The sequence below is a fragment of the Canis aureus genome, chromosome 32 (assembly GCF_053574225.1).
Source record: "Canis aureus isolate CA01 chromosome 32, VMU_Caureus_v.1.0, whole genome shotgun sequence".
Taxonomy (NCBI): domain Eukaryota; kingdom Metazoa; phylum Chordata; class Mammalia; order Carnivora; family Canidae; genus Canis; species Canis aureus.
Window position 1 is genome coordinate 38,591,553 of NC_135642.1, and position 141,082 is coordinate 38,732,634.

Genomic DNA, 141,082 nt, shown 5'->3' on the forward strand with positions numbered 1-141,082 from the left:
TCCGGGATCCAGCTCCCTTCTCCTCCTTCCCTGGCACCCTCCCATGTCCCCCAGCCTCTCCCCTGCCCTCTGCTAGGAGCCCAGCTGGCCTGGCTGTGATGTCTGTTCCATTCTACCTGCCCAGAGATAGCAGGCCACACTGGGGCTCCATCTGGAGGCTCTGAGCCACCTGGTACTGGGCAGGGAGGAGAGGCTGGAGGGGGTAATGCTGCAGAGCAAAGGTGGGGGGTGGAAGGTGGGGGATGGAGGTCCTGACACCCACATCCTCAGCCGCATGTTGCATGTGCAAACACATACGCACGCACACACACACACACACACACAGTCAGCATCAGTCACTTCTCCCTCTCCAGGGTCCCTCACTCCTTTCGTAGAATGAGAAGCCGCTCAGGGTGCCAGCCAGCCAACCAGCCCTGAGCGAGGCGTGAGGAGCCAGGGCAGGACACTGCACTCTCTCAGCCCTCTCTGGAGGGTGACTCTCCCCCATTTTATAGGCAAGGAAACACCCAGAAGGACTCCTCTGCTTTTTGACCTTAAGCTCATCTGCCCGTATTTGAAAATGTTCACGTAAGCATGTATTTGCTTTTCTAATTAAAAAAGAAATCTAGTTAAATATTAGATAAAACAAACGATTGTGGGATAAAAGAAGAAGCTGATTTTTTTTTTTTTAAGTGGAGAAAGAGGAGAGAGAGACAGAGGAAGGACAGAAGGATGGGAGGGAGAGAGGGCCTGGCTCCCAGGCCCCTGTGAGACCAGGGTGCCCCTACCCCCCACGCTGGCCACAGGTAGATGCTGGACAGCGTTCCTTCAGCTGATGCTGCTCTGTTCACATGCACCAATGTGATGGGCCAAAAAAATGTATTAAGGCCGCTTGTTTGCCAAGCTCCCTCCACCCCACCAGGCCTCCTCAAAACCCCCACTCGACAACCCGTGCTCCCTCCTCCTGGACAGGTGGCTTCTTCTGGGGAGGAAGGGGGCTCCCTTGATGCATAAGCAGCACAGCTGAGGGAGAGGCAGACAGAAGGCCCTGGACTGAGGATAGAGGGGCTGGGGGGCTCAGGGGATGCTGGGGTTGGGGCCCAGTGCTGCGCCAGGGGAGCAGCCGGGGGCAGAAGCAAAGGGAGCTTAATAAGTGTTGCTGTGGACTGTGCATTTGAAGCTCTCTTAATGTCCTTTGAGAAACTTGAGCAAAGAATGATTTTTTTTTTTTTAATTACTGAGAATTGTTGAACTCTTCCTCCTAAAGGTCATATTCCCAGAGGCTCCTGAGGACTACACAGGTATTTAAATAGTGCCTGCTGGTTGACGGAGACTTTGCAGATATTAGCTCACAGCCACGACAAACCCAGGAAGCAAACAATGTCATTACCTCCGATGTTCAGGTCAGGGAGCTCAGCCTCAGAGCAGGACCACCGGAACTGGAAGATTGAGCGAGGGAGAGGCGAAGCCAGGCTGTGACCCCAAGTCCCGTGCACCTCCCACGGTACGCACTGCCTCCCTCTGACCTGTGTGCTCAGAGCAGTGGTCCTTGGTCCTGGGCACAGCAGAGTCAGCCGGAAAGTCTGCTGAAAATGCACCTTTTCTGGTCTCTCCCTCCTCCCCCTGGGAGATTTGGATTCGGTAGGTCTGGGCAGGGCCTGGGCAACAGGATCTTTATCAAGTGAAAATCTGTTGTTGAGTAAAAGCAATCTCAAGCAAAAAGAACAGAGAAGCATCATGTTTCCGGATTTAAAATTATACTACAAAGCCATGGTAAGCAAAGCAGTACGATACTGGCCTATAAACAGACACAGAATTCAATGGAACGGAAGAGAGAGCCCAGAAATAAAATTATGCACATATGATCAATAAATTTTCCACAAAGGACTGAGAATACTCAATGGGGAAAGAACAGTCTCTTCAGTAAATGGTGTTGGGAACACTGGCTATCCACGTGCAAAAGAATGAAGTCGGGTCCTTATTTTACATCTTACGTGAAAATCAATCCAATGTGGATTAAAGACTTAAACATGAGATCTGAAACCATGGAATTTCTAGAAGGAAACAAAGGGGAAATCTCCCTGCTGTTGGTCTCGGCGATGGTTTTTTGGATGTCACACGAAAAGCAGAGGCAAAACCAGTAATAAACAAGTGGGACTTCATCAGACTGAAAAGTTTGCAAAGGAAAAAGTGACCTACTTATTGGAAGAAAATACTTGTGAACCACATTTCTGATAAGGGGTTAATATCCAAAATATATAAGGAACTCATACAACTCAAAAGCGAAAAAGCCAACATTCCAATTTTAAAATGGGCAAAGGAGGGGAGCCTGGGGGGCTCAGTCGGTTAAGAATCTGACTCTTGAGTTCAGCTTAGGTCATGGTCTCAGGTTTGTGAGATTAAGCCCGCTGAGTGCGGAGCCTACTTGAGATTCTCTCTCTCTCCCTATCCCTCTGTCCCTTCCCCACACTGCTCTCTCTCTCTCTGTCTCTCTCACTAAAATAAATGAAATAATCTTTAAAATAAAATAGGGGCACCTGGGTGGCTCAGTGGTTGAGCATCTGCCTTTGGCTCTAGGCATGGTCCCGGGATCCTGCGACCGAGTCCCGCATCGGGCTCCCCATGGGGAGCCTGCTTCTCCCTCTACCTATGTCTCTGCCTCTCTATGTCTCTCATGAATAAATAAATAAAATCTTTAAAAAATCAATAAGATAAAATAATAAAATAAAATGGGCAAAGGATCTGAATAGACATGTTTCTAAAGAAGACATCCAGATGGCCAACAAACACATGAAAAGATGCTCCACATCACTCAGCACCAGGGAAATGCAAATCAGAACCACAGTGAGGTATCACTCACATCTGTCAGAATGGCCATTATGAAAATCAAAAGTTAAGTATTGACAAGGATGTAGAGGAAAGGGAATGCCTGTACCCTGTTGGTGGAAACGTAACCTGATGCAACCATGTGGAAAACAGAATGGAGGTCCCTTAAAATACCTGAGAGCTCAGTCAGACCTTTTAAGGAAGTCCCTTAAAATACCAAAAAAATAGAATTGTCGTATGATCGAGCAATCCCCCTTCAGAGTGTATAAGCAAAGGAAATAGAATCACTATCTACAAGAGGCATCCGCATCCCCTGTGTTCACTCAGCATTGCTCGGTAGCCAAGAAACAGTGTAAGCGTCCCATCGACAGGTGAATGGATACAGAAAATGCGGCACATACACACAATGGACCAGCCCTCAGCCTTCAGGGAGAAGGTCTTACCACCTGCAGCACCACGCTGGACCTAGAGGACATTACCCTAAGTGAAATAAACCAGACACAGAGACAAAGGGCAAGTGATCTCACTTACATCTGGAATTTTATTTTTTCAATATTTTATTTATTTATTCATGAGAGACAGAGAGAGAGAGAGAGGCAGAGACACAGGCAGAGGGAGAAGCAGGCTCCATGCTGGAAGCCCGACGTGGGACTCGATCCCAGGACTCCGAGATCACGCCCTGGGCCAAAGGCAGATGCTCAACCGCCGAGCCACCAAGGCGTCCCACATTTGGAATTTTAAAACAAAACAAAAACAAGTTGAGCTTAATCCTAACAGAGTAAGGTGGCAGTTACCAGAGGCTGGGAGGTGGGGGGCCGGCGAAGATGCTAATCAAAGTGTACAGACTTTCAAGTTACAAAATGAGTAAGTTCTGAAAACCTAATGTACAGAATGGTGACTACAGTTCATGACTTACACTTGAAATCTGCCAAGAGAGTAGATCTCCGGTGTTCTCAACACATACACACGCACGCGCGCGCGCACCAATGATAACTATGTGAAGTGATGGTTATGTTAATTAGCTGGATTGCGGTAATGGTTTCACAATGGACACACACACATCCGAACATCACACTGGGCACCTTAAGCACATATCATTTGTATTTGTCAATCAGACTGCAGTAAAGCTGGTTGGGGGGGAATTTACCGTCGATTGGCCCAGAGGCCAAACTTTAAGAAACGCTGAGCTAGGTGTGGGGATAACGTGACTCCAGAGCAGGCTGGGTCACGCCCCTGAGCCTCGGGGTGGCCTCACGCGAGGGAGGGTCAGTAGGGAGCCCTCCAGGGGCAGGCACGTTGCCCACCACACCGTGCGCCCAGGGAGCTCAGGGGAGCGGGTGGGCCCCAGGACACTTAGACTGTTTGAATGAGGGTCTTGGACCTGTGGTGTGAGGGGAGATAGAGACCACCGGGATCTCCCTCAGTCGTGTGGGGACCAAGCAGGGACCACCTTATTGGCTGGGAAGTGGGAAGGGGAAAGAAGCTCCAGGGGACGGGGCGCCTGTGATTCTAGAGGCCGCTATCCTCAGAGGGTCCACATATGCTCCCACTGCCCACTTTCACAGACGTGGCTTCCTCTCGGTTCTGGCCAAGAGGTTGGTGAAGTTCCTTTCGACAATTCCCTCTGCTTTTCCTGCAAAGTGCTTCCCACAAAGGTACTTCATCAACTTGTCCAGTCGGTGGGTGTTCCGAAAGTACACATTTGACCACCTACAACTCATTCCCATGTCTTTCTCAAAGGGGTGCTCCTGGAGGGCCAGAGCCCCCTCACCACTAGGGTCCCACGCTGATTAGGTTCTGCTGATCGACGGGCCTATCTAAAATTCGAATTCAGGACCGAGCTAATTGGGGAAGGAGAGGGCAAGCATGAAGCTTCTGTTTTGTTGTGGGGGCACCCGTGTTCGAGAGCGCCCGACTGTGCCGGCAGCTGCCACGTGGCCCAGTTGGGACCTTCTCGGTGGCCTGGTTCTTGAGAACCACGCCTGAGAGCTCAGTCAAGCCACCCACTTCTCCAGACCTCCTGGCAGTCCTGAGGCCGTTGAATAAGTCCCTTTCTGCCTAAGTAGAGTGGATTCACTTCTTGGCCGCTGAATCCGGATGGCTTCAGCCATGCAACGCCAGTATGGCCGCAAGGACAGAGACCACAGCTCTCTTGTCCACCGCTATATCCCCGTCCTCCAGCTGGAGCCTGGAACATAGTAGGTGCACAGGACGCAACTGCAATGTACCGACTGCACAAATGAATAAACGAGAGAAAGCCCGAGAAGACAGCGGTTTCTCCTCTGGGCCAAGCTATCCAGCAGGAGACAGTCCCCGGGGGCTGGAGGGGACGCCCGGCTGCCAGGCCTCTCCGCCTGCTGGGTGCCCCCCCTGCTTGCTTGTGTGAGCTGGGGGTGAAGGGAAGAGAGAGGAAGCAGCTCCCTGTCTGCTGCTTGTCTCCGCTCCTCCTGCCACCGCCCCCCCAACCAGTGAAGCTGGAAATGTGCTTGATTTCACCTCCTCTTGGGCCCCAATCACTTCACAACAAAACAAACCCAGCCAGGGTGCCAATTAGTTCTATTGATTTGCAATTACAGAAATCAATTACGAAAAATATCACAATGTTTTCTAATCCCTGTCATAAAAAAAGAAAAAAGAAATGGCTCGACATGCAGGGTTCTGAGTGGTCAGGCTCTGCCTTGGGCTTCAGAACTGGCCGGTCTGCCTCTGTCGCCCTTGTCCTCAGAGACCCCGGGGGCTGGAGGCAGGAGCCAGGGCCGGGAAGGGCAGGGTCCCCTCTGAAGTACGGCACGGGCTCCTCATTAGTGCTTCCCCTCACCTACCAGGACAAGAGCCCAGCCCTGGAATCCCCAAGTGTTTCTGGGCATCCTCAGGGGATGTGTCACCTGTGCCATGGACAGGCCATTGAGGCCCCGAGCGACCACCTGTGGTGCCCGCTGGGGCCACCTGACACGTGGTGCTCTCCCTGTGGGCAGGGCCTGTGGGCACAGAGCACACACAGCCCGCAAGTGTGGGGAGGGATGGCAGGGAGGGCCTCCAAGGACAAGCCCCTTCGGGGGGGGCGGGAGCCAGGGGATGAACCATCTGGTCCTTTGTGTCAGCACAGAAGGTTTTGAGAAGCTCCTCGACGCCCTTGGACATCTCAGCAGCACTGAGCTCCCCCTCACAGCAGGGTCCTCTGTGACACTGCCCTGCCCATGGCTTCCTCCTTCCTGGCTCCTCTCACTCTTGCTTCTGGGGTCACCTCCCAGATAAGCCACCTGCATTCAACTCCGGGTTCCAGGCTCTGCTCCCCGGGAAGCCAGATCTGAGGCCACCACTCTGGTGGATCTGGCCCATTCACTGTTGCCATGACGTCTCGCAGGTCCTGCGACGTCCCCCAGATTCTGAGAAGAACCTGCAGTCTCTGCACAGGACCCCCCCACTTCTCGCAGGCACCGACTCCGGCCCTGGGCCCCAGAGTACACCACACCCCCCCCCAACCACCGCCTGCCCACCTCGCACCCACACCGCCTCCTCCGCCGCCCGGCATCCCGGCCCCTCTCACCTTGGCTCCTCGCCCTGCCCGCCCTCCCTGGGAATCCTTCTCTGCTCTGGCTGCAGCAAGCAGGGCAGTGTAAACTGTCCCCCGGTACATTAACATCCGACCAAGCAGTCATTAACAGAGTCACAATCAATTTCTCCAGAATGATTGCTATTGCACAGGGAACTTAATGGAATCACACAGTCATTTCTCATTTGAAAAGGAAAAAAAAAAAAAGATGGGAGTGGGGGTGTGCAGGGCAAGGAAGGGAAGAGCACCCTCCGCCAGCACAGGGCCACTCCGGTCACCCCCTCCCGGGGCGGGGGGCCCAGGGGCCTGTGACGGCAGCGCCTGAGACGCCAGCTGGTACATCACTCCGCAGGATGGAGACGGAAGCTTTATTGGACAAATGAAGCGTGATGGACGTTCTATTTCGACGGTGGCGTCAGAGGCAGGGGGAGGCAGGGAGTGTCCTGCAGCAACCGCTGGAGGAGGCTTCTGGGATGGGGCCAGGGGAGGGCCCCGGGGGCCCGGCACCCAGCAGAGCAGAGGAAGGGAGGCCGACACCGCAGGAGCTTTCCTCCCCTGAGCCACGAACCTTGAATGATACTGTGCTGCCCCTGGATGTGTCCCAGGTGGGAGGACTTAAAGCAGACTGGGGACAGCACACTCTGAACGACACTCATCGTCCCCCAGGGAGGCCCCTTGGGCAGGGAGGACAGGCAGCCGGGGCCTCAGCCCCGCTCTGGGGCCATCCAGGGTCCCTGGCCTGCAGAGGGGAGCCCTCCAAGGAGGATGAGCAGGCCCAGTCCGGACCCTGGGACTTCCTCCTGGATGGCTGCAGGGGCGCCCCCTCCAAGGGCTCAGAGGGGCTGGCAGGAAGTCTGTCCGCTGTCCCTGAGCACCAAGCAGGCCCCGTGTCACCTCACTGAATGTACCCCAACCCCCTGTCCGGTACCGTGGCATCCAAGGTGGAATGTTTTCTCCTCACTGCACAGATGATGAACCCAAGGCTCAGACAGATCAAGGGATTTGCAGGGTCGGGTCCCTCTGGAAGTGAGTTTGGGCAGAGCCAGAACTGCACCCCAGAGGGGGCCTCCCCATGACTTGAGCACAGATGGCGAGGCACCTCACCGGCTCCTGGGGGGCCAATTGCCACTGAGGTCACTCTTTCCTCCAGTCTCCCGGGGGAGCCACTTGTCCAGCCCGGAGAAGAACACCGCGTCTTCTGCTCCCGCTTGCATTTACTCATTGGGGAGGCCCCCCCCAGCCTGGCGGGGTGCACTTGGAGTTGAACCAGACACGGGTCCTCAGGGACCTTCAGCATCTGGCGGCCTAAGAGGGCCGTGCCACTGAGGGGACCGGTTTCAGGTCAGAGGCCAGGACTCGAGTCTTCGCTGTGCCACGTGCCGACCATGGCCTCCAGGACTCCTCCAAGACTCAGTCTCTCCGGCTGTACAATGGGGATAAAACTCCTGTACTTTCCAGGATTACTGGAAGAATTAAGAGAGAGAGCTCAGGTCCACATCCCTTACTCAAGTTCCTCGAGTTTTAGGATTCGGGGATGTTCTAAACAGAATATGGTGGAAACCCCACTTACTTCGTATCTCTGCAGCATGATCTGGGACAGGGCCCTGTAATCAAATGCATTCGCATTTCTGCAGGAAAACTAATGCATATTCACAGTCCACAGGGTAAATAAATACCAAAAATAGTAGCCAAGTGAATTTTCAAAAAGCTTTTGGCGTTCAGAGTGTTTGGGATCACAGAACTGTGGATAAGAGAACTAGATAGGAGCAGAGCTACTGCTTCCTGAGCACTTACTGACGTCTGTGCATGGACTCGGCAAACAGCAGCTCGGTGAGAACAAGGATCACTGTTCTCTCTTTTTGTAGTCAAGGATGGGAGACCAGAGAGGTTGATGCATTTGCCCACAAGCACACGGCTGCTGAGTGGCAGAGCCAAGGTGGGACCCAGGCAGCCAGGCTTCAGTACCTATATCTTTGCTGAGGGTAGAAGCTCAGCAAGGTGGAGGCGCTGCTGGCAGAGAGTCCCAGAACCCAGCCAGCCAGTCGTCCTGGTGTGACGGGCAAGCACAGAGAGGAAAAATGACACCAGGGCCTCCTGTCCTCTATCCACCAGTTAACGTTTCCAGACTCCTGGAACTCTCTTTCATCCCACCCCCTCCTCCTCCCTAGCGCGTGCCTGAAACGTCTTCATCCAGACTGAGGGGTTAGGAAGGAGAGCAGGAGCAGGACATTCACAGCACCTGGCCTCCTTCCTGCCTCTTCTTATCCCCTGTAGGACCTCTGTCCCCCTCTCCCAAGACCCCCAAAGGAATCTTCCAGGCAAAAAAAAAAAAAAAAAAAGGAATCTTCCAGGCAGCGGCCTCAAGGGAATGTCCCCGGGCAGCAGAGCCCTCCTGGGTTTTAGACCCACAGACCCACGTGGCGTAATTTCCACTTGACCCTAAGTCAACAGACGGAGAGTCGGACCCGGAGTGGGATGGGTCAGGGTTTAAACTCCTGCTTCTTCTCTCCAAGCCCAGCAAGTGATTCCAGCACCAACCCCAGTCCCGAAAGAGTACCAGGGACTCAGTTGGGAGTTGGGGTGCGTTTGCAAGTTAATGAGGTTAGCTGGAGCCCAAGTGACCAGCTTTGTTCCTCCGAAGACTTCCTGCCAGCTTCTGAGCTCTTGGGGGGGGGGGTGGCGTCTGCAGCCATCGAGGGGGAACTCCCAGCGCCCAGAATGCCCACAGTGGGCCTTCTCAGCCTCTGCAGAGGTCTCCTCTGCAGAGCTTCAGATTGTCTCCTTCTGCCAGGGTGCAGACAGAGGACCCTGGCTGGCCCCAGGCCACAGCTGCAGCCCCAGCTGCTCAGCCCCAGAAGGGAGCCCTCCCTGGAGAGCTCAGATTGTCCACCAACAGCCTTCGCCTGGTCACTCTCTCCATCATTACAAAGCTAGCTCCACCCCAGAGAATTCCCTAAACCCCGGATCTACCATCTGGGTGCAGGTGTCAACTTTAGTGACCGATACACCTGGCTCTGAATCCCCACTCTGTTTCCCCGCTGTGTGACCTGACCTCAGGCAAGTCCTCTAACCTCTCTGGGCCTCGGCTTCCTTGTCTTTCAAGCGGGGAGACGTCCTGCCTGCAAGGCTGTTGTCAGGATTAAAACAATGAAGGTACTGAAGGGTGGTGGTGCCTGGCCCAGAGTGCACACAAGGTAGATGGTAGGAGCCAAAGCAAAGCGGCTGGGGTGGGGGTGGGGGTGAGGGTGGGGGTGTGGGTGCCACCGGGGAGAGTAGTGCCTGCCATCGCCCGTCTACTGTGCAGACTCGAAAAGGAGCTGGGATGACATTGAATCCAGCCAATTAGGAGGATTTCCTATAAAAATTTAATTCTTCAATAAAATAGTGCAAAATGAAACAGGTGAAGGATTTTTAAACTGTAAATTAATGATCTATAGTTACAGCCATAATAATAATAATAGCTACCAATTACAGAATATGGAAGGCCGAGTCTGGGCCAGGAGCGGCACCCACGCCCAGGCTGCGCCCACCTTGCACCTTCCGACGGACGTAGGGGCTCGGAATGCATTTGCAGGTGGGGAGGCCAAGGTTCAGGGAGGTCAGTGGCTTGCCCACCATCCCCCAGACACCGGGGACACTGTCACGGTGACGCCGCAAAGCTACAGCTTCTCACTCCTGTGTGCTCCTCCCCCCAATGTCTGGGCCTTCTCGGATACACTCGGAACAAAATGTAAAGGAAAAAGAAGCCAAGCACAGGAACCAGCTCTCATTCAGTTTACCTGTCTCCAGTCCCGGTTGAAATGGGATTTAGTCTGGCCTCCCCACACCTCTGTCCCCTCACGATAGTTCTGCTCCCACTCCAGGAAAGCCTCACGGGGGCCATGCACACCTCAGGCCCCTCCCTGCAGCCCCCCCCCATTTCTCCTGCATCTCCCTGTGGCCAGGAATCAATATCCCAGCCTGCGCATCTGTTCCCCTTAAGACCTTCCTTGTCCTCGGAGAAGACACCTGCTCTCAGGGGACCCTGTGGAGCCTTCTGCAGTCCCCTCTTGTCCTCATGACTCCTCTTCAGGGTCAGAAACAGACAAGATGCCACAATCTAAGGTGCAGCTGAATTCATGGGTGCGGGAGCCAGGCTACCAGGCTCGATCTGTGATTTGGTACAAATTACTGTCTGGCCTCGGCAGAGTTCCTCGACCTCTCTGTGCTTCTGCATTCTCATCTGTAGAATGAGACCGATAATCACAGCGCCGGCCTTCTAGGATTTTTGTGGAATCAAACAAATGCAAAGCACATAGAACAGGGCTTGGCACCTAGGAGGTGCTCAACGGCAATTATTTTCCGCGCCCTGAATGTTCCTTTTTCACCAGTAGCCAGAATGATTTCCTTCCAACCATAAAGATGAGCGGCAGCAGAGCTCCCTTTCACAAAGCCAGGCCCAGCACTCAGCTCTTTCCATGCATCAGCGCCTAAGTGTGCCAGGCCCGCCGCAGGTGCTCAGTCGCCGTCAAGTCCTCTGGGCGCCCAGGTCACTCGGTCACTCCGCTCACTTAGGACGCTTTCCCCCACACCTCCGCTTTAACCATCGTTCAATTAGAAGCAAATGACATTTTGATTGCCCTCAACCATGTTTTCTTGAAGGAAACAAAACTCATTTTATCCTTCATATGTTTTTAAATGGACAGAAACATCTTAAAAGTCGCCCAGTGAAATGATCGCCTCCCCCAGTGACTTCCTGGGCTTGCCTGTGTCTGGGGACCCCTATCCTACCCCCCGCGCTCACAGGTCCTGCGTCCAGCCAGCACCAAATCCCTATGGATTTCCCCTTCAATGTCGCTGGCTCCTAGGCCACCCCTCACTCTTGGACTGTGACCAGCACCCCCAGGCCTTCCCCGTCCCGACCAACCCACATCACCAGTCTCCCCTCTCTGCAATCAGGTTCCCATGTAGAAACGGTGCCCCCCTCCCCCTATTCCAGACCCTCCAAGGCCTTCCTTCTGACACAATCTCATCCTGGGCAGTTTTTCTTGCTTTCCCAGCCCAGCTGAAAACTCTTGGCCGTGGCCTCGCATTTCCGGTGCCGTGGGAACCTTCCAGCTCCCCTAACATCCACCACGGGGCAGGCACCAAAAGAGGCCTGTACCACACGCCCTCCTGGTTGATCAATGGAGTGATTGGACCCAGGCTTTCAAATCCAGTTCAACTGGCTCTGTTTTTAGTTCGAGAAATAGTTTTGGACCTGATTTGCCAGTCTGAGTAACTAGGTGTGGTATGAAATGTCAGCAGCTAATTACTTTTAACCATTATTAATAGGTTTGCACTAATTATCCCTTGCACTAGGCAGGATTTTACAGACGAGAAGAGCAGCAGAGAGGGAGGAGTGAAGGGCTGTGCCCAAGGGTGCGTGGGCTGTCAGGATGGTGCTGGAACGCCAAAGGGGAGGGGTGAGGGTCGGGGGGGGGAGGGGGCACAGCATCGGGGCTGCAGGCCCGGAAAGGGGGTCCATTCTCCCTGGGTAGATAGAGCTCCTCTCTTGCCTCTCTCCTCCCCCTCTCCCAGGATGCAATCTACCGAAACCTCTTATTAAAAGTATTCTGGAGGTGATAAAAGTGTCACCAAAGATTTGCTCATTTTCTAAACTGTCATTAAAAAAAATTTATGGTCAGGAGAAATATCGGCAGTGGAGGAGGGCGGGTGGGCAGGGAGAGAGGGAGGATGATTTAAAATCAGTCCCTTAATAAATTAAAGACGTTTGCTCACAAGAGGGGGCCTGGAGAGGGAAATTGCTAGAAGGTCATCACTTTCTCCATGCCAGCCGGCAGGTCCTCCCAGATGGTCACACACTCTGAAGTCTCTTCATCCCCACCTACAGCACCATGCGTTCTCCACCCCTCCTAGCTCAGCGGCCCAGCCAATCCTCCTCCCTCCAGGCCTGGCTGGACCTCATGTGCCTCCACCTTCCCCAACCCCCACAACCCGGGCTCCTGCAGCCCCGCATCCTGCAGCTGGAACCCAAGCCTGCACGGAAGGCCATGTGGCTGTGACTGGCCCCACTGGACTGTAAGGTTTTGGGAGCAGGAGGCCTGTCTCTAACTATTGCTCGATTCTACATCCTCATGATGTTCCCTTGGGGTGGGGAGGGAAAGGTGTGACCTCATTCCTTTAGAGTTACGACATGCCAGCCGGGAAGGGGACACAGCAGCCAATGCAGTCAAGCCCTCCTTTATCCACACTGGGAGCCCGAGGCTCAGAGGGAGACTGGCTCGCCCAAGGTCACACAGCGGAGCCACCGGAACCTCAAGCTCCTAGCTCAGGGGTCCAGCAGGTGAGCTCAGACTTTGGGTAGAGCCTCCCTGAGTTCAGTCATGGCTCCTCTCCCCTGGCTGGCCATGTCAACTTGCACAAATCGCCGAGCCCCCACCCTCTGTGCCAGGCACCTGTCTGGGTGCAGGAACCAGCCACCACAAGGCGCTTTGCTCAGTGATGTTGCTCTTCATCACTGTTGACCTCTTGATAGGAGGGAGGGCCGTGAACCCAAAGCTGCCTTTCGTGTGAGCCCACATCACCCGCTTAGCCATCACTCGGTGTCCCTGGGGCTCCCAGGGCTCTGTGAGGACTGCAAGGGTGGAGATACAGAGGAAAACAAGCATGGCTCTGGCCCCCGAGAGGTTCAGCCTGGGACACGAGGCCACTGCTCCAAACGTGGAGCCTGCTGGGGTCACTTGGGGCAACCCACCCCGTGTCCCCCGGACAGGTGGAAACCTTACATTACCCCACCCACTGGAAGGGAAGTGGCCACGTGTTCTGCTTTGGCCAGGCCGGACCAGCCCAGAAGGAGGCTTCCGGGGAAAGGCAGAGGGTGTGCCCGGCAGGGGTGAGAGCAAGGGTGTGGGGTGCTCAGCTGGTGCTGACCCACCGAGAAAAGGAAGTGAGAGAGCAGGTTGGGGGCCAGGTTGCAGGCTGGGCCTTGGGGGATGGGTTCTCAGGTTTGTGCAATAACTCGGTTCTCATTGCAGGCACCCCCTAATGCAGGCGCTCAGCTCTTGTCCCCCTCGGGATGAGGGGCTGGGGCAGGGGTGCCCTGTGGCAGGAGCCGGGGCCCAGGTCCCAGTGCGCTGCAGACCAGCTCAAGGAGCGTGGCAAGCTGCCTGCCTGGGCCTCTGCCCCGCTCTGTCCGCTTCCACAGTGGGTCACGCGTCCTCTGTTGCACACTCTCCAAACTGAGGACCAAGCGCCAGCATTCACAGGAGCGAATCTGGAAAAAGTAGCAAGCACTACACGAATCAAAGCAGCACATTTCAGAGCATCCTGGAGGGCTCTCCGCGCACAGTAACACCCGGCTGGGGAGCAAGGAGAAGAGGATCTAAATCCAGATGGAGAAAGGGGAACAGAGAGTTTACGTGCGTAGCATTTAGAAAACAAATGCCAAGTCGCTGAACATGGCCTAGCAGGGCAGGCAAAGAAGTCCGGAGATATTCGGCGGGCTTCCTGGAGGACGTGGAGCCCGGGGTGGGCTTTGAAGGCAAGGTATGCACAGGTAAAAGGGAGAAAGGAAGGCCCCCAGCCCCCCAGCCGCCTTGCCACCCCCGGGGTGGGGGGCTGGGGGGACATGACATCATCTCCCTCTGGAGGCCGCATCTGCGGTACAGGGAGCAGACGGCCTGGCAGGCTCTGCCTTCGTCTAGAGAACAGGCCAGCCTCCGTGTGCAGGCCAAGGAGGGAGGCCAAGGAGGGAGGCCAAGGGGCCCGGCCGCCAGGCCGACGAGCCAGCTCCACGGGGGAAGTTCTGGAGCCGAGCGCCACGCACGGACACCTCACGCCAGCGGAGGCCCCACTGCCCTCGGGTTCCCTGGGACTCTGGCCTCTGCTCAGACACCCTCTCCTTGGGCCTCGCTGCCTCTCTCGCCCTGGGGCTCTGTCTTTGGTTTGCTTTGTGTTGTTCCTTCCCTCTGTCTCTCCTGTCTCTGTCTCTCTGTTTCCCTCTCTCTCTCCCTCCTCTCCCCGCCTCTCTTGCAGGTCTCCTGGTCCTGCCCTATGTGTCTCTGTCTGTCTGTGTGTCTGTCTCAGGCCGGCCCTGACAGCTGCTGGAATTCCAGGCCAGGGAGGCATTTGAGGGGCAGGCGGGCCCCCTGCAGCCTTCAGCCTGCGGGGAGCTGGCTCCTCCTGCTTTAATCTGGGGGTGATCTGACTTCGGCTTCTTTGACCTCCCCTGCCTTTGATCCTTATCTTTCTTTGAAACCCTGGGCTGCTTAGAAACCTACTGACTTCAGATGTTCTCATCTCTGTCCCCGGACAGCCCCGCGGCCCCGAACCAGGGGTTCTGGTTGGGTTATGCCCCCGAAATCACAAGGGCAAGGATCCCCCCAAGAGCTTGGGTTGCCGCTGACGCCGTCACCAGGTGAGCCCTGCCATCGGGCACACAGCAGGGCGGTGCGGGACGGGCACAGGCTGGGTCGGGGAGACGGGCCTCCCCGGGCTCCAGCTCCAGCTTTGCCACGGCCGCCTGAGCGCCTTTGGACAGCTCATAACTCTGAGGTTCTGTTTGCTCTTCCAGAATTTTCACAGTGCCCTTCTCTTGGGGATAAGCCTGGGTATGAGGATTTTGTGCATGAGTATATTTAACATGCCCAGTGGATTACTTGGTGCATAGCAAATGCTCAAAAATGTTCAGCTTCCTTTACCTGCCTCTTCCCACACCCTGTTTTCGTTAACCGCCGGGCTCACAGGGGCCACAGGACCCCCCCAATCACCGTGACAGGGCCCCGCTCACTACCCTGCTGAGCCCAGGCATCCCTGACACACAGCTCCCGTCCCCACACCCTGCCCGCGGCGTGATGACCAGAGGACTGTACTCACGGCCTCTCGGCTCTGCAGGTTTACTCACAGAGGCATCAGGCAAGGGCAGGACAAACAAGCAGAACATAAATGACAAATACAAAACCACCGCCACCCCCAGTAACAGCACAATCAACTCCCATCATCCTGTCCGAGGCTCTGCAAAGTCTTTCCTCACTACAAAGGTTTGCTTCTCTAGGACCTCTTCCTCGAGGGGGGAAGGTCACAGATGAGAGGCCACACCTGCCCAGGTGACCTAGCAGGTCAGGGCCAGAGCTGGGACTAACCCTGCCCTTCCGACACCCAGACCGGCCACCGTGCCAAGCACTGTCCAGGCAGCCTGGGAATCTGCATGACAGTGAGCTCCGGGGAGTTCTGAGAAACGACCCTCCCCAATGTCTGCGTGGAAGGCAGTGGTCTTGCTCGGCTCTCTCCCCAGAATGGCCGGAGGAGCTTGGTTCATGGTGGCTCATCGTGCCTCTCACCTGAGGAAATTTAGGGCCAAGGGTTTTTGGTTTTTTGGTTTGGTTTTTTTTTTTTTTTTTGACAACCTGGAGGAAGACAGCTAGCCCTGGAAACTGGGGTGCCATATTCGATGCTGGGTGCACCCTGGAATTCACCCTGTGGGGTTCCTCCCTGGAGGAGGAGATGCATTGAAGGCCACTGGTTCTCAACCCTGACTTCACGTTGGAGTCACCTGGGAGGCTGTAGACAACATGGTACCCGTGGCTGGGCCGCAGAGACCGTGAAGCCATGCTTCTGGGGTGGGGCCTGGCCATCTGGTGTGTTTAAGAGGTCCCCAGAGGACTCTAATGTGCAGCCAAGTTTGAGAACCGCTGAACCAGGCCATCGGTTGCATTCTGTGATGTCAGATCCGCGACTAAGTGGTATAGAGCAGATGTGACACAAGAAATACTCCTGTATGGGTGTGTGCGTATGTCTGCGTGTGTGTCAAGCTGTGTGTCTGTCTGTGCATGTGTGTGTGTGTCTCTGTGTCTTGTGTGTGTGTGGAAGACGACCCAGAGGGCGTCTCACAGTGGGATGGGAGAGGCTGGAGAAGGGAGGACGGGCCCTGGGGATGTAATCCCCCCCCTTGCTTTGCAGACCGGACCGAGAGAGAGTAAATGGCTTGTCCGGGTCACAGGCATCAGGCCTCCACAGACCACACACGCCAGCCGAGGCCTAAGGGTCGAGGCCCGAGACCTGGATGGAGCCACTCTGTGGCTCCTGGTTTTTGGCCGAAGCAAACTTTTGCTTTGCTTCTTTGCCTGCTGCAAAACGCTGGACCCAACCCCAGCCGGGCTGCTCTGCCGGCGCGAGGAGGGGGCCCCCACCGGCTCTCCGAAGCTGCTCCCCAACCAGCTGATGAGCCCTGCTTCCCGCAGCCCGTGCCAGCCAGGACCCCGGGGCCAGCCAGAGGCTCCCCACTCTGCGTGTGCTCTCAGGGGAGGGCTCCAGGGTGACGAGGAGCCACACACAGCCCCCTCCCGACATCTGCAGGTGACCCTGTGACATCGTGGGGCTGAGGTTTGGATGGAGAGCTTCCCTCACTGTGACTTGGAGAGCCACTCTGAGGAGCTGACGGTGGTCTGGCCGGGGCCCCGGGGGTCTGCCTCTTACCAGCCAGGTACATCGGGGCACATATACCTGGGTGTGCAAGCCCCCCTCCCCCAGTTTCCTACATAGGGCAGCCGAGGGCACAGCGGATGGCATCTCCACACACCTCCACACACGGGCCCAAGGCTATGCCAGCAGGAGCTGAGGAATGCCCAAACCACACTCTGTCCCCAAATGTCTTCCCCACCAGTGCCTGCTGTCCCCACCATTAGATCTAGCCTTCTGGGGGCACCCAGGTGGCTCAGTGGTTGAGCCTCTGCCTTCAGCCCAGGGCCTGATCCTGGAGTCCTGGGATCGAGTCCCACATCAGGCTCCCTGCATGGAGCCTGCTTCTCCCTCTGCCTGTGTCTCTGCCTCTCTCTCTCTCTGTGTCTCTCATGAATAAGTAAATAAAATCTTTATAAAAAAAAAAGAAAAGGATCTAGCCTTCTGGCTAGCTCAGAAAACTCTAGCCAACCTACAACTCCAGTTACCACCAAGAAGGCAGACAGGGGCAGTGATGCACCCCCACAGGGCCCCTCCGGACTGCCGTGATCTGCAGTCAGCTCCGTGGCAGGAGGTGGCACAAGCCAGGAGGGAAGAGGCTCCTGCTGAGACAGGGACCCTCACACCTCCAGGACAAAGACCAAGGAGGAGCAGACGGTTGCCCTGAGGCTCTGCAGGCAGCAGGAATGGGGGTGCTGGCTTGAGTGCCCTGGGGATGTGGGAATGATCCATGGGGACAAAGGGGTTTGGGGGACCAGCAGAGACCCAGTGAGTTCCTGGCTGTCTTGACTACTCTACAGCCCTGCCCAGTGGGAAGGACCAGGATCTGGAGCCTGACAGATCAGGGCTCCCACGCACATTTAAGTGGCACGCTTCTTACCCTCTCTGAACATCATGCTGCCATTTATAAAATGGAGATAAAGAAAAATTCCTCATTGAAATCACTTAATGATTAAAATAATATATATAAATAATATATAATAATATATATAGATCAGTTATTATGTATAACTTGGCTGGGGCCTCAGCATGAGCAGACTATACATATTTTCCCCCATATCTGGGTATGCACGCCCTCCTTGCTGCATTACCTCCCTGCAGGCTGGAAAGGAGTGCAGTAGAAAGGACCTGGGATCAGGACTGGGACCTAGGTTCTAATCCTGCCTTTGCACTTGCCTGAAGGACCTTGGACAAGTCCCCTGGCCATTCAGAGCCTCACCTGCAATGGCAGGGTAGCGGATGGGGTAATCCTCACTAACCCAAGGGGGCTGCCAAGAGGATGTTGCAAACAATATGCCAACGATAGCCTCCGAGTGGCCAGCACTGACCGGGGTGCCAGGCATTGTCAAGGGCTTCCCGAGCATTCCTTCCACGGATCCCCCCTACAACCTTATAGTCATCCCTCCTCCTAGAGATATAAAAACTGAGGCTCAGAGAGGTCAAGAAGTGTTCCCAAAGGCCACACAGCTGGCAAATGTGGAAGCTCTCGTTGGAACCCAGGCAGCCACTAGTTCATTAATTTACTGGGCACAGGAGCCAAGCACATCCAAGCTGGAAGAAGCCGTGAAGCACACGCCGTCCAACCGCCTGTTGGCTGCTGAGGAATCTCCCGTTCACCTCTCCCTGTGTCAGAACTTCCCAGAGGAGCCCCTGCACCGGGCAGGTCTTCACCAGTCGCATGGTTTCCAAGGGAGCCAGGACCCCAGTCTCTTGGCTGCAAAGCCTTGTGCCATGTGTTCCTTGTAGAGTTAGGGCCTTTGATGCTGGAATGGGTGGTGTGGTTGGGTTCCCGAGATGTTCTCCTTTCCTAAAAGCATCCAGAGATGACCCTTGACACTTTGTGGCCTAGGTTCTGATGACACATGGCCAACACTTCCGCCTTCTCTCCCCTCCCAAGACCTGGCTCTGTACCCTGCTATGGCTGGATTCCCACTGCGTCCACACAGGTAGCAGGGACAGCCTGGGTGGCAGAGGGGTGGCACACCCTGCTGGTTGCCCACTCAATATTCATTCAGATTTGTGTTCGGATGCCCAGCCCAAGTGAGGAAATGTGAAATCAGTCACTGGAACCTTCTTCTTCTCTGCCAGTGATCAGCTGGACGGTAGTTAAGTGACCCAGTTCCAACCAACACAAGGGAAAGGGGAAACTTCCCTCCTTGAACAAAGTGACATGTGAGAGAAGAGCCCTTTGGCGCGCTCTCGCTCTCTCTGCTCCACCGTTCTTCCCGATGATGATGATGCTCTTGGGTGAAGATATGATGCCTGGAACCATGGCAACTGCCTCGTGTCCATGAGGCAACACCTGCTCAGGATGGCAGCGCAGGAGGGTAGAGAGAACCTGGACCTTCACTGATGCTGTCGTGTTGCTGTTTCATCCTTGGGACCGAGCATCTTACCAAGTAACACGTGCTGTGTGTTGGTAATGCCATTATCTGGGGTTGTGTTACATGCAGCGAGGATCATTCTAACTGAGAAAAAGGGACGATGGTGATAAAAATAAAAATATAAAAAAATAATTATAGGATGTACTTTATGAAGTAGATGTTCAGATAAAAACATCTGTTTTATATGTAAGGAAGCTGAGGCCTGGAAAGGATACTGCCCACTTCATGTAGAAGGAATGAAATTCCATTCCAGTCCAGTGCGGTCCAGCTGACTCCCACATCTGTGCACCAAACCATCACACAGCCCTGCCCTCCGGGAGGGCTGGGTCCTACTGGAAGGACATCAGAGACAACACGGCTTTCCCCTCCTGTCTTAGATCTGTCTCTAAATCACCCCATTTCTAAATAGTCCGTGAGCAACTGTGTTGACGTGTGTCCTGTCAGACAGACCATGTGTTTCGGAGCTGACAAGCAGAGACAACAGGATCAGGCCTGGGTGAGATGAAACCGGTCCTGCCCTTCACAGTTGTGCGCGGTCATCGAGGACTCGGGATGGTCACCCGGGAAGCAGCACGGAACGTCACCAGAGAGAACAACACATCCTCTGCTTCCTCTGCTCTGGATCCTTCGGGGCCAGCTCAAGTGTCCCTTCTCCCGGGAAGCCTGCTCTGATTGTCCCCAGCAGAGCGGGGCCCCCAAATGATATGCTTTCCCACCTCTTACCAGGGACAATATTCTTAGCTGCGTATGTGACTACGTACCCCTCCAGCCAACTGTGAGCGCCCGGATGGCCGGACTGTGCCCCCCTGGTGCCCAGCACAGTTCCGAGGGCCAAGTAGGAGTTGAGCAAAGGCCTAGTTTGGCGTGACATTCAGTGCTAAGCACGCACTACGTAAGGATGGCTCATCGCTGTCAGGATCTTCCCTCATTGCCACACACACACACACACACACACCCGGTGCTCAGCATAGCTCCTTGTCCACCAAAGGAAGCTTCCTCCACCAACACTCAGGGCATCCGAGATGAGGCAGGTGGAGAAACAGCAGTCATGTGAACCACAGGAGGAACCCAGCACGTCAGTCACGCTGGGAGGAGTTAGCCCTTGCCCTCGCCCGGAAGCATAGACAAGGGCGAGTGACGAACAAGGGCACGGAGGTGGCCCCGAGAGTGGCAGCATAAGGGACGGTCGAGGCTGGCTTCGCAGGGCCACTGGGCACCGTAGAAACGGCTGCTTTCTTCCCCGCTCCGGCCAGGAGAGTCCACCTCAACCCAGGCCTGAGGAATATTCTAGAAGCTAGTGCTGCCCTCTCCCTCTGGCCTTCCTCTCCCCTGGAACACAGCGGCTTGTGCTCGAGGAGCTTGGGGCTGAGAGCCCGTGTAGTAGAGCCAAGGAATCAGAGTTGGGGGGCTGCCCCTAAGCACGTCCCCGCCACGGGTGTCTTTAGTCACTCGTCGGCGGGAGAACTTGTGATCGCACGTGACTGGTTAGAGCCTGTGCGGCTGGGCCGCCTCTTCCCGCCCGCCTGCCTCCCCCAAGGGGCCAGGGTGCTGTTTGGACTTTTATGCGCTACAATAAAAACTTTCATTGTAGCAAAATGTTTGCTCGTCAAAATTAGCTCAGTTAATTCCAAAGAATTGTTTCATCTCGGCTCCGCGGGCACCGGGGATCTTTCTTACAAGGCGAATTGGCCACCAGCCAGCTCTCTCCGGGACAACTGCTCTGCCGTGTGCTTCCCCCCGGAACCCCGGAATCCACCTTCCAGGGGAGAGGCCTGCCCACCCCCGCTCCCTGCCCGGTGCGGAGTGTGACCTTGGTCACCTTGATTTTAGCATCGCGGCCGCGAAAGAGAGCCCATGGCTGGACACACGTCACCGCGTACTCACAGGGACACGGATGCTCCAGGTACACACCCCGCAGCCTAGCAGCCGCCCCGGGGGCCCCGCACGCCTGCAGGTGCCAGCACCCCGGCCGGTGGCGGTTCTTCTGGGGGGCTCAAATGCCCTCCTTGCGCTGGGCAAGACGGGCCCCCCGCCCCAAGGGAGCCCCGATGCTCTGGAGCCCGGGCCCCTGGGCCTGCAGCTCTCCCATCGCGCTGGGATCAAGGAGGCGCAGGAAGCCCCGAGAAGCCCGTGAGGCCAGCCAGTTCGGTGGGAGTCTGCCCGCGTGATGGTGGAGCCCCACAAAGCTGCGAGGGGGTCGTCACGCAGCCCGAGCCAGCATGGGGGCCAGGAGCAGGGTGGGGCAGGGGAGAAGGTTCTGGAGGGCGCTGGGCAGATGCACCGGTCTGCTTTGGCCCTGGGATGGATCCCCAGAGCTGCCTCCCGGCTATGAGGTGACTGACCCACTGCCCCTGCTACCCTCTCTCTGCAGCAGCCCCTTTCTCTTCAATCCTCTCTACACCGACTGCGTTTACAGCCCGACAACTCTGGGAAAGAGCCAACCTTGATACTCTCCAGACGCCCACCAGGGGCCAGGCCCCGTGCCTGGAATTTCAAATGCTTCAGTCCCACTAAGCCGATCATGCGAGATCAGTGTCTTTAAGCCCATTTTGCAGATGGTAACCATCACAGCCCTCGTGTGGGCCCGAGGATAGTTGTTTTCTCTCTCTCTCCTGCATCTGATCGTCGGACACGAGGGCCAGAAAGGTTCAGAAACTTGCCCGAGGCCACCCAGCTCCTACTGAGGGGCGCACGATTTGAGCTCAGGATTGGCTCCGAAGCCAGTTTGTAGGCAGGTGTCTAGGAACCACTGCTCTGGGGACAAGGTGACATGGTCAGGGGGTGAGACGGGGGGAGCAGGGTGGAGGGAAGACGCTCTGGGCCACGGGGCGGCCTGCGCTGAGAGCCTGACCTAGGGACGCTGCAACCACGGGGAGAGCGGGCCTGGCAGAGTGGCATTTGGTTGGCAAGTTGGCTGATCTGTCTACACAGCTGAGATACAAAGGGTACCAGACACGGCCCCTCCACCGCAGAGAGAACCCCTGGTAACGTGGCTCTTTTGCTGTCCCTGCCTGCCTGGGCACGGCTCCCTCCAACCCCAACCACCAAAAAAAAAAAAAAGACAAAAGAAAAGAAAACTCTCCCCACCCAATTCTCTCCTGGGAGAAAAGTCAGTAAATTTGTGTTAAGGGCCCACCCGTTGCAGGCCCTGAGGACACAGCGGAGAGCAAAACAGAGTCCAGAGCTTGCAGGGGAGTCAGACCACGATGAGGAACTGTGCTGTCGGGCAACGACAATGACCAAGGTGAGGAGGAGGAGGGAGACACTCGCAGCCCCCAGGGGTGATGGGAAGCGGGTGGAGGGCAGCCAGGTTGCAGGGAGGGCTGGAAGGGACCTGGGGGGTCGTCAGTGGTCTGCAGAGCGTGAGTCCAGGCCCAGCCGCTGGGGTGAACCAAAGCCTCACGCAGAAGCGGCCTTGGTGTCTTTTTATTTTTATTTTTTAAGATTTTATTTATGTATTCATGAGAGACACAGAGAGAGAGGCAGAGACCCAGGCAGAGGGAGAAGCAGGCTCCATGCAGGGAGCCCGATGCGGGACTCTATCCCGGGTCCCCAGGATCAGGTCCTGGGCTGCAGGCAGGTGCTCAACCGCTGGGCCACCCAGGCTGCCCTGGCCTTGGTGGTCTTTAGGAAGTGGGTGTGGCCCCGCTGAGCAGAGTAGGTGACCGGCCACCAGAGGCTCGGCTTCTCCCGGAGAGCCTGCATCTGCGAGCACCTGGGCGGGGGCAGGAAGTCAACAGCATCCTGCAGAGAATCAGGCCTCTCTTCAGCTGCCGGTGCCCTTCAGTCTAGAGTTTCTGCGGTCAGAACTCTCGGTTCCTTGCCTTAGAGACGAAGCCCTCCTCTTCCGTCCCCATGAGGGAAGGGGGTGGTTGAAGCTGCTGGGTGCCAGCCGCCCGAGCCCGGGACCCAGCTGGATGGAAGGCAGAAGCAAGACCTGGGATGGGGCCCTGTGGTCTCCCCGGCCCGACTGGTGGCCTCGCGTGAGTCACTGGCCTCCCGTAGGCTCAGCTTGCTCTAGCGTCAGAGAGAATGTTCCACCACAGAGCCGCCGGCCACAAATAGGCAGCTAAGGCAAAGAGCATGGTAGTATGTTCAGAGTTCTGCGCCTCTGTGAGTTTTTCCTTAAAATTGTTTCTCCTAGGACACGTGGGTGGCTCAGTCAGTTGGGTCTCTGCCTTTGGCTCAGGTCATTATCTCAGGGTCCTGGGATCGAGCCCCAAGTTGGGCTTCCTGCTTCTCCCTCTAGCTCTGCTGCTCCCTTGCTTGTGCTCTCTTGCTCTCTCTCTCTCTCCCAAATAAATAAATAAAATCTTTTTTAAAGATTACCAAAAAATTTAATTGTTTCTCCCTTGTCAGGGAAAGGAGAAGGCTTCTCTGGAAGGGGCTCAGGCCTCCATCCCTGTCCCTACCTCCCCATTCTCCCCAAGCTCGGGTCAGGCCTCCTCCAGACTCCTGCATCCTAAACTAAGAAGATTCCCCTAAACTCTGAGGCCCATCCCACTGGTGTCCAATCTCTTACTCCGGATTTCTGCATCTGGCTCTCTCCAGGTTGGAAGCCGCAGCTGAAGAACAAATCTGTGGTGCTCTCTGAGTGGCATGTGGAAGGGACCCCAGGAGCCCAGGCCGGGCCGACAGGACCGCTGCCCACCCCCCACCCCCCCAGGCCTCTTCCTGTCCTCCCAGCAGCCTCATCTCCACCCCACACCCTGATTTCAGCTTTGGTCAGTCTTCCCCTCTGCATTCATTGATTACTTTTCTAAAAGCCCAGTGATTTTGAGGATTGATGTTGCTAACTCGCCTCATTTTCAGGTCCGAAGGATGCCCACCTATAGGTAAAAGAATGAATTACGAGAAAACATGGAGGGAATGGCTAATGGAAGAACCGATCAGCAAGGAGTTCTAAGGTCCTAAAATGTATTACTCTCCAATAAGACAAAAGGACTGCTGGTGAGTCAGGGTGTGAGGACAGTCACACGTGGGGACCCGGGGCTGGGCCCACACAGCAGGCCTCTGCTTCAGAAGGGGGGGTCCTGCCCCCTGAGGTCCCCTGCCTGCTGCCTGGCCTCCTCCTGCCTCCCCTGCTCCCTGCCCCTTGAGGTCCCCACCCCCATGCACCCTGAGCTCAGCTGGTGCCTTCCCCCTTCATCCTGCTTCTACCAGCCATTCCTGGAAGCACAGCCAGGGTCAGGGAGGCAGGGCCGGCGCAAATCAGCCACTCCTCCACAAGGTGAGCAGAAAGCCTGCCCTTGCAGGGTGGCTCAAAGTCTGCTTGGAGATCAGGACTCAGATAAGCAGCCGCCTCCATGTTTCCTCCTCTTTGTCATCATTTATTGAGCATTTAATATGTACAGACAGTCTGCCAAGGGCTTTACATGTATCAGTTCATTTAATTCTCCCGATAAGCCTATGGGATGAGTGTTCTTGTTTATCTCTATTCTGTGGGTGAGGACACTGAAGCACAGAGGGGTTAAGGAACTTGTCCGAGGTCACACAGCTCATAGGTGATGGAACCAGACTGGACATAGGCAGGTCCAGAGGCTGAACTCGACCACCACAGTAATGGCTTCCCTAACAGGTGTGACGTGTGTAGCGCAGGTCCTCACAAAACAAGCGTTGGCATCAGGAATCCTCCTAACAAGCCTGCTGTCTGATATATGTTTGAGAAGTTAAGCCGCCAAGGTAATAAGAAATATTCCTTGATTATTGGTAGAAACCAGGAACCATGCTAAGCCCTTTCCACGTTTTAACTACTTGATCCTTACAACAGCTCCATGAGATGGATACTACTATGATAAAGAAGGAAACTGAGGCACAGAGAGGCCAGGCATGTTACCCAAGGTCTCTCAGGTGATCCCTGGAAAGCTACCATTTGAGTCTGGGCAGTCTGTCTATCGGGTCCGTGCTCAGACCTACTCTACTTTGCTACCCAGAGTGTGTCTGAGTGTCCGGGAGCCCCGTGGTCTTCCTAATGAGAGGGAGGAAAAGCACATCCCTTCAGCTCAGAGGCCTTGCCAGTGTGGTCTAGATGAACAAGTCCAGCCCTGGGCCGTGGGCATAAAGAGGGAAGCCGCTAACCTGCAGGGGGACAGTGTGGTCCTGGAGGCGCATACACTCGTCTGCACGTGTGTGTGTGTGGGTGTGCTTGCAGGTGTGATGCTCAGCTGTCAGTGGGGACCCTAAAATAGATGAAGGATCTGATCTGTGCTGTTTCTGGAGCACAGGAGCTGTGTGTGTCTCGCTCATCCCCTGGTGCCTCTCAGACTACACCTGGCTGTGTGGCCCTGGGCTTACCCTCTCTGTGCTTCCTAGTTGTGAAATGGAGCCAGTACTGGAGTTGTGGGAGGATTCCACGACACGGTGCAAGAACCCGGTGTGCGTCTCTTGTGCCCGCGGGGCATCCAGAAACACGCAGGCTGGCACCTGGGGTCCTCCTGGCTCACCAGCCACCAGGAGATGGGACCTTTGATCCTGGAAACCAGAACCATCATCAAAAGGGAAGGTTAAAGGCACTGGAAACCCTGAAACCTGGGGAATGTTGTTTACTGAGAACACTTCACGAAAGCAATCATTGTTTTCTGAGAGAAGCCGCTCTCTAAAGGGCACTTGAAATACCTCGCCAAGAAATCCTCCAAGAACAATCACCGTGACTCGCTCTGCGGGCTGCCTCCGACAAGGGGACTCACCAACCTTGCTCCATCTGGATCAGGAGAGGGGCAGGGGGTGGGGTCCGAGGCCGAGGACCAGGCCCACTCTTCCCATAGAGCTCAGCTCTAAGGCACTGAAGTTTCTATTTGTGAATGGATTGTAACATGTTGGTGTAAAAAAGTACCATAGTCCGTCACAGAACAGAGGGAAGCAGCATAGACGCTTACTGCTTAGCATATACTAAGCCCCAAGAGATGTCGGCTCTAATAATAATAACTATTTATGTATTATAAGTATTATTTATTTTTAATATATAAGCACAAGGATCATTTATTTATAATAATATTAGTGTGCAATAAAAGTGAATGAGATGCCCTGGAAGAGTGGAAGGAGCCATGAGGTGCCCCCCGAGGGGGCCATCAGGGACTCAGGACCAGGCCCTCTGAGGGGGAAATGTGGCAGGGTGACACTTGCCCAAGGTAAGCCGAAAGTCGGCGTCGCAGCTGGCCCTGCCTCTGCCCCCGCGCTGCCCCAGGAGCCATGGCTGAGCCCCACCCTGACCCTACTGTCTCTGGGGAGGGGGTGACTCTGGTTAGTCACAGCAGCTGCCTGCCCCCCTTGCCAGAAGGGACCCTGAGGCCACCAGAACCAGCAGAACATCCCCCATCCCCAGGCAGCCTCCTTTTGCCCCTCATGGGGCAGCCGCTACCCTCAGGCCTCTAACTCCGAAAGGGCAGCAGCCCACAGGGCCAGGGGAATCAGGGAAAGTCTCTGGTCCCAAGGCACCCCCAGGGGGCTTGGTGGCTGCTTTCCCGGGAGAGGCCTGGTCCCAGCTCTGGCTTTCCCTGGATGAAGACTATCACGTTGAAATGAGAATGAAAGCTCAGGAGCTTTGCTTCTCTGTTGGGCACAAGGGGGCTGGAGAAAGTGTAGACAGAGGGGTGTTTAGGGCACCTGGGTGGCTCAGTGGTTGAGCATCTGCCTTTGGCTCAGGTCATGATCCTGGGGTCCTGGGATCGCGTCCTGCATCGGGCTCCCCGCAGGGAGCCTGCTTCTCCCTCTGCCTGTGTCTCTGCCTCTCTCTGTGTCTCATGAATGAATAAATAAAATCTTTTAAAAAAATCTATTTTATTTGTAGCCTTAACAGGGGGCCAACGGACTCAGGCACCACTGGGTTCGAAACAGGGCGACCCACTTACTAGCTGGGGAGCATGGACAGTCCCGCAGGCTCTCTGGGCCTCAGATGCCTCCTGGGTGCAGAGGGGTGATGGGGCACCAGGCTTGGAGTCGCCTGCGGAGGGGGGTGAGCTGAAGCTTCTTACCAGGCACGGAGCACAGGCTTCAACGCGCCGTGACGGCCACGGGAGGTTGCCCAGGGCCGGGGTAGTAGCTGCTGCAACCACTGACCCGGTGGAGAGTCTGAAAGAATATTCTCCAAAGTGGGAGCGGGGTGGGGGGTGGGGTGCTTATCACCGAGGGGCAGATATTTCAGCCCCTCCAACCCCTGTTCTTTGCCTTTTCTTTCTAGCTTATCTGCATTTTCCAAATATTCCGCAACGTTCCTGAACGCGTTGTCCTTTGAAAATGGTAAAATGGTAATAAAGTGCAAAGCACAGGGGTGGTGTGGGGAGGCCGGGAGCCCGGGGCGCCGTGGGCTGGGGCGGGGGGGGGTGATGTCCCCCCAGCCCCGGCCGCGAGGACCCCCCACCCCGGCGGGGCGGGCCTGGTGTTGAGCTCGGCTCGCGCCCGGCGCAGACAATGCGAGCGCACAATCATTCATTATAACTCAATTACAGTGATTAAAGCTGGTGGCATGCAGAGGCAGGAGGGAGTGTTGCCAACAAAATTTACACTCCGTGTCATCAGCGAGAGATAACAGCAGCTGACGCGGCCGCCCGCCTCCCCTGCCATCTGCTCAGCGCGGGGCGCCCAGGGCCGGGGGACCCGCGCCCCCCGAGCCGCCGCCTCCCTGCACGACCCTCGCCACCCACCACCCACCCCGCTGCGCCTCCGCCCTCCCCGCCCCCGGAGACACCCCCTCCATCTGGGAGGGGTGGAGGGGCGACGGTGCTGGCTGTTCTGGGGCAGTCTGGGTTTGGCCCCCAGGTCCCAGGTGAGAGACTGAGGCATGGGCATGGAAGGGATGCCCCTGGGACAGAACCGAAAGGGGGGTGTGCTCTAGCTCTCTTGGGGAGGGTGCAGAGTGGGAGGCTGGGGCCAGGCTGAGGACTGAGACTAAGGGGGGGGCAAGGAGGGTGATAAGAGGGCCCAGGGGGCAATGTAGGGGACACTGGATAGGGCAGGGCTGCTGGGGGAACGAGGGGGGCAGGAGGCAGCAGATCCAGACGGGGGGGTTCTTACTCTGTCACCCAGCACGTTTTCTGGCGATGCCCACTGCTGAGGCCACACAGTCACCATGGTAGCGTCCACACTGCTGGCTGCCTGACGCTCCCTCCCCGAAGCCCTGCCCAACGCTGCAACTAGAGCTAATCTCCTCAGGCGCAGGCTCAAATCTCCCTGTAAGTGTCCTTTGCTAAACTGCCGGTGCCTCCTTGGCTCCCCCACGACACTTCTGGACTCCTCGGGAGCTCTCCCTTGAGCCTCATCTGTCACACACCCGCCAGGACCTTTGCTAGTCCATGGATGTGCTGCTCCCCCCCCCCCCCCCCCCCGCCAGCCCCTCATCCCACTTGTCCTTCAGAGCCCCACTGAAACATCCCCTCCTTCAAGAAGCCGCCCTGACCTCGAGGCCAGGCCTTCCTCTGGGCTCCCCTACCCCCATGCCAGTGCCTTTGGAGCACTGAACCTGGAATATTGGGGTCATTTGGGGACAGGTCTGTTCCCCACCTACAACCCTGGCAGCAACCCAGGGGCCAGGGGTGGGCAGTGTTCCTCTCTGAAATCTTGGGGCTGGCTGCACAGATGCTGGCGAATGCTGGAGGCGGGTGGTGGGTGCATGGCCCAGGCGTGAGCTGATGAACTGGTTGCCTCGTGGGGACTGGCTCAGGAGGGTACAGAGCCAAGCCCACAGTGGGGCCAGAGATCTGTGCCCTCGGAGTACAGAGCAAGGGAGGGAAGGCGATGGGACACAGCTGCACTCCCAGTAAGGCCTTTCCCATCTCCGTCCCCCACTGAGTCCAGGCCCGACAAGCCCACTGTCCAAGCCGCAGCCCTGGCTCCCAGGCAGCTCAGATGTGCCAGGGCTGGTGGCCCAGAGTAGGCCTTGGTGACACTGGCTGCTGAGGCCAGAGGGGGGAGATGGGGCGGCCGCCTCCTCGCTCCTGCACATCACCTGCCGGACCACCTAGAGAGTGGGCTGGACCCAGCGCAGAAGGCTTGGGGACACGTCCGGGGGCACGTGGGGCTTGGCTCCAGCACCCTGCCCTAGAGGCACGGTCCCTGGAATTCCCCTGTGAAGAACCGAAAGAGGAAGCTGAGGAGAGGTGTGGAAGCCAGGACGGGTGGGGGACCGTCTGCCATGCAAAAAAGTGCCCAGAGTCCACGACCTGCTTTTAGTTTCAATCCTGACTCAGGGCTGCGTGAGGTTAGTCATTCCTCCATTCAGCAGAGCTGAGGACACAGGGGGCCCCCTGAGCCCAACAGCGGGCCTGCCTCCGAGGGACTTCCATTGCAAGTCACCTGTGTGCTGGCTGGGCCTCAGTTTCCCCATCCACACTGGGGGTATTAGACTAGCTCACGTTTCCCCAAAGTGAGGTCTGGGGGACGATTTTTAAAAGTGAGACAAGGAGGCATTAACAATCATTGGCTCACAGCAGGAACGTTATTCCTTTTCCTCTTCTCCATCAAACATTCTGCTAAGATCCGGGAGCGAGTTTCACTTCAGTGCAGCCGGGTCCTCGCACCTCTCCAATCCCGCCTCAGCTCCCTTTTGTCAGCAAAGGGGGGCACAGCTAGCAAGCTTTGTTCTCATCGCATTTAGTAGCATGGAGATGTTTTTCAGAGGTGGGCGATACCCATTTAGGATGATATTAAGTTTCCTTTTAAAATACTTATATTTAGGCTTAAAAAGCATTTTTGCTTATTTTTTTAAAGATGTTATTGATTTACTTGACAAGAAAGAGCAGCAGAGGCAGAGGAAGAAGCAGACTCCCCGCTGAGCAGGGAGCCGGATGTGGGGCTCTATCCCAGGACCCCGGGATCACGCCCTGAGCCGAAAGCAGACACTTAACTGACTGAGCCACCCGGGTGCCCCCCAAAAAGTGAATTTATTTAAAGAGAAAGTATGAAGCAACTCAACAAGCTGGTGGGTTTAGTAAACCAGGGCAAATCTCTCTAGATGATAATTTACAACTAACTGAATTTCTTCGATCCTTGGGTCCAGGGGCTGCTGCATTGCAGGGGTAGCTATGTTCTTTTTGGGGGCCAGGACTCAGCCCTGACAGCTGTGCCACCTAGAACTGGGCCAAGAGGGCCGGGGAGGGAGCCCCACCCTGGTAAAAAGGCGATGGCGGGTCAACTGTTATAATCTTGGGGAACATGGGTGCTTGGGGTTTCCCAGGGACTGGGGAGTGTGTCCCCAAACAAGCTCGAATGCAAATTACTTTCGTTGACAAACAGGTTGATCATCTGTGCGGCGCATGCACAGCCGCCGACAGCAGTTTCCAAGCAGCGCTCTGCATGGAGGGGCAGCCTCTGTGTGTTCGGACTCCGGCCCACGGGCTCCCAGGCTCCCCCTTTCCTCTCTCACTCTCAGTACCTGAGCTCCTGCACACCCCTCAGGGGAGACCCTAGAGGTTCTCCAAGGAGTAGCCTCTGGCTCCAGCACAAAGACTTGCAAAATATTCAGTCATCCGGGAGCAAACTAGCTCAGCACTGCAGAGAGGCGGGCAACTCACAGACCAGTGTGTCCAAAATACCTTTCCTTTTCTCAACCTACAACTCCTATGCAACCTTAAACACCCAGGACAAACACGATTTCTGAAAGCCTTCACGGATACCCCTGTTTCTGGGCCCTTGTAAAAGTTGCCATATCCCCCCTTCTCATGACCCCACAGTGTGCTCTCTAGGCCACTATTTATTAATAACATTGTTTTATCATTGTTCCCATCATTTGTTTTCCCCACTTGAGTGCATTGCTTGAGGGCAGGGACCGTTTATCTCTATATCCTTTGTCTCTAGCCTTGGACACTGGGTATGCCCTGTTTCTATTGAATTTCTGGATGGGTGAATAGTCTTGGCTTAAATTTCAGAGCTAATTTTCAGATTCCGTTCACTCTACTTTTCTATTTAGGGAGAGGAAAGTTTTCCTTGAAAGCATCATTCTTTTAGGTATTCAGTAACTATTTATTAAGCACCTAGCAGTCACAGTTACTTTGTTAGGAGCCAGGAATACAAAATGAATCAAACTTGATCTCTGCCCTCAGAAAGTTCACAGTCAGTTTGGAGAATAAGGCAAAGCAGCAAATGGATAACAATAAGGTAAGGTGTTGAACCTGGTTGTCACAGAGATGTAGGCCACCCAGAATTTAACCCACTTTGTAAGAAAATTCAGATAGAAGATCAATGAGGTGAAGGAAAAACATGCAACCTTGAATTTGAAGTATCAATAGATTTCATGATGTATTTTGTCTTTTAACACACACACACACAACTTCTTAGCTCTGCTACTGAAGGGATCTAAACACAATGACTAAAGCATTAGGACTAAGCACCCCAAGCCTCCAGATTATGGTCTCTAAAGAACACTTCCCACTAAAAAGAACTAGGGCTCTTTGGAGTAATGGATGACTCCAGATTTAGGAAAGAAAATGTACAAGGTGAGTCAGGAACATTGTCTTATATCATGAGAAAGCAAAAGAGGGGCACCTGGGTGGCCCAGTGGTTGAGCGTCTGCCTTTGGCTCAGGTCATGATCCCAGGGTCCTGGGATCGAGTCCCGCATCAGACTACCCCCAGGGAGCCTGATTCTCCCTCTGCCTATGTCTCTGCCTCTCTCTGTGTGTCTCTCATGAATGAATAAATAAAATCTTTAAAAAAATATATGTTTAAACCCAAGTTTACAACAATATTTTTTAAAAAGGAAGACCTTGTTGGTCTCCTACCTTATTGGTAGATACTAACTTTACTTTAAAAACTGGTAAGTAAAGTGAATGAATCAAACATTTATCCTGCAATCAAATTATACTTCAGGATAATCATATGGTTGATGAGGGGCAGTTTCTTTTTATAGGAGCATTCAAGCAAATAGATGAAGGCATGACAAAATTAAAATATCACCATTTTCTAGCCCCTAATGAAATTCATGAGTCTAAACAATGATCATCAGTGACTGCTAACATACAAAAGGAGAAACATCTAGACAGTATGTGCTTCCTCCTGGATCAGTGAAGTATTCTTGACCCCCCCACCACCACCAAAAAAAAAAATCAAGCCTTGAGTTAATCAAGCTCCAAGATCTAACAATTTAGCAATCAGCAAAATCCAGACTGTGAGAAGCTCTAAGGACAAATAATTTTCTTAATAAATAAATGTGGGTGTGGGCGTGAAGAGAGAGAGAGAGAATAAGACATAAAAGAGCAACCTAATGGATCTTATTTGGATCCTAATTCAAATAAACAATTTTTTTTTAAAATTATGAGACAATTGAGGAAAGTTGAGTACAGATTGGGTATTTGATGACATTGGAAATTACTGTTCATTTTTAGGTGGGGATTTTAGTATTGGTTAATTAAATGATGAGGTATCTGGAATGTGCTGCATAATACCCCCACTGGTGGTGGTGGCCAAGTAGAAATGGGTGGGGTAAGATAAAACAAGATTAGCCCTAAGTTGGTAACTGCTGAAGCTTGATAATGGGCACATGGAGATTCTCTATACTGTTTGGTCCACTTTGTATCTGTTTGGCATGTCTCACAATGAAAAGTTAAACCAACTTAATTCATGTTGTCTCCGCATGAGATAGTTGCCCTTGCACCCCTACAAAATCATTAGAATCACAAACATCCAGGCTGGAAAGGAGCCAGGGATCATTTATCCAGCCTTCAAGCATCAGTCCATAGATGAGAAGACCGAGTTCTGGAGAGGCCCAGTGACATGGCTAAGATGATGTGGTGACATGAGGGCTTTGCTTCTCTGCCCCTGGGCATGTGAATCCCGAACCCAGTCTCATCCCCCCTGCTGCACCCAATGAAAGGTGGTTTCACATCAGGTCCTGAGTTGTCTGGCCTTCTTCATTTGATCTCTAATATAAAATATTCCAAACACATAGAAAAGATCAGAAAATATGACATGACTAAAGTCACTATCCAGATTTTTGAAATGTGAACATTTTCATATTTTCTTCAGATTTTTTTAAAGGTAGTAAAATGTGATAGGTATAGCTGGACTCCCACCTGACCCTCATCTCCCTCCCTCCCTCCCTCCCTTCCTCCCTCCCTCCCTCCCTCCCTTCCTTCCTTCCCTTCCTGCTCCACAGATAACCATTGTCCTCATGGCATGGTGTGTTCTTTCCACTCATGTTTTTATATTTTGGCATATCTTTACTTGAATTTAGAATTGTTTTATATTTATATTTGACATAAGTAGTATCATATCATGTATTTCCTTTTGCAACTTGCTCTTTTCACACAACATTGTGTTTTTGAGATTTATCCAAGCTGATACATAAAGATCCAGCTCATGTATTTTAATGCCCACATATAATTTCATTATAAGAAAATGCATAGATTTTTTTTCTTTATCCATTCCCCCAATAATGGACAGGTTATTTCCGGTTATTTCTGCCACTCCAAATAACGGGACAATGAAAATCTCCATATACATCTCTTGGTACTTGTCTAAGAATTTCTCTACAGTATATACCTGGAAGTCTAATGACCAGGTCATAGGGTTGTGTTACTCCTATTTTACTAACTATTGCCAAATGCTCTGCCAAGTAGGTGACACAAGTATGCTCCCACAAGCGGTATTTGACGGTGCTACTCGTTCCCCATCCTGGTGGAAGCTTTGTATTATTTAACTCATCAAAGACTTGGCAATCCAATTCCCAATTCCAATGGGAATGAAGTGTTCTGTTTCACTTAGTTGTCTTTTATGTTTGCATCTCCCTGATAACTAGGGCACTTTCACATGTTTACTGGCCATCCCTTTCCCTTCTCCTGTGAATTACCTGTTTCTGTCCTCTACCCATTTCTCTGGATTGTTTGCTCTCATGCACTAACTTGCAAGCATTGGTTACGTATTCAAGATACCACTCCTTTGTCATACATCCTGCATGTATGACATGTCTTTTATTTTTTCATGTCTTATAACTTTATGGCATCTCTTGATATACAGGTATGTATTGATTTATTTTTTTAAAGATTTTATTTACACATGAGAGATACCAGAGAGAGAGAGGTAGAGACATAGGCACTGGGGGAAGCAGGCTCCCTGCAGGGAGCCCGATGCGGGGACTTGATCCAGGACCCTGGGATCACACCCTGAGCTAAAGGCAGACACTCAACCGCTGAGCCACCCAGGTGTCCCTATATAGGTGCTTAAATTTTTAACATAATCAAGTTGATCTTTCTTTTTCTTCATTATAGCTTTAACTTCCTGTGCCCTGTTCTATAATCCTTTCCCTCCTCATGCCCCTAAGGCTGTTTTCCAATATTTTATCCTTACAAGTTTAAAGACTTTAATCCCACTAGAGTTTATTTTTGTGGAGGATATGAGGTAGGGATCCATCTTCTCTCCATAAAGATGGCCTGTTGTCCTAGAACTACCCACAAATGCTTTTCTCCACTGACACAAAATGCCACGTGGGTCATAGTTGGATTCTTATTTATACGGGGGTCTATTTATGGGATTCATTCTTTTCCATTGGTCTGTTTGTCTCTGAACCCACCAACTGCTGACTGTAGCTTTACAATGTCTTAATCTCTGGAGGACAAGTCCTCCTTTCTTATTCCTCTTCAAAATTATACTTGCTATTTTTCAGACCTTTACTCTTCAGACAAATTTTAGTGTCGGTGTATCTATTATGTAGAAAACATCCTGGTTGGATTTTGTTTAATGTTGCATTATAGGTTTCTGGGAAAGACAGCATTTGAAATAAAATTGGATTTTCTCATCAATGAATATGGTATAACAAATGATCCATGTAGGTCTTTTCGAAAATATTTCCTTCAATAAAAATTTACATTTTTCTTCATAAAGGTCTTGTGCAGCTTTGCTAAGATCTATTCATGAGTAGGTTTTGTTGCTATTGTAAAATACATTCTTTTATCTTACTTTTTCTAATTGGTTATTGCTTATGAATAGGAATGCAGTTGATTAATGAATATTTATCTTGGATCCAGCAACTTGGCTAAACTCTCTTATTTGTTTGTATATGTTTTATGTATACATCCATATTATCTGTAAATAATTACAGCTTTTTAAAAGTTATTTCACTCATTTTACCTTGTTTACTCTTTTATTTTTGTCTTAATACGCTGGCTAGAGCTTCCAGAACGATGTTGAATAGAAGCAGTAATGATTATTCTGGGGTTTTTTTTTTTTTTTTTTTTTTTCCTTTCTGACTTTAAACCAATGCTTTTAAAACATAACCACTATTATTGGGCCACTGGTCTGGTTTAGCTATCCATTGTCAGGTTAAAGACACTTTCTTTCATTCCTAGTTTGGTGCTTTAGGAAGAGTCATGGATGGGGATTGAATTTTGTAAAATGCCTCATCTGCTCCTTTGATTGATAAAACTAAGTATTCTGGGTGTGCTGGAAAATAATCCAAGTTCTTCAATAGTTGTAGGGTTTGATGGCTCAAGCTTGCAAATTATGCTGTTCGCGTCTTCTACATCCTTATACATTACTCTTGGCTTGATCTACCAGTTTCTGTTAGTGGGATGTCAAAGGCTCCTGTTCCTCCTTGTAATTTTGTCAATTTTTGCTCTGTGTAATTTTAGGGAATAGTTCTGAGCTTGGGAGCTCCCTACCCTGCCTTTAAAGCTTTTATATTTATGACATTAAAGGATTCCCCTTCCTTCCTTTCTTCCATCCTTTCTTCTTTTCTTTCTTCTTTTTAGGTTAAGCTAGTAAAATTGTTTTCAGTTTAATTTTATCCATCATGTCTCTGTGTCCACAAAGTTAAAGGGAATCCTTATTAGCCTGCTGTTTCATTTGCTGGAATTGAAAATTCCAGGCCTGCTTTTTTCAAACCATGTAACCTGTTGTCAGCAAATGCTTGCACCAGGCAGCTATCATATCAAGGAGAGACGAAGCCCCGGTCCCATCTGACTTTCATCTGGCCTCTACAGTCCAGAAGGTCCCCAGAGCCCACTTCTGAGCCATCAACCTTGCCCTCTTTGATCTGCCTGGGAGAGAACGGAGTTGGAGTCAGGGTGAGCACACCATGTTTTCTGGGCCCTGACTGAGGTCATCGATCTTTTCCTCTGCCCCTGGTATTGCTTCTTTTCTACCTCTGGCTGAGAAAGTTCTGTGAGGGTAAGCATTAGGTCTTACCGATCTTTGCATTCCATCACCTTGAACCATGCCTATTATATTAGATTTTCACTACAAATATGTTGGTTGGATGGATGAGTGGAGACAAGGATAGCTTGACAGATGGGTGGATAAATGGATGAGTTCTAGGTTCTCAAGGGAGGAGGCTGGTTTCCATTTTTCTTGGAAAAATGAGAAAATTTTTCACCCATACTGTTGAAGGAGCAGCAGCCCTCACCCTCTGGATTCTAATTCTCCAAACATCATTCAGTTCTGCCCTCCCCAAGAGTACGCTAGGGTTTTAAGGGGAGAGGGAGATGTGATTTGGGTCACTCATGGTCTCTTGCCCTTTCTGAACTTTAATTGTCCCATTCACAAAATCGAGGGCTCAGTATAGATACCTCTTCAAATACCAAAGGTCCAATTTTAGTGTAATGTTTAAAAATGCTGAATGAGGGTGGCACCTGGGTGTCTCAGTCAGTTGAGCATCTACCTTTGGTTCAGGTCATGATCCCAGGTGTCCTGGGATTGAGCCCCATTTTAGGCTCCCTGCTCATCAGGGAGACTGCTTCTCCCTCTATCTGCTCCTCACCCTACTAGTGCTGTCAAATAAAATATTTTTTAGGAAAAAATATTTCGTGGGTACTGGAATTTTTTTAGAGTGTATTTTACAGTTATCCTAAGAAAAATAAAATGGTGCATAACCATTTAATTGTTAAAAGGTTTAACCATGTTTGCAATACTTTACCTTATAAATAATGTTCATTTTCAAGCATGGTGTTCTTGAAAAAACAAAAAACAAAAACAAAAACAAAAAGTATACTCCATCATCATAAAATAATTTGGTGGCCAGGTTATAGTATTTAGCAGTCTTGCTAAGGATCTGTCCAGCTGCACTATCCAGAGAGCTGATCTCTATACCTTCTCAGACACCCTAAGATTAGGAGCGTCACTGCCTGTGCTGCAATTGAGCAGCTTATGGGGAAAAGGGGACAGGCAGGGACTCAGAGAGGCCAGGAGGGGTGGCCTGGTCAGCTGTGGCCTGGGATGACCTGGACGTCTGTACCTAATCTGACAGGGACTTAAAGCATGAGAGCTGCCTTCTCACAACCATGCCCCCCCGTTTTGAAAAAAAAATCTTCCTGCTTTGAGCAAGGGCAGAGTTGAAAGAACTCGGTAAGTCTGTTCACTTCGGGGCTTCAGTTACGAGCATCCAGATGCCCTGCTGCCAGAGAAATAGGATCAGCTGCAGCAGGGGAAAGCTCAGCATTTATTCACCAGGACCGCCCAGGGCCACCGACTTCCTGGGCGCTGCCCTCCGGGGAAGCTAGTCTAGCGAGGCAGATAGGCAGGTGCGGCGAAGTGTGGCCAATGCCAGGATCGATCGGGCCTGCGTTTCTGCAGGGAAAGGTTAGTGGGGACTTGGAAAATGCTGTCAAGGGGGTGAGGAGGAGACAGAGGTGACCCTGGGGGTCCTGCGGAAGCAGGCGGTCCCTTGGCTGTGAGCGGGCCCCTCACCTTGGACTAGAAGAGCGCCTCACAAGCGTGCAAGTGCCCAAGTGCCGAGGGATCAGCAGAGGGACCCATGAAATGCAGATTCACCTGCAGCGGGATGGAGATTTGGGGTTTCTCACCAACTGGGTGAGAAGCAGAGGAGGAAGCACGCAGGACAACCTGCCTGGAGAGGCTTGGCGAGTTGTTATAAGGGACAGTGGTGGTGACAACAGGCAGCAGGCAAGGCACTTGGGGCTGGTGCCCAGGGTTGTGTTGCCACCAGCGCTCACACAAACGAGGGGCTGTGTGGTCTCCCCACCCTCGACTGTGAGCATCTGTGATTGAGACCAATTCTTGGCCGGCTCTAACTCCTTGACCGTGCCCGGGAATTCTGGGTACCACTTTCCAGAGGTTACCCCCTCTTCTCAGAAATGGTCGTAGCCACCTCTGCCGGGACAACACTGGAGGTGAGCGTTCTGATAGACCGGTTCCTGTTCCTCTCATCGAGGCCTGCAAGCCCAACTCCTATCTCAGCACTGGTGGGCAATCCCCGGGCGGGTCCTGGGCACACCCAGAATTTTCTGGCCAGAGCCCCCCATCTGGCCCTCTAGCCCTCGGCTTCAATGCATAAATGTGGAGAGGAGTGTGATGTTTTACTGAAGTCCACGCAATCAATACAGAGCTGTTAGCCACACTGCGGCCTCAGATCAGCATTCCTCCTCCTACCTGCTGGAAGCTTCTCCTCCAGAAGCCTGAGTGGACATCTCCGCCAGCTGGACAACCCCTCTGTGCATGCGGTCCAGCTGTCTTCCTAGACTAACAAAGACTGTGCTTTTTATCCAATTGTAATTCCTTTTTTAAAATGTTAAATTATCCCTTTTGTGTGTGTGTGTGTGTGTGCAATCGTGATTTAGAAGGACTTTGACCAAATAAGGAGCTGGAAACCATGTCAGTCTCCAGCTTTAGGAGACAATTCTCTTAAGGGGTGCAGGAAATCCCAGAGCCTAGGGAGCACCCTAGCCCAGCCCTGCCTCCCCGGGGGCACTGGCCTGCATCTCCTACCGTACCCCTTCTGCAAACACCCCTTTGTGAACTAGAGATTGAAGTCCTCCTTACAACATCTAACTTTAAATTTAAGATGGTGTAGGTTTCCAGAGTCCAGATGTTCACAGACACTTGAAGTTCTTTCCATCTCATCTTTTTGCCAACAAATTTTGCACTGACGGCTGTCTTAAGACTTTGGTGGACACCTGCGGTCCTCGCCTCAGGGAACGTTGTCCTGTCCACATGTCCAGAGGAAATCCCAACTCCTAACCGCCACTCCTCGGAGTTTGGGGAGGCATGGAGCACAGTCCCCCCTCACCATCCTGCAAGATCACACCTTCAGGGGTCTTGATCAGACTTTGAGGGGTTGGGGGCAGCACGGGAAGTGCTTTGAAATGAGAAGAGCTCCTGTTTAGGGAGGACATAGGACATCACCCAGAATCCAGGCAGGGCATGAGGGTGATGGACAGTGGCCCCAGGCCTCTTCTTGGGGAGGACTGACTGACCAATGGGTGGCGGGGGGGGGTGGTGTGGAGGCAATTAAAACACAACAATCAAACCAACCTTTAAATAGCAACTTTTAAAAATATAAAAACAGCTCATTACAATGACTTTTCATTTTCTTTTTTTCTTCAGGAATCAACTTTCTTCTACCCTCACCCTCCCTTGTGGCTAGAGCCTTAACAAGACACGGCAGATGAACATCTGAGACCCAGAGAAAGACAGAGAAATACTCTAGAGGGCCCCTCCCCAACCTCGGAAAGGTACACGGTGCCCGGGCCAGTCTCGGTGGCCTCTGGGTCACGACGGGGGAGCTGCTCGCCTGGAGCAAGATCACTGAAGACCAGCAGTTTCCACTGGGGCCCCTTCCTTCCTTCTCTCCAGAAAGAATCACACATTATAAAATAATCCATAAAAATGCAGTATCAAAATTATCTTCCATATGCTACATCCACGGAGAGCCCACCACCAGGACTCACACCGGCCTTTAGCTTTTCCTTAAAAGAAGAAGAAGAAGGAAAAAAAAAGACCAAGAAAACGGGGGTGTGGGGGGGTGCGGGGGGGAAACAAACCAAACCCAAATCCTAATACCTCGGAACATTTTGGTACCAAAAGAGACAAAGCACAAGGAGTGGCCACAGTGTCAGGATCGGCGTCCCCACCCGACCCCCCGGGTCCCCTCGGCCCCACTGTGCTGCCCAGGGCCGGGCCAGGGGAGACCATCCCTCGGGACTCACAACCCAAGTGGGATGATGACACTCGTCCCCTCGGGGGAGAGAGGAGGACGGGGATCAGAGGCAGGAAGGGGGGAGAAGGCATTTTATAAAGGACAGCGATTCTAATTCTTTTTATTCAAATTAAAAAAAAAAAAAAAAAAAGCACCCACATCAGTTGCTAGTTTGCTCTGGTAGCTCCCTGAGCTGAGTCGCTAGGCTTTCCGCTAACTTTTTTTTCCTTTTAAGGTTGTGTCCGAAGATCAAGAAGGGCCAGGGGTGGAGCTCCTTTGCACCTCCACCTCTCATCACCGTGACCAAGTGCGCACCAAAGAGAGAGAGAGGCCAGAAGGAAAGAGAGAGAGAGAGCGGGACCCCTGAGAGAGAGCGAGGGGAGCGCAGGAGGCCGCAGAGGATCCAACCTTCGTCAGCCCGGGCTGGCCCCGCGCACGCACTGCCCGGCCGTGGGCGCAGCCCCCGCGGGTCCCGACAGGCCCTGGGCAGCCCCCCAAGTCCGCGGGGAGCACAGGTGTCGGGGGGGCCCCTCCCGCTCAGTCTGGTCACCTGCAGTAGCTCCCTTCCTCTGCTCCTCGCCCCCCTCCATTGGGCTCGCCCTCCCCGGCCTCCCCTTCTCAGATGGGGATGTCCCTTAAAAAAAAAAAAAAAAAAAAAAAAAGCCACCACCACGAGTGGGTTACAAATACAGCAGGCGAAGTACACGGCTAGCGCTTCCCGCTAGCGTTCTCGGTGGGAAGGGGCCTCCTCCCCCACTGACCAGTCCGAGATAGACGAGTCTGTTATTTACATTTTTTCACAAATGTTGTGCGCCGCACAATCGGGGAAAATGAGGTTCCCCCCCCTCTCCCCCAGCACAAACACGTGGTCCGCTCCGGTGTCCCCGACCCAGGGCGGGGTGGGGGGGGGACAGAGCCCAAGAAACGGGAAGGAAAGACGGGAGATTCACGAGGGGGGGGTCCGTGGGGGGCCGCGGCCCCAAGCCTCCAAAGAAATCTACTTGTAGCATCTGCCAGGGTTGTGGACGGGGGAGGAGAGCCATCCCTCGGAGTCCGTGCCCGGGGGCGGGGGTCCAGGGCGCGGAGGGCACGCCCTCTCGGCCTGCCGGAGCGCAGCCCTGGACCGCCCGGCCGCCCGCCGCCAGCCTCCGCCACCTCGGGGCCCCTCGCGGGGTGGCCCTGTCACCGCCGAGTCCGTTTCTCCCGGAGTCTGACAGCCCTGTGAGAGTCCTGCTTTAGTAGATGACCTCATAAACCGTGGCCTTCTTGTCACCAGAGCCTGTTACAATATATTTGTCATCCGCCGAAATGTCACAACTCAAGACAGACGAGGATTCCTTGGACTGGATGGCGGAGGCGGCGAGGACAGGCGGGAGGGTGGGGGAGGGGGGAGAAAAAGGCAGGAATTCACTTTCTTGGAACTCAGCACGATTCCCAAGCGGATGAGCTATCCGCCTTTCACCCCCTCCTCTGCAGGTGGCCCCGGAGCTCCAGCCCCCAGTGCGCCCAGCAGGGCCTCCCAATGCAGCCTGCAGAGGCACTTTCAGGGACAGATGCCCTGTCCTCCGGCCTTTCCACCAGGGAAAGCTCATTAACGGGACCCCGGGTATCTCAGAGTGGTATGGCTCCAAAGAGGACACCGGAACACGGCCTTCTCCTTGGCGTTTACCTACAGACAGGTAGGAGCACTCGCGAGCAGGGCGCGGGCGTCGGCGGGCCAGAGCCTCAGCCTGCCGAGCTACGGAGAGACCTACACCCGACCCGAAGCATCCAGTGTAACTATGGAGACTCTGATGGCTACACGTGACACACTGGACGCCACACACTCCCACCCAGTGTCGACCCCCCAGAAGCGGCTTGTCGGCTGGGAGCACACGAGCACAGTGTTATGTTGGGACCCAGATCCTGAAAAATCATGAAAAGCCTCTTCCCGCTCTCCCACCTCTTTCCAGACCCTTCCTCTCCTGCCCCTCCTCACTCCTTACACTGAGGTGTTGAGATGAAGCACAGACTTACTTGAACACCAGGTAACACTGCTCTGAAAAGAGCCCGACCAGTGCCCCTGTGAGTGCTCAGTGCACAGGCCAGAGCCAAGAGCATAACTTGACTCCCCCTTGCTCTAGAAATCCTACAAGCAGCACCCCTCTACCCACTTAAAAGCCCTCGCCCTACGTGTCAGACGCCACGGGCAGCAGCGTGTGTCCCGCTGTGTGTCCAAGGCCTTGGCTCTGGGGAACCCCTTCTGGACCCCCCATGAGGTAGGGGCTGGGAGGGCCCAGGGCAAGTCCTGCTTTGCCTCCCACCACCCCCATCCCCATGGGCAGAGCTCTGGGGCGCCCGGGTGGTGTGTGGTACCTGGAATATGCTGGCTCCGTACGGCGTCCTCCAGGCATTGAGGAGATTGTCTTTCCCAGTGCTCACGAACCACTTGCCTGCAGGCGGGAGGCAAAGGGAGGCAAAGGGAGCATCAGCTTTGTGGCTCGCTTTGTGGCTCACACCCTGGAGACGTGGTGTGAACTGCCAACCAGCGCTGAGCTGGACTCTCGGCTGGCAGGGGGCATTTCGCAAGCGACACCCCTGACTCACAGACACCCACAGGACGCCTTTCTCTGTAATCACGGGGGAGGGGAGGCAAGGGCGCGGCCGGGATGGGGAGAGGGAGGATGTGCAGCTGATCACAGACATCACGCTTCCCCACAAGGTACATTTTCGAGCCATCAGTCCACTGACCCTTCTCGGTTTTGCTATCAGAAGGCGGCAGAGGCACTAGAAACAGCAGCACCCTGAGGCCTGGAGAGTGAGCTGCAGCTGGGGGTCGGCAGGCACGCTGCCAGGGCTCGGCTTGTGCTAACGCGCGCTGCCCCCCCAAGCCATGGAGGGGCCTGTGCCTGGGGTTGCACAGCCGGTCAGCAGAGGAGACAGCCGAGCCTCCCAGCAGCCTCAGCGCCTGGAGGAAGGGCCGGGAGGCTGAGCGCTGTTCCTCTGCCCCAGGCCAGCAACCGCTGGCTCTGACCTGGCCTCCTGGGCATTTGGTATCCCCTGGATGCGGACAGGGGGGCAGGGCAGGGGGCATGACAGCGGTCGGTCGGGGTCAGGAGGCTGGATTCCATCCAAGCCACGGCTCCCCCGGGTCCCTCATCCACACAGCGGGCAGGCCAGGCTGCCCGGGCTCCCTGAGGCTCACCGCAGTAGGCGAACTTGAGGGACAGCACGCAGCTCTCATGCAGGTGCAGCTGGTACTTGTCAGGCTTGGTGTGGTGCAGCACCTCCACGTTGCTACTCTCCATGCCCACGGCCAGCCACTCCCCGGTGGGGCAGTAGCCCAGTGAGAAGATCTGCAAGGGGCGGTGCAGGCTCAGCTCCCCGGCCCCACACCCCGCCCCGCACTGGGGCCCCAGGGGCCTCTCCTCTCAAAGACCCCCGGAGCGCAGGGGCCTCCTGCCCCCCCATCACCTCCCCACGTGCCCTTTTCAAGGCCAAGCACCCCCTTCTCCCTCATCCCCGAAATGCCTCTTAGGGGCGAGGAATTAGAGGTTCAGAGATTGCTGACTAGAATGTAAGCGGCAGAGCCAGCCTTCCAACTCAGAGATGCCACAGGCATTTCTCTTTCAAAGTTACTGTGACTTTTGCCTTCCTTAAAAAAAAAAAAAAAAAAAAAAAACTGAAAAAAAACACTGAAATATTACACACATACAGCTAAAATATTTAAATGAGTAACACAAACGATGACGGAGAATCAGGCTCCCCAATGCTCATAAGACATTTTCTGAGCCAGGCTACGGCTAAGGCTTTGAGAGGGACCACCTTAGGTGCTCACGCCAGACCTACAAAGGAGCTACTACTATGCCCATCCCACGAGGGAGAAAACCAAGGCCACAGTGCTCAACAACAGAGCCGAGAATCGGATCTGAGCAGCTGGGTCGAGTATGCCCAACTCCAGGGCCTTGTCAGTTCTACTTTATTGCCGCTTCCTCCAGGAAGCCCTCCAAGCTGGCTGAGGTTGGTCTCAGGTCCATCTGCAATGGCCAGCTGTGAGGGCCCCCTGTCCCCTGACCCAGCCATCGGGACCCCAGAAGGGAAGGGAACACGCTGCCCTGGGGGAGGGGAGGGGAGCGCTCACCTGGGACGTGAAGTCATGCTGCTGCAGCTGCCGACCCTCCCGCAGGTCCCAGGAGCGCACGGTGTTGTCCAGGCCTCCAGTCCACAGCTTGGTGCCATCATGGGAGATATCTATGCAGCTGGCCCCATCCGTGTGGCCCTGGAACTGCCTACAAAGGCCAAGCAGGGAGACGGGGTGAATCCTACGGAACCGACTGCCAAGTTGGCAGCCATCCAAGGGAGCTGTGTCTGAGCAGAAGAGAAAACTGAGGCCCAGAAGGGGGTGGACCATGGTGAGCCTGCAGCGGAGCTGGGCCTGGGTCTCCTCCCACAGGCAGGTCCTCTCCCCATGCCCGGGCCGGGCCGAGGCCACACACAAGCGGGATGCTCCTACGAGCCACAAAGACAGCCAGTGTGTACCGACAGCCAACTCAGGGGCAGGCACACTGCCCCGCACGGTGCGCTAACTCCGAGGACGGCCCTCACCGTGCCCGCTTCACACACGGGAAACGGAGACCCGGGAGCTGAGTGACTTGCACGAGGCTGTAACGGGGGCAGTCACACTGGGCCGCTGCTCCCGAGGCCCCGCGATAACCACCACGTGACACTGCTCTGACCTGGTCCCCATGCCTTCCCTCCTTCCTCAGTCCTCCCCCTCTGCTGGTCTCCACTGCTCTGAATTCCACGCTCCCCTCTTCCCAGAACCTTCTGCAGCTCTCCTCCATCCTCTGCCCAGGCCGAGCACCCGACAGGTGGCCGCCCCCTCGCACAAGGCAGGCCAGGCGGTCTCCTCACCCAGGTGTCCTAGCCCACCCCGTTGTGGCCACCCCACGGCCATCAGCCCCTCGGACAGGCCGGTCCCCATTACGACCAGCGCAACCTTTCCGAGCATGAGCACCCCCTGCTCCCCATCGCAGCCTCACCTGACAAGGGTCTGGTTGTGCAGGTCCCAGACAGCAATGTTCCCGTCACTGCAGCAGGAGAAGCAGACTTTGGCGTCGGGGCTGATAGCCAGGGCGTAGCAGGCGGGAGCCGAGGACGTCAGCTCGGCCTTGATGCGAGGTGTGGGCGAGGCCAGGTCCCAGATGGTGAGCGTGCTGGCCTCGCCGCCCACGATGAGCGTGCGCCCGTCGGGGAGCAGCTTACAGGAGCGGATGTAGTTGTCCCTGTTCTGGAGGGAGAAGGGGGCAACGTTGAGCTCGGGCCACCCAGTGGCACCAAGCACTCTCCCCACCCTGGCTCACATCCGGCCCTCACTCACGGCAGGTGTCAGGCCGACCCCTCCCTCATCCACAACCCTTCAATCTTTCATGCATTTCGTCACAAACCCCAGAAAGTTCGGAATCATCTCCACTTAAAGATGGTAAACCCAGGCCCCAAGAGGTCAGCCGGCTTGCTCCGCGGCCCGGCCAGGGCTGCCCCTCCGCCAGCCAGGGAGGCCTGTAGTCCCGGGTCCTCACCAGGCAGTCCAGCTGGGAGATGGGGCTCTTGCTGCCCGGCTGGCTGATGTCCCAGATCTTCACGCAGCCCTTGCCACCAGTGTAGACGTGCCGCGTGGGGTTGCTGATGGTCACGGCGCACACCACCTCCCCGTGGCTCAGCGTGTTGATCTGCCGGGCATGCCGTGGGATGCCGGGGCCGGCCAGGGCGTCGTGGGGGAAGGGCACGGGCTGCATCTGCCCATCGGCACTCACGTGGAAAGAGTACGCTCTGAAAGGGCGAACGTCCCTTGTGTCACCTCCGATCCGCTCAGCCGCCAGAGTCCTGCCCAGGTCAGACAGCACCATCCCGACTGGCCCACCTCCAGGCCCCAGTCCCCAAATCTTAGGGAACCCAGTAACCCCAACCTTCTTGGCCTGACTCTCCCAAGGGAGGGGACTTGCTTACGATCCCAGGCTTGACTTCTGCTCCTGTTCACACACCCTCGGCTCCAGACCATGTGATTAGCCTCACATGTGCCCTGGAGTGTCCTTTCTTACCATCTACGAATCCCCCTGGGAAGGGTTCAGCTTGAAGGTGACCCTTTCCTTTACGAGCCCAGGGGTAAGAGGGAGGGAAATATGTCTGCTCCTCGAGGGTGAATCACGGAGCCTGGGGTGAGCCAGCACCGTCTTCCTGCTGTTTAGGGCACCGTGGGTGCCCGCTGGGGGGTGTTTCCAGCAGCTGAAACCCAGAGGAGCTCCTGAGGCCAGGGCAGCTCACATCACTTGGCTATGGAGGCCCCATTCGATGCAGCGTTCCCCAACACCCTCGCCTCCCATTCAGCAGGAGCCCCAGGGCTGATGGGGAGTGTGGCCAGGCAGCCGTTTCCTGGGGCTACCACCTGGTCTGGGAGCACCTCTAGAGGGCAGACAGCTTCTCAGGTAGTGGGGACGGGGGAGGGGGATTGTGTGCTTTCCCCAGGCAGCATGCAGTGAACACAGAACTTACGGTTTTCCACCAGGAATGGAGGCGAGGCTTGAGGGCAGGCCGGTGGCCCGCATGGGAGGATGAGGGTCAAAGCCAACCTGTAAGTCAAGACAAGGCCAGCCTTTAGTGAGGGAGGCCACCACGCGTCCCGCCCCCGGCCTCTTCCCTCACCACATCCTAGGTCCTGCCCACACAGAGCTGCCTCTTCAAGACCCGAAGACGGCCAAGCAGAGGAGGGCCTGTTTTCCCTCTTGCCCCGGGCAGCAAGTGTCTGGCCCAGGACAGGTGGCAGAGACAGGGGCAGTCCAGACCCCCCAACTCTGAGCCAGTATTCTTGATCCCCACACCCTCAGCTCTCTGGGGCAACCCCACTTCATTCCTGCCCCTGGCATTCAGTAGGCCCATCACATGGGGAGGAGGCCGCCCAGGAGAGAAACCGTCTCCTGGAAAAGAGCCCCTCTCTGCCGACCCAAATCTGAACTCATTCTTGGTATGCGAGCAGCCTCTTTTACCAAACCCAGGCTACGTGGAAGTCACTGGACTCATGTTGGGGTTCCCATCCCCACAGAGCCCAGAAAAAAGAGGGAGCAGCCCCATTTCTCAGATGGAAAAAGACACCCCCACCGGGTAGGCAGGGTGGGAGGGCTGAGTTGTGTGATGTCACAAGACGACTACCGGGGTGAGCAGGGGGTGGGGATCCAGGTCTACCGACCCCAAAGTCTACGTTCCTTTTCTTTTCCTAATAAACAGTCTATCCCAGAGGCAGCTGCCTAACAACCTCCACCACCTCCCCGCTTCTTGCCCAGTCCCCCCAAAAGGAGCCAAAAGGTCTACGTACAGCTCCAAAGCTCACCATTGGCGATCGGCCATAGGCGGCGGCGGCGGCGGCGGCGGCCGCGCTCATCTGCGGCGGGATGTTGTGCAGGCTGGCGTAGGCGCTCGGGCTGGTGAGCGAGCCGTTCATCTCGTGGTGGCTCATCATGGCAAAGGGGGCCGCGTAGGAGCTGGTGATGGAGATGGGCGTGCGCAAGGCCGAGGCTGCAAGGAGGCGGACGTCAACCGGGGGGGAAACCCTCAGGGGGAGCGTGCCCGCCCCTCCCGACCCGGACAAAGCTCGGGCCACCACGATGCCTCCCAGCCCAGCTGCAGGTCTTCTGCACTCAAAAGCTGCCTGTTCCAGGCAGTTGGACTGAACCCATCAACCTGGTCCAAGGTCCAGGTCCTCACAGTCCAAGAAGGTTCAAGCTGAGGGTGGTGCCCATCTCTTTTTACAGAGCAGGACACGGAGGTCCAGAGAAGGGGGTTGGCTCAGAGTCTCACGGAACTAATGATGCAGATGGGGTCAGACCTTGGGGGTCCTGGCCCGTCTGAAGCTCCTGCCACACGCCGAGTCCAACAGTGCCCCGGAAGGCCCTGCCACCAGTGTTAACACACCAGGTGTCCACGTCCTCCTCAAACCTGACCACGGAGTCTCCTTGGAGGCGGGCCCTGGGCCCCAACTCCCACACACTGCCTGGTGCTCCAGCCGGTCCATGCAGCTCTGACCCCGACCCGGGGGAACACCCCACCCCCCCAGCACGGAGACCCAGCCCCATCGTGCCTACCCATTATACCTATCGGGTCCATGCCTGGAGGTTTGCCCGGCATTGACCGGAGCCCTGGGGTCGTGCTGGTGCCTGGAGTCGGGGCATCGTTCCTCGGAGTAGGTGTATTGGACTTGAGCCCAGGGGTAGAGGATTTGTCATTCTGAAGAGAGAAGATCGGAAGATTCCTTTCTCTCAAGAGCTGGGCACTTGGGAGCTGGCCACAACACCCAGTGCCAGCTCCAGTTTGCAATCTCCTGCCCAAAAGCCCCTCAATTCTCACCCAACTTTACGTGGCAGGGACTACGGTGATGGTTCCCATTTTACAGATGCGGTAACCGAGGCTTGGAAACATGAACTGGTACCACAGGGCCCAGCCAGTGAGTGGGGAAAGCCAGTATCTGAACGGGGGGGGGCCACACCCCAATCCGTGTTCTCTGTACTCCACCCCTCTGCCCTCCAATTACGACCACTCCAGTTTGTCCCTTTTCTAGAACCTTCTTCCTCCACCCCACCTGCCCTAGCCCTCTGCTTCTGCGGTGCCAGAGGCAACCCCCACGTACATGACCAAGGTCTTTGGTCTTGGAGGAAGGTGTGCTGCTGGAGGAGGCTACTGAGGCAGGGCTGGTGGGGGCATCCTTTTTCAGGCCTCGGGCCTTGTCCAGCCCATTTTCAGGAGGGGAGTGTGCCGGGCTGACCCGGGGTGTCGCTGGGTCCTAAAAGCACAAAGGGTGCAGAGATGCAGTAAAGACAACAACCAGCCGGGAGCCTTCCCTGCGCTGGGGACGGGAAGGGAGTGCACACACTGATGGGGAGAAGAGTTTGGCTGAGAGGGATGAGGGCCCCAAAGCGGGGATGACTAGTTCTCACAAATCTGGTCTCACCCCTTCATCCCACAGATGGGAGACGGGCCTGGCGGGGGTCGGGGACGGTGACCAGCCCAGGATCAAACCCAAGTTCAGGACTCCAATCTGGGCAGTGGGGCCTCAGGACCCCTACAGCCTCAAGGTCCCAGGGGGTGGTGGGAGAATGGAGTGGACCTGGAGGACCACGGGGAGCAGGAGCTGGCCCTCGCCGGAGATCTTTGGGGCGTGCTTGTGCTCTCCCCCCGGGTTTTCCATCCCAGGAACCCCAGCCACCATGCAGCCAAGCCCTGCCCTCCTCCTCCTGACCAGCCTGATGCCCCGACACCAGAGGCCTCGCCACCCCGCTCAGGCTGCCAGCAGTGTTGGTACAGCAGGCGGGACCCAGCAGCTCTCAGTCAGGGGAGAAACCGCCTGAAACCACCCCAAACCGAGCATACTGTAGCCTGGGCCCGTCCGTGCTCACCTCGTTGGAAACGTCCACCACCAGATCGTCACTCTTGTCTCCGTCACTGTCCTGCACCCCGAGAGAGGAGCTGGTCAGGGGGCCACCCTCACCACACCCCAGACTGAGCCTGAAGCACCCCCTGCTCCCACCAGCTGGAATCGGAAGCCAGAGCCAAGCCCCGCAGTCCACGCCTTCTCCTCTCTGGTCTATCAATACGGGCCTTCTGCTCGCCCAGCCCCCGGCCCTGTTCCAGGTCACCTCTCACACCTCCTGGCTGCCTCACCCACACCTGCCCCGTTACGGTACTTCTGAGCCCCTTTAACTTGGCTCTTTCCAGAAGCTTCACAGCCACCATCACTGACAAGGAAGTGTGCTAGCCTCATGTCAGGGCTTCCGCCAGTCCATGCAGGAGGCGTGATCAGCCTCGTCTCCCAGAAATGCAGCCAAGGCACTTGGGGAACCCGTCCAGGGCCACAAGCAGCAACGTGGCTGGACGGGGCCTGGCATCACATAGCCCCCTTCCCTCGGTCTCAGCTCTCATGCTGCACAGGCTGGCCCACTGTGGGGTCAAAGTGTGGGGGCACCAGGGATGGCCCCCTGGAGCAGACCAGGGTCTGGGAGGGCCATGAGGGGAGCACGGGGCCGCCCTGCCTGCCTGTGCCCTGGCCCACAGCTCTCCCCTCAGCCGCTCCCCGTCCTGGCTGTGGCCCTGGTGCTCACAGCCCACCCTCCCCTGGGTCTCTGACTCGCACCCATGAGTCAGGCCTGTGGGTTGTCCCGCACCCCAGCTCCCTCAGACCCAGCGGTGGCCACGGTGCCCCTATACGTACGTATCGGCTCAGACTATCCTTCTCCTCTGCTTTCCGCTTCTTGGCTTCCATGCTGTAGTCTGCAGAGCCCCGGTGCTTCTCACTGGCCCTGAGGCTTTCTGAGGGCGACACGGAGTTATTCTGGAAACAAGAAGGAGATTCAGTGTGAGCACTTCGTGCACATCGTCCCATGAGGTCAGTGGAGGTGTGTGTGTCCTGCTACGCTCCCCTCCATCGGAGTCTCGCCAGAGCAGCCTTCCCAGCTCTCCAGAATGGGCCTCCCCGGAAGGGTGGGCGCCCTGGGAGCAGCACAATTCTCCTCTGTAGCCATGATGCTGCCATGAAGTGAATGGACCTGCACCGAGCTCTCTGCCTTCTGGCCTGTGAGACTGTCTGTTCTGTGGGGGCCGGATCACACCTCCCTCACCGCCCACCTTGGGCTGGCCACGTATATCTGCTCGAAGAAGGGACAAGCAGAATTTGCACCGAGTCTTGAAAGATGGGCCTCTGCTGACACACAGGGGCCACATGCCATCCTTCATCGGCTGGACCCGACCGGAATGGGGAGCCTGACGGGGAGCAGGGACGGCGGGCCTTCTACATGCAGGTGGACAATTTGGCATTTTGCGTGCACGTCCTACTGTTCCACTGCGCGACCTCCAGCCACTTCAGCGAAGCAGCAGGGTTATAAAGAAACAAAACCTGCAACTTCGTGAAGCCTCTCCCTCTGAAAGGTGGAAAAGGCATAAAGGCAGGCAGGAGAACACCCCACAGAGGAGGCGGTTGGCTGGCTCGGGGTGCCAGGAACGGCGCACGTTGCACGGGGCTGCGGGGCCAGGGAGGGAGGAGCCGCCACTAGGGGTACCTGCCAGCAAACCCGCGCCCCCCAGGGCCGCAGAGCATCAGAAGCAATGCCTCTCTAGGTGCCTGCTGGGGTTTGCTCCTTTCTAAGAGACCAAACTCTACTTCCACCCCTTTTTCCTGAGCACCTCCCCTAGATCGGGCCTGGGGCTGGGGGCCAGGGATGGAGGAACGAGCCAGACCCAGTCTCCGCTCCGGGGGCTTACGGTACCCAGACCGCAGGGCGATGCAGGCCGGTCCAGCCGCATCCCCACGCGCACGGACGTGCAGGACACGGCCACGGCGGGGACGCAGCGGGACGTGGGTAGAGAAGGGCACCCCGAGGCCCCTCCCGTCTCCCCCACTTTCCTGGAGGCCAGAGCCGGCGTTTGGGGGGGCCAGGGTGGGTGGAAGGGGAGGCGGTGTGGGAGCCAGCCGCACAACTTCATTTCCTTTCCTAAGCCGGTTTCTGGGCAGCCCTTCCCTGCCAAGTTTCTGCCCGAAGCAAATTAAAATGGCAGAGTTATCAAGCCTTGAAGAAAAAAATGGAGCTTCTAATGGAAGCGCGGCCCAGCCTTCCCGAGCCTTCCCCAGCCTTCCCGAGCCTTCCCCGCAGCCGCGCAGGAGCGCTCGGCCGCGATTCAATTAGCCGCTGCGAGCCCGAGCCCGGCGGAAAAATCAGCGCATTTCATTTCATTTCCTCCGACGGTGGCCACTGCGCTAAGCAGCAGGCTAGGCCCTCTCCCCTCTCCCCACCCTCCCCTGTCTTCTCGCCCCTGTCCCCCTTCCCCTCCTCTCCCCTCCCCTCCTCTCCTCTCCCCTCCTCCCTGGCAGGGGGAAGCGGCTGAGGGCGAGGGGGCAGGGGCTGCTCGGGTTTCTCCTCGCGACCCGGTACGTGGCTGGGAGAACAGCGAGCCCTTTCTTCTCCTGCAGTCAGGCTGAAAACCCTCGCTGCTACCGGAGAGAGTCATGTCAGGCATTTAGCGGCATCGATCCAGCCCTCCTCTGGCTGGCAGGCGGCCAAAAAACTAAGTATTTTTTATTGCTTCGGCGAGGCAAGGAAATATGAATGAAGCTACCTCTAATTGGACTCCAGACTAACCCCTCTGGGACCGCTTCCAGCCCGTCCAGCCGTCGTCCCCCCCCCTCAACCCTGCCCGCCACCCCCTGCTCTGCGCGGCCGCGGCCCTGTCCTTCCTGCGGGGCCTCATCTGTTGACAACCTGGTTTGCAGAGGGCTGCTTACTGCAGGCTGCACGGCCTCCGCCACCAGGGCCACAGGCACACAGGCCCGCCGCTGCCTCACCCGCCCCGGGGCCCCGGATGGATGGGGTCTGGACTCACTCTCACTGGGCTCTCCAGGGACCCCAGGGTGCCCCCCTCGGCTCCCAGCCCGCCCTGCATGGGTGTGGAGGCTCTTGGGGGCTCCCCGGGGGGCCTCTTTCAGCAGAAGGCTTTCACGGAGGACTGGGGTACAAAATGCAAACAGCAATGGGGAGGACGACAATGTGAAGACAGAGGGTGTCGGGCCTCAAACCCCCGGGTCACTCGCAGCGGCTACTTGTTAACCGGGTCACCTCCTGATGCTGGGTTCTGCTACAAGGCTGGCTGGGTAGGAATATGCACGTGTCCCAGATACAGACACTGAAGCTCCGAGACCGGGCGTCCCATGAAGTGGGTCCCCCTGGGTGACCAGACCCCAGGCCTGGAGGAGGTCCAGTCCAGCCCCCACTCCCACCGAGGCCAAACACCTCCCCAAAAATGCCACCTCCTGAGGATCAACATTTACTTAAAAGCAATCAAAATGGATTTTCAGCTTCAGTTTTTCCCTTCCCAACGTACCTAGCCATCGCCGGGCCCAAACGTGCACCCGGATTCCTGAGCACATGGGCAGGTGGAGAGGGGAAGAGAGAGCACTGTTGCTAATTGGCAGGTTAAAAAAGTCAGCCTGGTGGAGGGCCGGGAGGGAAGGGGGTCGGGAGGGAGCTGCCCGAGGAGGCTGCCGTCTAGATGGTTAGTTAACTGCCTGACCTTCCAAGTCCTACTTAACACGAGGTAATAACCAAAGCCATCCTAACAGATTAGATGGCCCCAGATACAAGGACAGCGATGAGGAATAAAATAGCTTTGCTAATCGCTGGAGGATTTTTTTTATCCAGACTCCACTGCGCTTATTCAGAAGGCTTATTCACTTGAAACAGAACCTCTGAGCCTCAGTGTGATCAGAAAGATTTACAACAAATCTCAAAGCTGGCAGACACGCAGACAGCCTGGCCTTAATGCTTGCTCGCTAGCACTTTCTTAAACCAAGTTAAAGCCCAGAGCAAGGAGAAACCTCAGGCGTTTGGAGGAAGTGGGGAGTTATAGGATCATAGGGGAGGCTGCCCGCTTGGGAGGAGGGAAGCAACCCTGCCCAGGACACAGGGCCCTGGGCCGCCCGGGGACTCCACGGACTGGCCAGCTGCCCTCTCTGGTTAATCACCTCTCCTAAAAAAGAGGGTTAGAGCTCACTTAAAGCTACCCGTTTGCCAAATGATGGAAGGGAAGCCTGGAGAGATGACAGGTTCCCCCCAACGGAAGGTCACTCTCAGCAGGTGGCAACTCCTGTTTCATGACAACCACCACCCCACCCCTCCAGGACCCCACGCGGTCCCCTCTTCCTCCCCCTTTCTCCTCCTCCTCCTCCCAGCACCCCAAACACACTCCAAGGCTCCCAAGTGCTGACACTTACCGCGCTGGATTCTCTTTCTTCGGGGACCGAAGGCCCGGACAGGAGGAAGGACAGGCCCCCCCAAGACAAAAAAAAAGACAAAAAAAGGGAAAAAAGATCAGTCTCATGCAGCTGGCTTCTATGCTTTGCTAGTTCATGCGTTTTAAAATGGGCAGCAGTCCTAGCCCTCTGAGTCATTGTGGGCCAGCCAAGGTAGGGCTATTAGGTGACGTTTCCCACTTTGAAAATTAACCCCCCCATTCCCAATGCCCCCCCCTTGGCCAGCAGTCCCGGGTGGGGTGGGGGCCTGTGGCCTGGCTCTCCCTGACATGCCAAGAAGGGCACGGAGATTATCGGTCAGCCCTTTCTGCAAGCCACAAGTTTGGAAAGGGTCATGCTACGCAGAACACCTAGCGGATCTGGGGATTGGGATCTGGGGATTGAGAAAAAAACAAAGAAAGGAACCGTGGGAGGCGTTTTTGTTTTTTAACTAACGCCATGCTGCAGGTCTTTGCAGAGAAGCCCCGGATTATTCTGCGCAGCCGAGCACGAGCTCCCCGATTCCCCTCTCTGCTGTGCGGAGCCCCTCTTCCTCCGCCAAGTGGACATACAGCATGGTCTGCTTCCCAGGTTCTGCTACCACCCTAGCGCGCCCTGGCCTGGGCCGGATGGGGTGGCACCCGGGGGTCCTGGAAGGCACTGGCCCTATGCCCTGGTAGCTACGGGCCAACCAAATCATGGTGTACACCTGCAACTTACACAATTTTGTAGGTCAACTATATCTCAATAAAACTGGGAAACGGATCCCTGGGTGGTTCAGCAGTTTAGCGCCTGCCTTTGGCCCAGGGGCTGATCCTGGAGTCCTGGGATCGAGTCCCGCGTCGGGCTCCCTGCACGGAGCCCGCTTCTCCCTCTGCCTGTGTCTCTGCCTCTCTCTCTCTCTCTCTATGTCTATCATGAATAAATAAATAAAATCTTAAAAAAAAAAACACAAAAAACTGGGAAACAATATCTAAGGGCAGGCCACATGAAGTGGCAAGTTTTGAAATCGGCCTGCGAGGGAGCCATGACGGTGTCCTTCCCCAACAAACCAAGCCCTCCTGGGCCCCCCGGGGTCCTCCTGGCGAGGGCCTGGTGAAGGAGGCTGGGGTTCCATTTCCAAGTCTTTCCAACCACCTCCCTGCAATAGCGAGATCGCTACTTCTGCTCAAAGGCCGTCGACTTGCAGCTCTCTCCCCGAACGCCAACTGTGTACCTTTCCCAAGGCACCCGCGTTGGTGGGACACATATGCTAAGTTAAAAGCCAGGATCTTGGCCCCTGTTCTTTGAGGACTAATGATGAAACCTCCTCCAGGGGTAGGATATAGGAGGATGGCAACCAAGGGCTCATTCTGGGGAACTCTCGCTCTTCAACGCTGATGGGAATTGGAAAAAGGCCCCCAGCACAGACTGGAAGGCGTCCTGAAGGAATAGGACTGGGCTGGCCCTTTAAGGATGGGCAGCGTGTAGCTAGGTGATGGGAGGGTGCTGGAGAGTTCTTCCGGAACAGAGACCGCCTGCCACGGAGCAGGGATTGGAGGGTGGGGCTCTGGTTTCCATGTTCTAGGCATTCAACAGATGGCACCTAATCTTTTGCTAACTCCTGGCCCCAGGCTGACAACACTTGCTGTGTCCCCTGGCAGGAGGACCGACTGGAGGCCCCCCCACCCCCAGCCCAGCCCCACCCTCTGCCCCAGCTCTGGGCCGCACCTCTGTGGTCTAGTTCATGGTGATTCTTCTCGTCCTTCACCGTCAGGTGGGCCTGGCTGCCCAGGGCACCGAGCGCCAGCAGCCCGGAGCTGCTCCCCGTCACCGGGGGGATCCCTGGAGGCTGGAGACCTGATGGGTGGGGTGGTAACTGGACCGGGGGGCCGTGCGTGGCGTGGGAGAGGTGCTGTGCCTGGAGCTGCTGTTGCTGCAATGAAGTGGGTGGTGAGCACAGCTGAGCAGGGACAGCGGGGGAGGCCGCTGGAGGTGGGGGCGGGGGGGCGGGGATGCCCTCCCAAACCTCTGCCCCCAGCTCAGTCCACATGCTTTCTGGCTGAAGGAAGTCCGTTAACTGAGGGCAATTAAGGCACAAGATGTAGGTCTTCAAACTCTCCACTTATCCCTCCCCCACCCCCCCAGTTTTGGGACGAATTCCTCAGGGTGCATTTCCAAGCCTGAGATAAATACAGCATGCATTTAAAAACCAAAGAGTCATCAGGGCTCCCTCTCTGGGGCGTGGGGGGGGGGTGTCCAATTTTAAGTCAGCCGTCACACTTGCTCATGCTTGCATGCCTTTGAACATTCACAGCCAGTGGCTCCCAACCCTGAGCCCGTATCCTGGGAAACCTCCCTAATTCTCAGGAACTCCAGACCGGCTAGCCGAAGCCAGGGCCAGGCCATAGAAGAAAATTTCCGAGGTCAAGGGGAGAGCTTGGGGCCAGCGGAATGACAGCTAATCTCGCTGGACATCAGAGCGGAGAACGGAGGAACAGGAGTGGAGGTTTGGATCTAGACAGCCCAGGATTCAAATCCCAGCTTTGGTAGTTCCTAGCTGTGTGACCTCAGGCAGGCTACTCCTGAGTGATCTCCTAACAGCAGCTACCATTCACCAGAGGCCTTACAACGGGCCCTGCACTGTTCTAAAATCCCTACACCTGCATCAAGCTCTGTACAGTCATCATCACGGACATTAACGGTAACAATCCCCAGGCCAGGCTTCTGCTCCGCGGCTCCCTGAGGCCCCAGGTACCCCTGGTCACACTAGCCCTAGGGTATTTCTCTTTCCCCTCCGCATTCCACACCCAACGGACTGGCATGGGCAGCCTGGTTCCCTCCCCAGCAGCCGCTACAAAACGACCTTTATCTTATCGTTCTTAATTTTGTGCCAAGAACCACAGGAATTATGGGGCGGGTTACACCGCAGCCAAATACTTCTGAGGAGTGGCTGGGGCCTTGGGTATGCTGATATTTACCTCAGTGAGCACAAGAGAAGGGAACCAACATTTACTGGATGCCCGAGTGAGTGTGTGGCACTTCCCAAATATTCTGACCCTTGCGCCCCAGGTGGCAAAGGAGGGCTTGTGCCCATTTTACAGATGGCAAACCGACACGGAGAGGGCTGGAACCAGCCAGGTTCAACCACTAGCGCAAGAGATCTGGACTCAAATCTGTCAACCACCCCTCTTATCCAAAGCGTGTTCTTAAGGAGACCCCCCAAAGCAAGAAGAGCTGGTAGGGATGACAGAGAGTGAAAATCTGATAAGCTTGCCTGTCAGTATAAACTTGGCTCGGAGGCCACGGCTGGCAGACAGGAGAACACGGGGGAAGGTCTACAGTTCTGGTTGGAGGGGAGGCCCTAACTTAACTTAATGCAGTTAAGTTTTACAGTCAGGGGGTCCTAAGAACCTTACTCTCCCCTCAACTATGCAGCAAACTGCAAACCTGGGCTCACCTGCAAGCTAAAGCCAACCATGGCCACCACCACCCCCTGGCCCCCCCCAGGGCTTTTCTTGCAACTCTGGGTTAAAGGCCGGGACCAGTGGCCATCGCTCAGAGCTGGGACAGCTACTATTGGATGATTTATGGAAGCGGCTGGTGGGCACTGACCCCAGATCTGCCCCAAAATGCCAGCACAGAAACAAAGCCCAGCCAGGGGACCCCAGGCAGAGACCCAGCCCAGCCCAGCCCAGCCCAGTGACTCAGGCTCTTCTTGGGACCCAGAGGCTTACATCTGACCTCCCCTACCTTTTCTCTTTAAACAAATTATAATTTGTTAGGTCTTACTACAGGAAGGAAAAAATGTGTGGTCAGAATATATTACATATAGTATGGATAAAAATATCGCTCTTAAAAAATTACCCTTCCATCCCACTCTCTAGAATTTTCCTTTACGAAAATCTACAAACGGTAAACGTATTCCCAAATAAATAGGCTCTTGCCAACCTTACTACTACTACTACTACTACACAACTGGATTTTCATTTGAGGCTGTTCTGTACAGATTAACACGTCCTTCCCAATGGCTACCCATCATTCCCCGGTGTGGGCCAACCATCCAACTCTATCTACACGCCCAGTCTTAAAAAATGGGTCTCCGCCAGCAGCACTGTGGTTTTAGACCAGTTGCTGACAGGCCCTTTAATTTTGCCAGTGTTAACTATTTCATAAAATCTCAGAAAGCAAGGAGTGAGGTATTTAATCCACTTTTTACAGTGCACAGCCGGTAAGACCGCTGGAGGGAGACGGGAGGAGGAGGGCTTCAGGGAAAGCAGCTGCAAGGGTATAAGGCTGGCTCCCTCCATGAATAAATCTGATGCTACCAATTTGTGCCCAGGGAGAGACGCAGTTGAACCATTCCAAATACCCCAATTCCTACCTTACCGGGGAAGCTCTGCTCTTACCCAACCTTCTGGACGCCCTGCCCAGTTCAAATGCCTCCTCCTCTGGAAGCCCTCCCCATCCTCCTGGTCAGCACCGATGTCTCCCTGCTGAGTCCTAACAGCCCAGACACCGGGGCCAGACAAGCTAAGGCAGGCGTCCAGCTCTACCCTTTATCAGCCGCGAGACCTTAGAGGAGTCCGTGGACCGAGTCTCCAGGCCTTGGTTTTCTCATCGTGCGAGGACCACATGCATTATGCTGCATGTCAAGGCCGAGTAGGTACTCAGTTAACGTTAGCAAAAACCGATGCATGAATCACAAATATAACCATTTCTTTCATCTTTATGGGATGCTTGCCAATTTGTGAGTTCCAGGAAGATGGGAACCTTGTATTTTCTGTCCTGGCACCTCCAGTGGCGGCTGGCTTGTTTGCTCACAGCACTTCCACTGGGTAAGTACGTGATAATGTTGGAAAAGGCAGACAAGGGAGAGAGGCTGGAAGTTAAGTCGGCAGAGCAGCTCTGTCCAAAAGTGACCATCCACCTCCCAGATCTGTGCCTCTTATCCAAGGCCTGCTGAGATACAGCTAGAACAGCTCATGGGGACAAGGAGCACAGCGGAGTGTCCTGCTTCCTGGAAATGTGATCCTGCAAACCGGCATGAGAAACTCAGAACAAAGGCTATAGTGGCCGTTTGGAGAACCGTGGCTTTCAAAGCTGCGGAGCTTCCAAGCCTGGGGGGGGGGGCGGGGGGGCAGTTTACTGCCGTAGTATGTCAGACATCAGTGTCTTCTTTGCAACAGAGGAAAAGGAAATTTCCATATACTTCTCATCTTCAAGTACAAAAGCACAACCAGAAAGAGACGTCCTTTGTATGGTTCGAAGGCACAGTCAGGAGGGGCCGGCAGGCTCCAGGGAGTAGGGACATAAGAGCCAACCTCCAAGGCTTATCTCTTCTTGGGGCTAGGGCAGATGCCAGCGCTTGCTGGGCGTGGCGTCTGCTCATCACAGTCTCGGATGCAAGAGAGTGAAACAAAATTTTCTCCCCGGCAGGGCAGGGGGAGTTGGCTGGCAACGATGCACCTGCCTTGCTGTCCCATGTCATGGCCCCTGCCTCTCTGCAGGCAGGCAGGCGGTGCGCGACCGGCTGTCTCCAGGCTGCACTTCAATCCCCTGTGGCGCGTCCCTGACTTCAGAGGACGATGGGCTGAAATACAGCACCATGTGAGTGGGGGCGGTGACAAGTGGGGAGAAATGGAATCAAATCCACCCTCCAAGAAGGGACTGAGCTAACCACTCTGCTGCAGCCCATCTCCGGTTTCCATGACTCCTTCCAATACACTCCTCCATCCGATGCTCCACCTCCAACCCCCAAAGAGGGGGCTAAGTGCCTGGAACCGAGCCCACCCAGGAGTACTGGTCCCTCCTGTAATATTTCAGGCCAGACCACAAGCATGGTCAAAGAATGTGTCCCACGGGCTCTAAGTGTATCCCCGTCTTCCACGCGTGTGTCAAGTGCCCGCGCCCTGTGCTCAGAAGGTAGGGCCTCTTACAGGAGAGGCTGATGGGGAGGATCTTCCTCCCAGAGTATGTGTAATTGGATTATGCACATCACGCTTTAATGCCTTTGCTGGCTGATTTAATGCTTCACTTCTCAGGTTCATGATTTGGGTTAAACTTAGCGAAGTTGCCTAAGCATTTCCAGAGCCAAGCCCCACTGAGGACACCCACCAGAGGAAGCACAGAGTTCTGACTGCATAAAATGAACACTTCCTGCCTTCCCAGGAGCCCTGGGCCTTCCCCGTTCCTTCTGCCTATGTGGCTGGTGGGCCCCACAGCCCCGCGAACTGAGCTCCTGTGCTCTCTAATAGCTTTCAGAGCTCCCAACAACCCTTGCTACTCTATTTCGGACACGGGGATGCGCTCGAGGAGCCAAGCAGAGCCAGGACCCGGAGCCAGCATGCCCTCTCCCCAGCACGCTGCCGGGCTGAAAGAACCTGATGTATTCTGGAACATGCTCTCTCTCTGCCTTCTTCCTCGTGGAAAACTCAGTCAAGTGAATCCCGTGCATCTACATCCCAGAGTGAATGCAAAGCCCTCAGGCATGGCTTCGAAATACCATGTTGTCTGTGACAAGCTACAATCTCCCTCTTCCTCCTCCTCCTCCTCCTCACTCCACCCCCTAGCTCAAAAAAATAAAAAAAATAAAATAAATCAAGTCAACACTGTTATGTCTCCCACTAATAAATCTCCAAGAGAATGCAAACCAAACTGTCTGGGGGCAAAAAGGGTAAGAGTCCCTCCATCCATCAGGTGCAACGACCCTGGACCAACACAGAGGGATGTAAAAGAAGGTTCTGGTAGTGGTTGCTAGGTCGGCTCACAGGATCTACAATCTGCCTAGGAATGCCTTCTGCAAGATGCTGCTCCAGGGACGAAACCCCCCTCATGCACAGGGATCCTCACCCTCTGCAGATTCCTCTCCCAACAACAAACGGCCTAGAAGAGGACGGGGCCTGCAATAACTGGGGTCTGTCTGCCAGGCCCTGGCCAGCACAGAGGCATCTTCGGACCTGCCTTCCTCTGGGGGATACCGGAGTTCCCCAGTGGCAGGTCGGGGGTGGCGCTGGCCAGCAAGCCTGGGCTCCCCCCAACTGCCACTCTCCCTTCACACCGACCTGATGCTGGATCGCGTCCTCCTCCCCAGGAGGCCCTAGAAGCACTCTACTCCACGGGATGAATAAGCCACGACAGGTGCCCGCACCAGATACACCGAACTGTCGAGCCAAGCGGCAACCTCAGAGTCCTTCCACCCCGGGCCCAAGAGAGCCATCAACACCAGATGAAGCAGGCACGCCGCAGGGACTTACCGAGCCCTCCTCTGTCTTTTCACAACTGGAGAGACTGAGGCCTGGAGGAACAGAGTGCCTCGCCCAGAGCCCAAAGCCTCAATCCCGGAGCAGGGGGCCGGGCTGCTTCTCCCCCCAGACCGGCAAACCCAACAGCACCACGGGGCCGGGGGGACAGACCACCAGCCGCTACCGAGAGCCCCGCCCCGGGCCCTTCCCTCCGTCGCCCTTTCCTGCTGGGCCCAGGCCCTGCCCTGCCGCCCCAGCCTCCACCCACCTTCCCCAGCCTGCTCTGCTCGCTCCTCCCCTGCGAGCCAGGCCGCCCCTTCGTGGGGTGCAGTGAGGCCTGGCTCCCCAGCCGAGCCTGCCTCAGCTGTCCGTAATTCCTGCCTTGTGAGGCTCCGTCAGGCGCGGCGATTAGACGGCCGCCTGCTTAATGACAGGGCGACGGCTGCATTCACTCCGAGCCCGAGAAGCAATTACCTTGGAAATGGGGGTCACAGGCCCCACTCGTTGGCTTTAATTGAATTCCAATATCTGCCTCGAGCTGCCTTGACCTAACTTGTAGCTTCCTAAATACTACTTAAAGGAAGTGGAGCTAATCCAAGCAGCACTTCTTCCCCAATCTCACTCTTTTCTTTGAATTCAGAGGAAAAAAAAAAGTTATTTTCCTAAGAGGATTTTAATTCCAAAGAGGGAGGCAGAGCGGGAGAGGGGACCCGCTGTGGCCACTGCGTGGATGGGAGGGCTCAGCCTGGACGGGGGGTAGGACGAGGAGCTGGGAGGGGTGACGTTTCGGAGGACAGAACTCTTGGTGCACTTCCCACCCCCGTGTCTCCCGTCCACCGCTCTCAGAGAGCCACCAAGCCAGCGGCGGACAGGTCCCTGAGGCTGAGGTCCCGGACACTACGTGACCGTCCTCGAATCACTTCCCCTCTCTGTAAATCGAGGGCATTGGCAAGATCAGGGTTTCTCCAGCAGAGGCCATCCTGCCACCTCTGGGGACATCTGGCATGTCTGGAGACACTTTGGGGAGTCACAGCGGTGTGTGGGGGCTGCCACTGGCATCCAGTGGGTAGAGGCCAAGGTTGCTGGGGACATCCTACCATGCACAGGTCAGGCCCCACGACAAAGTGTCTCGCCCCAAACTTCGTAGCGTCCAGGCTGAAGAACCCCGGGCTGGCTGACCTCAGGAAGACAGTAGATGTCACGAGACTATGGTTTCCCTTTTGGGGTGCTGCCTCCCCGCTCAACAGCTAAAGACACTGACCACTAACTCATGTTCCCCTTTCTGGACTCTGCTCCTCCCCAGCACTGCCCGGCTTCAGACCCGGCGAAGCTCCCACACCCTCCCGAGGCAGTGTTCAGCAGCTGTCACTGGACGGAGACGGGGACAGAGCCACGTACCCGCCACAGGTCCCAACAGCGGGATGGAGCAGTGGGAGCCACCACCAGCCCTGTGCCACCTTGACCCCAGCCTCCTAGCACTGCTGGGCCAGCAACATGAACTGGTGCATTCCCTCTTTTATTAGATACAGAAACTGAGGCCCGCGAAGAGGCAGGTCCTGCCAAGGTCACACAGGAAAAGAACCGTAACTAGAATACGTGTCTCATGGTTTCTGCCCCAGACCAAAAACCCAACTGTCATCATTCATCCCACCCACGCGCAACACTCTGGGACCTCTGGTTCCACCTTGGAGAAAAAAAAAAACATCTCACATGAGAACAAAAGAGAAATGAGGACCAAGCAGGGTCCCAGAATGTTAGGGCTGATGGGACCTTAGCCATTTGGGCCACTGCTTCCTTCCCAAGCCTGACTACCCTTCGGAATGACCTGAACAACTTCAGAAACACAGACTCCCAGTCCCACCCTCAGACCTAATGGAAAAGAATTTCAGAGCAAGAGCCCCGGAATCTACATTGTTCAGAAGCCCCTGCTGGGGGGCCCTGACCTATAGCTGTCTGCGGATGGGAAGTGGGAAGCAGTGATCTTACCTACTCCCTTCATTTTAGGGACAAAAGGTGGACGGATATACCTGAGGCTAGGAGCCTTGCCCAAAGTCACATGAAAAAACGGTTTCTCCTCAGCTGCTGATCTTAAATGTCCTTAGCCTCACACCAAAGCAGGAGAAAGACGCTATGTGAATCCAAGAAGTGCATTAAAGATGTGAGCCAGATTGGGACGCAGAAGAGGAGAGATCGGGCTTCCTCCTTTCACCGGGAGGGGGTGGGGGGGGTCCTACCACATGTGGACCTCACAAATCCCCCCTTGGGCATTTTTCCTGCTCCCAGTGAGTGAGACAGGACTCCTACAATATCCCCAGCTGGAATTCACAAGGGTGCATGATCAACGCTCAGCCAGATAGCTCCGTGCATGGCACGAGACCCAAACCCAAATTCCACAGCACATTTCAGATCAACAGTACAGCAGAGACAGTTCTGATCCCAGGTGGCCAAAGAAGGGCAGACCTTTGCCAGGGAGGGGACTCAGGGCGGACAGGCCCCCCGGGAGGCTTGAGGAGGAGGCTGGGTGTGAGGGTTACCTCAGGGCCCGCCTCCCTCAATGGTGGGGACATCAAAAGCAGGGGGAGGTTGGGGCTGATGAGTTTAGAGGTGGATTTGGGGCATGTCGGACAACCCTTCAATTTGGGGGAGCAGGAGGCAGTTGGGGAGCTAATGGGGAGAGAGAGCCCCAAATGGGTCCAAGCCCATGGGAAGCCGGAGCCCTGGGGCCGCCCTTCTTTGAGGCCAGCTAAGGTCAGGGTCGATCTCTGGTTATGGTAAATGAGAGGAATAAAAGGGCTATACACACGGTGAGAGGCAGATTGGGGAGTCCACGTACCCCGATGATGGCATTTAGCTCCGTCATGGTGACCTGCTTGGCACGTTCTACTGCCTGCGCCACCTGCTGCTGGTGCTGGAGGGAATAGGGAGTTTGGGTTAGATGCACTGCCTTCCCACCTAAAGGGGGCACAGGGAGGGCAGCTCGCGACGGGCAGCGACGCAGCCCCCGCCCGAGGCAGAGGACGTCCTCCAAAGAGGTGGGACACTTTTCAGTGAACATGTATTACTTCCCAGACACCTGTTTTAAGGTAAAATAGAAATGAGCCCCTGGATGGCCAACAGTCACCCACCTCCCTCTACACATACAAAAAACCTTCCTCCTGCGCCTCTGAATACGAGCTGGCTATGAGAGGATGTTCCTCATTATTAATTTTCTAAATGCGGCGATGGTATTCATCCCTTAGAAGGGGCGTTCCCGTATTTAGGAGACGCAGCTAGACGAGTGAGTGGTGAGTCAGGATTTATGTTCAAGGAGTTCAGAAGAAAAGTGTGTAAATCTATAGAAACCCAATCCCTAGCTAAGTAAAGAGAAAGATGAAAATGTCTAGAAAGATAAAAAAAAAAAAAGTGGCACGAGGAACCCTAATATAAACCAAGGACTGAGCGTGATGACGAGGTGTCAATGCAGGTTCATCACTGCAACACATACACCACGCAGGTGCGAGAGGCTGGTAACAGGGGAGATCTCTGTACCTTCCACTCATGGGTTGCTGTAAACCTAAACCCGCTCTAAAAAATAAAGTTGATTTTAAAAGAAGGTATTTTTTTGGTGCGTTCATTCCCTTTGGCCTTGGGATAGCACCTGCTTCGTAGGCAGCTATCCCCCCTACTAGGCCATAAGCTCGAGGACGTCACTATATCGTGTTTTGACACGGACTCAATCATTTATCGGTTGCCCCTCTGACTCAGAGACCTAGGAGTCCGGGAGGGAGTGGAGGTGGTCACAGCGCCTGAGGGGGCAGAGGAAGCAGGGCCTGCCCCAGCTGGAGTGAGCTCTGCTAGCCAGGATCAGGCCCTTCTCAGGCAGCTCACCTGTCTGACCTACACTAAGGGACGTCCTTGGAGATGCTGCCCTTGTCTCACCATCCACTGGCCTGGTCCAGGCCTCAGGTCAGGGGGTGTCCCTCGGAAGGTATTAGTATTGACTGCTCGTGCCTCTAGGGAGGATGCTCTGTCCTAGAGGCTAGGCTCCCCCTTGGGTACTCGTTCCGTTTATAGGCTCTGCCCCTTAGCACCATCTGGCCAAGCTTCTTGCTCCTAGACGTTTCCAGGTGTGGGAGATGGTCACAGGGAAGCAGAGGCTGGGAATGCTGGTTTGAATGGGAATGAGGGTGGGAGGCAAAGAGGGCACCCGCTGCCCATTGCTACCCTCCTCCGTGGTCTCAGACAGCGGCAGAGAACTAGTTCTACCGCAGTAGAACACCCAAATGCTCCCTCTGACGTGCTGGAGAAGTTTCTACAAATCCCCAAGTTGTCAGCTTCAGTCCATATGAACGGAGAGGGGCTGGGGCTCCAGGGAGACCCCGCCAGCCCCGGGTTGCACGCATTGGAAAGACAAGGAGGACACGGTTAAAGAAGGTCTTACCTCTTGTGACAGAAAAGGCATGATCTGTGCTAGAATCGTGTTCAATCTCTTCGCAATCTCTGTCTGCAAAAGAAGAGGAGACCGCGTGAAGCTCAGGCAAATAAATCAAATCGCCGAAACGTCACACAGGTAGAAGCGCAAACTCCCCCAAAACCGCAGACCCCGGGAGGGGCTCCATGCTCTCCCCCCTCGGTTGGCCGCCTGCCAGGAGCCTTGCTAAATAATCCCCAGCCCTCCCCCTGCCAGGCTGCCTACACTTTGTGGTGCTCCAATTTCCTATCAGAGGTGGTCTACGTGTTTGGTTCAGAATATACAGTCGGCTCTTGATGGAAGCCCTAATTAAAAACAAAGCAAAACAAAACAAGAACAACCCTCGCCCCCTGCTCCCGCCCCCCAATGCACACCCCAGGAAAATCTATTATGGGAGTGAAGCACACGGCGGTGCTGCCCAATGGCAACAGCAAGACAGACAAAGCAGGAGGTGACGGGAAGCCCCCAAAGCCACATGTGCCACAGGGCTCCCTGGGGGGTCACCATCAGACCTGGCCACAGGTGCCTTAGAGGGCCTCCTGCCCCGCTCCACGTTTCACGTTGCCTCTCCCCAACCAGGCTGATGTCTCCCCCACCCGGCCCGACATCCCATCATCAACGTTTCATTTTTTAGGGTAAAGCACTGCCTTCTTGAAAAAGCTGTTCAGGAGGTAATTCGTTGGAACCCTAATCCTTCGGAGAGGTTGATCATGAGCTGACCAATTCTCTGCTCCACCCCCAATATTCCAGCCAATGTCACATTTAGATAAAGATCAACCTGTCTGATCTGCTGCCCTGTCCTATGTGAACCCTCAGTCTCAGATCAAGAGCGGTTTTAAAAGAAAAAGAGGGGACGCCTGGGTGGCTCAGTTGTTGAGCATCTGCCTTTGGCTCAGGGCATGATCCCGGGGGTCCTGGGATCGAGTCCCACATTGGGCTCCCTGTATGGAGCCTGCTTCTCCCTCTGCCTGTGCCTCTGCCTCTCTCTCTGTGTTTCTCATGAATAAATAAATAAAATCTTTAAAAATAAAGAAAAGAAAGGAAAGGATAAGAAAAAGAGGGGTGCCGAATGGTTAACTGTGTCCAGACAGGAAGGCCCAGGCCCCCTGACAGACACGGCTCAGGATTGCTTTCCTTATCTCCTGCTGAATCCTCAGGCCGCCAGGACTGAGGTCCCAACTCAACTCCGGCTTCAAGGCTCTCATCAGCACACAGCAATCTTCCAGAGACAAAACCATGACAACAGCCTTTAAAAATCTGTGATCATCTGCATGTCAAATGATGCTCGATGAGAAATCCTTGTGCACTTAAAATACAAACAATGCCGTCTGAAGGCTTACAAACAGAACCCGGACCTTGGGAGAATTTCTGGGGCTGGCACCCCCATCTCCCTCGGACTCGCAGGCACTAATGGGGATGCCTCAGGGTGGTGAAGAGATAGGCCATCAACCAAACTGATGGGCTTTGTGTGGCCCTACATCCCGGGGCTGCTGGTCAGTGGCAGGCTCTCATACAGACAGGCCCCACTACGTGAGGGCCTCCTGGGTGGGGACCAGGGATTGCTACTCCCTCCTAAACACTCCGATCCTCAGGAGAGGGCCAGGGTTGCCCTCTGTCATCTAGGGTGGAATAATTCTTCATTTGAAAGGACCAGAAAACCCACTGACTGCCAATAATGGATCCCACTTCCAAATTCCAGGGTGGAGAGGGAGTATTCCCCTAGGTGAGCCCTCTGGGCCTTAGTGCCAGATTTGCACATGCTGGGTATGCTCCAGTAAGGACACTGGACACCAGGGCTTCTCAGCCTCAGTGCTGTTGATATCGACGCCCAATACTTCCTTGTTGTATTGTAGGGTTTTTAGCACCATCCCCGGGCTTCACCCACTACATGCCCAGCATGTACACTGTAAGGGATCCAGAAGATTACTAAGTTAATTACTGCATAAATTATTAGTCTAAGAAAGTGGAAAGAGTTCTTCTCCAATACAGGATCCTTTCTCATTTCTGCTCATCTTTCCCTCAACTGATAATGGGGAAGGGGTCATATATGGCAGGAGCTCTAGGACAATCAGCTAGTCTGCATCTCAGTCCAAACCTACATAGGGCAACACGGTCATTCGACTGTCACATGTTGATGTGCCCCATCAGAACAGGATATATGAAAAACAAAACACAAAACTGGGAGGCCTGGGTGGCTCAGCAGTAGAGCACCTGCCTTCAGCTCAGGGCATGGTCCCGGGGTCCTGGGATCGAGTCCTGCAGGGAGCCTGCTTCTCCCTCTGCCTATGTCTCTGTGTCTCTTATAAAATAAATAAATAAATCTTTAAAAACAAAACAAAACAAAATAGAACTAGGAGGTGGGTGGGCAGTGGCCCTTCACCAACTGGGTGAGGTAGTGCCACGGAGCCAAACCAACTGCAAGGCCATTTGGTGGGTCTCTGGTTGCTGCTCCCACCCCTGAGCCAGGAAGGCAGGCCGGCCCTGGACCTTCCCATTACTTTGGCCAACGCAGCAACTATACTTGCACAACCTCTGGGGTGGGTGGTTATAAAAGGGTTCCCATCTGTCGCTTACTTCCTCCAGCAAACAGGTCATGTGTCAGGGTCTTGGCGATTCCAGGCAAAAAATGAAAAGTAGCTGGCCTTGCCCCTCCTCGTACCCTTTAGCAAACATGTGGCCACAGGCTTCCCACAGGTGGGATCTTCCTGCAGGGCTTGGTCGGGCGCCCAGCATCCTCTGGCCATGAGGAAAAGAGACCTGCTGAGATTTTCCCATGGATGTGCCCAGTTCCAGGCTTGGCATCCAGGCCACCAGGTGACCACCACTGGCCCTCAGAAGCCACGTGGGTGGCTCAGAGCAAGTTCCCAGTCTCCCCTCATCCACTCCACTGGAAGCAGTTCCTGCCTCCGTCACCCACCTCCCAACACCACAAACATCCAACAAGGGCATGAGAACAACCCCACGCAGACAGGGAACCTTCTGGAGGCCGGGGATATCCTGGGCCAGAACTCAAGGAAGGACTGGCTGCATAAGACAGCATGACACAGGGCAAGGAGGCGGGCAGGACGGGGGTGGGGGCTGTGTACTTGGAGAGCGCTTACAGTGAACCAGGGCTCCCCTGCCCCTGGGTTTGGGGGGGTGGAAAGCACGCACATTCCTTCCCCTCCCAGCTGTCACTGCATGGCTAAGGCCTTCTGCGGAGTGCCACTCCCCAGCTGGTCTCCCAGGGGGCGGGAGGCAGAAGCAGGGAGTGAGCCCCACCCATCTCTCCGTGGGCCACCCCACCCTGGGAACGGGCTCGGCACACTGCTGCATCAAGGAATGAATGGGAAGACTAGGCCCTCATCAATGACTTTTCTTTAACGTTGATTTTTTTGGGGGGGTGGTGGCCATGAAGGGGAAGCTCCTGGAAATACACGCTGGCCAGACAGCAACAACAACCTCCCCAGCTGTTCCCAAGCACCTCCCAGGTGTGCACTCACGGAGGAACTCTCCGAGGAAGGACCTGGCCACGACCATCTTCACACCTCAGATGGGGAAATGACGCCTGCCCCGCAATGAGGCAACCTCACCAACGACTTCCTACCGGGGAACCCAATTTCGACATTTTGAGAGAGCTCAGAGAAGTATTTTTGAAAGGAAAGCTACCATCAGGGTTAATCATTGACAGCATTTCCGATGAGAACAGCTGTTAAAACAGCATTTGGTCCAACTCAAACAAGCCCTAAACATCCACTTCCAAGGGGTGGGGGGTAGAGGGGGATCAAGACATGTGACTTCCACAATTGGGACAGGTCACAAATCACAAACTGGGACTGGATGGCACGCGGGAAGGCGCCCCTTGGCAATGCCGGGCACCGGGTTCTCCGGCCTCCTCCCCAGCCTGCCCTCCGCGTGGGGCGCGCAAAGCCACGGCCTCCTCGGAGCCAGATCCTCAGATGGGGACCTGGGAGAAGGTAAGTGCCAGTGGCGGGAAGACCGCAGCCTTTGCAAAAAGAGGTGTCTGGGGAGGCGGGTGCGGCCTTTGAAAGTTTCTTTTCAAGTGCGGTTCAAAGAAGGCAGCTTGGCTGGTGGCAAAACATCTCGAAGGAGCTCGTCTAGCAGACGCAGACAGACGAAGCGGTTCGGGGAGGAACGTGCCCAGAGACCCTGTGAGATTCGGAATCTGTGCTCCCAACTGGGCGCAGAGAGTAACATCTGCCCCGCGTCTCCGGCGGGGTTGTTAGGCTAATAAATGACGGAACAAAGATAGTGGGGGGCAAGTGTAATTTCCCAAAGAACAATCTGCTCAGCGCGCCTTAGCAGCTCCTGTGTGCGTGATGATCGTCGCATGAAAGCAGGACCGGCGAACATTTTGCTGTGAAACCGAGGGGGCTTGAACATTCTGGAACTTCAGGTCTGACCACACTCCCACGTGCACGGTGCAGTCCAGCGGCTCACCAGCCCTGGGCCCCGGACCCGGGACGCTGAAGGGGGGGAGCTGGACTCTGCGCTTGGTCCTAGCCCCACAGCATCCTGCCAGTTTTTGATCCCTATTTTTTTTTTTTTTTTTGAAAATGTAGCTGACTACTCAACACAGTCCTTGGCCACTTCCACCCAATGGTCTCCCTGCTATTTTTTTTTTTAAGATTTTATTTATTCATTCATGAGAGACACACAGAGAGACAGAGAGGCAGAGACCCAGGCAGAGGGAGAAGCAGGCTCCATGCAGGGAGCCCAACGTGGGACTCAATCCCGGGTCTCCAGGATCAGGTCCTGGGCCTAAGGCAGCGCTAAACCACTAAGCCACCAGGGCTGCCCCCTGCTATTTATTTTAAACGGCCCCGTGGTCTGTACCCTCCGTCTCATTTTAACCTCAGCCAAATGAAAACAAGGAGAGGGAAAACCCTGCCACTGCAAAGAGCATGATAGGACCCAAAGCCTCACAGAACAAACCTGGCTTCTCCCCCCAGCTCTGCCTCCCTCTAGCTGTGTGGCTTTGAGGAAATTGCTTCCCTCCTCTGGGTCTCAATCCCCTTGTGTGCAGAACAGAGTGGCCACGCGGTGACTTTGTAAGATCCAGGAGCTGTCATTTAGAGCTGTAGCCTGCTACCCCTCCCTGCATGGCTCTGTGACCTATCCTTCGTCCATATAGCTCAGTAATACAGAGGCGGCCTGGCAAGAGCAGAAGGGATGATGAGAAAGAGAAAGAGACGAGCCACCTCAAGACGTGGCACCCAAGCCACCTCAAGACACGGCTGGGGTGCCGCTGGCCTGGGCTCCATCCCCAGGACCGGTCTTCACAGCACAAACCATTCAAAAGCAGGCGCATCTCATGGGTCAGTGTCAAGCAGGCCACTGTAGGAAGGGCTCGTCCTGCCCGCTGGGGCCTCGGGTTGGGTTGCTCCTCTAGAAACCCATGTGTATTTGGGGTGGGGCCTCGGTCCACTCTGGGGTTCTCGAATTTTAATCAGGTTTTACCCAGTTATCTGACTCAAGTCCTGGCATGTGCACGGTGAGTCTGCTTCATCTTGAATTAAAATCAGAGGGACACAAGGGCAAGTTGGGGGCTGTGCAGCAGGCGGCTATGGCAGCCGGGTGCCATGACCACAAAGCAATCAAATGTTGGAAGATTCTGGAACAATGCGCCAGAGTAATTTTAACTTAAAATATCCCATTGCATGTCCCAGGCAATTCTAAATTGATAGATCCTCAATTATTCGACTATAACATGAAATTCCCTGCCAGGCAGTTTCTCCCCACACTGAGCTTGGACAGCTCTGAAATAAAGCAAGTGGGAAGGCAGGCCAGGGACAAAGAAGAGGGCGACCTCCTGGCAAAAGGCAGGCTCGCGACCCCGCTCCATCCCCGCCGCGGGCTCTAGAGGAAGCCAGTACCAGCGTCTTTAAGGAGGGGGCAAATAAATGATCCACTTAGCAGCCCAGGGAGATAATGGCCCCTGCTTCTGGAGGGGCTGGGAGGGTTTACATCACAGATCACTCAATGACAGGTGAGCCTCCATAAAGGCCCTTTTAGCACTGACATATTGATCAAATTATATATAACTACAATGCCATTAAATATTTATGCCTTCTGAGGAAGCCTGCTGAATTCTTTATGCCAGGAGGGCTTGATACAAGCAAAGGCCCAGCCCAGTGTGACCCTGAGGATCTGGCTCCTGAGGGAGGGCACGGGATGTTGGCACTCTGTGCGCTAGCCCAGGAGCCCTTCACACAGATGAGGCAGGTGGTGAACGTATGACGTGCTTGCCCCCACCCAGCTAAGACAGGTGAAAGGTAAGAGAGTCTGGGGTCCCGGGGCTTGGGATGTGACCCTCTTCCACGTGCCCCCCTGGAATCCCACCCTCCTTTTTCTCTGCCTACCAGAAATCTCTGGCCCTTTCTTCCAAGAGTCTAGGGAGTAAGGGCATTGGGAATGGCGAAGCTGAGCAAGAGGGAAGAGCGTGGGGGTGGGGGAGGCGAGAGAGGAGGCATCTAGGCCACGGACCCTGCAAAGAGCTGGCAAGACCAAGTCTAGAGCCCTGCACTCCGGTCCCAGATCTGTCCTGCACTCTGGCCGCAGTTCCCACTGCATGAAGGAGGCAGATTTGGGTGCAGTATAAGCATCAGAGCTCTCAAAGATGCATCAGGTGCTGTGTGAGAGCGAGCACTCCGTCCTTAGGAGCATTCCACAGTGACCCAACAGGGACCCAGGGTTAGACACCACTCCATGGGAGAGACCTGGGCCTAGGTGACGGCCAAGTCCCTCCCTGGCTCTCAGACTCTACGACTTTCATTTCTCAGACTCTCCATTTCCATCCACCGGGCTTCCTGTTAACAAGATCCAATAATCTTTAAATATTTGTTCACTTTAATTTCTTGGTTCCCAAACACATTAAACTCTGCTTGCCTCCCACCCCCACTCCAGGGGATGGCCCTCAAAGAGCTTGCTTGTGTAGACAGAACAGGGAAAGCCTTTGCAGATTAGACCTTCCCCCAACACTGCCCATTCATCCCAGGCGCCACTCCCCCACCATCCATCCCTAGGCCCTCCGTCCTCTCGGTCTCCTCCCTCCCCTCCCTCCCCTCAGATAACCCTCTGCCTCCCTCCCCCACCTTCCCAGACTCCATTGGCCAACTCCCCGCCAGGAGGAAAAATTCTCAATTCATCCCCGTGGGGTTGCCATGGCAACCCCCAGCCACCTAATCCCCCTTGGAACATTATGCAAATCTCCCCTTGCCCCTCAACAGGCTGTAAAAGTCACATTACCCTTGCCGAGGCAGCTCGTTAAATTTTGGGGGTCTCCCCGTAAGGTCACCGCTACAAATAAAACGCTGGCTATGACTTTTTAAGGCCAGAGGCTCGCTGGGAAATCCGGGTGGCAGGAAAGGAAAATGAGGTGTCGGGGGGAAGGGACAGGCTGACTGCAGGAACAGAGCCCCATTCTATCCACCCACTGCGGAGTTCACTACCTAAAAGCACGCCCCTCTTAGACTGAAAGGGTCAGAGGGTCCTCTCTCTCTCCAGACAAGGATGGCAGGAGTGGTGGCATTTCATAGGCCATAAAAAATCAAGATCGGTTATTTTGAAACTTGTTTATGGGTCGGTGTGGGACCTCCTCCCAAATCACCACCGCATTCAACATCTCACTTTACAGATAAGGAGAAACCAGGCCCAGAGAAGGCAAGGAGCTGCCCTAGGTCACAAAGCCAGACCTTCGAGCAAGAATTTTTCCCCTTAGAGGAAGGGTTCATACCCTGAGTGGGGTGGGGGGTGGGGCATTTTTGCTCCCCAGGGGACATGTGGCAAAGTCTGGAGACAGTGAGGGTTGTCGCAACTGACAAACCGTGGGTAGAGGCCAGGGATGCTGCTAATCCTAGGGAACATAGGACAGCCTTGCCCCAAAGAATTATCCAGCCTCCAATGTCAATAATGCCCAGACTGAGAAACCCTGATCTGCACGTGGCTGACACACATTTTACCGAATTCTTAAAGGCCTTGACTGGGGCCCTAGAATCAAAGTCGTGACATACAGGTGGGTCTTGGGGTGGGACATGTGGGGAGACCACAGAAGACCACACCTTGATAGGGCCTATGGAGCAAATGGGTGGTTCGTGAGTGAAAGAGACCCGGTTTCTAGTTCTGAACCCACCTCCAGGTCCACTGGAGACCACGAGCCAGTCACTTACCCCAGTGAGGTCAGTGCTGCTGGAAGCCACTGCTCATGAGGCCTCTGCTGCAAGGCTGGCAGGCAGACCCAACAAACAGCACAAGGGAAGGGCCTCTGGGAAGTTCTACAAACCTCTGCGACCCCAAGGATCTTGGCCTCACTTTTTGAGGCCTTTGGGGACTCTACCCTCCCACCCCCCACCGGGAAAATACGTTGCCGAGGCCTTCCTACACGCAAGGGACCGTGCTAAGCAGTTACCATGCATCACCTTACACACTCCTGGTAACGCTGCCTGTAACCACACGGTCCAACAGATGAGGCCCCGTGTGCCTCGTGAACGTTAATTAGAACTCAACGTACAGCTCAGCAGCCACATCTTGAGTGCTCAGGAATCACAGGTGGCTGCTGGCTACCCTACTGGACTTTCCGCTGTTGCAGAAAGTTCTATTGGACAGCACTGCTCTGGTATGCAGGGGTCACGATTCTCCCCAGTACAGCCAACTTTGCAGAGGTCACACAGTCAGCCCACGCCACACGGCCAGGAAGTCCTGATGTAGGCCTCAAACCCAAGGTTGTCCGCTTCCAAGCTGGTCACTTAGCCACCAGGACCTGCCACTTCCCAGCTCCCGGTGCTCCGTACAAGATGGCCCAGGATGCCCCTCTGAAAACCAGTGACTTCTGACGGAGAAACTCAGAATCCACCGGCACAAAGGTGCCAGGAAAAAGTCTTCTCAGGGACCCATCCCACTCCCCACTGATGGACAGGGAAGGTGCAGGGGGGAAGGTGAGGGAGGGCCAGGTAGAGGTAGGTCCCTGCAGAAGTGGGGTCAGACTCCGGTGAGAGACTAGAGAAACTCAAACAGGCGAAGAGACAGAAGCATCTAGACGGCACCCGCAGGCGCCCCCTGTAAGAAGTTCCCACGGGCTGGGTGCCCACACGAGTGCTGGGTGACATGGGAGCCAGCATCAAGCCAACAGTGAGAGAACTCTGGCAGGGGCAGAGCTGCTCTCTGAGGAGCTGCTGCGTCTCCCCATTTCAGGCTGGCTTGGAGGAGATTCCTCGTGCCTCTGAGATGAAGTGTGAGGGCCTGAGGATTGAGGAGGGTGGGACACAGGGCAGTGCCAACTGCCAACCTCAGTGGTTCCAGTCTTTTCCTAGGATTTCTGCCCTGAGGCAAAGCCAGACAAGAAGAAAACTGCTGAGATGCCTGGGTGGCTCAGCCTTGAGCGTCTACCCTTAGCTCAGGGTGTGATCCTGGGGTCCTGGGATCGACTCCCGCATCGGGCTCCCCGCAGGGAGCCTGCTTCCCCCTCTGCCGGTGTCTGCCTCTCGGTCTGTGTCTCTCATTAATAAATAAAATCATTCATTTAAAAGAAGAAGAAGAGGCAGAGAAGGAGGAGGAGAAGGAGGAGGAGGACTGCTCTGCCCTCTCTAGTGGTGAGGGGGCTCAGAGGAAGTGGTGCCCCCTTCCAGGAAAAGCAACGGGAACGGTGCAAGAGGAAGCTAAAGCTCCCTTGGGCCCGCAGTCCTGGCCGACTCACAGCCTCCACCTGCTGGATCTCAGGCTCACTCTGCTCCCATCGGGCCTCGGCCCCTCACTCTAGACCCTGTGGGATCAGCTGTGGCTGCTCCGGGGCCCACTGAGTCCGCCCTACCTCCCCATGGACAGGAAGTTGGATAGTTCCTGTCCCCCACCCCAGGCCAGCGCCTGGTCTCCCCTAGATCACCGTGCTTTTCCCAGCAGAAATCACCACTGGTTCACAAAGCACGCCCCTGATGGGTCACGAGAGGCCTGTTGAGAGCTCTCCCTGGGCTAGTTTTGGGGACTGGGTAGGAAGTCTTCCTCCAGCCTCTGGTCACAGACGGGCAGGGTGGTGCAGGAGCCCAGAACCAAAGCCTGCTCAGCCAACCAAGAAGCACGCCCTGCCCTGTTCCCCAACATGCTCCTGGTATTCCCAGGGCTGCAGGCCTGGGGCCAGGACGTTTGCTCATCATTTGGGTCTCCTTAGGACAGAAGATGTAGCTATCCTGGGCAAACTGAAAAGGAACTTCTCCCATTGGGCTAGACTCGCTTTCATTCCATTTTTCTAAAACGACAACAAAAAAGCATCTGAAGAGCTGTGAACAGTGGTCACCAAGGATTTGAAAAAGGGCAATGGGGTAAGGCTATGGCCTGTGGAGCTCCACACCCAAATAGACAGCCACGGCGTGCCAAGCACCGCTTACCAATTTACCTCCAAGCCACTGACCCCCTCGCCTCCCTGCTACTCTGTTCTTTCTTGTAATCGCAGCTCAGCCTGTTCTCTCTTCCCACCCCTTCCTCCCCCGTCTCTGCTTTTCCATCTACCTCCGAGCGATCGCTCTCCTCACCACGTCCCTTCTTCCATTTGCACCTTGAAACTGTCCACGGTACAAAATGAAAAACAAAACAAAACAAAAACTTCAAACTACACTAAACACGCTTTAAAAGAAACGCTCACGACGACACTTGTACGTTTCTTTCTCCAATCACAACTTGGCGGCCAACAGATCTTTCTCAGAAGCCCAAGAAAACCCGTATCCTTCCCCTACAAAGTCCATAATGCTCCACAGGGTCGAGGAGAACCCCAGACTAGAACATTTCCCTCCGTGAGTCCTTGCCCCCCCCCCCCCCCCACTGAAAACATACACTGTGCACCCAGTATGGGCCCAGCACCAGGTGGCGCGCAGGGGCCTTGGTGAATGAATACAAAATGGTCCTGTCCCTTAGGGAACTCAGACAGTCAGCATTCCACGTGCACACCCGGGGCCTGCTGCCACGTGCAGGTTAAGGATGCAGCCCTCTGGTGCCCTGGATGCACCCAGGACATCTTCACGCCCGGTGCTCTGATGCTTTCCTCCTGGGGTGGGTTTGTCCTGCACTCGAATACCTGTTATTTTTAGGTTCCTACAATGAAAATGTCTACCGTGCTTTGCAAACAAGTGCTACGGAAATACCAAAGGTCGATATTATTATAATAGTTCGAAGATCAAAGCTTTCAAATTCTTTGTCCTCAGTAAAGGCCTTCTACCGGGATACTTAAGTGGTGGTGGCAGCAGCGGCAGCTGCCCCAGGGCCCCGGGCCTCTGGAGGGGGTCACTCATGTGGTAGGTGAGAGGAGTGACCCCATCCACACTCCGAGCCGTTGCCACGGCCCCACAGCCCCACTTTTGCTTTCCCACCGCTGGGAGCCTGGTTCTTTCTCCACCCTTCAAAGGATGCCATCGGTGAAGGGAAGCTTTGGTGGCAGTGGGGTGAGGGCAACCTCTTCCCCAAAGCCTGTGCTGCATCTTCAGAGTAATGAAGTCGGTTGGGGTGAAGGGGGAGGGAGGTTTTGTTCTCAGGCAAAATCTCCAGAGCTGAGTAGATGGAACCCCGGGTTAAACCCCAAAGTCCTGCAGGAACCTCCACTTAAGAGGAATAAACCCCTGCCCTATGGACCCTCATGCTTTCTCGAGGGGCCTCTGCACGATGAAGAGCCTCCCAGAATGTGCTTAGAAAGGAGCCAGGGGCTTCGAGGTTCCCTGATACGCCTTCTCGGAGTACGTGGAGCCTTCCCCGACAGCTCCCGGCCCCCCAGAGGTGGCCTTCCCAGAAACAGAGGGCTCACTGGAAGCCAACGCTGCGCCCCCCCAGGCAGTGACATCCTTGGCCAACAGAAGATCTCAAAATCAATACACGGGGGAGAACGGGCACTCCCAGTCCCTCCCCCAGAAACGCCAGGGCCGGGGCCGGGCCCGGCCCACCATCAGCAGTGGATAAGGCCTCGCGGCCACCGGCCCACCCAAGGGTCCTTGCTTAGTGCGGGCAGGATATCTGCCCCCCACCTCCCGGCCCCTTCCCTAAGTTTGTCCCCAGCCCCAGCCCCAGCCCGAGGGGGAACACGCGGCGTGAGAAGCAAGAGGGAGGAAAAGAAAAAGCCAGGGCAGGAAAGCAGAGCGCAAGAGAAGCCAGCATCTTGGCCGCGAGTCTCAGAGAGCATTTGTTGAAAACAAGATATTGTCCCTTTAAGCATATAAAAACAAGGCCCTCGAGCACGCAGTTCTCACTCTGGTACACAATTATGGGTGCTTTCAGCTGTCTAGCACTCCTTCAAGTGCTCTCTTAAACCAGACTGTCAATGGCATGTTGAAAGCTATTTTGCTGGCTGCTATCATTAATAGCAAAGTGGAGAGAGCTGGCTGATGAGAATTAAATATGGGGGAGGGGCGGGTCAGAACCAGTCATTACGGAATTACCCGCGCGGGAGAGGAGGCAAGGCCACTTTGGGGAGGAAAGTGCCAAGCCGCACGCTGGGGCAGACGTGGGAGAGGCAGACGTGGGAGGCCTCGGCGGCCCGGGCGGCCCCCCCAACCCCCCAGCAGCCGCCCGGGGTGGACGCGGGCCAGCCCTGCAGAGCCAGGCGGGGACAGAGGGAGCCCCGGAGCCCGGAGTGCGAGAGCAGAGGCCCTGGCCATCGCTTGGCTAAATGTCACCACCTCGCCTCAGCCCCCAGTGGCGCCCCACCCCCTGCCATTCCAACTTGTGGCCAGAGAGAGAGAGAGAGAGGACCGTCCCCTCCTCCTCCTGCTGCCCGGCTTCGCCTCATCAACCCCTGCCCTCCCTCCAAGACCGGGCTCAGGTAACAGCCCTTCGGTGTAGTCTTCTCTGACCCGACTCCCCTTTCCGGGGAAGAATAAGCTGTCCTGTCCTGGGTGCTCCTCCTGTGACACTGGGCCACATTAGCACTTACCTCACTGCACTGCCATGACTTATTTAGATGCCAGCTCCCCAGCGGAGGGAATGGTGTCTTATTCGGCTGTGTAACCAGCCCCAGCCCACACCCAGCACATCCCAGGCCCCTAATAACCGTTTTGGAAGGAATCCAACCCCCTCATTTCACTGATGAAGAAACTGGATGCCGAGCCGTAGGAGGAAGCCTGCAGAGCTGGTGGCCAACCCACAATTAAAACCCTCACTTCCTACTGCCAGAGCTCAGGGAATCAGAATCCCACCCTCTGACAACCTGAGTAATTCTGAGTAAAGGGGGAAAAATAAAAAAAATTAAAAACCAGCGTGTTTACTGAGCACCTGTTTCGTGCTAAGTGCACAGAAGAGACCCCAGCAGAGGGGCCTCCTCCATCGCTTACAAAAGCGAGATGATGAAGTGTGAGCAAGGACATCACGCGAGGGAGCCAGGTCACAGGGGGAGTCCCACGGAGGTTTGGCCTTGACTACCTTTCTGCCTCAGTGTTCCGGTATTTTGTGCAAACAGATCCAGATAAAATACACTTTCCCGGGCAGCCCGGGTGGCTCAGCGGTTGAGCACCTGCCTTCGGCCCAGGGCGTGATCCTGGAGACCCTGGATCGAGTCCCACGTCTGGCTCCCTGCAAGGAGCCTGCTCTGTCTCTGCCTGTGTCTCTGCCTCTCTCTCTCTCTCTCTCATGAGCAAATACATAAAATCTTTAAAAAAAAAAAATACACTTTTCCATGCAGGAGGGGAAAGGGAGCTCGTTCCTTGAGTGACTCACTCCTAGGACAAAATGGAAATAAAGGGCTTCTGACATAGACCAGACCCGTCCTATCCTACATGGAGAAGGAGAAATCCAGAGAGAAAGAAGAGCTCTGTGCCCTCTGGGGGCTCCTATTCCTGGAAGAGTTCATGAAAAGTCTTATTAAGGGCACATGGGTGGCTCAGTGGTTGAGCATCTGCCTTCGGCTCAAGTCGTGATCTTGGGGTCCTGGGATAGAGTCCTACAAAGGGCTGCAGGAAGCCTGCTTCTCCCTCTGTCTATGTCTCTGCCTCTCTGTCTTTCGTGAATAAATAAAATCTTTAAAAAAAAATTAAAAAGTCTTATTAAGAAGCCAGGCTCAGTTTCCTTGAGTAAGGGCTGGAGACATTTGCCCATCTCCTAGGTCATCCCAGTGATCAAGCATATGAGAAGGGAAAGAGCCAGAGCACCACACAAAGCCCGCTCTGTACGGCTCATAGAGGGTGAACAGGGGTCCAGAGAAGGCAATCTGGGGAAGGGGACTTTGAGCTTAGGAGACCCCAATGATGACCATGGCAGGCCCCCAGGGCAGTGAGAGGAGCTGGGTTTCTGGAGGAAGACTGTCCAGGGCAAGAGTGACCATGTAGGAAAGGTTAGGTGGAAACCAGATCCCAGGCGGGGTGCTTAGAAGCCAGCAAAAAACACTACTCTGGATCTCTTCTTTGCTCAACCCCGATGCCACACCAACAGGCATCCTGGGCACAGCCTTTGTAACCTCGCCACCTGCTGGTTCCCTCTGGCTACCCGCACTTCCAGAAGTGATGGTCACAGAACTTCACCTTGTTCCTGGAGATCTTCCAGCCAAACCCTTAATTACTTAGCCGATGAGAGGGGAGGGACCAACAGAGATTTCCCATCTCTTTCTTTCGCCCCGTGTTCGTGGCCACCTGCACGGCTTTCTGTATCCTCGGGGGGGAAAAGTTCACAGGTTTTGCCACTTTTACCTCATCGGTGAACCTTACCTCTGGGGTTGCTAGCTATGCGTTCTGTTTATTATGACGCACATCAAATCATTGGTTGTGCAAATAGCTGGCAATTCAGAAGGGGACTGTGGGCAAAAAAGTATTCAGCTGATATGGTTATACGACCTGAAATAGGGTACTTTGTACTTTGGTATAGTCAGGTCCGTAGTCTTAGCCTCTTGAGATGATAACGCAGAAAGAAGCAATGATAAAGCCACAGAGCGCCATTGGTTAGTAAACAAGTAATGCTTCATTTCTTGAGTCTTGCTCAACAGAGACTTGGCACTAATGTGGGACTGGGTGAGCGGGTAAGCTCAGCTCCCCTCCCGGGCCTCAGTTTCCTCATCTGTGACTTGGATGAGAAGCCAAAGGGCATCCCAGTTGCAGGATGCCAAAAGCAAGTTGGAGGAAGGGGTCGCTCCTCTGGGTTTACAGCAAAAAGAGGACTGTAAGGCGTTGGCATGATGCTGCCCCAAAGTCCAAATACCCCAAAAGTCATCTTTTGAAACCTCTGCGCTGATGGTGGGGGGAGGGAGGGAGGAAGAGCGAGACAGCCTGACCCAGCTTCCCCAGCCTCAAACCCAATGCCCAACAGGTGCTCTGGGGTGCTCCTTTCTAAGCTGGCTTTGTGACTGGTGGCCGATGGGTGGCCGACACTGGCCAGCCTCAGCAGGAACAGGTCAACCACCATCGCCTCCCTGGCCTTGCTGAATCACCCTTGATACTCTGCCTTGAAAGCAGGGGCCTGGGGGGAGGTGGGTGACCCACTGAAGGCTGAAGCCTGGCCCGTGATTCTGTAATCTTTGCTCTGCCATAATTAGGGAGGTAGGCAGAGGAGTAGGAGGAGAAACCATTTATTACTTCTCTGGGATTTGACGGCCTGGAAAGAGAACGAGGAGGAGACAGAGAAACAGCCAGGAAAGGAGCCAGCCACAGTGAGTTGAACCTCTCGGGAAAATAAAAATGGGCTGGAAGCACCTCATCAGCTGCCCTCTTTCAATACTCGGGGCCCATCTGGCTGAACCTGAGGTTCCCAACTAATAGGCATTTCCCATAGCGACGGCAAAGGAGAGCTTAAAAAAAAAAAAAAAAAACACACACACACAACAAAAAACAGTGGTGGCGGTTGCTGCTGTTAAGAGGGGGTGTGGCGTGAGACCGCAGGCTGAGGACCCCCACGCTTCCCAAGATGCTGGCTCTGGAGATCACCTCTTACATAAAGGTAGAGCCAGTCCCCACCCCCACCCCTGAGCTTAAAGATGAAGAATCCAGCCTGTTTGTTCCAGGCAGATGTAATCACACGAACAGTCAAGTCTAGAGGGCAGGACACTGCATGAATAATTCAAGCACTCCAGTCACTTGATTGTGTGTGCAGATAAAACACCAGTCAACCGCTAAACAGGTCAGCTGATAAACTTGTTTGCTCAGGCCTAACCACCATCCGCCAAATGCACCCAAGACCCACACTACAATTAGTGGCTAGGTTCTCTTCTGCAGAACCCTCGCAAGCCTAGGGAGTGGCCGGCCCCATTAGGTCAGGGTTGCATTTCTCAGTTCGGGTTTCTTCACCTCCTTGCCTCTGTTTCTCCACAGCCACAGGGCGATTTCACCCAACTCAAAGAGATTGCCATAAACCCTGCAAAGGACTGGGCGCTCAGAGCATGCACCTTCATGCTGGGAAGCAAAGGGGAACTGGCTGGAAGGCCAAAGTGAGTGGGTAAAAGCAGGGTAAAGTGCCCCGCCTGGGAATCCAAATGCCTGGCCTGGAGTCCCAGCTCTGCCCCACTGGCCTCCCTAAAGCCTCAGTTTCCTGGCCCATACAAAGGGTGCAAAGAATCCATCTGTCTGCCTCTAGCAGCTGAGAGGATTAAATGAGACCATGTCGCCAAACCTCAGGCATTCTCCCCCTAAGAACCCCCGTCTGGGGCAGAGCCAGAAGTCCCAGATGCACACAGCTGCCCGGATGCAAACCCCACCACCAAGTGCGGTAGGACGGTTAACTCTTCCAGAGTTCAGAGTCTCCCCCAGACTCCGGGAACACCTTCGCTCCACCAGCCAAGGTGGATTCTTTGTGCCAAAGAACCATCCACTCACAGACGTGGGGAACACCACCCATGCAGACCTCAACATGCAACGACATATTACACCTTAATTACGAAGCTCTTAGAATAACTGCTGCTATAAATTTTAAACCTGGGTGCAATTACCCTCTTTAAACACACCCAAGATACTAAGCACTGAGGGGAAAAAAAAAAAAAAAAAAGAGGGGGTGGAGAAAGGAGAGGCGGTGGCAGCTGGCATAATACCCCAAGGTCCTTGAACACCTGAGACCCCAGGTCTGTGGCATGCGTTCTGACCCGATGGGTCAGGCCTGGTCAGTCCCACCTAAAGATGAGCAGAACCAGTCCCCGGTCCATTCTTCCAAAGAGTAATACCTCTACGTACAAAGCCATGCCTGCTTATGATTTCTGTGGGTCAAGAGGCAAAAACCTAGTAGCCTCCCTATGCCTTCCTGAGGAGCTAATCCCTCAGAAAGCCACAGACTGCCTTCCCACACTGCTCAATAAACTCAGGCCCTTCCCTAGGGCTCATCCAGGAGAGAAAGGAAAACCACAAACTCAAAAGGCTGGCTAGGAAGCCACTGGAGCAGGTGGCAATCTACAAGCATTCCAGGGTCACCTGCCCTTCTCACCTGCCCAGGCCCCTGCCCCGCTGAAATAACAAAATTTAGACCTTGTAAACGACTGTTAACGTAAAGTAGAAAATCCATTCAAGTCACGGTCACCAGAGGCTCGAATGAGTCAACAACCTTCTGAGATTTCAAGAACACCAATTGTTAAAAAGAACAACCGGCCTGCGCCATTTATTCGTGCCAAGTCACTTCTAATCGCTGGCCAAGCCAAATTACGGGCAGCCTCTCCTTGGAACACAAATACACAAACAGGCCTCTCCCTACAGCCCAGCCTAGCACCGGGGACTAGTTACTGATATGCACGGAGATAAAGGGTGTTTGTATTTGCTCGGGTTGAGGTATACTGTTATTAGAAGAGTGACAATACGAGGTAGTTTACATATCCATCAAACAACATCGCACTAGCTAAACTGGTTTGACTTCAGGATTTCAAAGCCGAGCTCAACTTCCAGCCCAGCCGTCTCAAAAGTCCTGGCGAGGCTGCCCCTGGGCAAGTTCACCTCTCCTTTCAGCTTCCTTCTCCGTAAAATGGGAACCCAGCCGCCTTCAAATTAAGATAGAGAGGAGAAAGCGGCCTCCCTCGGAACTGTAAGACGTTAGGGGTTTAGTTGATGTTGGCTTCATGTTTTTCAGCAGTCAGTGGCCTGTTCCCTTAAATTCTGATGGCTCAGCCTTGGCTTTTTAGGTTCTTGAAGTTTAATCTTACCAAGGAAGAAAGAACATCACATTTCTGCATGTGGGGACACACACACCCCTCCTACATTAAAACATGTGAAAGCAGCCTGCCAGCCCCCTCCGGGTTTCAGGAGTTTGTAAAGCAGATCCTGAAGGTATAACTTTCCCTTTGCTCCCTTATCTTCCACCGAGATCCAAGACCAGGGCTAATTTCACAAGCTCGATTGCTAAAAGCTCAACATGTCCAAGAAATCAGCAATGCCTCAGACCCTGCATTTCGGAGCCTGGATCCAGTCACTCTTTGAGGAGGAGGAGGAGGCGGAGGAGGAACAGAAGGACTCATTTCACACAGGAGGGGTGATCAGAAACCCACGTATTATGTGTTTGTAACCATTAAATAGATTTTTTGAAAAAAGAAAAGCACTTACCTGCTTGTGCATTTCAATGTTCAAGCCATAGGACATCTCATAGTACTACAAGGAAAAAGAACGGCCATTAACGGGCAACACACTGATCTGTTCCCCTTGCAAAAATCAGCTTTTTGGGAAGGTTTCTGGCCAAATCCTACTTTCAAAATACATCTGCTAAAGAAGTTCAAAGCAAACCCCACAGCCAGGTACGGAGAGGGGTTCGAGAGCTGACAAGGGAAGGGGCGAGTGCTGTTCTCATCTGCACAGAACATTATATATGCAGTAGTATGAGGAGCCGAGCCCTCCCTCCCACAAGCACCGCATGTGCCATATATCCTGTTTATACAAGGTTCGGGTTCAACAGGGAATCGTGTGTACACTGGGACCCTCTTGTCCTCTGAGAGTTATTTAGCAACGTGTGGAAGGCCTCTTATGTGGAAAGCAGTGCAGGGAGGGTGCTTAAGTGCCTTCCATGTCCTCTCACAGATAGAGGATTGAAACTCCCTGGAACAGACACTGGGAGAGGGGTGAGAGTCTACCTACCGCCCCAAGGCGGGCCAGACTCTCAGCTGGGGTATCCCTGCGGAGGGAGGGGAACGGAGGCAGAGGGCTTCAGAAGGCCCCTCCACCGTCACAAAACCCAGGGGGGGGGGGCAGGGGGGAGGAAGGGAGGGCTTCTGTCCCACTCTGGCTAGATCCCAGGGCTGCAGAGCAGCAAAGTTTCCAAACACTCCCAGGAGGTCTGGGGTGGGAGATTTTATCCAACCCTTACATGGGCTGATCCAATCCCATCTCACTAGCCAAGGCAGGGCAAGCAGCCCTCTGGAAAGCCTCGAGCACCCACGAGCACCCACGAGCACCCAGGCCGAAGGGGCGCCCCGCCTGGACCCGGGCGGCCCGGCCTGCCGCTGCTCTCCGCCTCCCTCCTGCAAGCGGCCCGGGCTCCGGGGGGCGCTGGCGGGGGATCCGGGGCGCACTCGGGGGACCCGGGGCCGCGGCCGCCTCTCACCATCACGTAATGGCGCTGCATCTCCGTCTTCTCGTTCGCCAGCTTGTCGTACTCCACTTTGAGGCTGCGAGGGCAGGAGGACCGGCTCAGGCCCGGCACCCGCGGAGCCACCTCCTCCGGGGCTCCCGCGCCGCGGCCACTTTCCCACGTCGCGGCTCCCCCCCTCCTCCTCCCGGGGTCCCCCCCCCCGCCCTCCCGCAGCCCCGGGGCGCGCGGGGCTCGGGTCCCCACCGCGGGGAAGGGGGGGAAACAACTTGAAACTTCCCGCGGCCGAGCGCCTGGACCTCTCGGGGCCGCGGGGGGCCGGGCCGGGCTGGGGAGGGGAGGGGAGGGGAGGGGGGCGCGGGCGGCCGGGCTGGCCACCCTCGGAAGGCGGCGCGCCCCCGACCTCGCACCCCGCGGGCGGCCGGGGCTCCGGGAGGCGGCGGGCAGCAGAGGGTTAAAGCGCCGCGCTCGGGAAGGGGAAACAAAAGGCGGAGGCCCCCGCCGCCCCGCCGCCCCGGGTCGGGAGCCCCCTCCGTCCCCACGGGGGCCGCAGCAGCCGCGCCGGGGCCGCCCCTCCCCGCCCGCCCCGGGGCGCGCCCCCCCCCCACCACCCCCACCGGCCTTACCTGTGATACTGAGCTTGCAGGAACTGGAATTCGTCTTTGATCCTGTCACAAGACTCAGCCACCGTGAATTTAAATCCCGGCTGCCCGGGCTGATGGGGAGCCTGGAGCCCGCGAGGAGAGACGGGGGCGGGGGCGGGGGCGTCAGCCGGGGCCCCCGGCTGCCCCCGCCCAGGCCGGGAGGCCACCCTCGCAGCCCAGAACCTTCCCAGCAAGTTTCTCAGCTGCCCGACGGGGCGGGTGGGGGGGTGTGGGTGGAGGGGGGCGCCCCCAATCCCTCCCCATTGGCGGCCGGGGCTCGCATCCCCTGCACGAATGGGGCTCCCGTTCCCAAGTAAGCCCGGGACTGGGAGACGCGGCCCGGCGAGTTGGGAGGTGGGGGCAGAGGGGGCGGAGGGCGGCGAGAAAAAACAAACAGTTGGGCTGGAACGCGGGCAGCCCCCCACGCCACTCGGGCGGGACTGACCTCCCCTCTCAACGGCGCCCCCCGGTCCGGGTCCCCATCCCCATCCCCATCCCCATCCCCTTTGTGTGAGCGCGCGCGCACACACGCACACACACACGCACACACACACACACACACCCCATAAAGGTAGCAACAAGCAAAATGGAGGTGCCAGATAAACTGCCTCGTTTACCCTGCCATGATAGATGCTTAAATAAACCGAGTTGCAATTACTCACCGGATGTCTGCCTTGCGGATACATGGCAGGGAGGGGTCGTGATTCCGCGAGCGTGGAAGCGCCGAGAGCTCGGGCCGGGGAGGTGCGGGGGAGGGGGGAGCCAAGCCCGAGCGGGGGGCGGCCGGGACACCGAGAGCTCGCCCCCGGCGCCCCCAGCCCGCTCTCGCAGCGAAATCCCAGAGTCGGGCGGCCGCCCCAAGTGCAGACAAAGAGCCGCGGGGCCGGCGGCAAAGTCGTCGGCGGGCGCCGAGGCCGGGCGGCGGGCGCGGGCTTTGTGCGCCTAGGGCTCGGCGGGCTGCGGCCGGCCGCCTTCCCCCCGCTGCGTGGGGCGCGTCAGGGCCCGGGGCTGCGCGGACATCGTCGTCTCCCCGGTGGCTCCGGCGCGGGGTCCCGAGGCCCGGGTCCCCTCCCGGGGCGCCGAGCGGGCCCCCTCTGGATCACTCGGCGCGGCGCGCCGCGCGGGGGGCGCGCCGAAGCCGCCCCAGCATCGGGGGCGCGCGGGGCTGATCCCGGAGGCGGCGCTCGGGGCGACGAGGAAGGCGGCGAGCTCCGAGGTGGCGGCTGGGGGCCGCGGGAGCGCCGGAGGGTGAGGGCGGGAGCCCGGCGCGGGCGCTTCGACGCCCCCCCTCGGAGAGCAGAGCCTGCTGTTCCGTCTGCTGCTGCCGCCGCCGCCGCCGCCGCCGCTGCAAGCCCGAGCCCTTCCCGGGGCCGAGGAGGAAAGTCCACGCTCAGCAGCTGCACAGCGGCCGCCCTTGCATCCCAACTCCGGCGGGCACGGGAAGCCTCCGCGCGGGGGTCCTCGCTGTCCCCAGCTCCAGCGCCGCGTCCCCGGCGAGGAGCGCTCGGCGCCGCCGCCGCCGCCGCCGCCGACCCGGAGCGCACGGGCAGGAGAGCGCAGCCCGAGACCGGGGAGCTCTGCGGCTTGCTTCCTTCCTTCCTTCCTTCCTTCCTTTCCTCGGCCCGGCTCTCTTCTCCGCGCCCCGACAGACCCCCCTCCCCAAACACACACACACACACACACACACCCCAAACACACACACACACACCCAAAAAAGTGCCCCGGACCTGCGGATACCACACACAGACAGGCGAGGGGGACGAGCACGAGGTCTGAACTGCCGCGAGAGCAGTTCCAAATAGGGACTGAAAAGTAACAAAATAATGTGGCAGCTTCGCCCCGCGCCGGCCAATGGGAGCGCGGGGCCCCCACGTGGGGCGCCCGGGCTCGGCCTGCGACTGGGCGCCGCTGGGCGCGACGTCACAATGCCCTCTTGTGTCTAAAACTATGCATGAAAAGTAGCAATCAGGCCCTACCCGCTGGTGACTTTCGCATGGGAGTGAAAAACAGCGCTCCTCAGATCAGGAATTAACCGAAAGACATATAATAAATAGATATATATTATAGTCCTGGGCTGCTAGACTTTCCCCCCCCCCGCCCCTCCTCCCCCCATCACCACCACCACGATCCACTAGCAAATGATTATTTGGCGGGAGGTGGTGGTGGGGGGGGAGAAACAGAGGAAACTGAAGACTTAACAACAAAAGAAAAAAAGACGAGCTGTACGGTCCTCAAAACCTGTGGCTGGTAGTAATGTATCAGTTGATCCTGCAGTGGCGGCGAGTCCTCCCTCGGATCTCATTAGGTCTGCAAAGCAGCCCAATTAGATACTATAAAACAAACAGGATCACTTTGTCACTTGAATGTTTTCCCTTTGCAAGATGTAGGACCGATAAAAATGGGGAGGGGGGGTTCCCAAAGTTGCGTGCCACCTTTAAAAAAAAAAAAAAGAAAAGAAAAATTTGCTGGGAATCGAGAAGGGAGGGGGGGCTTGGGTTTTTTTTTTTTTTTTTTTACTCCTTCTCCGGCGCGGGGTCCCGAGCGCCCCCCCACCCCCCCCACACACACACACTCAGTGCCCCCCCCCCCCCAGCTTTGCTTCTTTGTTCATTCGTCCTCCTTTGCAGAAAGCCAAATAAACAGCGTCTTTGATGTGCGGCGGGTGCCCGCGACAAGTCCGGGGAACTCTGGCTGGGCGGGCGGCGCAGATGGAAGGGCCGGCTGCTGCCCGCGGTCCCCGCTCGCCAAGCGCTGGGGCCCGGGCAGCGGCGGAGGGGACGGCGTGGGGACGCGGCCCTGCCCTGCCCTGCCCTGCCCCGGGCGCTCCCGCCCCTCCCCCGCCGCCCGGGGCCCGGTCCCCGCGTCCGAGGGGCGCGCGTGCCGGCCCGCGGGTGCCCACTCGCCCCCGTGCGCTCCCCGCGCGCGCCCCCCGCCGCCGCGCCTCCGGGGCGCCCCGCGCGGCTGCACCGGCCGCTCGACTCCGGGGCCCGGCCGACCTGCAGCCTCGGGGTCACGCCGGGGCAGGAGCGGCCGCCGACGCCGCGGGCTGCAGGGGCCCCCGGGGGTGGGGGTGCGGGTGGGGATGGGGGCGGGGGCGGGGGGCGCGCAGCGGGAGCGCACGCACCCCGGGGCCGGCGGCGGGCGCGCGCAGGCGGGCCGCGCGCCCCCGGATCTATATTTTCCCCTCATTAGGATCTGGAGTTGGCTCTTGCATCTTAATGAGGAGCCGCGAGCGAGCGGGCGCCCGGAGGCCGGTGCGCAGGGAGTTCCACGTGAGCGCCCGCCTCGGAGTTGAGCCTCCCAGCAGCGCCCGCTCCGGCCGCCAGCCCTGAACCGCGCTCCTCTCTTCATTTATTTATTTTCCTAAATAAAAACATAAATCGTGCGCGGCGCGCACCGAAGGAGGGGGCGGGGAGGAGGAGAAGCCCAGCTCGACAGATGCGAGCATCTGGCCGCAGCATTCATTAGACACAAAATGGCTCCTCTTCGGAGCTTCCTTCCCCCTCCCCCTTCTCTGCCCTCCCCCTGACGTCACGGGTGGGCGCACCCGCTTCCTCCCCGCCCCGCCCCTTTCTCGCTCCTGCGCCCCACGTGGGAGCCGCCGGCCACGCCCCCGAGCGCGGCCGGGAAGACCAATCAGAGACCGCCGAGGGGGCCCTCCGCGCCTGATTGGCCGAGCCTCAGGGAGCTGTCAATCCGCGGCCAGAGCTGTCAGTCAAAACCACGAGGGGTGGGGGAGCGCTGACAAATGCCGAGGCTTCTGAGCCTCCCGCTTGCAAATAGTGCTTGGAATGGCTGCTTAATTAGCTTTGAATGGCTTTTCCTTCCAGCTCAAACAATCTGTCACTACCATGTGGTATAAAGGAGCCATGCATAAAAAAGTAAGCAGAGGCTAAATATCAATTTGATTTTGTGTATCAAAGGAATATTTTATTTTTCTCCCTAGTAATGAAACGTATCAATTTAAATAATAAAAGGTAAAAACACACACACACACACACACACAAACCAAAAAAGAAAAAAAAAAAAGAAAAAGAAAGAAAGGAAAAAGAAAAAAAAAAGGAAGAGAAAGAAAGGGGGGAAAAAATCCCCTAAACTCCACGGTTCTCTGACTCCTGCGCACGCCTGAAACAGGTAATTTCTACGGCCCACGTTTAGGAGGAAACCTGAAGATTTCTCGCTCCCCTGCCCGCCCCAAACTTGCGTCGTGTTTTGTTGTCGTCCAGAAGTCTAGAAGGAGAGATGGGGGAGGGGTGGCCTGTAAAAGGGAAGGTGGGGGCAGGGAGGGGGCAAACTTTAAAGGGAGCCCTTTGAAGCTGCTAATCAAAGTGAAGGGGGTTTTAAGACCCCCGTAAAGTGGGGATCCCACAGCAGGTCTCGATTTGGGAGCCGAGAGGAGGGGGGAGTAGCGGGTGTGCGTCTCGCCTGGATTTATTAAACACAATGCCTTCAAGATGCGCTTCGTCCGGCCTCCCCTTTCTCGATCTCATTCCGGACTGGCTCCGACGGCGCCCGCCCGCAGTCGGCCGACTAGTCCCGGGCCCCGGGTCGGGTCTCCGCGGATTGCAGACGCGAGAGCTCAGCAGCTCTGTCCCGGGCTTGGGCACGGCTCCTGCGCGGGGATCTGGGGTTCCCCAGCTGCCTGGACACTCTCCCCAGGGCGCACGCACGTCCAGTGCACCTGCGAGCCCCAGGGCCTGCGCCCCGGGGCGCGGCGCGCGGCACCGTGCAGGAGGGCGCGGCTGCAGAGGTGGGCTAGGTGTTGCGGGGGCCGCCTCCTCTGCGGGGCAGGGATCCTGGGGGTGCCAGAGCGCTCACGACGCACGAGGCAGGACGAGAACTCTTCGTCCTCGGAAGCGTCCCAGCTGGTAGCCCCATTGTATAGAGTAAAAAAAAAAAAGACGGGCTGAGAGAGCTCAGTCATTTGCCCCCAAACTGCGCAGAAGGGTCAACATTCGAATCCAGGGCAGTCAGCTCAAGAGCCAACCTCGACGCCTCCTTTGCAGGCGGGAGGCGGATCCGTGCAAGCATTTGCTGGAGGAAAGGCATTGATTCATTCCTATTCATTCACTCTTTCATTCATTAGCAGCCCTTTCTGGGGGTCAGGCTGTAGGGTCACGGGCCCAGCTCGCCTGGCCTCCGGAATCCTCCTCGCGGTGCACCCAGCGTCACTCCCGGCTCTCCGGAGCCCAGAACAGGAAGGCAGGCGGGAGGTAAGTCACCAGGCCAGCACCCCTTTAGGCTTGCCACCGCTCTACCCCTACCCCCAGCCGCGCACATTCCCCCCCAAATTAGAAAAAAAAAAAAAAAAAAAAAAAAAACAGGAGAAAAATACATTTCTTTTATGCACCAGAAAGAGAAAAGAAAATTAAAAAACATGTATACAACACCATGTCCAAAGCGCTTGACAATTATTTTTAAAGAAGGAGGGGAGTGGAGAGAAAGAGTTCAAACGTCTCTGTCTCCAGTTCTAATTGGAAACGTTTCAACTGTTTATGTTACAAGAAGTGTCAGGGTCATTTGCTACCGGAGAGCTGACTTTTCATTGGCTGCTTAATTGAGTACCTCGGAGTCCACCCCACGTGGGAGAGGAATTCCTGGCACATTTAAAAAAAAAAAAAAAAAAAAAGGCACCCGGGTAAGACAGAAAGCCCGGCCTGGATTTACCGAACCGAGTCCCCCCCCCCCCCCCCCCGCCCCACAAGCCCCTCATTTGGGGTGCAGGGTGGTTGGTGGGCAGCTGTTTGCCAGCTCCAAAAGCTGCTGCACTCTGGTTCTTTCAAAATAATTGTCAAACACTTCAGATGGAGTTTTAATAGATGTTTTCTCCCTTTCTCAGAAATTAAAGGGTCTGGCTCAGGTCAGCCACCAGGCTGTGGCCTCCTATTTGAGGAACTGATCCCAGTGCCTTGGGTGGAGTTTTGAACCTCTCCCTGTCATCCCTTCTCCTACAGCCTCCACTGACTTTGATGATTTTTTTTTTTTTAAGATCTCTCCTTGGGACTGCCCAAAGGGAAGAGAAATCTCCCCACCCATCTCCCTTTGGTTGATTCTGTAAGTCTCCTCTGATTATTGGCCTTTGGTTCCATTGCTGAGGCAATCCTGCCTGCCCCTGCCGTTATAGCCCCCACCCCCCTCCACCACCACTAGTCATCTCAGACCTTCCTCTGCAAGCAAGCACCTTGCCATAGAGCAAGAGGAAAGGGAATTTTTATTTATTTAACAAACTCTTACATAGTGCTTATGCTGTGCCAGACACTGTTCTAAGCACTTGACAAATATTAACACACTTAATCCTTTCACAGTGAATGAAGTGGGTGCTATCAGGGTTACTGTTATTGTACAGGGGGGGCAGTTGACACATTGTGGTACAGTGACTTGCCCAAGGTCACTTCAGCGGCTGCCAGACTTGAACCTAGGCAATTCAGCTCCAGAGTCTTCACCACCACACCCCTCTGGCTCCAGGAACTTGGCTTTCCTGGGAATGCAAGATCAGGCCTTAGGATGCACCACAAGAGACTCGGAGGGCCCCCAGGAAGTCTCCCAGAGGGCACATCTGGGAGCCACTTCATTTCAGGGAAGGGGACTGAGCTCTGAGAGGCAGGGGGGACTTCCCAGGGTCTCCCAACCCCTCGTCCAGTTCTCTGGCTGGTCCAAGTTATGTGACCTTGGGGATTTATTTAATCTTGCTAAGCCTCCATTTCCTCATCTGTAAAGTGGAGATTACGATCCTGTCTACCGCAGGATTGTTTTTGAGGATCGATGGAGATAATGCACGCCATGTACTTAGTACAGAACCTGGCACATTAAGTGATCAATAACAGTTAGCTATGGTGGCCATGATGATGATGTAGAACCATTGAGTGATTCAAGGCCTTGTGCATTTTCTGGGTGCCTGCAGAGACAGGAAGGTCCGATGTCAAGGCTCTTGGGGGGAGTAAACCAGGCAGTAACCATGCCAAGTGGGAAGGAACAGTTCCCTTCCCCTGAGCTCCCCCAGTGCCCTCCTGACATCATCGGGTGGTCCCCTCCCTCTCTGGCATTCTCATTCTTCATCCTGGCCTTCAGGTGACTTTAGATATCTCTGTTGCCCAAGGTCCCCGGAGGTGTGTGTATGTGGGGGAAGGACAGGGGGGCAACTCAAAGCTAAGCCCTGGGGGGATATGCCTGGGGAAGGGGGAGTGCCGGCAGAGAAATCTGACTGCAACAGCAGTGGAGTTGGTAGCATTTCTGAGAAGACAAGCCATAGCAATGAACTGTATGCATACAGCGTGCAGCCTGGTTCTGTGGGAGAACAGGAGTTGGGGGGGGGGTGGTTCTCAGAGGATTTGCAGGAAGGGTGGAGCTCAACATCAGTCCAGAAGGATGGACAGAAGTTCCAGTGGGTAGAGGGGGCCAGGGTGAGCAAAGAGTTCTAACAGAACCTTCCCCTCCCCGTCGGCCTGCATGGGGGTGCTTTCTCCTTCTTGGATCCTGTCTGTGTTTTGCCACCTGACAAGTTGTTTTGCTCCCTAAGGAAGGGAGCTAAGAGCTTGCTTCCCGAAGACTTCTGCCCTCATCCCCACTTCCATCTCAGCCTCCAATGACATCTGTCTCTGAGGGCTCCAGCCTATGTATAAGGAGTCCTAAGGATCTGCATAATCCTGGGCAAGACCCTGAAACTCTCAGGGTCTTGGTCTCCACATCTGTAAAATGGGAATAGTGGCATCTGATTGCTTACCTGGCGAGAATTTACAGAAAGCCTACTCTATGCAAGACCTCTTGGCGGTACCAAAATCTACGGGAAGTCCTTGCCTTTGGGACAAATGCAAGGCCAGACAGCTCCTACTTCCAGGCTGCATATAGGCTCTTAGAGCTAAATAGAGTCTCCGTAGGGAAGCAGTCCTGGGTAGAAGGATGGAGTTGACAATCAGGGAAGCTGCCTGTAGGGCATGGCCCCTAGCATGGCCAAGTGGAGAAGAGAGGGAGAGTTCCAGATAGGGGCAAAGGTGCTCAGCCAGGACACTCTAGAGAATGCAGGGCGTGGTTTGGTTGGCTTGGTGGCGCAACTGGCAGAGGAGGCCACCACCTTTCTCCAGAGAGCTGAGGAAGCCAAGCAATGATTTATAATGAGCCCCCCATGTCCACTGGGGACTTTGTTGGAGACAGGTGTGCAGAGTGGTTATGGAATGTGTTTGTTCACCTGTCGCTAAGAGAGGCATCCACCAAGCCTCCATCCAAAGCCAGGCTGGACTGCATCCCGCTGCTCCCAGAGTGCACTTTGCTGACCTCTATTGACTAATGGCACAGGGTTTCCATCCTTGTGCTGGAACCGGGTAAATATTTATCGAAGTGATTGGGCGTCCTAATTAAGAGATTTGTGCTGTTTCTTTCTTTCCTTTTTAAGAATTCAGAGCTGAGGCTTAGGAGATTAAGAAATATTTTGCTGGTATTAATGCATCCAACTTCACAAGGGTGAGGCCTACACTGCGAGAATTATCCAGGCCAGTGAAGAAGAGTGCTCCGGGTCAGCCAGGATGATTAAAGTAGGACTTTCACCAAGAACACCTGGTCTTTACTGGTAGGGGGTGGGGCTGGGATGGGGGAGAGGGAGGGAGGTGAGGCGAGGAGAGAGGGATTTTGCTTGACAGCTTTGAGATTTTCAGTTCCAAGTCTGTTCTCAGCTTTATGTCCTTTCAGCAAATGGATTTATAAATGTGTGTTCATCACACACATGCCATAATAGTGAAGAATTTGTTTATCTGGTATATTCCAATCTACCAGTGGTTCTCAACTGGGAGCATTTTTGCTCCCAAGGGGACATTGGACACTATCTGGAGACACTTTTGGCTGTCACAACTCAGGGTAAGAATGCTACTAGCATCTAGTGGGTACAGGCCAGGGACGCCCCTCAACATCCCATAGTGCACACAACTGCTCTCCCATAGCAGAGAATTATCTGGTCCCACATGTCACGGGTGCTGAGGTTGAGGACAGCTAACGATGCTGTCTATCTCCTGAAATTTGAACAAGTATGGTAGTTCCCTATGTCCCTTTTTGCAAATGAACAAACTAAGATACAAGATGGAAAATATCTCAGGTGCAGGAAGGGAGAAGGTGGCTGTGGAGCTCTGCCCCTCTCTCTCCAACCCTTTTATCAGGATCTTCAGACCCTCTTCTTCTTTTTTCTCTGTTCTCAGTGCTCTCTCTACATGAAAGTCATCAAAACCAACCAGCTCTGGGATCCCACTGTGGGTAGGGTTTGAGCCATTTTAAAGGTTGCCCTACAAATTTGTCATTATATAGTTATTCAAATAGAGTCTCTCCATGAGGGGCTGGCTCCAGGCAAGGTCCTGGGGTCCCCCGGTAGCTTCTACAAGCAGGGACAACAAGCCAGGGCCTGCTGAGTGTCTGTGTTACACTGGAAAAGAAAGAATCCCAGCTCTGAAAGACATCAGGGTAGAAGGAGAAGCTGCATTAGGTTACGTAAGGTTTGAGGATCAGTGGCCCAGGACTGGCATGTGTATGACTTCTTTGGGAGTGCTGTTTCTGGAATGGGGATTCTGCCCGAGGGGGGGGATGGGCTGGTCCAGGGAAGAGGGGGCGGGGTGAAGAGGGAGTTGCAGACTTAGAGGTCTCAATGCTGTAGGTCGACCCTGGGACTCTGGGAACATGGAGAGATGGGGGCAGAGGAAGAGGGAAGGGACTTCTGTTGTAAGAAAGGAGGAAGTAACACAGATAGACCATTACAGATTTTTTTTTTAAAAAAAGGATTTTATTCATTTATTCATGAGAGACACACACAGAGAGGCAGAGACATAGGCAGAGGAAGAAGCAGGTTCCCTGTGGGGAGCCCTATATGGGACTCTATCCCAGGACCCGGGGATCATGACCTGAGCTGAAGGCAGGTGCTCAACCACTGAGCCACCCAGGCATCCCCACCATTTCAGATTTTTATGTTGGACTAGAATTACAGGAAATACTTGTTCTGAAAGCCTGGAAGTCCAACTTCTTATGTCGCTACTAAACCACTGCAAAAGATCTACAAAACAAAGCCAGTTATAAACAAAACCACCACAACCTTACTTTTGTGTATTCAGCTCAAAACACTTTCCTATCTATGAACTCATAGACAGGACACAACAGGTTGAGCCGGGAAAGTATCCCCATTTGACAGATGAACGAACTGAGGGCCAGAGAGAGTTAAATGCTTTATCCACCGTCATGCAAGCCAATAGCTGGGAGTTGGGGACAGAATTAGGCCTTTTGGCATTGGAATGATCCATTTCCATAGGCCCACAGGGATCCCCTCTGCCACTTTAATCAGAACTGTTCCAATTTTTTAAATCTGTTTTATAGGTTAGGTTCTACAAAATATTTTGTTTGTGGTAACAAAAGGGGGAGGTTCTCGGGCCAAAAAAGAAGCCTTGGAATTACTGAACTCCATAATATCCATCCAGACGGTCTCAGCTGTGACTACAGAGTTTTCTCCTGCTCAGAGGGGAGGGCTGCAGGAGCCCCATGTGCTGCGGGTTCCTGATGATGCCTGATAGCAGAGGACCTTGTGCGGTCTTCACACTCAAGGGGCCCTGTAGATTCGAGCCGGCATCCCATTTGTTCTTGAGAGATATTGTAGGCGGAAAGAGGAGTAAGAGGCCCAGGGCCACACTCACCTCCCAGAGCAGGTTGGCAGAGGAGGAGGACTTAAACTCTCCCAGAGACAGAGGGAAAAAAGGAGATCTGGGAAGACTTAGTGACCTGCTCAAGTCACAGAGCTCATGCCACACCAGCCCCGTCCCACTGTGCAGAGTCGGTGCTCACAGTCCTGGCGCCACCCTAGCCAATACCACCCTGCCTCATCAGCCCACTGTGCCTTCATGCCTGGAAGGTCGCAGTATATAATCAGGCTCCGCTGTCTGCTAAGTGGGAGCCTGGCACTTCCTGATACATCATCTAATTTATTACCTTGCCCCCCTCTTCTCCCCCGACCCTCATCATCCATTCCAACCTCCTAACTGGGCATCTGCCTTCAGTGCAGAGGCTGACAGCTCAACATCACCCTTTCAGACTCCTTCACTGCTAGGACCCTGAACAATAATATGGTTCCACAATTAGATGCTTCCAAGCAAGACTGGCAAGCAGACGTATAGCAGAGACTGTCTGCGGCCACCCCAGTTATTTCTCACTGGTGACGTGTCTACGGAGATGGGGGGGGGGTGTCTCTCTGCAACCCATGTTCCAGTGTCTAGTCACTAGCTTCATAAATGTCAAGGGTAAATTGTGGTGGTCGGGGTAGGGAGGGGAGGTGGTGCAGTTTTTGAGCTCTGAATCTTGATGACAGCAAGTATCCTTGATGTTAGTCATTTCTCCCCCCATCTTGCTAACTGTGCCAGGGAGGCAGCCCTCTCCCCAAGACTCCTAGAAGTAAACAGAGGGGAAAAGCTTCGTGACATTGGATCTGGCAGTGATTTGTTGGGTATGGCACCAAAAATACAGGCCAGAAAAACAAAAATAGACAAATGGGATCATATCAAACTTAAAAACTCCTATGCTTCAAAGGAAACAATCAATGGAGTGAGAAGGCAGACAATGGAATGGCAAAAAACATTTGCAGATCCTAAGTCTGGGGGCGCCTGGGTGGTCCTGTCGGTTAAGCATCCGACTCTGGGTTTTGGCTCTGGTCATGCTCTCGGGGTCCTGGGATGGAGCCTGTCAGGCTTGGCTCTCAGTGCAGAGTCTGCTTGTCTCTCTTCCTCTGCCCCTCCCCCTGTTCTCTCTCTCTCAAATTAATAAATAAAATCTTTAAAAAAATCATACATCTGATAAGTGGATAATATCCAGGTGATACAAACAACTCCTACAACTCAACAACAGCAAAAAAGCAAATAACTGGATTTAAAAGTGGGCAAGGGACTTGGATAGTTTTCCAAAGAAGATATACAAAGGGCCAACAAGCATATAAGAAGACGCTCAAGGGGCGCCTGGGTGGCTCAGTTGGTTAAGGTCTGACTTGGGCTCAGGTCATGATCTCCGGGTCCTGGGATCTAGCCCCCAAGTCAGGCTCTCTGCTCAGCGGGGAGCATGCTTCTCCCTCTCCCTTTGCTTCTCCCCCTGCTCATGCTCACTCACTCACTCTCTCAAGTAAATAAATAAATAAATCTTTAAAGAAAAAGATGCTCAACATCATTAATCATTAAAGAAATGGAAATCAAAACCACAACAAGATATCACCTCAACCCCATTAGGATGGCCATTATTTAAAAAAAAAAAAAAAAAAAGGGAAGGAAATGAGTGTTGGTGGTGTTCTGAAAAAATCATCTCAAGGGTTCAGCCTTGTGTACTGTTGGTGAGAGTGCAAAATGGTGAAACCACCCTGGAAAACAGTATGGAGGTGGCTCAAAAAATTAAAAATAGAATTACCATAGGAGCCAGCAATTCCATTTCTGGGTAAATACCTGAAAACATTAAAGGCAGGATCTCAAAGAGTTATTTGCACACCCATGTTCACTGCAGCATTATTCACAATAGCCAAGAGGTAGAAGCAGCCCAAATATCTAATTGTGGATGAATTAAAAAAAAAAAAAAAGTGGTCTTGAAGTATCTGGGTGGTTCAGTCCATTAAGCGTTCAACTTTTGGTTTCGGCTCAGGTCACGATCTCAGAGTTATGTGATGGAGCCCTGGGTCGTGCTCCATGCTGGGCATAGAGTCGGCTTGAGTTTCTCTCCTTCTTCCTCTGCACCTCCCTCACATGCACCTTCTTTCTAAAATAAATAAATAAATAAATAAATCCATTTTTAAAAAAAAGGAAAATAGGGATTATACATACGATGGAATATTACTCGGGTTTAAGAAAGAAGGAAATCGGGATCCCTGGGTGGCGCAGCGGTTTAGCGCCTGCCTTTGGCCCAGGGCGCGATCCTGGAGACCCGGGATCGAATCCCACATCGGGCTCCCGGAGCATGGAGCCTGTTTCTGTCTCTGCCTCTCTCTCTCTCTCTCACTCTCTCTCTGTGACTATCATAAATAAATAAAAATACCTTTAAAAAAAAAAAAAAAAGAAAGAAGGAAATCCTGTGACACGCTACAATGTGGATGAAACCAGAGGACATTATGCTAAGTGAAATAAGTCAGTCACGAAAAGTCAAATACTGTATGATTCCACTTACATGAGGTATGTGAAATAGTCAGAATTATAGAAATAGAAAGTAGAATGGGGACTGCCAAAGGCTGGGAGGGGGGAGGAAGGAATGAGGAACTATTTGATGGATATAGAGTTTCAGGGTGTTTTTTTTTTTTTTAAGATTTTATTTATTCATGAGAGACAGAGAGAGAAGCAGAGACATAAGTAGCAGGAGAAGCAGGCTCCCTCCGGGAGCCTGATGTGAGACTCGATCTCAGGACCCCAGGATCATGCCCTGAGCCGAAGGCAGATGCTCAACTGCTGAGCCACCCAGGCATCCCCACTTTTTTAAATTTAAGATTTTATTTATTTATTAATGAGAGACACAGAGAGAGGCAGGGACATAGGCAGAGGGAGAAGCAGGCTCCCTGCGGGGATTCCAATACTGGACTCGACCCCAGGATCCTGGGATGATGACCTGAGCCGAAGGCAGACGCTCAACCGCTGAGCCACCCAAGTGTCCCTAAACACCTGTTTTTGCTAAGCTTCCTTTTCCTCATCTGTAAAATGGGGCTATGAGCAGTGCCTCCTTGCATGGTGGTTGTGCAAATTAAGCAGGATAAGGCAGCTTGGCCAGCAAGCTTTCCCAGACGTTGAGTAATTCTCAGTGAATGAGGGTCCACGCACCACTTTGTCTCCATGTGTTCAGCCCCCCTACCTCACTGCCTCTTTATCTACATCCAAGCTTAGATGCTTTTCTTAGGAGAGCCAGATTCTCTGCTTCCACAACTGAAACATGTCTCATGTTCATAGGAGGCAGGGGGAGAAGAGCGGCTGGAGCCCCAGGGACCCGAATGCCAGAGGTCAGTGTTAATCAGACACCCCTCGGAATCCTTGGAAAGGGAGATTGCAGGTGAATGCTGTGGGTTGGAATCTACAGGATTGAGGGTAGGAGTGGATTTGGTCATCAAACACAGCAGAGGGGCTGTGAACATGCCCCCCACCCCTAAATCAACGGACTGGATTTGGAAAGGCGATCCCTGAAAGGAGCAGGGGGAGATGGACAGAGCAGGAAATTTGGACAGGAATGGCTGGTTGGTTAATGGGCCTGCAGACCGGGCTAAGTGACCTGGCCTGTATTCAGAGGACGCCCAAGGTGTCAGGCTCAGGCTAAGCTGTTTACACAATTGTCTCATCAAACTGGGTAACAGCCAGGTCATGGTTGCTGTGATGGGCTGAGGCCCTGACGCCCCTCAGGACTCCAGCTCCGGTGCCCCCACTGCAAGGAGTATGGGGAGCTGAGTCCTCCTCCTGGAGCTGCCCTCAGCAGCGCAGAGCCACCTTGTCCACAGAGTCACAGGCCCTCCAAGAAAGCCGGGATCCAGTGACAGGTGGGAAGTGGGACTGTAAAGGCTTAGAGCCCTACCTAGCTCAGTGTGGAGCATCTCTGAAAGGCCAGGCCAGCTCCAGAGTGCCCTCCCCACTCCCAAGATCATCCAATACCTTTGTGTGACAGCATTACACCCCAACATCTCCCTCTGTCTGCCCCATCCGGATCCCCCAACACTGAGAGGACTCCTCAACACCCACCCTTCCTGCACCGGAACATTCTCCCTTTTACAGTTGTCAGATTTCGCAAGTAAACATGTGGAATACACATTTAAGTTTGCATTGGGGCTAAACAACAAATACCTTTTTTTAGTATAAGTATGTCCCAAATATTACATGGGACATACTTATACTAAAAAAGAAAAAAAATCGTCATTGTTTAACCAAAATCCAAATTTAACTGGGTGTCCAATATCTTATCTGGTAACCCTGCTCCATCTCAGAGTCTCTTTTTTGGGGGGGGAATCTGACCTATAACAAACCCCATGAAGTGAGTACTATCATGTTCTTTTTAGAAAGAAAACTGAGCCTCCAAGAAGTCACCGTCACCTAAGTGGCCCTGGCCGTTAAGGGAAGGTTGAACGTGGCGCTGGGTTTAGGGGATCAGCTGGCCCCGGGAGGCGTGCACAACCTCCCTAACCCTTTTCAAAGCACGACCTCTAACGGGGCCTGCTGCTCTGGCCGATGAGGCTCCTTCCCGGGTTTTCCAGGCAGCCTACCCAGGGCAGGGCTGAGCCACCCCGGGAAGAACATTTTCATCAGCCACCTTGTCGAGGCCTCTCGGCCTTTGCTTTCATTGTCAGAGTCTGTGTCAATAGCTGGAAATCCAGGCAGAAGCACAAGCAGACAGTTCGCTCCTTCTCCAGCAGAAATCTCACAAAGGGCAGGGCTCCCCTCTTTACAAGGAAAACAAACAGGTCTCTGGGCTCCCAGGGGGTGGGGGTGGGCTGGGCTGGGAAGGAGGGGGGGCCTGGGGGAGGGGTGCAGGCCGCCAGCTGGCTCAGCCTGGCCCTGGCTCTCCACCCCCCACCCCCACTACTTCCCACTCCATCTGCCTTTCCCGCCAGGTCAGGCCTGGACTGCAGAGGGGACCAGCATCTTCCCCTCTCCTCTGGAGGGTGCAGCCGGCTCAAGCCTCCGTGTTGCTCAGCTGGGCCGCAGCAGTTCCACTCCAGTCCTCCCTGGGAGCCAGGGTGCCTTCTAGAATAAGTCAGGTCCTGCCACTGCCCTGCTCCACACGGTCCATAACACCCCGCAGCCCTCACCCGTGTACTTTCGCACCTCTGGCCTTTGCCCACATCGTCCTATTACCTGGAATGCACTTTCTTCCCTATTTGGGCTAATGGAATACCACCCATTCTCTAAGGCCCTTTCTTCTAGGAAGCCCTCACTGTCTCCTGGCGAGGTCACAATGACTCATGGGCTCCCGTGACATCCTTATTATGTCTGATGCCCTGCCCCCAGAACGTCCTGCCCTGTGGTTAGCTGGCATGTGTGTGACTGTCCCTCTAGGCCCTGACCTTTGTGCAGTGTTTATCAAGTCATTTTCACATTCATGCTCTCTTGGATACATTCCACTGGCCCCCGTTTTCAAGTCGATGCGTGGAGGCCTGGAATGTTTCCTGGGGCATCCATGGTCAGGTAGTCGATAGGCAGAACAGGACTCAAGGACCCTAGTCAAAGGCCAGTGCTGTTCCCCCCAGGGGCTGGCCTGACACTCATATATGCGAATGATAGGCACCCAGTAGGAGCTCATTAAGTGCTGGATTGATTGCAGAGAAGCAGAGACTTTGTGAACATCTGGAGATGTCCAGTGGCTTTCAGCAATGTTGAGAGGAACCCCTTCCCCTGCTCTCTGCCCCCACCCCCATGCGGGCCTCAGCTCCTGGTTGAGTGTGGGGGTGACAGGGTAAGGAGTTCCACTTCCAGTTCTGCCCACTTCCTCTTTAACTGGAATGCCGGGCCAGGTGACTGGGAAGTCAGCTTCTGGGGAGTGGAAGAGGAAACCCCATCATCGTGTCATCCACGGTAATAATTGAGCAGAACTCGGATCAGGGCCCAAGGGGTCTGGGGAAGGGGAGGTGTGGGGGTTACTTTTCATTTCTGGTGTGGCCCCAGTATTACCATTCTACCTGGGAGAGAAGCGGACCTGGAATCTCCTGCCGCCCCCTGGGCCCCCCACAGGGCTGTTCCTTAGCACGGGTGGGGTAAGGGCTTCCACTGGGATGGCTCAGGGACTCGTGATGGATCCTGCTTGCAAAGACTGCGCAAATCCCACCTCTTGCTCTGGCACCTCCTCCGCTGTCGCCAGGAGGTCCCAGCAACCATCCTGTCTCTGCTAGATGACTGTGGCAGCCGTGTTTCTACTTTTCCTTCCTCTTTTCGTGGTCCACTCTTCACAGAGAAGTTGGGATGATCATGTCACTGTGCTGCTCAAAACCCTGCCCAGCTCCCCATTTCTCCCTGTGGAAGGCCCAAGTCCTTACCGTGACCACCCCCCCCCCCCCAAACCTCCATGACCAGTCTTTATTGCCTTTCTGTCCAGGCGCACTCTACTCACCCACTCCTCTGCCAGACACACTCCTGCTTGCTGTTCCCGGAAATCCACTTGGCTACCTCTCTCTCCTCCTTCAAGTTGTTGCTAAGAAACCCCCTTCTCAACAGGGCCCACCAGGCTAGGCTACTCCATGTAATACCAGAGTCAGCCCCGCTCTGTGCCCTTCCACCCCTCACCCCCTTCCCTACTCTACGTTTTCTTTCTATGTAGCATGTTCACCTTTTAACAAATCCTAAAGCTCACTTGTGTTGGTTGCTCACTGTCTGTCTCCTGTACTGGAATGTCAGCTCCCCGAGGCCAGGGACTCTGCCTCCCTTGCTTAGCACTGTACCCTAAAGCAGCGCCTGGCAGGTGTGTGCCTGTGGTATGCACCCTGTGTGTATTTGTGGCTTGGCCACAGTCTAGAAAGGTGGATGACAATCCTTATATCCTTGGGCTAGGTCAGATTTAAATCAAGCTGTTAAGAATACTAGCCCACTGCCTGGCAGGTGGGAAGTGTTCAGTAAATGCTTCTTGATCAGTTTGTTAAAAATGGTTTAGAATGATAAAAAGTATAAAGGGGCATCCCCAGTGAAAGAGAGAAGGGTGCTCCTACACTCCTCCTATCTGTTGCTGGGGCCCGAGGACCCTTTCTGTGAGTGGGTGATGGGCCCTGGCTTTCAACCCCCCAACTGCTGCCTTCTCAGCTCCAGTCCTGCCCAGAAGGTGGGGGCGGGTGGCTCATGTGATGGGCTATCCTAGAACAGCCCAGCTCAGGGCAGCCCAGAGATCAGGTAGTTCCTGCCCTGGGCTTGTTTCAGAAGGGAACACCAAGACCCGCGTGGGAAAGAGGTCAGAGAGGACCTGCCCGCCGGATGCCCAGTGGAGGCCCTCCTCACCACACCTCCAGCAGCTGTGGAGTCAGCACCTGGCAAAGGACCTCTAAAAAGACCGACTTGTGAAATATTTTAGCACCGAAAGCCTTAAACAGGCATTTTCAATCTCCATTTGGTTGTGTTTATAATAAATTACCTTTGTTGCAAAGAATAAAATGATCTGGGACTTCAAGTGTCCTGGAAAATCTGAGATATACGATTGTCTACTTGGCGTTTTTCGTGTCAACAGATATTTATTGGGGACCTATTACGCATAAGTCTTGGAGACGGAGCCGCACCAGGTATGTTCTTTGGTTTCTGAAAGTTCTTCAGCCGGGGTTGCAGGAGGGTCAGGGACCTCGTGTGCAAGAGCACCACGGTGATCTAGAAATCATTCTCCTTGGCAAGGATCCAAAGGAGTGGAGGCTCTACATCCGCACAAAAACCTGCGCCCGGATGTTTATCGCAGCGTTATTCATAATTGCCAAAACTCGGAACTGAGATGTCCTTCAGTAGGTGAGTGGAAAAACAAGCTATGAGGCATCCGTGCAATGGAAATAGCATTCAAGGATAAAAAGACGTGAGCTGTGAAGCCATGAAAAGACACGGAGGAAACTTAAATGCATATTACTAAGTGAAAGAAGCCAATCTGAAAAGGCCACATACTGTATGATTCCAACTATATGACATTCTGGAAAAGGCGAAACTATGGAGACGTAACAAGATCCGTGCTTGCCAGAAGTTAGGGGGGAGGGAAGGATGAATCGCTGAAGCGCGGGGGATTTTTAGGGCGACGACACTCTTCTGAATGATTTATAATGGTGGATAGATGTCATTATACATTTGTCCAAACCCAACGATTGTGCATCACCTGATAGTCCTTATGTAAATTACAGATTAATTAATAAATATCAGTATTGGCTCATCAGTTGTAACAAATGTATCACACTAATGCAAGACATTAACAATAGGAGAAAGTGGGTGGGGCGGGGAGAGGGGGTATACAGGAATTCTATGTACCTTCTCACTTTTTCTGCCAACCTTAAAGTGCTAAAAAAAAAAAAAAAAAAGAAGTCTATAAAGAAAAGAGCACCATGAGGTATGATCATGGAGAAATGCGTGGGTGCTATGCATGGGAGCAATTTTGGGCAGGGGTGGGGAGAGTTGGGGAGAGTGGGAGTCAGAGATGGGGTCATGACCTTGCACGTGAAGTTAGATAGTGTTTCAGGTCCCACCTCTGCCATTTATCCATCACGTGGCCTTGGCCCTGTATTTTAGGTCTCTTAAGCCTCCGCTTACTCCTCCATAAGGTGGGGTTCCCTAAAACGGGACTAGTGATGCCTGCCATAGCCTTGTTATGAGATTTAAGTAAAAGTTGGACAAAGCACTTGGCGCTGCTCCTGCTGAGAGTCAATGTTCCATAAAAGGCAGCTCTTCTTCATGCTGCTGGAGGAGAGGAACCGTCTTTACCTCTTCCGGCCTCAGGCCTGGTTATGGGTAAAGGAGGAGGAGAAAGACTTGCCGGGCAGAGGAGCAATGTGGGTAGAGTCCCGGAGGCTCAAGAAGAAGCAGGTGCAGGTGGTTTGACTCAGCTGAAAGGTTGTGTGTGTGGAGAGTGGGGGAGAGGCGCGATGATGCCACAGAAGCAGAAGAGATAGGATGCTGGTGGCCTGGGGGGCCATGCCAGGGAGTTCGGGAGTCCTCCCGAAGACAGATGGAAGCTACAGGGTGACTGTCATTGGGGAGGGCCGTGATTAGGTTGGCAGTTTAGGATGATCCTTCTGGAAGCTACAGAAGGATGGGTGGCAGAAGCAAGGAGGGAGCAAGAGAGGCCTTGAGAGAAAACAACCCAGGTGGGATGATTTTTCTGGGGCAGGTCGAGGTAGCAGAAACAGACTGTGAGGTCTGGGAGCAGAGAAGGTGGATCCTTGGAAAGTGGCTGTAGACATACTAGTTGTGTGACTTTGGTCAAGTCGCTTAACCTCTCAGCGTGAATGTCAGTTTGTCCTTCTGTAAGGATACCTCATTCCCAGAGAGATCCTGATGTCGAAAAAAGGTGCTAAAAATTAAGAGTTCTGGGGCGGGAGAGCCGTGGACCATACTCAAACCTCTGGCATGGGGAGGCTAACGACAAAAACAGCATAGTCTAGAAGTGCTTGCTTTGGAACAAGAGCTCTGGGACGGACAGTACTCCGTTTGAGTACTGGCCCTACAATGTAAGAGTGTGCCATTTATGTCCAGCCACTTGGCTTCTCTGAGCCTCCTCTTTAGCCTCTATAAACTGGAGATCATGGTATCTCCCTCTCCTGGTTCTGTGGTCAGATGACCTGAGACCATTGCCAAGCACTGAGGACACAGCAGGTGTTCCAAAGATGGGAATGACTGTCACTATCATCATTAGTATTATCCTTAAAGGGATGGAATTAAGAATATCTGTCTCTTGGCTTTTTTTTTTTTTTTAAGATTTTATTTATTTATTCATGAGAGACACAGAGAGAGGCAGAGACACAGGCAGGGGGAGAAGCAGGATCCTCGCAGGGAGTCCGACGTGGGACTCGATCCTGGGACTCCGGGATCACGACCTGAGCCGAAGGCAGATACTCCACCACTGAGCCACCCAGGTGCCCCTATTTGTCATCTCTTTTGATCTTCATTATCAATATGCTGTATATACAGTATGTAATTGCTTTAATAATTGCAAAAACGAACTCTTCAACGGATGAGAAGAGAAAGCCACAGACTGGAAGGAGATATTTGCAAAAGACGTGTCTGATGATGAAGGATTGCTACCCGGAATATACGAAGAAAACCGACAATGAGAAAACGAACAACCCAATTAAAAAATGGGCAAAAGCTCTGAACAGACATCTCACCAAAGAAGATGCACAGATGGCAAGTAAGCATATACAAAGTTGTTCCACATCGTAGGTCGTCGGGGGAATGCAAATTAAGACGAGTTACCGCCACATACCTAGAACGGCTAAAATCCAGAACACGGACAATACCAGATGCTGGCGCGGATGTGGAGCAAGAGGAACTTTCGTTCATTGCCGACGGGGATGCAAAATGATACAGTCACTTTGGAAAACAGTTTAGCTTGGAAAACGAAACACACTCTTACCATATAATTTAGCAATTGCGCTCCTTGCTATTTACCCAGAGTAGCTGGAAACTTATGTCCGCACAAAACCTGCACACAGATGTTTATAGCAGCTTTATTCATAATTGCCAAAACTTGGCAAGATGTCCTTTAGTAGGTAAATGGATAAGGAAGCTGAGGTACATCCAGACAATGGAATACTTTTCAGTGCTAAAAAGAAATGAGCGATCAAGACAGAAAAAGACATGGAAAAACCTTAAATGCATATTACTGAGTGAAGGAGCCAATCTGAAAAGGCTACATACTGCATGATTCCAACTATAAGACATTCTGGAAAAGGCAGAACTATGGAGACAGTAACAAGATCCGTGCTTGCCAGGGGGAGGAAGGGATGAATAGACCGAGCATGGAGGAATTTTAGGCTCGGTTCAGACTGAGAAGAGTAGGGTGGCCTAGATGCAGGGTGCCAGGTCCAGAATGAGGGGTGGGGTGGGAAGCGAGACCCCCCCATCCTGTCCCCTGCTCCAGGCCCCTCTGCTCTGTTCTGCTCTTTCCAAGCTTCCCCCTCCTCCTTCCCACTCTAGCTTGCTCTTAAATGGGATAGAGAGCTGCCCCGTAGTTCAAGAGCACTTGGGACCAAGACTTTGGAGGGGCACAGGTGACATCTGTACCTAACCTTTCAACTACCTCTGCTTACACACACACACACACTCACACCCTTAGCTTGGCTCCCCAGCTGGTCCTCCTCAGGCAAAAGGGCTGGTGAACCAACAGATTGTACGTGATTTGGGGCTTGCCATTAAAAGGGAGACAGGTACTTCCACGGGCATCCCATCCATGGTTGCAGAGCACCTGCTCCCCCTTTCCTTGTCTTTTTTTTTTTTTTTTTCTTTTCTGGTCTTTTTAAAATACTTTATTTTGAGAAAGAGAGCACAAGTGGGAGGAGGGGTAGAGGGAAGAGAGAGAGAGAATCCCAAGTACACTCCACACCGAGGGTGGAGCCTGACACAGGGCCCCATCCCACATCCCTGAGATCAGTAGCTGAGCTGAAATCAAGAGTCAGATGCTTTACTGATTGAGCCACCCAGGTGCCCTGCACCTGCTCCCCTTTGGCCAGATAAAAAGCTCAAAAACTACTTATTTGAGGATCTGATTAATTCTTTCCTCATTACTTAACACGAGGAACTCTAGGCCTTGGCAGAGCTCTGAGTGGGGGCAAGGAGATGAAACCGAGATCCGTAGTCACAGTCTGCATATGGCACTTGCTAGCTAAAGTCCACACCCTCTCCAAGGCCAGCAACCTCCCTGAGTGCCCCAGGTTGGCTCCCGTTCCTTGGGCCCGCTAAGTGGCTGCCCACCTGCCTCAGGCCTCACGCACTGGTGATGGGCCAGAGCCAGCTCCCACTGTCCAGATTGCCCACGTTCAGTGACATCACGCCACGGCAAGAGTATTTACACCACGGAAATGAGCAAATGCTGCCAATCGGCTGCCCCTCTTCCCAGCAGCCCCTTATGGGATATTTAGCAGCACGTCAGCACAGGTACTGTTCCCTTAGCCAGGAACACACTTTCCTCTCTTTTGAGACCCCAGATCTCAGTGCAAATGGGGGGGCTTCCTCGGTGAGGCCCTCTCTGAGTCCCCGGGCCTGGCCGCACCTGGTGTTACAGAAATAATTCTCGCCTCTCCTCAGGGCTGAGAAGAGTGTGGGGCACCTAGTAGGGTCTCTTTAAGGATGTGGGAAGGTGTCTGGGACCCGCTACATCGTGATAGCTGTGAGAAGCGAAGGCGCAGTGTCGTCCTTCTTGGGGGACTTCTGTGTAGCGCTCCCTCCATCTGCTCTGGTTAGGAATGATGTCTTCTTGCATCGCTCCTCACAGGAACAGATGATTTTCATTTTTCTGCCTTGATAGCCTCAAATTGCCACCTGTCGCAGGGACAGAGAGGACTCAGGCCTGCCTCCTTTCTTCTTACCGATGGGAGTTTCTCCCCGAACCTCCGAGCCCAGCTTTCTGTTTTTAGCAAAGCCCTCGAAAGCTACATCCCCTGCCCTTACCTCCGCAAGCCTCCACTGCCTGTCCAAGCCCTCTCTGCTAGTTTCGTCCTCCCTGTCCTCCCTCGAGGCCTCCACACTGCCCTCAGGTTCCCTCTGCCCTTTTGCATACAAATCTTGCTTCCAGACTGGAACCCGCAGTTAATCATTCACACCTTAGCGAGAACTGGCAGTGAGGCAGTCAGGAGCAATGGGAAGGCGCTGGCTTCCTTTCCCCTTTCGTCTCCTGGGGCTCAGCCCAGACCTCCTCAGAGAAGTCTTCTCTGAAAACCTCTCCTTTAGTTTTGATGATAGGATTTTATTTTCTTCAGAGCCCTGCTCACAAGCTGGGACACGTATTCATTTCCTCACCTTTCTCTGGCTCATCATCTGTCTACCAGAATATTAGTTCTAGGAGGACAAGGGACGTGTCTGTCTTCTTCACTTTGCTATTCCTGGGGCCTGGCCCATTGGTGCTCAATGCACATTTCTCACCCGCACAAATGATTTCTTCTAACGCATGCTCAGATCTGGGATCTGCCTTGCCCAACCGTGTCAGCCATAGACAACCCCCCTGCGTTTTGGGCCTCAGTGTTCTCATCTGTAGACAAGGAGGACAGCATCTATCTCTCTGGATTTTAAGCTTGTTGGGGTGCTAGGGCTTACAGTAGCTGTCCGGATGGCACCTACCCTCCCCGGGTCCCCTCCCTTGTGTAGTGAAGGGGTTAAAGGAATTCCAGGTTGCAGCAAAGAAACAAAAGAGTAATAACTATCTAACTAACAATAACCAAGGAGTATTAATAAGAGTAAAAATAACGAAACACTCCACATCAGATGCTCTTCTCAGGAATTAACTCCTATAACCTCAGAACAGCCTCAAGAGGCAGGTCCTATTACCATCCCTATTTTACAGGTAAGGAAAACCAAGGCTCGGAGAGGTTAAGTAACACCCCCAAACAATGCACGCTTGGAATCAGGTTGCAATTTGTGATGAGACTTTTCGCCAAATCCCTTCCATCTAATAACTTTGCCAGTTCAGTTGCATGACTGTCGGCTGGATTGCTAATAGCAAGAGGGGATGCGTGTGTGACTTTGCCCCTGTGGCAGATTCTGGGGGTCCAGAGCTGAGGACTGACCCCGGCCTTCAGGGAACCTGCTGTCTATGAGGGAGGTGGCTGCACATGCGCTTCTGAGGTTGGGGATGGGGTTGGGGGTCTTCCTTCAAGTCTGCAGTGGTGCCCAGGGCATTGCCCGCCAGGGAACTCCTGGAGGACGTGGCAGGGGGGCTGTTCTTTCCCACTTCTGGGAACCTGGACTGAGCACCTAAAGTCTGAGAACCCCAAAAATCAGCGCTAGAAGGGCCCCTAGAACCCATTGTTCAGTTACATGATAGTTGTTGATCATTGGCTTGGGGCACCACAATGGAGGGCACACAGGGCCCCGCTCAAGGGGCATCCACGTGCGGGGCAGGGTGGGGACCCTGCAGCTCAACTCCTAAGGCAAACAGCCCAGGGAGGACGGGACCCACCTACGGTCAGGAGCCAGGTCTGACTGTAAAGCCAGGGCTCCTCGTTCCCAACTTGGTGCTGCCATGGGTCTCGGGGTCTGGGGATCCTGGCTCCCCTAGGCCCCAGGCCCCTCAAGGCAGGCCTGGTTCTCTTTTCTTCCAGAGTCAGGCAGCTGGCAGGGACAGCAGCTGGCAGTGGAGGAGGCCTCCCGGGCTGAGGCAGCCCCAGCCACGCACTTTTAGCCTCAAACTGCAGGGCTCCGCTGAGGTCTGTGCACTTGGAGGTGAGAGGGGCTGCCCTCCCCCTCCCTCCTGCCCCCACCCCACCTCTGCCTGCCTCCCTTTATCACTTCGTTAAAGGATTTTTACTCTCCATTTGGAACCTGGAATTTCATTATTCCCCGTGTGTGAAGCTTGCGGATAATAGGCTGCACTTGAAGGCTGCTTTCCATCTCCAAAGCCCTGGGCAGACTGTTAATTAGTCCTCTTGCCTGCCCTTGCCCCACCTTGAGAGGGAAGTAGGTGTTCTTGGGCCTGGGAGGGGAACCCCACGGAGGCTGAGGGACAGCTCTGAGGGTGTGGGGCCGAGTGAAAGTCTAAGGGAAAACAAGGGAGCCTGGAATTCTGGAATCTTCTAATGGACTCCAAGCTTTTGAGCTCATCCTCCCCTGTGAGGGCAGCAGCATAACTGAGGCAGGAAGGGGGTCCAAGCCCCCTGCAGGAGTGTGGCTCCAAGAGGCCTCAGAGGCAGACAGCTAGAAGTCAGAACCCAGCCCCCAGCAATAGCACAACCTTGGATTATTCCCACTGCTAAGCCTCTGTTTTCCTCTCTGTGAAACGGGAATAAGAGGAAAGCCTCCTCAAGTTGTCAGACTTAGGTATCTGGCACCAAGGGGTGCTCACTAGGAGTGAACGGATGAATGTGGATACTGGTGGGTTTGGGAAGGGTGAGATTTGAGGTACAGAGAGGCAAGTTGGGGCCTCAGTGGGAGAGAGGGAGGGAGAGAGGGGCTCCTTTTCTTTCTTTAGCCCTGCTAATCCTTTCCCCCATGGCTGGGGGCTCTGCCCAGAGGCCAACTACTCTCCATGGCCCTGCGTGGCTGGCCTAGAGAGAGTTGACTTTGTTCACCTTTGGGAGCCCTTGACATTCATGGGAAAACTAATTTTCACCAATGGAGAGCACCGTCTTGGAGTTCCTGGGTGAGGATACCCCCATCTACTTGGCCTCTGTGCCACTGTGAGGGCCAAACCAGATATCAGGGCCCCAGCAGCAGCTTCAAGGGCTCCCACCCTGGGCTCAAAGGGCTGCTCTGCTCAGCTGGACAAGCACTCGAGCTAAAGCAGGGAAATCGCCTTCCTCTCTTAGGATTGATTTAGTGACGTTCCATGGGCTGTATGTGAGCAGCTCGGTGTTGGGATAAGTGACAGCCACAGTCACTGGTGATGGTGGGGGAACCCGGGGTGTGAGGCATGAGATAAACCCATGGGTGCTGGCCACATAGGACAGGGAGCAGGGCTGCCTCCAGCCAACTGGGCACCTGTTCCATCCTCTCCGTGGACTGGTTAGAGGGGTGGACTGGGAAATGCATGCAATCTTTCTTTTTTTTTTTTTTTTAAAGAATGATTATTTATTTGTTTATTTATTTATTTATTTATTTATTTATTTATTTATTTGAGAGAGAAGAGAGCAAGAGAGAGAAAGCACAAGGGGAAGGGGCAAGGGAGAGGGAGAAGCAGACACCCCGCTGAGCAGGGAACCCGCACGGGGCTTGTTCCCAGGACCCCGGGATCATGAGCTGAGCCAAAGGCAGATGCTTAACCCACTGAGCCACCCAGATGCCCCTATATATTTTTTCTTAAAGGTTTATTTATTTATTTGAGAGACAGAGGGAGTGAGCTAAAGAGTGAGCACAAGGGGCAGAGGGAGAGAGGATCTGAAGCAGACTCAGGGCTGAGCATGGAGCCCCACATGGAGCTCCATCTCATGCCCCTGAGATCAGACCTGAGCCAAAACCAAGAGTTGGCCATTTAACTGACTGCACCACCCAGGAACCCCTGTATACCGTCTTTAAAGACCATTCTTTAACATTTCAGCCCTGGGACCCCTTCAAACCCCCTGTTCAGCCTCCTTAGGGCTCCTATGGAAGCTACTTAATGACAGTGTTATTCTTCGAGCCCTTTCTTCAAGCCTGTCAGAAGCAGGGACCTGTTGTTGACGGTGTAAGGTATGGGGTTTGAAGTGTGGGGGGATCAGAAGGACATCATCTCAGGAGGAATCATGACCACTGGTCTTGCTTCCTCTCTGGGATCAGAAGGTCAAGAAATGCTGACAGAGAAAGGACCAGGAAGGACGTTCAGAGGAGAGGTTGGTACTTCCTGAAGCTTCCAGCGTTTGCTCAGTGCTCTTGCCAGAGGGGAGAGGGTGCAGAAGGGCTGCCCAACAGATGGGATGATGACTGGGAAAAGCATGCCCTGCCCTGGGTTGAAATCCCTACTGGCTCCCAGTGTCTATGTCAGGAGTCCCTGGTCTGGGACCTGTGACGATGGTTGCTTGGCAATCTGTAGGTTCTTTCCATTCTTTCAAAGAGTGGATATGAATGATTCCTTTTGCCCTGATTTGGCTCCAGAGGTGGGGTCAACCTGAGATGACACATCACAGTCACGCACTCATGCCTTGCTCATGCCTCAGCCTCTGTTGAGCACTGCCAGACTCCGCAGTGCAGGCCGCTGGGGGTTGAGTCTGGAGTCCCCTTCCCCAGGTGTTCACAGCCTCATAAGGGATGCAGACAAGCAGACGGAGCATGCCCACACAGTGTGAACAGAGCTCAGCACCCAGCCCAGATCTGGGGTCAGACAATGAAGCTCTCAGCCCCAAAAGCCTGGTGATAAGCAAGCGGGGAAGAGTGAGAGGCTTCCTATGCAGGGGAGCAAAGTGCTCAGAAGTCCAGAGAAGGAAATATGCCGGTCTAAATAATCATGAGTAATTTGGCAAGACCCAGTAGAGTGGGGAGGGGTCCGGAGGCCAATGGCCTCGGATGCTGGACTTTGTCCAGAGGACAGTGGAGAGCCATTGCCGTCTGGAGCACCAGAGCCAGTCTTTTTCCATTAGGTTAGGATAACCTCGGATGAGCCAACACTGGTTATACTGTGGGAAGACACATGGACTATGGTTTAGTAGATGGGGTGTATTCAGTAGAGAAAGCCTGCTGAGAGACAACTGGACCCAAGGCCTTGGGTGAGGATAGCTTTGGTGACATCAGGACTGCAGAGTCAAGTCTCACCTCACTCCACCTCCCCGACTTTGCCCTCACTGCTTCAGACAGACCCTTGCTCAAGTTGGACACGTGTGTCTGGTTGTGCCTTTGACTTGGCTCTGTGGTCCCTCTGCCTGCATGTGCCGCTGGCCCCACCTCCCTGCCCCGCAGCACTCCATCTCTCTCAGGCCCCGGGCCTGCCACTTCCTGTAGGAAGCCTGCCCCGGGCATCTGTCACTTCTAGGGACTATTTTGATCTTTCTAGTTGGAGGACTGTCGTAGGGCTCTCTGAGGCAGTATGAATCCTCCTGTTGGGCCTTGTGGTAGAGCCATCTACGCCAAGTGTGAGTCTCTGCCACTAGACGACAAACAATGTGAGGGAAGGGACTAGGCCTCGTCCCTCTTGGGTCACCTAGCTGTGTGGCCGGCAAGCAGCAGGTCCACACTCAAGTGTCTGTTCGGTGGCATCATGTTTTGCTGCATGCATCCTAGACTTGTCCGGAGATATTGGGCAGTAAGTGCGGGGCTCCCCCTGGGTTTCTCCAGGCCCATTTCCCTCAGTGGCTAGAGGCTCTGGGTTTCCCCCTTCCAAGTCTTCTTGGCTTGCCCAGGAGCCATCGCCCATCCCTTTGCTGCACCCTATCGTCCCTTGTGCCTGTCTCCCTAAGAGTCCTCATTATATTTGGCCAAAGTTATTTTGTGTGTGTCCACTCTCCCCACCTTCCTGCCCCTGCACCCAGCCCAGTGCCAGAGGCACAGTAAAATATCAGTAAGTGCTTGTTGAATGAAAACCCAAAAGCCCTGGCGAGAGTACGAGACCGTTCCTCAGGCATATTAAAATGGGAGCACAATCGCCAATTGAATGTGTTTCCTTCAAAGGGCCATATATCCTGGAAGCTTCATTCCAGACGCCCAGATGGCAAGGCCTGGGAGAGTTCCGAGTTATTCCTATTGAAACTGTTTCCTCCAGCAGGTCCAGAGTTCAAAAGGGAGGCATTTGCCGCACACAATCGGGCCAGTGTGCAGGGATGTGGGTGGCACAGTTCCAAGGCTTCAGTGGGACTTTGAGCGGTAACCAATGCAAATCTAAGAGAAAGGCTTCTCCCAGGGGGCAAATGTGGTCACCCAGAAATGGAGGCTTTGGCGACAAGAAGAAGGAGAAGAGGGGCGCCTGGGGTGGGGGGCTCAGTCGGTGAAGCGTCTGCCTTCAGCTCAGGTCAGGATCCTGGAGTCCTGGGACCAAGTCCCGCATTGGGCTCCCCACTTGTCAGGGAGCCTGCTTCTCCCTCTGCTCCTTACTCCTCCTCTCCTGCTCTCTTTCACTCTCTCAAATAAAGAAATAAAATCTTAAAAAAAAAAAAAAAGGAGGAGGAGGAAGAAGAGAAAAAGGAAGAGGAAGAAGATGATGACGATGACGAAGAAGACTGGACTTGGGGCCCTGGGACCTTAGGCCCTGGGTTTGAGATCAAACTTTCTGGTCCTCTAACCCCAGCCTCATTTGCCAGTGACAATTTATTCCAAGCCAACAAATAGATGCAGGGCAGGCCAGAGGACTTTTTCTGATTTGTGAATTGCTTCGGTTCACTGAGGCTTCAGAATGAAGTCCCTCTGCTTCTTCTTCAAGGTGACACCTCTGCTGAGCGTAGGACCCTCCCTGAAAAAAACCTACTCCAGTGGGATTCACCTCCGTGTTCTCCATGTACAAAAGGAAGTCCCAAGCTTCCTTTCGGGACTCACTGCCTTTGCTCAGGCCTCTCCTCCTCGCAGTGTCAGCCCCTGACGTCGCAGCCTACCCCAAATTGGGTTCCATTGTTTCTTTTTCACTGAGGGATTTCTCTGATCACCGCAATTTGTAAGGATCCCTGGGGTGGGGGGATGGAGGGAACCGGTCCTAAGTGACTGGGGGTGGGGGAGGAGTTATGCTGGAATATTCCTCCAGTAAGCACGCATGGAGCACCCACTAGTATTTCCTGTCGTGCTCAGCACGTGCCAGGTGCTGTGCTAAAGCTCTCCACCGGGCATGATCACACCCAGCCCTCCCAACAGCCCTCCAGGTTTTTAAAAAGTGCCTTGGCGGTAGTCATGGGAATAGTTGTCATGTACGTCTGTGGCTGAGTGCAGAGTAGAATTTTACTTCCTGAGCCTTTTGTGGCTGTGTGGGGCCACATGAGCAGGTCTGGCCAGTCACTTGGGAGAGGAAGTAAGCAGCACGTCATTCCAGATTGGAGACTATTTCATTTTCCCTCCACTACGGTGACAGACCAACAGTGATGGAGAAGGTGACAGCTTCACCAGCCTGCGCGTTGTTGAGAGAGCACCACGAGCGGGTGCTCAGGCTGACCCATGATGCACATGGAGCATAAATCAATTCGGATGGTTTTGAGCCACTGAGATCCTCGACTTGCTTGTTACTGCCGCATGATCTAGCCTACGCTGACCATGACCTCCATTTGACGGGTGAAGAAGTCAAGGTTGCATGGGGGAGACGTGGATGGGCCTGGGGAGAGGTAGCTGGAGCTCTCATCGTGCCCAGAGCCTTGCCTGCCTGGCCGGTGAGGTAAGGCCTTGAGGACCAGGCAAGCTGCTGGATTGTGCGCGGTTGTCGCTAGAGTACAAGAAAGGGCTTGAGAACAGAGGAGCAGCACAGCCACATTTGGGCTTCGGGAGGATCATCCCGGCAGCAGCTGCTCTTGGCTGAGAGGTCACTCTCCATCCGCCCGCGTGGAATGATCAGTGAGGAGCCCCGCGGAAAGCCAGACTCCCAGCGTACGTAGAGGGAGGCCCAGGGCAAGTCTGCAGAGCGCCTGCGATCCCCCAGCACCCGGAGTGGACCATGCACGCATCCACAGAATGAGAGAGGCTAGGAGGAAGAGGGGACTCCCGGGAGGGCCTTCTCCCTACCCCGGGGAGGCCTGTTGGCTCCATTGTCTTTTTAAATGACCATAAAACAGCACGGAAATGAATGCCAACTAACAAGGTTAAAGGATCCTTAAAAAACAAACGATGCCATTTTCCCCCCAACTCACTGCTGAGTAAAAATTTGTCACTTCAGTAAGCATTTTATTGGTAATTACAGAGTTACTTTATTTGCATATTACAGAGCTGCTAGCGGCCCTGGTGAAAATGCTTAATGTCGTTGAGCATCTTGGAAGGAATTACTCAACCCAGGGAGGGAGAATTCAGTAATTATTTCCTTAAAACTGGAATTTGCTAATAACTTTGCAGTAGATCACTTTGTGCTCCCCAATAAGCAATTAAATAATAAGCAATTAAGTGCCAAAGTGACTGGGGCATAGGACCTACCCCCAAATAGGGCCTCTGCTAGGCGTCCTTTGAAAGGAGATGGAGTTCAAGTTAACCCTTTGATTCCTGAACCACATGGAGCACTGATTCCTCGAGAAGCCAGTTAGAGAGGGTTGGTGCCCAGTGTCATGGGCTCCTCTTCAGAGCGCTATCTGGGTGCCCAAAGGGAAGGCTGGCCCCTCCATCTGCAACCAGGAGGAGCTGGCTGTCCTCCCAGCAGCTGGGGTCACTGGGACAGAGGCTAAGTGTGAGGATTCCAGAATCACACTTCCTAGGTTTGTGAATTGGGCCCAGCCCTTACCATCCACGTGTCTTGGGCAGGTTACTCACCCTCTCTAGGCCTCAGTTTTTTCTCCTCAGTAAAGGGGTTCATGGTGGTATGTGACGACTGGGACAGCATAGGCTCAGAACTCAGTAGAAGCTCGGCAAGTCGGAGTGGGCATTGGCTTTGACCCCAAGCATAGGTCTTTGCCGGCTTCATAGGGGAACTGGAGTTGAACCTGAGGTCCAGTGGTTGCAGGTCAGGTCTCCCCAGATTCCTTTGCCTGCCCAAGAGGTGCACCTGCAGAGGGTGAGGGTGGTGCTTACCACGCGGGGTCAGTTTCCCGGGGTGGAATCCTGGCCCCCCACGTGTGCACACTCTGGAGCTGTGTGACTTTAGGGTACCCGTGCCCTCTCTGAGAGCCCTGGGCTCCTCGCCTGTAAACCGAGGACAGCAATACCCATCGGGAAGAGGCAAGGGTGCAGGTGTCCTGTGTGTAACCACACACTGCAGTCATCCAGCTTCCTTCCAGGCAAATTAAAAAAGAAAAAAAAAAATCAAGTGGACACAGACTTGTTCTTAAAAAAAAACAAAAAAACGATCATTACAATTTCAGACTTGTTCTGTCTTCATTTCTGATTGATACTTAATCAGCAGTGGCTGGGAACTCTTGGCTTTCCGTCTCTCCCTCTGTTAAGTATTTAATGATCTGAAAACAAACACTGGAGAAGATGCTACCTACGGAGGCCCTTGATATTTCTGTAACCCGAGGGCTCCTGGCGTGGCGGGGCCCAGTGTACCCGCCACTTCACCTGCGCGCACGATCTGCTCAGGTGTGGCGTTCTGTTTAATAATGCAAAATGCTATTCCGTGGAGGGGAGAGCACAGAAATGGGTATTTCGAAAGCTTCGTCTCCCCCTCTCCACCCCCGGACCGACTCGGCCGCCGGAGCTGGAATATTTAGTGACCTGAGAAGGACTATGGGACGAAAGAGCAAAGGCCCCCAGCCATAGGCTCGATGCTCAGGGCTGTAGGTCTGGTTCCCAGAGGCCAGTTCCCATGGCAGGTGCCCCGTCTTATTCACCTGGTTAGTCTTTCTCTTTAGCCTAAGGATGTGGTCCAGATTGACACCCCTCCCCGGCCCTGATGGGGGCTCACTGCCCGTGGGCACCTCCATCACGACAGGCATTTTTTGAGCTGAGCTTCATAGATGTCTGTGTCCCTGTGAGGCCAGGGCCTAACATCAGAGCAGGTAAACATACAGGCTGGGAAGCTCTAAACGCCCAAGCCCCCTCCGGCACTGAGCTGTGTCTGCCTCGTGAATACGCCCTCTTTGGCCATGTTCTGTCCTCTGTTGCCACCCAAGAGACCAGCTCCATGTCCACACAGTGCCTCTGCCAGCTTCCAAGGCCGGCTCTTGGGGTCGGAATCCCATCACACCCAGGGGCGCCTGGGTGGCTCAGTCAGCTCAGCGTCTGCCTTCGGCTCAGGTCATGATCTCTGGGTCCTGGAATTGAGCTCTACATTGGGCGGGGCAGGGGGGTGTCTCTGCCCAGCAGGGAGTCTGATTCTCCCTCTCCCTCTACCCCTCCCCTCCCCACTCATGCGCTCTCAGATCTGTCTCTCTCTGAAATAAAATCTTACAACAACAAAAAAAGAATCTAATCCCACCCCAGTGATGTCCATCTCCAGACCTCCACCCTCCCTCCAGTGATTTGGCTTTTGGGGTATATATAGCTTGATCACCTGCTCCTGAACTCATTCTAGTTTATTAATGCCACCTCCTCCCCAAACTGGGCTACTCTTCATTTCTCCTGTGCAAGAGCTTCTGAAGGACCTGGTGGGAGCCAGCCGGAGCTGACGGGGTGAGCTCAGCTGCCATTGCTCAGCTTGGGGTTTGCAAGGAGAGAGGATTGCTGATCGGTCATGAATGTGGGTGGCAGATGGAGAGGGGAGGTTTGGGTAGGTCTGGGCGGGGGTTCATCACGGGTTCTTTAAGGAACTTAGCTCTCTGTTATCATGCCATAGAGTGTCCCGCAGGAGCTTCTAGCAGGGACTTGGGGGAAATGCCAAAAAGGCCCAGAGAATAAGTATAGATCCACATGGATATGCCTTCAGGGCAATAAAACAACGTGCAGCCTCGTCGTCCCCTTGTGAGCTGACCATGGACAACCCAGCAGCTGACACCTTCCTACCACCTGCTGAAGCTGAACCCCCTCTCAGCTGAGCTTACCCCTTCTTCAGGACTCCCGGCATTTGCGGTGCGTGTCGTTGGCACAGCCGTTGGACAATCTGGGCTGTGAGACTGTCTCATTTCTGACTTAATCCATCACCCACGTCTTCCATGGCCATTTAGCCCTTTGCTCTTGGCCTCTCTCCAGGGAGGTGGGGTCCTTGAGAGCCAAGGCCTGCTTTTATTATCTCTGTGTGGTCCCTCCAGGGCCGGCACCGAGCAGGGGCCAACCCGTGGGTTTTGCTCTGGGCTGTGGTGGGCAGCAGGTGATGGAGGCAGCAACGTCATCCAGGTGGAGGGAAGGCCAAGGCCTGGGGCTGAGATGCACGAGACATGTTTCTAGCTTGGAAGTTAGCAGCCTTCAGGATGGAGCCTGCCCCAGAATGGAAGACGTGTGGATTAAAACTGCCCTCAGATGGCAGCCGAACCTAAACACAGTGGTGTGCCAGCAAATGTTTAACAGGTGGCGCTCTGGGGGGTGGCAGTGCGGGAAAGGACCCATTGCTATCCTGGGTGGCAGCAGGTGCTCATTTCCGGGGTGTGCATTTTCTCACCATGGCCGGTTTCGGGGCACCCACATGAAGCCACAGAACACGGAGTCAGCCAGAAGTACCTGCAAGCTTTGCTCAGGAGTCGGTGGGAGGCTGCCCCCCTCCATTAATGACGTCTTAGCGCTGCCCCCTTCTCATCTCTTGCAACACTTGACCCCTTCCTGGGCCTCCGGGAAGGTTCTCCTAGTGCTCCTTCTCACGGGCTGCCCTTCCCTCGGCCGTGGGTCAGCACCACCTGTGCATTAGACTCCCTTAGGGAGGGTGAGCCTGCAGACGACGCCCAGGCCTGTCCCCAGACCGGTTAAATTAAGATCTCTGGATACGTGACCCCGGGCATCGGTAGTTTTGGAAGCTCTTCGGGTGACTCCAAAGTGCAGCCAAGTTTGAGAACCGCTGTTTTAGAAACTTCTACGGGCGCCTGGGTGGCTCAGGTGATTGCACGTCTGACTCCTGATTTGGGCTCAGGTCATGATCTTGCGGTGGTGGGATGGGACCCGGCTCTGGGCTCGGTGCTGGGTGTGGAGGCTGCTCGAATCCTCTCTCTCCCTCTGCCCACCCCCACCCTCACCACTCTACAATAAAATTAAAAAAAAAGAGAGAGAGAGAGAGAAATAAAGAAAATTCTGATGCTGGCTGCTGCTCCAGCGCAGTCGAATCAGACTCCCCTGGCCCGTGTGTGTGATTACCACGCTTTCCAGATGAAATCCCAGAGTGGCCACCAGTGAGACCCCCCTTCACAGAGGCCCCCTGGCCCTGGCTCCCCTCGCCCCTTCAAACTCCCCGTTCTCACCCAGGGGACCTCATCTCCCGTAACATCCCCCTTTCCCTTCTCTGTTTCTGGCTCCTTGTGCTGCCGTCCCTACCTGGGGTGTCCCAGCTCAGGCTCCATTCATTCCCTGTCTTCTCTGTCCCCGTGTCTCCCCCTCCCCGCCACCCCCCATTTCCACACATGGCACATGGCACTCCCACTGTGCCCAGCACCTGCCTGTCCCTTGCCACCCCCTGTCCTGGCTCAGATCTGGGGCGGTGTGGAGGCCAGGGCTCTTCCGTTCACTCTCAGCAGCCCCAACTGCTCCAGCCTGGGCCTTCTGGAGGTTGCTTCCTGCCCTCCTACTTCCACATCGCTGGGCGAGTGAGCTCTCAGCCGCATGCCTCGGCTCCCCTTGGCCTGCAGCAGTACACAGGTAAGCCCCCCCACCCCCCATCCTCATTATAGGTATCACTCCCACTGCACGTCTTCGTGAGGGCCACATCTCAGCCTCGAATGGATGCTCCCTTCGAATGCTGGGCACCCTCCTGCCTCTGTCCCCACTGGCCATCGGCCTTCCTCTCTTCTCCACCCTGTAACACCCTTTATCCAGCGGAGACCCCGCTCACACGTCACCTCTTCCGTGGAAACTTCCTGGTCTCCAATCACAGCGATTCATTCATTAGTTGATGAATTAGTCTCTCTGGTGGAGACTTGTGCCACGTTGTGAGCAGTGCTCTTCTGGTTCTCCCCCCACCCACCCTTGGTTAATTTAGATTTTTTTTTTCTGTAACTTTCTCTGGCTCATCTTTGTAGCCTGCCAGGATTCAACAAAGCAGCTAACAGGAAGGAAGTACCTACTACGTATTGTGATATCAAATTATTTAATTAATGGTTTATTATGAATGGTTTTATTTAATCATTAGTCAACTAACGGGTGCTATGGGTTGAGTGGAGTCCCCCCAGATTCTTATATTGGAGTCCTCAGTACCTCAGAGCATGACCTTATTTGGAGGTGGGGTCTTGGTGGTGGTAATTAAATTAAAATGACGTCATTAGGACGCATTCTAACCCTGTATGGTTCGTGGTGTCTTTATTAAAAGGGGAGATTTGGATACAGATGTAGACCGGGGGTGGGGGGGGGGAGAGGGGAAGGTCACGTTAAGATGAAGCCAAAGGGGGATCCCTGGGTGGCGCAGCGGTTTAGCGCCTGCCTTTGGCCCAGGGCGCGATCCTGGAGACCCGGGATCGAATCCCACGTCGGGCTCCTGGTGCATGGAGCCTGCTTCTCCCTCTGCCTATGTCTCTGCCTCTCTCTCTCTCTCTCTCTCTGTGACTATCATAAATAAATTAAAAAAAATTAAAAAAAAAGATGAAACCAAAGGAAATGAACTAGGGGTGGTGGAAGGGGAGGTGGGCGGGGGGTGGGGTGACTGGGTGGCGGGCACCGAGGTGGGCACTTGACGGGATGAGCACTGGGTGTTATTCTATATGTTGGCAAATTGAACACCAATAAAAATGATAAATTTGTAAGTAAAAAAAAAAAAAAAGATGAAACCAAAGGTTGAGTGGTGCTTCTACCAGCCAAGGGACCCCAAAGATTGCCAGCAAACCACCAGAAGCGGGAAGCGGCATGGAGCAGGTTGTCCCTCTCAGCCCTCAGGAGGGTGCAAAGCTGCCAACACCTTGATCTCAGACTTGCAGGCCCCATGGCTGTGAGACAGTGCATTTCTGTTGTCCAGAGCCAGTCACATGTGACGCTTCGTTACAGCGGCGAGAGCAAGCTGATACAGCTGTGAGTAGTGTGCCTTAGACCTTCGTTTCAAAACTTCCAAGAGCCAAAAAAAACCCAAAAACAAAAAAAAAAAGAAACCTTCCAAGAGCCCCAAGTTCAAAGATCATCTGTTCCACAAGGGTTTGTTGTGGCTTTCCATCGACAGGGTACTGTTGTAGGACCTGGGGACACAGCAATAATCCAGACAGACCAAGTCTCTTCTCTCCTGGAGTTCCGTCTCTGGCGTGGACCAGGCATGAAGTAAACAAAGAAGTTAATATCTCATGACAACAGCTGCAAGGGATCCTGGGACACGGACCCTTCCTTCCAGGCTTTTTTCCTTATTCGGATCATGGCAACTCACTGGTGGATGTTCCATCTCTGGGTTTTGGCTTGCATGGGGCCCTTAAAGAGCAAAATGAGATTTTGATAATCAAAGCACCTTTTGTGTTCTTCTTCTCCTCGCCCCTCTGCTTAAAAATGAGTTCATAAAACAAATGGAACAAATCCTTTATTTGTATTCTTCATGAAAGAAACCACTGGAAATCCTCCTGTGGAGCCATGTGCCCTGCAGGATGCATGGTGAGAGTGATTCCCCCGGCGTATCAGGATGTGGTTATTGGATGGGGGGGGGAGAGGGCACTTGCTGTTTCAAGCAGAAATAGGCTAACTGGCCCCGAGGAGCCGAGACAACAGGAGCCCGGGCATGTGACTCAGGCTGGCTGGAGCTGCAGCAGGACCCTTCCCATCAGGCCTGGGAGCCCTTCTGCAGAGCCGGCTGCCTAGGGGCCCAGGGCAGCGAGGGCAAGCTTCCAAGCCAAGCCTCTGGATAATTTTTTTTTTCTGGGTGAAGAATCACAAAGACTCTAATTTGACAATCTATAGAATCGTAACACCTCATTTAGCCGGTGCCATTCGGGAGTGAGGAGTTCCACATAAGTGAGTTTTCCAGATAATTGAACTTTATTCCCTGAAGAGCCGAAGCTTAAAAGAAATTAGCCACTTTGACAGAAAGCTTTCTAAAATACGTTCCTCTGCTGTCAGACGCTGGGTACCCAGACGGAGGTTTAGCCCTTCCTCTGCAGCCCTGATGGTCAGGACTCTGTGTGCTTCTGGGTTGGGTTGGGTTGGGTTGGGTTGGGTTGGGTTACGGTTGCCTGCAGGGGGGGGGGTTCAGCCCGGCCGAATGTCCAGATCAGCTGGATGGCTTAAAAGATCCTGATGCCTGGGCCCCACTCCAGACCATTTTACTCAGCATCTCTGGGAGGTGGAGCCAAACACGGGTGTTTATTAAAGCTCCCAGATGATTCCGATGTGTAGACAAGCTTGAGAACGGCTCTTCTAGCGTGGGCTGCGTTTCCTACCGTGTCCCCAAGCACAGCAGTCATGACACTAGCCACTGCTCCCGAGTCTGACACTCAGCTGGTGACCCACGTGACCCTCAGGACCTTTCAAGGCTGCTCCGTGGTGGCAGGCTTGCCTTTCAGACGGGGAATGGCAGGAACTTTCCACCACTGCTTAGCTAAATGGTGGTAGCTGAGCCGTCCAGCCCTATGGGGTCCCAAACCCCTCCTTTGTGAGCCGGCCCTGGCCAGCTCTGCACTGGGGGCGCTTTCATCCATTGCTTTGGTTGCGCCTTCCCTTCTTCACAGGTAGTTTCCAGCAACACCTTCTCCCCATCGTCGCTTAGGGGCCTGTCTCTCTCTAACCATGCCCCACCACCCTGACCCAGAGCTTCCAATCTGCCCAGGGCAGGGAATCCGGTTCCCTCAGCTGGTTGGGACCATATGCAAATGGAAACACTGGACTCTCAGTGGAGGCCTGAAGAGAGGGAGCTTTGGGGGGAAAGCGTGTGTGAGCTCTAAGCCGGAAGCTTTGGAAATCTGCTTTCCTTGTGGGGGACCCAGGAGATGGCTATATAAATAAATCAACTCACTTCTCTGCCTTTTGTCAGCTCCTGGTGGGTGGGTGCGGGGTGGTCCCCAGGCAGTGGGCACAGAGAAGGTGCTCAGGGGATATCTGCTGCTATCTGTTCTGCGCCCCACCATGTGGGAGGTTGGATGGAAACTCTTCGGTGTGATCCTGTCTCTGTCCCCAGCTGCGGTCTCCTTCCACTTTGGCCACACTGGGCTTCTCACCAACCTCTGAACTTGTCCCAACATCTCACCCTGATGCTCCAGCTTCTCTTCTCTGTGAGTCCTGCCCCCACTTCCTTGCAGCAAACGCTTCCCAGAGCCTCTGCCTGTAAGGCAGGTAGGTCCTGGGACCGGTCCAAGGAGCATCAGTTTCTTCATCTGTGAAATGGGGATGGTATCACGTATCTCACCAAGTGACACAGCAAGGCATGGGAAACGCCTGACCCAAATGACCACCCGAGACACAGGGGCTCATTCTCCTAAAGGACCAGATGGAACCCACGGGGTTTCTGTCCAGCCAACACTGCCTTCTTCTCCCCAGTAGATCGGCCCCAGGTGTTGAGCTAGTTGGCCTCTTCTTGGAGCCATGCAGCTCAAGTAAACCTCCGTTCCTCTAGAACTGGCTCCTGGCAGGAGGAGAAGTCTGCATATTCCCGTGGGTGGAGAGGTGGGTGCAGGGGGATGGAGGAGGGGGGAGGGACTGCAGGGTGCTGGGCCCAGGGTCTCTGCAGACACCACCACAGGGGGATTGTTTTCACTCCCACTCCAGGTCCGACCCTGTGCATCCTGTCCCGTGCAGTCTGGGAGCTTCTCTCCGTGCGTTTGTCAGCTATCCCAGTGTAGGGCAGGGACCCTCTTCCACCCCAGGCGGCTCCTGGGCCCAGCGCAGAGCAGGGGCCCGCTGTGCGTTCCTGGAACCACGCAGAGCCTGCAGCCTCTCCAACACAGGCCTCGAGAGACCTGAGCCTGTACGGGCTTCTGCACGCAGACAAGCAGGGAAGTATTTCAAAACCTGGTATTTCACCAGAAATGGTCCTTCAGACAGGCCCAAGATACACAGCCAAGTGTTTGCACTTCGAAGGGTGGGAGCCCGGCCCCAGGCTCAGCGGCCAGGTCTTCCCTGTGTCAACAAGGGAAAGGAAGTTGGCCGGGTCTGGGGCTCTGGGGAGAGCTGACCGAGGGGTTTTCCGTGTGGCTGGAGGAGAGGGAGGCGGGGAAGGCGCTTCCTGCACCCGGCCTGGACGCCTGGGGCCTTCTTGCAGGTCAGGGAAGGACCTCCCAGGGAGTTCCCCAGGTGCTCCCACTTCCTGCTGACCTGGTGTGGGCATGTGTCCTGCTCCATGCCTCCCCGGCCTGTTGAGGTCTGCGGGGTGCACGGTCCCCACACTGGAGATGGGTGCATGGTCCCCACACTGGAAATGAGGAAGCAGGCCTGGGCCCACGTGGTGGCCGCCAACCCACAGAGCCGGCTTCCACCCGGACAGGAGCAGCAGGTGACCGTTTGCTCTTCCTTTGTCCCTTTGTCCCCCCTTTCTCCAAGGCTGCAGGGCCCCACCATGGCCCGCCAGGCACTGAGGGCCTGAGAAGGGAAGACACATCCTCATGGAGCTGCCAGTCAAAGGCAGGCCAGCCCTGCCATCGGGGATGGCCTGGTGGCCGTGTGAGGGGACACGGGGGTCCCACTGCGCTCCATCCATATGTCATGGGAGTGGGGAAAGGGAGTGAGGGCCTCTGAGGGCCATGCCTAGAAGGGGGGCATGAGCTGAGTCCTGGGAAAGGAGTCTCATTTGCCAGGGGGACGGGATGGAGAGGGTGCTGCAGGCCGGTGACTGGCCAAGCCCCCAAATACACACGCTCTGTTCATGGGGACAGCGGGTGGACCCCCGGGCAGAGCCGGAGCTGACCTCTGCTGCTGAGGTCTTGGGGAGGCACGAGGGATGAGGCCGGGCCTGGGCAGAAATCGGAGGATCGGAGGAGCCCGGGGGGTGAGTGGCACATCTGCGGTCCCAGGGGGGCTGGGGGAGACACAGAGGGGCGACAGGGCCCTGGGGGTCCCGTCAGGAGCTCTCTTGGCACATCCATTCCCCAGAGGACCACGGTGACAATGTCTCAAGGCCCCATCCAGGCAGTGTGGGGGGTGATGACACAGTGGAGGTGTCCCAAGTGTGCCCAGAGCTGGCCGGTGTCACCTTTATGACAGACCCATCCTCAGCCCCTGTGGTGCTGACAGGGGAACAGGGGGGTTGGGCAGCACTGGGTTACGTTTCTGGAGGTTAGAGCACTTCGTTGGGGTGATTTTGGGGAGGTCCTTCCGCTTCCCTCGGTGGATCTCAGGGTTTTCAGCAGAGAGTGGGGTGGACGGGATGAGCCCTGAATTCTGGCTTGAACAGAAGCTCCCATCGGGGAGGGCAGGGGGGTGGCGTGGAGCAGGGACAAGCCCAGACCGGGAGATGGGCCGGGGACGAGGCTCTGCGATGTCACACTGAGGATGTGTGACCACAGGCAAATCGTTTCCCTGCTGTCAGTGGAGATCCTGATCCCTCTCCTGGCTCACTCACGGGGTTATTGTGAACATCAAATGACATAATAAGTGTGAAGTGTTGCTTAAACTGTCAGGTATGGTATAAAGTTGAATCGCCTTCTGGTTCCAGGACCTTAGGGAGCATTTAACCCAATTATCTCGTGTTCCCGAAGATGAAACAGAAGTTCAGAGTGGCTGGGACTTGTCCGCTGTTCTCTGACAGAGCCGACACCGGTTTCTAGAGACAGTCTCTTCCCTTCAACCGCTGCCCTTGCTGCTGATTCATTTTGTCGTAGAAAAAAAATTTTAACCACCACCCAGCTGACCCTTGGCGTGGAACCTCTCTCTGCCTTCAAAAGAAAAGAAGAAAAAAAAAAATTCCAAACCCCAACCACCACTGAGCAGTTGCTTCTCAGGAAAAGCCACTGCCTGCTGCCCCCAGGAATGTGACACAACAGAAACTGGCCTCGCTGCCTGCCACCAAACAAACGTGGCCTGTTCTGATGGCTCTGTGGCCGATGTCTTGCTGTCACCAAGCTCCTCCAAATCGCTGTGGGAGGTTGTTTTGATATTTGATTAGCCGCGGAGGGTAGCTGGGAGTGCTTGAGCGAGCCGGCTCTGAAGCCATCACGGCGCTGAGTGCCTTGGCCTGTTGGAGATAGCGCCGTATCAGGGAGAGAGGTGGCGGGCAGGCCTCCAAGAGGGAAGATGAGTGGGCTGCTGGGAGAAATTAATATGAGGGAAGGAAGTGGTGAATGAAGTCAAATGGAAGCAGGGTCCTGTGATATCCGTGACTCATAAATCTCATTGATACCTGGCATGCGAGTTCCCGGCTCTCCCTGGAGTTAGTAAATGGCTTGTCCTCAGGGTGACCCTTCCAGAAGATTCATGGATGTGGAGGGTGGTGGGGGTGGGGGTGGGGGTGGTGGGGGTATCCAGAGGAGGTGGGAGGCAGGTGCTGGGAGGCCTGTGTGACTTTCAGGAAGAGTTTGCCCAAGTCCCACCTGTCCCACAGGAGAGATCCGGCTCTGACGGTCAGCCCCCAGGGACGTTGGGGACCTGCCTAGCACAGGATTCAGGGCGGAAGAGGCCAAGGCAGGGCGACACGGGGAGGGACGATGGCAGAGTGAAAAGGGAGGAGGAGGGAGACCCAACAGGAGGCACGATCAGAGCCTGACTCCTTAGCGAGGCTGCTCAGGCTATAACGTACTTCGAGGCATTCGGGGCCAGGAGGGGCTTTTATTGCTTTTAACCATCATGAAGCCCCTGACACGAAAGATGGCATCTGCCAAATGAACTCCTTTCCCTATCTTATTGGTTGATTGATTGATTTACTGAATCAGAAATCTCTCTAAGTTCCTGCTCAGAGAATCTGGCCAGGTCCCAGAGCCCTTGGTCACCTGTGGAATGGGATGGCTTCAGCCTTGGAGTTCAGTGGGCCTTGCTGTGAGGTCAAGTTTAGGGCAACGGGGGACTCACAGTGGGGCTTTGAAGTGTGGGAAACCACTTGAGGACCCCATTGCTTTGTGCAAGGCTCAACTCAAGGTGGCAACTGTAGATTCTGTGCCACCCCCTGTGCTCCTACGGTGCAACGCCACCTACCCCGGGAGCCACGCTGGGGACGCTGGCTCCAGCATAAAGGAAGGACAGCTGAATAGACGGGGAAAGGTAGTGGTGCCTCAGAGGATGGGGAGGGGTATGGTCCCAGGAGAGAAGGATGAGAAGAATGGGCCAGGTGTCACATCAGGGAACTTGCTGCAACTGTGGATGTGCTAAAGCTGCCCTGTGGTCCCTCTAAGGACATGCCGAGGATATCGTGTGACCTCATTATGTTAGTCAGGCTGTTTTGTGTAGGCTGTTTTGTGTAGGTTCCCCTGCAGCCAAAGAAACCCCCTATTTCAGTGTATGAGGGACCCACATCAGAGTCCCCAGGCATGCACCCTCAAAATGATGGGGGAACCAAGGACTAGTTGGGAAATCCAAGAGCTGGCAAACGGGGCCTTTCATGAACCCCAGAGGCAGCGACTCCCATTGGCCAAGCCCACCTTCAAACCACAACTCATCAGGATGATGAGTCTCCTCTCCCGCACCTCACCACCGGCTTTCCAGGGCTAGCCCAGCTGCTCGTCTCAGCTCTAGTCTACAGCTGAAGAGACTGAGGTGCCCAGAGGTGAGGTAATTTGTCCAGCATCACACCCTGGACGCTGGGCCCAGGCTCGTCCAACTCCAAGCCGGGGTTGTAACCGCTATACGGAGGGAGGCTCTTGCATACTTCGGGCTGTCTTCCCGATTAGGTTGTGAGCACTTAGAAGGCAGAAGCAAGATCATATTTATTATTTGGCGTGCTTCGTTCTGATGTATTTATTGAGGGCTCGCTTCACATAGGCGCTGGGCTAGGCAGGATCTGGTCCGTCGTACGGTGGGCGATGCTCAAGAATTTCAAGACGGTGACAGTAGTGCGTTAAACCAGGTGCAGGGCCTTGGGAGGCGGCTCCTGAAGCTGGTCCAGGGGCTGGAAGAGAGGAGAGGAAGACAGCAAGATTAGATGTCCCTGAGGTGCCCTCAGAGAACGGGACCAGCCGCAGGCCCGGGGCCCAGAGAGGGCAGGGGAGGGCACCGAGCTCAATGAGCACTTGGCTCGGGGCCTATACTTGACATCGTAGACTTTCAACAAGTGTGTGCTAAGAAGAGCATCTCGGTGCGCCTTCCCTCTCAGCCACATTATGAGGCAGACGTTATTTATGTAACAAACCATCATAGTGTGTACTATGTGCCAGATGTCTTCCTAAGCATTTATAAAGGTGACCCACTTTGCTCTTAACCTACTGATGCGGTTGCTCTGTCCTCCCCGTTGTATAGACAAGGAAGCTGAGGTTCACAGGTGTTCAGCGAACGGACAGCCCAGCTAGTGAATACGATTCCACCCCAATTGGTCTGCTTCTGAATCAGAAGTTTCCCCCTAGAATACCTCACACCATCCCTGTGGAGAATCTCAGTGATGTGTGGACGTGTGGACGCATGCCTAGGCCTCGGGGGTCCCAGGCTTGCTGGAATGGGATGACAGGTCCATGAGGGGCCAGGGGTGGCTGGTGCTCGGGAGCCTGCTATTGGGGAGAGGCTGAACAGGGAGCCCCAGGGCCTGCAGGCTGCTGAGAATCCTGGCCTGGAGATCAGCACGGGAGGGACGGGGGTTGAAGCTGGTTAAAATAGAAGTTTTACAACTTTCTGCATCTTACAGGAGTAGGACCTTGGAAAATAAAATTAGAAGAAAGTAGAGAAGGGAAAAGCAGCCATCGTCTCAATATCGAAATACCATGCCAGCTAATATTTTATTTTCTTCTTTTTTTTCTTTTTTCTTTCTTTTCTTTCCCAGAAGAGAACTTATTTATTTATATTGCTGATGCATTAACATTGAATTCATAGCCAACAACACTATATAACTTATTCTAGAACAAACCTTATCTAACACATTTATTTTCTCCATTAGACACATCATGGTCTTTTTGAACTGAGGAATGTTAGATAACACGTCAGTGCTAAACTTGGGGGCCATTTTATACAAAACCATCAATAAGCACAAAAAGGTGAAAAACATGGCATTGAATATATTGCATAAAGGGCACTTGTTTACATTATGAGAGCCAGCTAATATTTTATTTTTTATTTTTTTTAAATTTTTATTTATTTATGATAGTCACACACAGAGAGAGAGAGAGAGAGAGAGAGGCAGAGACATAGGCAGAGGGAGAAGCAGGCTCCATGCACCGGGAGCCCGACATGGGATTCGATCCCGGGTCTCCAGGATCGCGCCCTGGGCCAAAGGCAGGCGCCAAACCGCTGCGCCACCCAGGAATCCCTAGCTAATATTTTAAAATACTCCCTGCCAGTCTTGGAGGAATGTGAGAAAAGCATAGTCTCTTATGTTTTGGGGGAAAGGTGAAGGGGGTGTAACCTTTGTGGAAAGCAATCTGGTGACATCTATTAAAATGAAAAAAAAAAATGCATATGTCCTTCAACTCAGCCATCACACTCCTAGGAGAATAAAAGCCCACGAACATCAAAGTTCCATTAGGTAAAAATGTAAGTACACAGATGTCTGTTGGAGCATCATTATTTTTTTATTTATTTTTTATTTTTTTCATTATTTTTTTTTAAGATTTATTTATTTGAGAGAGGGTGTGGGCATGAGTGAGGGGAGGGGCAGAGGGAGAGAGGGAATCTCAAGCACGCTCCCTGCTGAGCTTCCACCTGGAGCTCGATATCATGACCTGAGCCAAAATCAGGAGTCGGATGCTTAACTGACCGAGCCACCCAGGCGCCCTGCTGCAGCTTTATTCCAATGGTGCCCTGCGTGTGTGCATACACGAAGAACACAGTGAGCGCCCATAAACCGGGGGGGGGGGGAGCTAAATAGTGGTACATACACCATGGACAATTATACGGCCGATAAAAAGAATGAGTCAGCACTGTACCCATCAGACTTGGGGTGGGGGGTGCTGTTAAGAGGGAAAAGTAAGATGCAGAAAAGTGTGTATAACACGACCCACCTTTTGTAGAACAGTCACAAAAATCACCTGCCCTTGTGTCTGTACGTACAGGTGCGCGTATATCGGATCATGCAAGCATGCACGTGAACACAGAAGGACCCACGCTCAGGCGTTAGCATGGGTCACCCGAGACAGAGTGGGGGCTACGGGGCGTGGTCACTGAGATGGCACTACAGGATAGGAAAGGGGACGCAGGATTCTTAGAACAAAAAAGAGAAAGACAAACACCGCTCGTTTCCCACCTGTCTTTTTCCCACTATATAATCTTCTTCCAGCCAACTCCGTTGTTGCTTCGCATCAAGGCCACACCGGCCTGGTACAAAAATGGGGGCATGATCACACGGTCCACAGTAACCCTGTAACCCCAGGCCCCGCTGGCGAAGTTTCCAGAGCTCCAGTCTGGGAGTCTACCCGTCTGCCTGCCGGGACCCGCCGGTCATGCCATGCGTCTGCTTCCGGCCTCCCCTGCTGGCCCAACCGAACAAGGCTGCCTGGTTGGCCATTGCTCAGCATGAGGGGCTGCCTGCAGCTGTGCCCGCAGATGGGGGAGGGTCGCAGGAGCTCCCGGGGGCCACACACAGTCATCCGGCCTCTGCTCGCACCTCTTCCCAGGGTCGTCAGGGTTCTCAGGGTGCACGCAACAGAAGACAGATTTTCCTAACTTCAGCAAAAGAGGGAGCTTGGTGGGAGAAAGTGGGGGAGACTGTGAGATGGACGAGGTGGGGATACTGAGCCAGGAGCTCAGTGACAGGAAGCAGGGTGTCCCCAGCACACCTCAGGGGCAGAGACTTGCTGGTCCTCCAGGCTGGCTGCCGCTCACAGGCTGAACGAGCTCCAACCCCGTGTGCTTCCTTGGCTCTGCTGGGGATTCAGAGTCCCAGGAGAGAGTGTCCCCAGGCCCGGGGTCCTGCCCTGGCCAAGCCAGGGCGGTGGGAGGAAGGCTCCAGCACAAGGAGCTTCTGGGGCCTCCTCCCCCTTCCCGGGGAAACAGAAGCCTCCTGTGTTTACTATAAACTGAGACTGTGTTTTGTGGGGGGAGGTACTCCTCCCAGAGGAAACTGGGGGCTGCTGAGGGAGGGCAATGGATGCTAGAGAATTAAAAAAAAAAAAAAAATCAAATGTCTTCTCCTTGCAGCTCCCCCGCCCGCCACCCATGTAGCACCTAGGGAGATGGGCTGGGTTGGTTTTTCCTCATGGGTGACCCTTTGGGCTGTAAGTGAAGGGAACCGACTCCAGCTATTTTCATCCGGAAAGGGGGCTTCCTAGAAGCTGCTAAGGCAGCCCAGGAGCATGAAGAACCCAAGGCCTCAGGTTGCGCCACTGGGGGGCCCAGACTCTCCCTGCGCCCGTCTTTCCACTGGAGACCCCGTGGTCTCGTGTGCGTCGGCTTCCCCTCTAGTCCGGCCCTTCCTGCCTTTCTCTCTCTTTCTCCAGACTGACTGTCTGCCCTTCCTGCCCGTGGAGTTGGAAAGCTTCCAGCCCACAGCTCCTCCATTTACATTTCCGCTCCTCAAGAAAGCCGTCCAGCTGTCTGGCTGTCTCTCAGCCTCAATTACGGATTTCCCAGGCACAACCGGATTGGCTCCGCCCGGGTCAGGTGGCCACCTGGCTCTCATGGGCTGTGGCCAGTGGCCGTGGCTTCCGGGGGCCTCGCCCCAGAGCTGAGAACAGAGAACAGAGGTGCCGAGTCCACCAAGCCAGGGACCCGTCTAGACGGGTGGTGCTGGGGGCCTGGGGTAGAAGGTGGGAGGGTCCTCAGTTCCCAGAGTCTTGGGAACTGGCCGACACTAGTCATGGGCTTTGCTGTTTGCTTTTAGGGGCTGCATGGGGCCCCATCGGGGAGCACGCATGGAGCTGGCAGTCATGATCAAACCGTTTTGAACACTAATTTTTTTTTTTTTTCTCTTTTCCCCAAGTAATCGCTGCACACAGCTCTGGAAAATCGAATAATATTAAAAGGCTTCATGTGCAAAGCACTGGATCCTCATCCCTCCCCCACTCCCAAGGGGAAGCAATCTCAGCTCCCGTAGGTCCTGCTTCTATTATTTATCTCCATATACTTCTAAATAATTTGCCAGGCAGCTCCTTCTCTCTCTCTCTCTCTCTCTTTTCATTACCTATTGACTTCTCATCCTGGCCATTGAGGGTTTAGCTACTTTGCAGGCTTTCCTCCCCATTTCTCCTTCTACTACTCTGCGGCCGTGGCGTAGCGTCGCACACCTTCGGTCTGTGCTTACATTACCGGGTTCTGAAAATACGGTTTCCCCCTGACTCAGGTCCGGTCGGATGACTGCACCCCCTCTGTTGTACACCACCTGCTTCTCTTGGCATCAATCTCTTTGCTTCCTCAGTGGCCCGGGTGTCTTGTGCTCCGAGGGAGCTATTGCATATCTATCAATACGGCCTCTAGACTTCGAAAGATCGCACGAATTTCATCTCCGTGCCCCTCCCACTGTCACCTCTGATTTGGACCGGCTGCCGTCTAGGCCTCTCTGGGGGGCTCTGTGCCCACTACACAGTAGTTACCTGAAGTTGTGGCACTTCCTTCAGGGGGATCCCGTGCTTCCTATATCCTCCCGTGTTCCCAGTTCTTGGTTCATGCTCTCGTTCGGCGGAGGCGCGTGCTAGAGAAGGTGCAAGAGAGGGTAAGTTTTTGCACGTCTGAAATGTATGTGTTCCGTCGTCATAATTGATTTATCATCAGGCTGAGTATAGAATTCCCTGTTGGAACTCACGTCCCTGTCTGCCTTTTGCGGACACGGTCCCACGGCCGTCTCAAGTTGCGGCGGAGGTCTGGATGCTGTGCAGGGCTGGGACGGGGCCCTGCAAGTGCGAGTGCTCCAGACGGAGATTCTCAACCACCACCTGCACCGCCCCCTGCCCTGCACCTGAGCCTGGACTTTCACTGACTCACGTGCTCAAGCACTGAGCCGCTCGCTTGCTTGTTCAATGATTCTTCAAGACATCAGTTTGCGCCTCCTCGGTCTCCCTTCTGCAAGCGCTTGAGTGTGTAGCTTTTCCCACTCTGCTGAGTCATTGCCACTTGTCCTTCTGCTTCCCAGAGTCTGGGTACTTGTTGAAATCCCGTGTCTCCTGGTGTCACAAAGCACTTTGAACTTGGATTTTTATTATTTTTATTTATTTTTAAATATTTTATTTATTTATTCATGACAGACACACACAGAGAGAGAGGCAGAGACACAGGCAGAGGGAGAAGCAGGTCCCATGTAGGGAGCCCGATGTGGGACTCGATCCCAGGACTCCAGGATCACGCTCTGGGCCGAAGGCAGATGCTTAAACCGCTGAGCCACCCGGGCTGCCCTGAACTTGGGTTTTTATACAACTTCCCCTTTACTGTCACTTTCAGGAGAGGCTGGAAGTGAGAGAAAGCCCAGGTGTGTTCAATCCACCCTGCTTAAGTGGATTAGCATCTTGATCTTGTTTAAATCTGGCTTTTTCCTATGCTTACAACATATATATTTTTCCACATTACTCTTTTATGGACATCTTTTGTAATTGCCGTATAATATTTTATATTCCGTCCAGAGGAGGTGGGGTGACTGACTTACTTACCATCCCTTATTACGGACATTTAATTTGCTTTCATTTTGCACATAATAAACACCTTTATGCATATGGCTTTTTCTGCTCTTTGGACTGTTTTCTCAGGATGTATTCCAAAGGATATGAATCTGTTGAAAACCCTGATCAATTTTGCCAAATTTCCAGAATGTTTGTACCAGTTTCACCTGTGGGCAAGAGAAAGGGCAGGCTGTCATAACCACCTGGCTGGTCTTCTAGGGCCGCGCAGAACTTGTCGAAACATTAGGTTTCCCGCAGGCTTCCTCAACACCAAGTTCCGGTGAATCTGTGGAGCCTGACAAAGGCTTTCATTCTTGCTAAGAAATGTCCCCATACTTGTCTCGACCAGTTAACAGAAACAATGTCGATGAAGGAAGAAAGGAATGTAGATCGCTTTGTCTTCTTCCTTAGCCTTATACTGTGTTGGGAGAGGGAGGGGGGAACCTGGAGGTACAGATAGAGGAAAAAGAATTTTCTAAAAATATTTTTTTTTAAAAAAATAATTTTTAAGACATAGCATGAGTTGAAACCAGCCTGGACGGTCAGTGACTTATAAGCAGGGGAATCTTTCTACTTCGCCTCATTCCGCATCGAACAAAGGTGTTTTTGTGCACTTGTAGGGCCGCCTTCTGAAATCTGCTTATAAGGACCTGCAGATCGTCTCGGGTGGGGAAAGTGTGAGGTCCTTCTTTCGGGCAGGTGAGCAGAAGAGCCCAGAGAGGGAAAGGGGCTGCTCCACGGCCACAGAGCAAGTCAACCGCTGGACCTTCCTGGAAGAGAGCCCTGGGCTGCCCAGACCAGGATGCTTTCCCGTAAGTCGGGTGAGCCTGAATCACGGCTAGCGTTTGTCAACTCTCGTCTGTGACAAATAGGATGTCAGTGGTGGCACAGGGCGGGCCGTGGGCTTTCCCCCAGCCCAGCGCTGTGGAGGGACGCGGGCCAGTAGCAGTGGAATCAATATCACACTTTGCAGGGAGCCCGTTGGCGGCTAGACGGGCTGGGAGCTGTGGCTCTTGGCTTGTCGCTGTCCGGGGCCTTCCAGGGGGGAGGGCAGCCATCTGTGAGGCTGGCGAGGCTTCAGGAAGGGAAGCGTGGGGCCCGGGCTCCCCAGATAGCCTTGCAACCCTTTGGACTTGCCATGGAGAGCCCTAAGTGACCTCCCCCCGCTGGCCTTCCCTGCCCCCCGCGCCCCGCACAAAGCCCCCTTACTCTTTCTATCTTCTACTTGTGTGCTGGGGATCGTCCCCTGAGAGCAGGATGGGGGTGGTTGTCTTTATTCCCAGACCCTGTGCGCTTTTCACGGACCGTCTGTGTCTCCCCCTGGAGCCTGCCTGAGCGGACAGTCTCAGTGTCAGCCTTTGGGGGCCCATCGCAGCTCCACCGCTGGCAGGTGTGTCTGGCCTGAGCACATGGAGCATCTCCGAGCATCCGCTGCCCCATTAATAGGATGGAAGATGTGAGCTGATGAAATCGCTGATAGTCAACCACTCCTGACCTGCAGAAACTACACATTTCATATTGTCCAACCTGGCGGCAGTCCCTGCTTCGGAGCTTTTTGAGGTTTAGAACGAGATCGCTCATGTCCCACGCTCAGCACCTGCCTCACATGTGGTGACCACCCCCAGGAGTGCTTAGTCTCTAGACTCGGGCCTGGGCAAGGGATAGCAAGTGCTGAGCATCTAGCATTTGCTAGATACCTTTTTCTTTCTTTCTTTCTTTTTTTTTTTTTAAAGATCTTTAAAAATTTATTCACGAGAGACACAGAGAGAGGCAGAGACACAGACAGAGGGAGAAGCAGGCTCCCTGTGGGACTCGATCCCAGGACCCAGGATCACGCCCTGAGCCAAAAGCAGATGCTCAACCACCGAGCCACCCACATGCCCTGCTAGATACTTTCTATGTCACATCATTTCATCCCCTCAACAATCCTGGGGAGGATTAGTATGATTATCTTCATGTTATAGATTAGGAAACTGAGGCACAGTGAGGTTAACAGTCCTCCCCAATCACACAGCTAGTTGTGGCTGAGCTGGGCTTGGAACCCAGATGTTTCCCATTCTGGAGGCCACGTGCTTTCCCTGTGGCACGCTCCCACTTTCTGCGTCTTACTGGAGAAGTCCTGAGTGCTGGGGACTGAAATGAGGACATTTTCCCCAAATTTTGAATTAGGAACGTACCAAGTTCCTTATGAGTAATTTCCAATGAATTAAGAAGCCTCATGCATGTGATGTTCTGTTTGAGTTCATAAAGTATGAATCATCCTATGGCTCCATGAAAGAGGAACTCTTGTCTGCATTTTACAGGTAAGAACACCGAGGCTCAGAGAGGTTAGGGGACTTGCCTAAAGCCACACAGCAGGAAGCAGAATAGCTGAGATACACCTCCAGGTCTGCTGGACTCCGAAGGAGGCTCTCTTTATGGTAGGCAAGAGCCACAGGCTTGCAACATCCGGGCTATCGACTGGCTGGCTGCTGGAATCTTGTCATCCAGGGGCCGGGGTGCTTTCTCCCTACTGTCCCTGCCCTGTCTGCACTGGACCAGCCTGCAACGGGGCAGGGCCCGGATTTGTGGGCAACAGTGACATCCCTGGGATCACCATGAACTGCTGCATCCCGGCGGCGGCCTCCTCCCCCCCAGCCCAGGCACACCAGAGCTCTGGGGGGGAGGGAGGGGGCCCTCCTGGCTCAAAATAGCTCTGTGTTATTAGCTGCATTTAATTGAAGGTGTTTCGAGGGCAGCCTCCACCGGGCCCAAACCAAATGGAAAATGACACACTGTCAAATTAATGTCCCCAGACCATGATAAATGGCCGGGGTGGTGAGTAATGCTTCCATTTCTTGTTTTAAAGGAGAAGGATGCAGCCAGGCCTTGCGAGTCTGTCCCTATTGTGCGGGGAAAGGTCAGGGGCGTCTTTGGGATAAATAGCCCTCCTCGCAGTGGCCGGCCCACCAGGATGGGCTTCTCTGGCTTCTGCTGAGCTGTGCTTTCTCTCCTTCCTGTCTCTGGAGGCTGGTGAGATTGGCGACCGGCCTGTGAGCCTCCAGGCCGATGTCCAGGGAGGAAGGCCCAGGAGAGAAGAGTAACCCTTCCCCCGCCCGGTACTTCACACCTTCCCCAGCACAGTCGCCCCTGCTACCCCCTTTGACTCGGAGGCCGCTCCTGACCTCAGCTGCACCTGCTCCCCGCTGCTTGGCTTCGGCCCCGCCGCTTCCTCCACCCCGCCCTGCACACCCCAGCTCTCTACCATGCGGGACGGATTGCGGAGCACCTGCTCCGTGCCGGGCCCAGGCTCTGCACCCAGAGAGGCAGGAAGCCGCGAGAGACAGTCCCCATCCCCGGAGGAGGCCGCAGACAGCGCCTGACAGCCAGAGTCGGCTGGCACCCCAGCAGGCCGGGCTGCAGTGGTCTCCCTTGAACGCAAACAATCTCCCAGAACATAAACAACAGGCCTCCGCAAGACAAAAACAAGGCCCCCTCCGTAATGGTGTCTGAACGCAGACAAAAATAAGAACCACAAAAATATCCAAACACCACCCTATCCTGGCTAGTATCAGGGGCTACTGCCTCTTGAGCAATTCCAGCTTTATAATAGCTTTTTCAAAAAAGATTTTATTTATTTATTCGTGAGAGACACACAGAGAGAGGCAGAGACACAGGCGGAGGGAGAAGCAGGCTCCATGCAGGGAGCCCGACGTGGGACTCGATCCCAGGACCCCGGGATCACACCCCGGGCCGAGGGCAGGCCCTCAGCGGCTCAGCCACCCAGGCGTCCCACCAGTTACAGCTTTAGCTTTGCTCAATTCTTCTCTCCCAGAGGAGGTTCATGAAGACGCTCAGTCTCAGTCGCAGCACCACCTGCCCCCCAGACCCCCACTTCCTGACAGCATTGATCCCAGAACAAAGCTCTGCTCCCTGAGTCCTCCCTGAAATCACCCATCAGCAGCTCAAATCCTGGACTCAATTCTCCACGCTGTCCCTGAGGGGCCCCGCTGGTCCCCAGGGTGTGTGTTCTCCTTTGTCGCAACAGGTCATGCACCCACCTCTGTTCGAATACGGGTGTGTCCCTCATGGTCTTTGGTTGGATGGCCTTGGCACCACCGACCTTGGGTGCAGGGTGCGGGGTGGGGCAGAGCTATGGAGGGACTAAATTGCCCCACAAATACTCTGCTGTAAGAACAAGGGTGTTGGGACCGTTCATTCTGGATGTGGAGACTTCGTGGAGCAGGTGACATGAGCTGGTTGTCAAAGGAGCAAGTGAGGCGCGGGATTAGTGGATGACAGCGCCCTCCATGTGATTGCCCCCCCCCCCCCCCCCCCCCCCCCGAGCAAAGGCACAGAAGTGGGAGCCAGTGAGGGGCAACGTAGGGTTTCTCTCTCCTCTCATTGCCTCTCAAAGCAGGGGAAATTCTGTTTATCCTTCAAGGCTCAGTGTGCCTGCCACCTCCTCCGAGCAGCCCTCCAAGCCTGCTTTGGAGTCCCTTCATCGCTCCGGGCTCTAGTTTTCCTGTTCGTAAAGTGAGAAGATTGGACTAAATCATTGCTCTTCAAACTTCTTTTTTAAAGAAATACAACCCTTTGCACAAAGGTAATCTTACCCAGGAGCCCAACCAATAAGACACATACGAGATATAAATGGAGCTGCTGTGGTTGAATTGGGGGTGGGGGGCCTGCTTCTTAGCTTTTTTGTAACTCCTGGGGGCAGGCAGAGGGTGTCCTGGGGACCCCGAGGTTCCCCTGTGCCAACAGGAAAGGCTCGAGAGCCTCTGTGACCCCCTGGGACCCTCTACTGGGTCTCCCCCACCCTCCTGGAAGCTCCCCCCAGACTGGAGCTGCGTTCTGATTGGCTCCCTTTCTCTGTCCCTGTGTGAGGGGGATGCTGAGCAGGTGCTGTCCCAGCGTCCTGCTTCCCCATTTTCCTGGAGGCACTGGTGGGGACCCCGAGGGGGCCCAGGTCAGGCGTCTGTGGACGGCCAGCCAGAGGTGCTCTGGCCTCTCCCTTCCAGCCAGCACTTTCCCCACTGTGTGGGGATCCAAGGCTCAGGGCATGTCCTGTCCATCCATCCGTCTGTCCGCCTCCAGGGGCTCAGGCTCCTCTCCTTCCCCGTGACAGCCCGAGGCAATATCGAGGGCACGGATGCCTCTCCCAGCTCCATTATCACCAGCTCCCCTGCTGCTGCCAATGGACCATCAGTCCCTGATGATACGTCGCAGAAAATTGGTTGTCAGGCCAATAAATATATCCGATTGGATTTTTGACATCCGGGCGAACCCATTCGGAAGGCATTTGATTAAAGAGCTAAAAGGTAGCGCAGTGATAGCCGCCCTCAGTCTGGCCTAAATAGGGTGCTGTCTTCCCTCTGGGCGAGAGGCTCCCTCCTTCCCCATCTGCTCCTCTCCTCCTTTCCCATTTTCATCCTTCACTGCTCTGAAAGTGCCGCACTCAATCAGGGCTCCGGGTGGGGGGAGGCACAGCCTGGCCAAGCGCAGAGGGATGGCCTTCCCTTGGCTGCCTGCTGGGGGGGCTGGGGTCTCCAGGCGCCGGCCCCCACCCCTGCTGGAGCCCCGCCTGCACCTGCCTCCTGAAGGCGGGGCCCAGTCACCCAGTGCCCAGGTGGAGCTCCTCTTGGGGTGGGGGGTGAGGGCGTGGAAAGCGGCCCCGAGGGACGGGCTGGGTTCATATCTCTGCTCAGCCCCTCCTGGGCTTTATGAGCTCTATCCTGGAGCTTTATTTCTCCTTCTGTAAAATGGGAAGAATAAACTCCGGTGCTGCTTCCAGGCATGCATTTCTTTGGCTTGAAATAAAAATGTCACGGTCGGTTAACTGGGGGACACGATGCACGCTCCCTGTCGCGGTCGGTGATGACGTGGGCACGGCGGGATGCTGCACCCCGCGTGTGGGAAGCACGCTGTTCCATTATTTTTAGCTTGCAGTCGCCAACGGCAGGTTTGGCAAGAAGACGTCGCAATGATTGGACTCACCAAAGAGCAAATAACTTCATTGCGAATCCATTTTTTTTTTTTTTTTTTTTGTCTTTTCATCCTGACATTCTTTCCCTATCACAAAAGTTCCTCTGGCGGTGCTGGGAGCTCGTGATGTTTCTGTGGCACTGCGGGGGGCAGCGAGGGGATGCAACGCGTGCCGGGCCTGGGCGCAGAGTCGACGTGTCTTCCCTTCCTCCCTCTCACGCCCTCTTTCCTCCAGCCCCGGAGCCGGCACCCATGGTCTTTCTGGGGTCTGGGCAGCAGCCTCCAACCGGTATCTTTGCCCTGTGC

At 54.5% G+C, this 141,082-nt stretch overlaps 1 protein-coding gene and 1 long non-coding RNA gene across 20 annotated transcripts; one reads left to right on the top strand and one right to left on the bottom strand.

Annotated features, from left to right (window-relative positions):
• Nucleotides 1-18,376: 18,376 nt before the first annotated feature.
• Nucleotides 18,377-86,413, bottom strand: TLE3 (TLE family member 3, transcriptional corepressor). Of its 19 annotated transcripts, none has more exons than XM_077881706.1 (20): nt 86,244-86,413; nt 85,564-85,664; nt 84,953-85,016; nt 83,962-84,006; nt 65,474-65,536; nt 63,857-63,961; nt 55,541-55,745; nt 53,813-53,829; nt 50,264-50,383; nt 49,452-49,502; nt 48,686-48,838; nt 48,144-48,285; nt 47,378-47,577; nt 46,561-46,637; nt 45,591-45,894; nt 45,054-45,301; nt 44,153-44,300; nt 43,217-43,367; nt 42,388-42,464; nt 18,377-19,263 (listed from the first exon to the last, which is right to left on the bottom strand). In XM_077881706.1, exons 1-20 carry the CDS (start codon nt 86,265-86,267, stop codon nt 19,255-19,257), a joined length of 2,304 nt encoding a protein of 767 aa, XP_077737832.1. In that variant the 5' UTR covers nt 86,268-86,413; the 3' UTR covers nt 18,377-19,254. The 19 variants fall into 19 exon arrangements, with proteins under 19 accessions (XP_077737832.1, XP_077737828.1, XP_077737820.1 ...); XM_077881702.1 differs by having other exon boundaries at nt 19,224-19,259; XM_077881694.1 differs by lacking the exon at nt 18,377-19,263 and adding an exon at nt 22,793-23,248.
• Nucleotides 22,901-26,131, top strand: LOC144303475 (uncharacterized). The gene is made up of 4 exons (XR_013370521.1): nt 22,901-23,162; nt 23,731-23,903; nt 23,992-24,129; nt 24,758-26,131. It is a non-coding gene; the product is annotated as an uncharacterized LOC144303475 (long non-coding RNA).
• Nucleotides 86,414-141,082: the final 54,669 nt, after the last annotated feature.

Bases quoted from the DNA above. Each gene is read 5' to 3' on its own strand.
- TLE3 (XM_077881686.1), bottom strand. From the start codon at position 86,267: ATGTATCCGCAAGGCAGACATCCG. The intron at 48,839-49,451 runs GTGAGCACGGAC...TTGTGCTTTTAG, and splicing joins TGGTGGACGTTTCCAACGAG to GACCCAGCGACACCCCGGGT. The intron at 47,578-48,143 runs GTAGGCACGATG...GCCTCCTTGCAG, and splicing joins GGACCCGATAGGTATAATGG to CCTCGGCCTTGCGCACGCCC.